At 40.9% G+C, this 138,546-nt stretch overlaps 9 protein-coding genes and 2 gene segments (V, D, J or C); 2 read left to right on the top strand and 9 right to left on the bottom strand.

Annotated features, from left to right (window-relative positions):
- Nucleotides 1–2,864: 2,864 nt before the first annotated feature.
- On the bottom strand, nt 2,865–4,463 carry LOC148342939 (enhancer of rudimentary homolog). Its single transcript, XM_088312848.1, has 4 exons — nt 4,356–4,463; nt 3,734–3,821; nt 3,490–3,610; nt 2,865–3,116 (listed from the first exon to the last, which is right to left on the bottom strand). The coding sequence occupies exons 1-4, from the start codon at nt 4,356–4,358 to the stop codon at nt 3,014–3,016; spliced, it is 315 nt and encodes a 104-aa protein (XP_088168974.1). The 5' UTR covers nt 4,359–4,463; the 3' UTR covers nt 2,865–3,013.
- An 837-nt stretch (nt 4,464–5,300) lies between these two features.
- psen1 (presenilin 1) lies at nt 5,301–15,824 on the top strand. The gene is made up of 11 exons (XM_088312833.1): nt 5,301–5,503; nt 6,871–6,968; nt 8,710–9,005; nt 9,994–10,135; nt 10,894–10,961; nt 11,042–11,262; nt 11,348–11,446; nt 12,810–12,884; nt 12,952–13,128; nt 13,838–13,956; nt 14,072–15,824. The coding sequence occupies exons 2-11, from the start codon at nt 6,933–6,935 to the stop codon at nt 14,225–14,227; spliced, it is 1,389 nt and encodes a 462-aa protein (XP_088168959.1). The 5' UTR covers nt 5,301–5,503; nt 6,871–6,932; the 3' UTR covers nt 14,228–15,824.
- Nucleotides 15,825–23,398: 7,574 nt separating this feature from the next.
- paplna (papilin a, proteoglycan-like sulfated glycoprotein) lies at nt 23,399–39,270 on the top strand. The gene is made up of 22 exons (XM_088314952.1): nt 23,399–23,541; nt 24,947–25,016; nt 25,098–25,201; nt 26,424–26,484; nt 26,586–26,688; nt 27,192–27,322; nt 27,404–27,527; nt 27,604–27,684; nt 28,133–28,305; nt 28,406–28,529; nt 28,620–28,746; nt 29,523–29,718; nt 31,125–31,251; nt 31,326–33,402; nt 34,255–34,437; nt 34,888–35,015; nt 35,086–35,140; nt 35,211–35,357; nt 36,090–36,217; nt 37,025–37,133; nt 38,174–38,349; nt 38,883–39,270. Exons 2-22 carry the CDS (start codon nt 24,966–24,968, stop codon nt 39,053–39,055), a joined length of 4,578 nt encoding a protein of 1,525 aa, XP_088171078.1. The 5' UTR covers nt 23,399–23,541; nt 24,947–24,965; the 3' UTR covers nt 39,056–39,270.
- Nucleotides 39,271–41,735: 2,465 nt separating this feature from the next.
- On the bottom strand, nt 41,736–52,123 carry LOC148342936 (uncharacterized). Its single transcript, XM_088307233.1, has 14 exons — nt 51,647–52,123; nt 50,516–50,806; nt 50,357–50,408; nt 49,765–49,847; nt 49,361–49,672; nt 48,973–49,042; nt 48,813–48,908; nt 47,742–47,900; nt 47,539–47,630; nt 47,027–47,194; nt 43,553–43,903; nt 42,667–42,693; nt 42,471–42,577; nt 41,736–41,835 (listed from the first exon to the last, which is right to left on the bottom strand). The coding sequence occupies exons 1-14, from the start codon at nt 51,693–51,695 to the stop codon at nt 41,812–41,814; spliced, it is 1,881 nt and encodes a 626-aa protein (XP_088163359.1). The 5' UTR covers nt 51,696–52,123; the 3' UTR covers nt 41,736–41,811.
- LOC148342935 (Ig kappa chain V region 4135-like) lies at nt 51,760–53,881 on the bottom strand. The segment is given in 3 exon segments: nt 51,760–51,878; nt 53,144–53,434; nt 53,802–53,881. Coding segments are annotated over 3 exon segments (462 nt in total).
- Nucleotides 53,882–57,722: 3,841 nt separating this feature from the next.
- Nucleotides 57,723–58,166, bottom strand: LOC148342934 (T cell receptor beta variable 18-like). The segment is given in 2 exon segments: nt 57,723–58,039; nt 58,115–58,166. Coding segments are annotated over 2 exon segments (369 nt in total).
- A 1,501-nt stretch (nt 58,167–59,667) lies between these two features.
- On the bottom strand, nt 59,668–69,256 carry LOC148342933 (uncharacterized). Of its 2 annotated transcripts, none has more exons than XM_088312736.1 (10): nt 67,035–69,256; nt 64,864–65,298; nt 63,763–63,824; nt 63,557–63,592; nt 62,601–62,675; nt 62,318–62,486; nt 62,132–62,239; nt 61,144–61,192; nt 60,865–61,051; nt 59,668–60,639 (listed from the first exon to the last, which is right to left on the bottom strand). In XM_088312736.1, exons 2-9 carry the CDS (start codon nt 65,260–65,262, stop codon nt 60,909–60,911), a joined length of 1,041 nt encoding a protein of 346 aa, XP_088168862.1. In that variant the 5' UTR covers nt 65,263–65,298; nt 67,035–69,256; the 3' UTR covers nt 59,668–60,639; nt 60,865–60,908. The 2 variants fall into 2 exon arrangements, with proteins under 2 accessions (XP_088168862.1, XP_088168854.1); XM_088312728.1 differs by having other exon boundaries at nt 62,318–62,489; nt 67,035–69,248.
- Nucleotides 69,257–79,656: 10,400 nt separating this feature from the next.
- On the bottom strand, nt 79,657–87,946 carry LOC148342932 (T-cell receptor beta-1 chain C region). Its single transcript, XM_088312750.1, has 6 exons — nt 87,436–87,946; nt 87,094–87,366; nt 82,460–82,810; nt 82,370–82,390; nt 81,362–81,468; nt 79,657–80,741 (listed from the first exon to the last, which is right to left on the bottom strand). The coding sequence occupies exons 1-6, from the start codon at nt 87,479–87,481 to the stop codon at nt 80,712–80,714; spliced, it is 828 nt and encodes a 275-aa protein (XP_088168876.1). The 5' UTR covers nt 87,482–87,946; the 3' UTR covers nt 79,657–80,711.
- A 434-nt stretch (nt 87,947–88,380) lies between these two features.
- On the bottom strand, nt 88,381–89,660 carry LOC148342931 (T cell receptor beta variable 3-1). The gene is made up of 2 exons (XM_088312764.1): nt 89,538–89,660; nt 88,381–89,462 (listed from the first exon to the last, which is right to left on the bottom strand). The coding sequence occupies exons 1-2, from the start codon at nt 89,578–89,580 to the stop codon at nt 89,032–89,034; spliced, it is 474 nt and encodes a 157-aa protein (XP_088168890.1). The 5' UTR covers nt 89,581–89,660; the 3' UTR covers nt 88,381–89,031.
- Nucleotides 89,661–90,431: 771 nt separating this feature from the next.
- slc2a1c (solute carrier family 2 member 1c) lies at nt 90,432–99,221 on the bottom strand. 7 transcript variants are annotated; one of them, XM_088312709.1, is made up of 13 exons: nt 99,074–99,192; nt 98,876–98,968; nt 97,483–97,630; nt 96,349–96,422; nt 95,317–95,415; nt 95,092–95,252; nt 93,899–94,139; nt 93,663–93,825; nt 92,640–92,824; nt 91,803–91,904; nt 91,620–91,721; nt 91,240–91,443; nt 90,432–91,162 (listed from the first exon to the last, which is right to left on the bottom strand). In XM_088312709.1, the coding sequence occupies exons 4-13, from the start codon at nt 96,361–96,363 to the stop codon at nt 90,983–90,985; spliced, it is 1,452 nt and encodes a 483-aa protein (XP_088168835.1). In that variant the 5' UTR covers nt 96,364–96,422; nt 97,483–97,630; nt 98,876–98,968; nt 99,074–99,192; the 3' UTR covers nt 90,432–90,982. The 7 variants fall into 7 exon arrangements, with proteins under 7 accessions (XP_088168835.1, XP_088168844.1, XP_088168790.1 ...); XM_088312718.1 differs by having other exon boundaries at nt 96,349–96,419; XM_088312664.1 differs by having other exon boundaries at nt 97,487–97,630.
- Nucleotides 99,222–101,881: 2,660 nt separating this feature from the next.
- On the bottom strand, nt 101,882–134,640 carry smoc1 (SPARC related modular calcium binding 1). 6 transcript variants are annotated; one of them, XM_088312585.1, is made up of 15 exons: nt 134,334–134,640; nt 126,601–126,766; nt 126,210–126,293; nt 124,675–124,787; nt 124,481–124,580; nt 122,352–122,402; nt 121,663–121,710; nt 120,379–120,468; nt 119,145–119,225; nt 115,081–115,273; nt 114,444–114,526; nt 112,897–113,002; nt 111,552–111,796; nt 110,665–110,718; nt 101,882–105,163 (listed from the first exon to the last, which is right to left on the bottom strand). In XM_088312585.1, exons 1-15 carry the CDS (start codon nt 134,457–134,459, stop codon nt 105,147–105,149), a joined length of 1,557 nt encoding a protein of 518 aa, XP_088168711.1. In that variant the 5' UTR covers nt 134,460–134,640; the 3' UTR covers nt 101,882–105,146. The 6 variants fall into 6 exon arrangements, with proteins under 6 accessions (XP_088168711.1, XP_088168685.1, XP_088168694.1 ...); XM_088312559.1 differs by having other exon boundaries at nt 110,685–110,718; XM_088312568.1 differs by having other exon boundaries at nt 110,685–110,718; nt 120,379–120,435.
- Between the last annotated feature and the right edge of the window lie 3,906 nt (nt 134,641–138,546).

The following is a 138,546-nucleotide window of genomic DNA, read 5'->3' as shown; positions in this document are numbered from 1 at the left end:
TTTTCTATTATTTTTTTTTCTAGTATTTTGCCAATGTACCCCACGGTTTTGCATAAACCATGTATGGAATGCTAATCAGCTTTTTTTTTTTTTAGATTTGTAGGGGTCTGCAAAAATCTTTTTTATTTATTTATTTTATTTTTTATTTATTTATTTATTTTTAAGAATTGACCATGAGACAACCCAGAGAGTGATTGCTGCACATTTTTTAATTGTAAAAACAACAACAAAAAAAAGATTAATTATTGTCTCTAATTTCAGATAAGAATGTCAACATCTGACATCATCACCTATTATGGTATCATAATCGTCATTAGTAGTATTAAAGTCACCGCCCCCGCCCCCCCCGCCCCCCCACCTCGTTCCAATGGTCCAGGATTTCCCTTGCATGATTGCACCTACTTCACTGGCGAGAGGCTCCATACAGAGCGGTCGGTGTGAGTGCTGGTGGCCGCCTCATGGGGAGTGTCGGCCGGGCTGGGTCGTCTGAAGGAGTCGGTGGCTGCTGGAGGAGGACGGGGAGAAGGAGGAGGGGCACTCCTGGCCGACGACGATGTGACGGCTGCGGGGAGACGGCGTCTGCTGGAGCATGGCTGCTGCGGAGGCTCTGGAAATAGGAAATAGTTCAGTGTACCCCCTCATTTAAAAAAAAAAATGGGGAGGGGGTTGTTTACTTCACCGACAACCGCATTAGGACATCACGCCCCCACCTTTCCAAACGACCCCTCATGTTGAGATAATAATGACGAGGATGATATCAGGATGAAATGTTATCAATTTATTTATTTTTCTCGGGGGAGGGGGGTGATGAGGATGTTGTGATGATGTGAGAGAAGGGAGTGATGCTGACAAAAGATGCGGCGCGTGGAAGCGTCGCGGCCCCCTCGGAAGCGGCGAGACGCGCGCGCACGCACGCTCGTCGTCTTCTGATGAAGAAGCGAGTGGAGATGGGGACGGAAGAAAAGGGCAAAAAGGAGAAGACTCACCCCTTCTTTGTGCTTTATTGTCCTGTCAAGCGGGCCTCTGCGCCATCGATTCTCACTCAGGGCTCCTTTCAGATGCTAAACGCAGGAGGAGGGGGACGTGGAGGGTGTGTGTGTGTGTGTGGGGTGGGTGTGAAAAACAGACGGCAGGAGTCGATCGCACGACACAAAAGGTATAGGGAGAGAGAAAGGAAGGAGGGGGGAAAAGAAAAGAGGACACGGATCCTCCGTGAGCATCAGCGGGTGGAGAGGCGAAGGGCGGCCGCCTCCTGAGCACTTTCAGTCGGAGGAGGCTGCTAGTGAGCCCCGCTCTTCGCTGCGGAGCTCCACTCCATAATTCCAAAGATTTTAAATAATGATGATAATAATAATCCTGGCAAACAATTGTCGTAAATGTCGAAACTTTGCTTGAAAAAGTCAAACTTTTGTTGACAACTTTTTCCACCGCTCAATAACACAAAAACGTTACAATTGCTCCTTTTATAATTTATGTTTCATGTAAATTTAATTCGTCTGAAATCTACATAATTCTCATAAATTACAATCTTTACGTCTGAAATGCATTTTTCTCATGCAAAATTTCAGTTTTATTCTGCCAATATTCTCAAATTGTTCTTGTAAAATTGCAACTTTAGTTTTTACTATATTACAACTTTTGCCCCGTAAATTGCAATTTAATTCGTCTAAAATAAAAATCTTTATTGTATAACTTAATTTGTATTATGGGGGTGTACCTATTCAAAACTGCTGGGTCAAAAGTAACCCAAAGGTGAAAAACTAACCCAGCGCTGGGTCCAAAAGGCACCGTGCCATTTCTGGGTTTTTATTGACCCAATTGCGTTTGAGACTTTGACCCAGCATACTGGGTTAGATTTTGATCCAACAAGGGGTATTAAAAACGACCCACACTGATTAACGCTACCAAGAAATGGGTTACGACGTTGTCAGTGTAGTTAAAGTTAAAAGAAATCTTCACCCCAATCTGATGGGTCCAAATAGCCCAACCTTGGGTAAAAAATATCCCAATCTGCTCAAAATCCAAAACTACCCAGGAAATGAGTTGGGAAAACAACCCAGGATTTTTTTCAGGTGTAAAAATGTTTTCATGTGAAATTTTTTCTCTCTTGTAAAATTAATTAATAGCGTGGTACACCCTGAACTGGTCACCAGCCAATTGCAAAACTTCAAAATTATTTTTCTTATGTGAAATTACTTATGGTTAATTATGTAATTACGCATATAAAATTATGCTTGGAGCCACATAAGATTCCCAAATATTTTTCTTAGTTATCAAAACGAAATTCCGTCTTTTTTCCGCATAAATATTAAGAATTTGTCATCACAAAGTTCCAGAAGGAAGAAATTGACGGGAAGAGACTTGTTTTTTTTCCCCACTAAAATTACTACTTTCTCACCTAATATTCCAATTTATTCCCCAAAAAATCCTAAATGTTTCGTGTACAACTTGTAAATAATTTGTTCTGTTTAAACTGCCACCACATTGTTATATATTTTTAATTGAACAATGCACGTTTTCCTCCGCCCAACAATTCACGCTTTTCTTACCCCAAATTTCTCAAAAATTCTTGTGAAATTTATTTTATTCACCCTACTTGATAGTCTAACAGTAACACTTCTCTCAAGTAGTATTAACACCCTTCCACTAAAATCTTCCAATTATTTAAAAATTTCTGCTCGTAAACAGCTTTAATCTCCTGAGACGCCAATCTCATAAATGACAATTGTTTTTTTTTCTTGTAAACCTGTATTAAAATCTGCAGACAATTCCCATTTCTTTCTTGTAATATTCTCTCATGGCAATTGGTAATGATTTATTTTTGCAAAATTTCTCAAACAAAACTAACCAAAGAGAATGTATGACCGTTTTTTTTTTTTTCTTAATGTAAATCTTTATTTGTAACGCAAACCTTAAAATACAAAATATGCCTTCCTTCAAATGGGAAACAAACAACAAAGGGGAAACGGCGCACGCTAGGCTGTAAGAAAAGAAGTGGAAGCCATGTCCCCCTTCAGTTGGCGGCCTGCTGGGCCTGACGGCGCAGTAGCACGTAGATCTTCTCCTTGATCCAGTCCTTGTTGTTGGGCTGGTATGTCTGCGTGTCGGCGCGGTACCTGGCCAACAGAGTTCGGTAAGATCTCAAGTTACATGGGAGTCAGTACAGTGCCTGTGAAGAGCCACCCGCGAAGCCTTAATTTCAAATGTTCGAGTAGGCTTGTCATGACATGTATTTTTGCTTTTGAGCAGAAGCTTGAAGGTTTTGCACTCAACATTGTCTGAGGCCACAGTTCCAGCTGAAAAGAAATAGCACTGAACTATGATGCTGCTTCACTGTAGGGATAGTGTTGGCTTTTGACGCCATCTTACAGCATTTCAAAAAGAGCACAACAACAGAAAGGTTTTCACAATTTCACACACACACACATGCGTTTAAAAAAACATGAGAAGGTGAATTGCGACCCTTGTGTGGGCGATTTCCATACTTACACCAGACAGCTGAGATCCGCCAGGTCGTCGATGAAGTCGAACAGCTGGCTGATGTCGTACGTGATTGACGGACTGTTGGGGTTCATCCTCTTAAGATGCTCCTCATACATCTTGCACACACCTTTTGTACAGAACAGACAGGTTTTACTTCAATTAAAAATCAAACAACAGAACCAAATTACAGCGGGAGCGCAAGAATACAATTGCAAAAACTTTCCACACAGTACAACAAGTACAACTTTACCTTCCATGCACTCGTTGACAGACTCATAGTCGGCGTATGTTCTTCCCTCTGGCCGCTTGGTAGGTTGCACCAGCAGGATGGTGTGAGACTGTGGGACAGGATTTAACCATATCTTTTATCAGCCAAATGCGGTCAAACACAGTCACACACTTTGTGATGCAACGCCGGAAGCACTACCATATCAAAGCCAAAAGGTAACGAGAGCTGCAGTAATAATTAATGTTCTCCTAAGCGTAACTCGGTGGCTTGGTGATGAATGCATCATTCAGCCATAGACGCGTGATGGTTATTATTTCCAGTGAGTGAATAGGACAAGTTGACAGCTACTCTTAAGTATAAAAAGGAAGAAATAGCGTCTCAACTTAAATTAAGTAATTTTATGATTTTGTATAATGAACATTGTTTATTTACTTATCTATCTTTCCAAAATAGGGCGTCGTTTGCTTTTAATCCATCGACAGCTCCGCTTCACTTTTGCGTGTTTATGCTAACTTTTAGCCGAGAGCTAGCAAGCGGTGCCGATTTTACCTATTTAAAATACGAAATTACAACAAAGCCCCGAATAACGCATCCTTGGCCAGTACTTGAAACAAAAGCTCTTTTTTGTGACCATCCTACCTACCATGCTTAAAATGTGATTTGGGTCGGTTTTGTCGATGCGTGTCGCGTTTCTGTCGCTGTTGCTTGGACGAGTCGAAGTGACCTCTGAGCCGGAAGTACAGGGGTTAAAAAAATAAAATAAAATAAGAGCCTCGGAAACGACTAGGTATCGTTGGGAAATGAGTTAGGAAATTAAATTCAGATTTTAATTTAACAATGTTATGACTAAATATTAAAATCCTAACTAAATATAAAAAAGATAAATAGTTTCTTACTTTTAATACTTTGCATCCATGTTTATTCTTAGACCAAGTAAATTCAGTTCAACATTTTTATGTTACTGTTACTTGGGGCGATTTTATTTTATTTATTTTGATTTTATTTTTTTTAAGAAACAACACAGGACATATTAGTACAATAGCCAGGGTCACAAATTCGCCCTTTTATGCTTTCACATTTGGGGATTGTCCGAAATTTAAATTTAATCTCTTGACTTCATTTTCAAATATGCTCCAAATAGGTTTTGTTAGCATTAGTGCATCAATATCTGTAAATATTTAGCCAATAAGACTGATCAAGTTTTGATTCATCTATATATATATTGTATTCATATAAAAATGTCGATGAAGCCAAACAATCTCTTTTTTTTTAAAGCAAATGGAAAGAGTAGGTCTGGCTGCCAGGATGGCCTAGTGGTCTAAGGCGCCGCGTTCAGGACCTAGTCTCCTCAGGAGGCCTGGGTTCGAATCTCGAATTTCCCCATTGTGGGACTAATAAAGGCAATATTATATTATATAAAAATGAAATGTGTCTTTCTTTTGGAGTAGTGTACGTCGTGGAAGTATTCACAACTGGCGAGTCGACCTCGGTGCTTTCAACGTTCGGATTATTACTCTGTTAATATTAAGTAAATGTGTAATAAAAAACGCCTTTGGTGGTCTGTAAAAACTGCGCGTTGGGCATTTTGGATAAAAAAAAAACAAGTCAGCCTGAAGGCGGACCCAAACCCGTCAGCCAAATTTCGAGGGAGGAAGATTTCGACAGCACGTTCCGGAAGTAGGTTGACAGAACAGGAAGAACAAAGAAGGGAAAGTACCCCGGTTCGGAGCCCACAATCCACCTTCTCAGTATACCCACAACACACAAATCGTTCTTCGCCGTTTGTTGGCGGTAAGTTGGAATTAATTAAAGCCCGCTATTGGAGAACGACATTGTCATCTAGACAATATTTGTATAAATGTTCGAGAGCGGCCGGAGCTTTTTGTTGTGCCGCTATGTCATTGTTGCTAACTAGCTACCTCGGCTAAATGATAACATAACAAAACAGATGCTTGCAGACGTCCAAACGTGTCCAACATTTCATCGTCATGGTGGTGTGTAGATCAGAAGTGAGAAAATACCAGTTTACTTTTACTGAACCTTTTGTATTTGGGCCGAACCGTTTAAACTACAATTAGGGCTGGATTGGTCTTAAATATGAAAATATCATATCATATATCATATCGAATATCATATATCATATCGAAAATCGAATTGTTTCCATTCGCTTCGAGGAAAAGCGATGGTCAATGTTTCAAATTAAATATAGCTTATTTTTTTTTGTTTGATAATTCCTGCTGGTTGTGACAAGCCAAAAGTCACAACAACAACAACTCTGGGCCACGTTTATGTTTTCTGGACTTTGACTTTTTGAATAGCGCTTCTCCAACTATTAAGGCCTACCACCGCCCGTTAGAACAATTGTTAGAACCATTTTTAATGTGCTCACAAGTGGTCCACTTTCAATTACACTGGTGAATGTATTTTTGACACTCATTTAAAAATACATCTTTCTATCACATATTTTTTTTCCATGTATTTTATTTATAGCTATGACGTTTCAGAAAAACATTCCACCTGTTACTGAACCAAGTCTTAATTCATAAATATTACTAAATAGATTATTATTACATATTTTTATTTTATTTACATATTATTATGAAAATACTATGTGCTAAAGAAAAGAAACTAGGGCAGATTCATAATCCGTACAAAAAAAATCAAAGAGAAAAGTTTACTTGCATCTGTGACGTAAAAAATGGTAGTGTTATTTACAAATTAGTAAATTATTGTGCAAACAGTAACAACGGTGCTTTATTACTGTAAAATTGTGATATTTCTCTGGTAAAACTGCAGCGATTTTGTCATTGTAAAATGTGTTCATTCTTGTACATTTGTCTGTTTTCACAATAAATTATAACATTCTTCCTATAAAATACTACATTTTCATGCTTTTATCATTCAACAATATGACATTAAAAAAAAAAGTTTTTTTTTTTTTACCTTTAAATATTGGACTCTTTTCTTTGAAAAAAAAATCTACTAAAATTGTGACTTTTTGAGGTAAAATTATGACTTTATTCTTATTCTACTAATACTTCCTCCTGTCACTTCCTCATTCCTGCCACCATTTAATGGCCATGTTCAGGGTTAGTGATCAGTCAGTGTCATCACTGGTCAATGTTGACACATTCTTGCGCCTTTTTGTCTCCCTTCAGGGCAACGACTTCTTCATCATTATTCGCTGCGCATGTAAGGACCAGTATCGGCACGTCACAACATGGCTAACGATACGCAAGATATGGAAAACAACGTGGTGAGTACCAAACAGATGAAAAATGATTGCCTCATACAAACGTGCAACATGTTTGCCTGCGTGTATGCCAGTGTACGTCACAGAGCGTGCACGTGTGTAGGTGTGTCTGCGTGGGTCATTATGCGTGTACGTCTTTGCGTCTCTGCATGCATGTGTCTCGTACATAAAGGTGCGGCCGTTCATGCGCAGCCAAAGTCCACGTTATAACCTCCATTCGAGAGTAATCTAATTTGCACTTCAGAACATCTCACTCACACTCACAAAAACTATTATACAGTAACGCTCGCTTCATGTGTTTATTTGTTGGCATTGTCAAGTTCGGACACGTCTGCCTTGTACTTTTGCAAATGTTATGTCACTTGTACCACTTGGCTCTCGGTTCACCACGTTTAATCATTTGTGAGAAATTGATTCTGAGTTGCTACATGTTCTTTGGCAAATGAAGTCTTTAAAAACGAACATAGGTGTCTTTTTAACACATTGAACCAGGGGCGGGCAGTTTTTATCTCATGAGCACATGAGAAACTGGAACGGTTAAATGTAAATGTCGCCATTGTGTGTGGCAGCAAACCGTATTTTCTTGTCTTGAAACTGAGTTAGTTGTTTGATCAATTAGGAAAGCTAAAAAAAATTTTAACGCAATTTTGATTCACATCTTAAAGTTAAAACTAAGCAGGACTGTATTGTGAAAACAACTAAATAACATGAATGGCATGATAAATATTAAATCTCTTATATTAATACATTTTTTAACTGTATCGACCACACACTCAATTTTACTTGAACGCTCTCAGCAGATCATTTTTTTCAACTGTGACTGTGTCAATACTAATAATTATCAATATTAATATTAGGGCCGTCAAAATTAAAAGCGTTAACTCAGGTGATTAATCCAAAATGTTTTAACTCAGTTAAATATTTTAACTCAATTAACTCAGCTTGATTTACTTAAAAAAATGTGCATACTTTGCAAATATTGCGCCATATTAGCATGTCTCACACCAAAACACTGTGTTTAAGTTCCCACTGGGCCTTGCATCGCCGCTGGTGTGAGGTGCTCATGGGCAGTTTTGAGAAATGTTTTGAAGAAAAATGCCTGTAAAGATGTCTCCATTTAGATCGTATTCAAGAATCCAAGAAAGCTATTAGAACAGTCTTTGAATTAAATATACTTCATATTTGGTGATTTTGCATGAATTACAAGATATTATTTAAGTAAATATCGGTTACAAGCTTAGCAAAAAATGGTAGTTGAAAAATGTGATTAATCACGATTAATCATGGAATTTTTTGTGATTAATTAGTTAAAAGAAATTAATCACTTGACAGCACTAATTAATATACATTTATGGCCTAAATCTAAAGTTAAATTGATGCTTTTTTTCTACATGATTTTGTGCTTGGAAATTCTTTTTTGTTGTAGAGTTAACCAAATACTAAAGAAGAAATTATTGTTAAACAATCAAATGTCATGCCTGTATGTTCTTATCTTCGTTGTAGGAGATGTTACAGGACCCAAAATGGTTTTTTTTGGTCATTAAGGTTTTTTCTTTTGTTTGTTTTTTAAATAATCGGCTGTCAGAGTTTTTTTTCTGCCAAATAAAACAAAAAAGTTGGTCAGGGCTTGCAATAAATGGTGTGTTCTACATTACACTAATTTCTTGCAATGTACCTGTATTATGAGAACATTTTCTTTGTTATGATCTGCTTTACATGGATTTATTGTATCTTGCGTTTTCAGGACCAACATGAGGCCAACGGTAGCACTGAACAGCACCAAGAAGGCGGGACCACCAGAGTTCGGTCCAGGGGGGGCTCGGGCGGAGGATCTGACGCTCCGGAGCAGAACGGCCTGCCCCCCTCCGCCAGGCCCCCCCGCGTGGCGGAGGCCGACGAGGAGGACGATGAGGAGTTGACGCTCAAGTATGGCGCCAAGCACGTCATCATGCTCTTCGTCCCCGTGACGCTGTGTATGGTGGTCGTCGTGGCGACCATCAAGTCGGTCAGCTTCTACACGCAGAATGACGGACAGAGGCTGTGAGTGGACAGAAAAATGGTGCGGCCACTGGGTGGCGCCATTGCAACATTTCATGGGTTGTCATACTTTTTGGTGCAGGGGATTTTTTTTATTTATATATAAGAGACCCCCCACCCTCCACATTCCTAATGCAAAGTAAACATTACTGCCATGTATACCTCTAAAAGCCACAGCATTTAAAAAGTTGCCCATTTAAAAAAAAAAAAGTAAAAATGTTACAGTAACAAATTCTTGTATTATTGTATTTTACGACTTCTTTTTGAAGATTTCACTTTAAGAGACTAAAGTCAGAATTTCCCAAGGTGAAGTTGAAATATGACAGTTGACTAAAGTCAGTAGAGAAAAAGTCAAATGAATTTCCAAAATGCAACTTTAATCTCGTTAGGCATTTTACTCTAGAAAACAATCTTTATTCTCTCCAAAAAAGGCGATATAAGAAAAATATGCCATTTGTTTTATTTCAGTATAAAAACTGCCTTAGTTCTTGAGAAAAAAAATATTACTGGAAAAATATGCCTCTAATAATATGCCCTTAGTTCTAGAAAAAAATGTCCTACTGTTACTGTATGAGGTGTTTAAAAAAATAATAGAGAAAAAGAAAATTATTTCTGTAAAATTTCAGTGAGATGTAGGGAAAAAAAGATTTTATTACTCCTGTAATTGTAGGACTTTTTTTAAGGGAGGGTTCCTACTGTAATAATACATATTTTGTTCAAAATTATATAGTATTTTACTGCTGTAATAATATGCTATTACTTCTAGAAAAAAATATTACTCACAGAAGACCTTTAAATTCACCCAAAGGTAAACTAGAAAAATAAATTGGTTAATTCTGTTTATCTTAATGGCAATTGCAACGTTTTTGTTTTGTTAAAACAATTCTATGTAATTTATTGCAATTTATTTTGCGGTGACAACTCGCAAATCTTCAACCCCTGTTGTCCTCTTCTCGTGGCTATCAAATTATCATTATTATATACTCGTCAGGATCTACACGCCGTTCCCAGAAGACACGGACACGGTGGGCCAGCGGGCGCTCAACTCCATCCTCAATGCCACCATCATGATCACGGTCATCATCGTCATGACACTGGTGCTGGTGCTGCTCTACAAGTACCGCTGCTACAGGGTGCGTTGTATTTTTTTATTTTTTTTACCCCAGCCCGCTTCGCTTGTTGGCCACTTTCACGCGCAGATGCTGCAAAATAGCAGCATGGTTTGCTTTAGCACAGAAGCCAGCGAAAGGCTGCACTCTCGCATAGCGATGTGGCAACCCGCTGAAATGTGGTTTTGATATAAAGGTAATGTCAATCAAAGATTCTTGTCAAATGAAAACTGTTTTGACAAAAATCGTGGATTTTTATGAATTTTTTTCTTCCATTATGTGGTTCTTTTTCATGCTTCATTTTGAAATTTTTTTCTCTCATAAAATTAAATGACAGAAATGATGACTATTTCTCTCTTGTAACAATAGTGATCTTAAACTTACTAAAGATGTGTTAGAAATGAACTTTTTGGGGGGGTGGAATTAGACATATTTGTATTCGTGGTACAATTACATTCTCAAATAATAAAATGGCTGCGCTCGACTGAAAAAATGTTCTCGCAAAACTTCAAATTTGGACTTTTTTGTTTACTAAACAAATACCTTTTTTAATCTCGTGAAATTCTAATTTGTTTTAATAATAATGATACAATTTTATTCCTCAAAAGTTAAATTTTTCCTCCCTCATGAGTTTTTTACGTACCTAAAATAATGTTTTTTTTTTTTGACAAGCAAGCAGTGTGGCAGGTCTTTTTAACTACAAAATTGCAGAAGCAGAAAATCATAAAACTGGCCAGTGAAAATGAACGTCGCATATTAAAAGTTGACTTATTTTTCCTCAGGTGATCCAAGGCTGGCTCTTCATCTCCTCCTTGCTCCTGCTCTTCTTCTTCTCCTACATCTACCTCAAGTAAGCCCCCCTCTCCCTCTCATTCCACCCCCACCCCTCTCCTAATTTATCTCACGCCGCGTGCCTTCGTGCGCCGCCAGGGAGGTGTTCAAGACTTACAACGTGGCTATGGACTACATGACGCTGGCGGTCATTGTGTGGAACTTCGGCGTGGTGGGCATGATGTGCATCCACTGGAAGGGGCCGCTGCGCCTCCAGCAGGCCTACCTCATCATGATCAGTGCCCTCATGGCGCTTGTCTTCATCAAGTACCTGCCCGAATGGACCGCCTGGCTCATCCTCGCCGTCATCTCCGTCTACGGTGAGTATAACCCGCCTGGCGCCAAGCCCACCCCCACCTGCTGTGACATTTTTGGCCCCCGTCTCATGTCCATGTCTGTGTTCAGATTTGTTGGCAGTGCTGTGTCCCAAAGGCCCTCTGCGGATCTTGGTGGAAACAGCCCAGGAGAGGAACGAGCCCATTTTTCCTGCCCTCATCTATTCATGTACGGCCTTTTCTGACTGCACAGGGCATGACACTAGAGATGGGTGATTATGGAAAAAAATATATAATCACAGTTATTTTTATTACTATTCAAACCACGATTCATAAACGCAATTATTCACTGGCGTCAAATCTTAGAGTGGTAAAAGAGATGAAATCTAAAGTTTGGGATGGAGCTCCCGCACACACAACTGGTTTACATGATACAACTTTACGTCTACAGTAACGTAAACATTATCCTGAGTGTTTTCAATTCAGTACCGTTAGTTAGAACGAATTATAATCCATAACAGGTGGTTCGGATAGAGGGAGGATGGAAAGCAGCCGCTGGTGCTCTTTCAGTGGCTCGAATGAGCGCAGGGTAACAAAATTCGTACAGTCGACGCAAGCATGTTCCTGCCAACCTGGCTCACGGCCTAAAATGACGCCGTCACCCTGCACGCACGATGACGAACGCCAGTAAACGGGCAACCATCAGAACGGCGTCAAATGCTCACTTTCACGTCGTTCAATTGGCGAGGTCCACTTTTTAACGGCGGGGACGTCTTTAGCGTCACGTGACCTTATTGCAGAATGTGAGGATGGTGACCCCCAAGTGCTATAAACCATTCACGACGGCAACAAAATCACAAGATGTATGACAAACATCTTAAATGGGGTTGAAATTGGTCCAAAAAGTGCAATGTGGATTAGATCTGACTTAAAAACATGCGGCGGCTGCAATTGGAAGGTTATTAGGATAATATTTTTAACGGAGCATAACGCAATTTGACGTCACATTGCAGCTTTTGTTGAAGACGTGCACTTTGAGTCCATGAGTTTGAAATCAAAACATCTGTAAAACATTTTTTTTTTTTAAAGCATCTTGATTTAAAATGAGTTTGGAATCATATCAAATTTTTGTTGCATGCATGCAGTTTTTGTAATAATGGTGGCGGTCAAAAGAAAATGCAGGCGTGTCAATTGTCAACTGAATCTTGTCTCTTGCGGTTCATTTGAAGTTTGATTTGTTTTTAGAACTGGGTGTGATGAGTCGCATCAAACGCTGTCGTTGGACCCGATGTGACCCACTCGCATGTTTGACACGCTTGACTTAGAGGCTTCCCATAACCCACAGGCGTGTTCTTGCAAACATGAACGATCATTTAGGGATCTTGATAACACACATGCGGACTTGGGTTTCAATTTAGCAACCTCGGGGCGCATATCATGCGTGTTTTTGGCATGTGGGAGGAAGCCACGTTAACACGGTTGGCCCAGATTAGAGGCATCAGTACATTCTTGCTGGCAGCCAGCATGGCTAACCACGCTAGCGTCTTATAGAAATAAACCAAGAAGAATGTGAACTTTTGCGCCTCTCGCAGCGACCATGGTGTGGCTCGTCAACATGGCCGACACGGACACGGGGCCCAAGAGGACCCCCTCTGAACCTCAAGAAGGTAAGCGATTGCACGCGTCAGCGTTTTAGCATTTTAGCCCGACGTGCTAAACAGCCGGCTTTCGCAGCGGTGGTGACCTTGCCCTCGCCGCCAAGTCCGTCGGGCGACAACGGAGGCTTCACACCGTCCTGGGTGAGCCAACAGGAGCACCAGCTAGGGCACATACAGTCCACCGAGGACACTCGGCGGGAGATCCAGCAGATGCCCTCGGACCGACCGCCCGTCGAGGATGACGACGAGGAGCGTGAGTGGAATTTTTTTTTCCTTTTATTAAAGCAAAAATATGAAGAAAGCATACGTGAGCTCAAAAATGACATCTCTGGAGGCGGTTGAGGGGTGGACAAGATGTCAAAACAAGAAGAGCAAGAGACTGGTGCGAATGGTGCGTTCACACCAGACGCGAATTGAACTCAAGTCAATGCAAACACGTGAATGATGCGTTCCAAGTGAAGCAAGTTGAAATTTTCCAATTCGAGCGACACATTTGTGTGGTCCTGCTTTGTGACAGCCTACTGACATTAGGAATATTTTGCGCCTCACGCAACATCCTGCATTTCTTGAGCAGAACAATGGAGGATAAAAAAATAATAATATTGCTGTTTGTGGGCACTGCTGCGACCAATATCGGGACCGTACGAAAAAAGAGCAGGCATGACAAAGATCACATATTTAAGTTTTAGGGTTTAACATAAATTGAATAAATTAAAAATTTGCATTCCACTATATTGCAGTGTTGATTAATTGTTGAGCCCTGCTCAGCGTGAGGCGCACGGTGCGCTCAGGACACGGGGCGCACTAGACAAGGGCCTTTCAGAATGAAGGGAAGTCATGACAGGAGCAGCTTAGGACACAGGGCACTAATGACACGGAGCAGTGACAACGAGGAGTTGTCGGGCCAATGTGGCAGCCAGGGAGCCACCCGCGTGGTCACGTGCGCCTCGCTGTATCCTCAGGGGGTGTAAAGCTGGGCCTGGGAGACTTCATCTTCTACAGCATGCTGGTGGGAAAAGCCTCGGCCGCCGCCAGCGGCGACTGGAACACCACGTTGGCCTGCTTCGTCGCCATCCTCATTGTGAGTCGCCGCAAAGCCGCGCTCCACCCCCGGCGGCGCCGTCGTAAATAAGCCGCTCACACGGCTGCCAGCTTGACGTAAACCTTGCGTGGCGTGTGGTTTGTCCCTCCCGCAGGGCTTGTGTCTGACTCTGCTGCTGCTGGCCATCTTCAAAAAGGCGCTGCCGGCGCTGCCCATCTCCATCTTCTTCGGCCTGGTCTTCTACTTCGCCACCGACAACCTGGTGCGCCCCTTCATGGACGAGCTGGCGCTGCACCAGTTCTACATTTAGCCGGAACACCTTCTTCCTGATGAAAAACTCCCCTGTGACAGGACGGGATGACTAGATTTTTCCAGCTCAGAGGAAGGGAGGATGTTCCTCGCTGCTTTTTTTTTTTTTTTTTTTTTTTAAACAGTCTTTGTTTTTTCAACTCCTGTCTCAGGCTCAGCAACACAAAACTCTGACTCCCAGCGAGAATGTTTTTCCACCTTTTTAATTTATGCCGAGACAGAGCCTTCCGGTTCTTTTACTACCAGGGCAGCAAGGTGCCTTGCTCAGGGACACCAGGAAGTCGGTTTCATCGCTGCGACTGCCAAGCTGTCCAACTCGCTCCCGCCCAACAACACCAGGATCTTCAAAAGAAGAGTCCAAATCCCACGGCCCCTTTCACACTGTCTGTAAAAGCTGGCATTTTCAACTTTGCCACTTAGTCCGCCTTGGCTGGGTTCTGTATGAAAGGCAAAGATCAGTACATTTTTGTGGGTTTGCCGTCGTGGTCGCAGCGGCGTGCAAGGTTGTTTTGCAATGCCCGGAAAGGGGTGTAAAGTTTCACACTTCCTGTAGAAGCCAGCATTTCTACACCTTCCCACATCTCACTGTTTAAAAAGAATAGGTGGGAAGAAATCGACCCAGCTTCAGAGGTAGTAAAAGAGCTGCGACTGCATGAAAGGGTATTCTGAAATGTCATAATTGGCTTGTGAAGTTTGTCGCTGTCCGACATGTGTTTTATATGCCAGTTCAGGTGAGAATATCCCAACTGAGAATATTCCAATTTGGTTGGTCGCACCGCAGCCGTAATTGCGTGTAAGTGTGTATCGCAAGGTCAGGAACAAGGGGTAAAGTTTCACACTGCCTATAAAAGCCGGCACCTTTTCGGCTATCTTGCTGTTCTGTGTAAAAAAAAAAAAAAAAAAAAAACACACAGAGGGGTCAGTGGGGGCAAAGTCAATCAAGGAATTTCTGCATGTAAGAGTATATAGTGGTGCAAAATTTGCCGCTGTTCAGACGAAATTCCCGCAGCTTTTCCGTGTTTGTCGGGACATGAAATTAAGGCTTGGGAGGTAAAAATGTGTTCGCCAAGTCAAAAAAAAATCAAAGACGAATAATTTCTGCAATTTCTCTCCGGGGTCCAATGCGGTAAATTTGCCGATTCTTGATGCAAAGAGCCTGACAGGTGGCTCCGACACGCCATTTTTTGCGGCGTATATCAGTGAATGCCGCAATGCTGGGACACTAGTGTGAAGTTCAATACTCGGTCCATATTTTCTGTTGCCGTATTTTCCCAGATCTCCGCGTGAAAGTTTGTCACAGCCACATGTTGCGTTGGCTTGCTCAGGATGTCCTTTCGCACTACATCTCCAATCTCGCTGTACACGAGTACAATGACAGTAAAGGGCATTCTGATTCTGATCACACATCCAGACCAAGAGACGTGAATATGAATAATAATAACGAGTGATGAGTACGACGACATTTCATTTCTTTTCTTCTCATACGCGTGTTTTTGTTTGTCAGACAGTTTGCTTTATTCTGTGTCCTTTAACATGCGTCTTTTTTTGCAAGTTCAAATGTGTTCATTTTTTTTTTTTTAAATAAACAATCAAAGGAATGGACGTAGTTCTTTGTTTCATCTTGCAGTCAGACTTCAAAATCCGTTTCTTTGAATGCCTCCATTTAAAATTTAAGGCGTTGTTTGTCTGAGACCTCGTTATGGATTTTATGTTAATAATGTAAAAGTAAATTTATTTTAAAAAAGTCAACACCCCCCTCCAAAAAAATGTTTACATTGTTTTATGTGCCTTCACTAGTCTAAACGTGGCATTCGGATTAATATTGCTTTTTTGGAATATGATTAAACAGCAAAATCTACCTGGTTTTAGTCATCTCGGGGGACGGCCATTTTGTCTCTTCTGTCGACTGAAAATGACATCACAGTTTCTCAAAACTCATATTACGGCACACCTGTTTTCAGAAGGTGAGCCGTGATTGGTTGCTATCCAAGCCCTGAGCAACTGTGATGTCATTTTCAGTGTACGAAACTGACAAAATGGCCGTCCCCTCTGATGTACAAAAATGGGTGGAGTTTACCGCTTAATGCAAATTCCGCAAACGCAATAATAAGTGGGGATGCATAGAACATATTCTCGTTAATATTTTTTAGAGAGGTTGACTTCACCTTTAAAAATTTTTTAAGGCATGCCCATTATGCCCATTTACCTTAAAGTCAACGTACACAGGCATTTTATGTAAAATGAATCCATTTTGGTGACTAAAGGCAGAATACGTCCCATTTCTTGAGGATTTGTGTCGGGGGGGATATTTCCAAGCTGCGTCTCCAGGTCTACGCATCACCCAGGATAGATCCACTAATGAGATTAGCGTGTCGGGAAAAACGAGGGGGATATTAGGTGAGAATAATCACCTGCGCAGAGAGCTGGCTCAAACCCGTAAGACTGGAAAAACCGAGCGGACGTAAAGAACGACAATGTCCCAGGAAAAACTCGAGAACCTGGTCCGCCGCATGGAGGAAACTCTGTCTGAGATGGAGCAACTGAAGGCTCACTGCGGACGGCAGAACGACGAGCTGAGCCAGCTGGTGGTGGAACTCCGGCGGGAGAACCAAGAGCTGGTGGAAAAGTACGGACAGCTGGCCGGAGACATGCGCGAAGCTCGAGAGCTCATTGAACAGCTCCAGGACACCAAATACGCTTTCAATGCCAAGGAGCGGCAGGCCCACAAGCTCAGTCGACAACTCTGAGCCCCACACTGAGCAGATTTAGGACGGGAAGAGAAGGTGCGGAAACCCGAGAGGACTCTTTCATTACAACGAGAATGGCTCAAGTTGTGCCAGGCCTTGTGAAAGGTTTTCGGCGAGGGAAGTCAAGTGGTTGCTGCTCTGCTATTTTGGGGGAACGGAGCTAAATATATACGACGTGATCCCGCACGGCCGTAGCAGCGGACACAAACTGAAGGAAATGTGAAGATTAGAATTCAAAACACAATAAACCTGGTCGGTTCCAAGCGTTTCTTCTTCTCTATGATATTTGAGCTACACCATGACTGACATTTAAAAAATGAGTGCAAAATTCATGTACTGCAACTAAACCTTAAAAACACATTTTTAAATGAGCATATATTGTGTTATTTAACACCAAAATATTAGTGTATTGTATGGAAGCTTATTACTGCCACACCAGGAAAAAAATAGTTAAGTATCATTCTAATACGAATACAGTGAACCCTCGCTACTTCGCGCTTCACCTTTCGCGGCTTCAGTGCTTCGCGGGTCGAAAAAATATTCGGGGGCATTGTAGTTTCGCCGAGCGGCACGAGGGGGCGCTGGAGCGGTTAGACGGCCGGCGTGCGCCGAAGAGGAGAGTGGACGAAGAAGAGCAAGTTCCCCCGAGCACGATTTGGGGCGACGTTTCGCGCGGTTCGGACCGTACCAGAGCTCCGGCCGGCGTGCGTGGCAGTTAAGCCGTAGAGGAACAACTTCCGCCCGGGCATGAGCGGAGCGCGAGGCTGTCAGTTATGAATGAATAAATAAATAAATGAAGAATGCCACCTTTCATTTCACAGGGCACACCGGACGGCGTACCAGCAGGTAAAAGTCGAAGTAATTAAATAAATACAAAAAGAAGTAATTGAATAAATACAAAAATAATGGCTGGGGAATAAAAAAATAAGTTTTAATAATAATTTGTTTTGTTTTTTTGTTATAACATGAATTTCACTCTCTCTCTCTCTCTACCCGAAAAAAAAAAAAAATAATATATATATATATATATAAAAAAAAAATATATATATATATATATATATATATATATTTTTTAAGCATTTTTGAAGGTGCGCCGCTACTTCGCACTTTTTTTTTTTAAGCATTTTTGAAGGTGCGCCGCTACTTCGCGGATTTTCAGTTTTCGCGGGTGGTCTCGGTCCCCATTAACCGCAATAACCGAGGGTTCACTGAATCATGTTGTAGCGTGAAAATGTTCACAAACGGCGTGGCCAAACTACGGCCCGGGGGCCACATGTGGCTCGTTAAACGTTTTAATCTGGCCCGCCGAACTTAAAAAAAAAAAAAAAAATGAATAAACCTTGCTAATGTTTTATGTTCTAAATACTGTGTTTTTAAAGACATACATATTGTTGGAATGCTTTTGTTCACTTTCATTTAAACTTGAATGTATTTATTTTCTCAGACGAAGTGTGGTTACCAAAACACTCCATCCATCTGCTCCTGGTCCGGCCCCTTTGTCAAATTTTAGAACCCATTGTGGCCCACCAATCAAAAAGTTTGCCCACTCCTGCATTAGAACGTGATCAATTTAACGCGATAAATTCCACACTAAAATGTGATAACTCTCAAAATGTGACATGTTAACATATCACAAATTCTGCGAAACAAAGCAAATCCTCCCACTTCAGGTCACTGGCGGAGCCCCATATGTTTTTTTTATTCTTAAATCTTTTTAAAGCACCTTTTACCTTATTATTTTAGAAGAGCATCGTAATTACTTTGCTAGTGACTTTGATTTATAAGCTGCAAAAAGAACCTGAACCATAACTAATTGCTTTATTTTTGTTTTGCCAAATACGGGAGCCAAACAGCCCATTTTGACATAACGACTAATCACAATTTTTAAATTGATAACTTCCAGTGAATATAATGTGAAACTTCTAACATCCTAGTGTGTCATCCTGTTTCAACATTATAATTGGATAATTTATAAGATTAATTTAATCACATCAAAATGTGAACTTGAATGTTTTGTTTTTTTCTGGTATGGCAGCCATACACTTCTGTCGTATCATGATACTTTACACTAAAATATCACTTTATGATTACATCCGCAATATGGCAGCCTTGTGATATATTGACATTTCGGTGCACTAATGTGATACTTTGGACCAAAATGCCACTTAATCTCAAGACTGCAAATTGAGGCTGCAATATCAAAATATGGCTGTATCGTGTGATACATTATACGCAAATACTTGACACTAAAAATGACAGCAAAATATGACTGTATCAAGATTTTTTTTTTTAAACCAAAATATCGCTCTCTGGTTGTATCGTGATACTTCACACGCAAAGTATCACACTGCGCCTGTCTCGTGTTTTGCATCTCGACTGTTAATGCACGGATGGAAATCTTTTTTCTTCCCCCCCCCCCCCCCCCCCCCCCCCCGCAGAGCTGTCGTCAACTCTTTCAACTCATTTCCACACGAATGCAACGTAACCAAATTCGCTGACGGGTAAAAATTGCGCTATACAATCAACGGGGGTATAAAAAGCCTGCTTGACATTGCGCGCTATAATCACGCGCCACCACTGGCTGCTGCGTGGGAGGCTTACAACTCGCAAACTTTGGCTCCAAGTCACCTCCTTAGAGAAGAAAAAAATAGTTTTTTGGGGCTGAGTGCGGTTTTCAACCATTCCGATGTGAAGTTGCGTGCACGCACACACGCACGCACACGCGCGGTTTGGTTGGACTGGTCACACTGGTAATGATTGTGTCAAGAGAGGTCTCATTCCTCCTTTCTGAACGCCATCCACGGCAAAATGTGACAATTAAGCTTTACAGCCAACGTTTATTTATACACAACAGCTCATTGCATCTCTTTTTCGGTTTGTTTTCCAAAGAGTAAACGGTGTACGCTTGCCATTTCCTCCTCCTGGAAAAAAATAAAAAAAATCCCAAATAATCCTGTTGAGCTGAAATTTCCTTCAACGTGCCATTGCTTTGGCCTTCCTTTGATTTTTATGGAAAAGCGCTAATTGAAGGCCTGATTTAAGGTTTAATGTTGCTTAATCATAAATGCGAAACCAAATTGTAACTTTTGGGAAGCCATTAAAAAGAAAACACCAACATCCCTCGTGAACTGCATTCAAATCTTTTCATCGGGACACGCTCAACACTTTGTCACAATTTGGGATGACCTCACCTAATTTATAACAAAAAAAAAAGTCCATTTATTTCAATAATTTATTTGTAAAAATTAAACAACTGTGTTGTATGACTTGACCACACACAAGGTGAAATATGTGTTTTTTTTTAGTTCATGGCAGAAAGACACGAAAAAAAAAAACTAAATCTAATATTTCACAAAGTTAGAATAGCCTGACAAAGTTCAACATGATAGGATTGGAAATCAAGATCCCAAAGTTTGAAAAAACACAAAAATCAAACTGCTTGAAGTCCGGTGTGAACTTTCCACAGTCAGTCATGGTTTGAGGAGTCATGTCATTTGCGAGTGCGAGTCCATTTGTCTTTTATCACGTCCGCAGCCAACGCAGCTGTCCACCAGGACATTTTAGAGCGCTTCATACTTCCCGTTGCCAGCTTGCTTAGCGGAGACCATGATTTTATTTTCCCGATTTGCCAACTCCCGCCTAAGCTAAAGTTTTTTTAATAGCCGTGGACGAACACAACTTGATTGGCCAGCGAATTCACCTGACTCAAACCCTATTGAAACCCGAAAATGCAGATAAGGCCAATATCAAAGAATCTTGGGCTCCAATAAGACATGAACTGCGCCAAAGGTCGATGACCTCTGTGCCACGGCGCCTTGATGCTGTCATGAATTGAAAAGGAGGCCCAACAACGTGCTGACGACGTTTTACTTGAAACACTTTTTCTGTGATTTTTTTTTTTTTTTTTGGTCCCAGGAAATATTGAAATTTTGTGAAATTGTGGATTTTTTATTTTTTTGTGGCTTTCTGCTCTCATCATGACCACTGAAACAAAGGCTTGGATCTTGTTTCACTTTTTGAAACAAATAATTGAAACAACCGGATTTTTTCGGTACTCACCTCTCGACTGCGTTTTGACATTTTTCAAAATTAGAAGCGACAAAAATTCAGTCAGTAAATGAAAAATGTATCCACACCAAAAAGGAACGGAAGCATTTTTTTTTTTTTTACTCCGAAATATGTTTTGGGTGAGACGCATTTTGGTGTCGTCGCACCACTCGCCTCTCGTCTTGCTAAATGAGCTCATCATTCTCAGTGGCGATGGCGTTATGAAATTCGCGTAGCTGAAAGTGAATATTCAGCATTTATTTATGAACTTGTTTTGTTTCATGTCATGAATTTACCGAGACATTTTGTGACTTTTTCTTCTTTTTTTTATGTAAGGAACATTTTCTCAGCATCATAAATCAATAAATCAACCAATCCCATAAACCACCACACGGCTTTCATTTACAGCAAACATGATGAATTTGGGATTTTAAATCAAACAGATGGATCAGCTCATTCATATGATGAAAATGTTAAAAAAAAAAAGAATAAAATCAACAAAACAATTCAAACGTAAATTGCAGAAATGGTTTCATATTTAAGGTAAAGGAATTATTTAAGGTGGTTAATAAATGTAATAAAAAAAATGATAGATTGAAACTTACCAATGTAAACGTTTTTTTTTTTTTTTTTTTTAAAAAAGGGCAAATAAATGCAGCAAATATTAGAAGAAATGCTCGGTGGGCAAGTTAGGATTTCAAAGTAGGGCTTCAAGCCTGGACTTGCGATTTCACAATAAGGTATTAAGTCTAGATGTGTTTCCTTAAATTTCGTAATTAAAGGATAATTTCCTTGTCTATTAATTAATCTCACAAGAAAATGCTTGATTAATCTGTTTAAATAATCAATCCATTCATAAAATGCTGGGGGGAATCACAAATACATGAGATTTGTTTTTTTTTTTAAATAACTGGATAATTCAGGTAAATTGATCATGAATAATAGTGTTTAAAACATTCAAAATTATTTTTTCCTTTTTCTCCCGCCGATCAGCCATTTTACATAACAGGTACTTCTGGAAACGGATGCATATCAATTCCCCAAATCTTTTGTCCGCCTCGCGTCTGAAAATAAATTCTCCCTGGGCCTTGAGAACCTCGACCCAATTAGTAGTTTGTGTTCCTTTTAAACATAAAGAGACGGCTATTTGAAATATAAAAAGCGAGGCGTTTAAATAGAAAGTGAGGCTTTTGGTCAACTTGTAATCAAATGACAACGTGGGCGTGAATAAATGATAGTACAGTACATGCAGTATGATGAAGATGTGCTCATCATCCTGGTGCAGTCCAAGTTGCCGTGGCGCTGGCGTGTCACCCTGCTATTACGTTAGCGCCATAATAAGCACCCAAAAGAAGTGCTGGCAAGTAACTAAGTACAAATACTTGAGTTGATTTTTCAGCCGGCTGCGCTTTACTTGAGTATGACCGCAATTTTGTGGATATAAAAAAAAAAAAAAGTGTACACACCCCGGGTAAATGTCAAGTTCTTGAGATGTTTAAAAAAAAACAAAAAAAAAAGATAAATCACTTCAAAACATTTTTTCACCATTTGTGTCCAGTATCAGTCAGTGTTATCACGAAACATTAAAGATGCTAGAAAGCAAAAAATAAATGAATAAAAATGGAAAAAAAAAATCCAGAAAAGTTAAGAAGTACTGAAATTTATTTAGTATTGGTCAGAGGTTACCCGTGTATTTATATATTTTTTTCATAAATAATGCACATATGGAAGATGTCAGCGTTGAGCAACTGGTGGCCCCCTGGCCAGAAGAAAACACATTGAGTGACACTTTAATTAAAAAAAAAAAAAAAACATTACTTTTATTTAGTTTTTTAACAAACCCAAAATATTTTTTAAAAAAAACGCTGATTGAGTTGAGTTTTTTGTTCAGCTTTTTTTATAGCGTCCTTGCATGGTAATTTATTTACAAGCCCTTTGCGCTTGAAAAAAAAATTCTCAGTATCTGTTGATTTTGTTTTTTGCCTCAAAACCTTTGGTGTTGGGTTTAAGACATTCTATACATACATTGAAAACTGTATTGTCGAAAAGAGCACATATTTTGCACATATGAATGTATTTTGTCCATATTTAAAATGGCATTTTTGTCACACGGATGGTTAGGACGTCTCCTATCACAGTACATCACAGTAACAAAGTATTTGTACTCATTTTCGTTTACTCCGCTGCTTTTATCCGATTTGTTAATTTTTTGGGAAAACAAATGCATTGCTGAATATTGCCACCACTGCCCAGAAAGTGGGAGGTAATTAAATATTTGGCCTCCTAATGCGCATGCGTAAAGCGCCCTGACCCCCCCCCCCCCCAACCCAATGACCCCCCCTCGTCCTCCCACCCGACCACCACCTCCCTCCCTTCCTTCCTTCCCCCTCATCACCTCTTCACCCGCCCGCCCCCCGCATATATGAGGGCACCGCGGCTCTTTTTGGACTCATCTGTCGGACTGAGTCCAGCTGCAAGGAACCTTCAGAACCACAGACCGTGTTCGACTGCCCCGAGCCCGGTGAGTACTGACCGAGTCTCCGCGTTTTTTGAGTGGAACGCTTCTCTCGCTCTTTTTTTTTCCTTAAAGAGTTCCAAAAAGCGAGGAAGAAGAGGAAACGGGCCGATTAACGACTCATTTAACGTCGTCAAGTCGACGTGACGAACATAAGCGGAAGTTAAATATGTCAATAATGTACAAAATAAAAGACAAAGCGGCCATCGTTAACCGGAAATGCGATTATGGACGTAAAATGTTCCACAATAAAACGTTTATTGTACACAAATGTTTGCGGACCTAAAAGACATTTACAACGTAATTTAAAGTTTAAAAAAGTAGGCAATGAAATAAATTAGAGCCTGAAAAAGGTGTCAGAAATTTAAGGTAAAAGAAATTGAGAAATTAAGGTTGAAAATGCAAATAAAATAAATGTAAGGTTAAATTCAAGGTTGAAAAATCTAACAATAATATAAATTAGTTAAAAAGACTTAAGTAAGAAAAACGTGAAAATAAAAGAACTTTAGAGGAGAATGAGGTTAAAATTAAAGTAAATGTAAGGTTAAACAATAAATTTGCTTTTTTATATTACAGTTAAAAGGGGCCACATAAAATAATTTTGAGGTTAAATTAAAGAAAACATTAAATAACGTTCATGGTAAAACAATGAAAATGCATGGACATAAAAGAAAAAAAATTAAAATAAATTTTAAAAAGTAAGAGGTTAAATGTAAGACATCTAAATTTAAAAACAAATAAATTCAAGGTTATAAAATTAAATAGAAATCCTAAATGTAAGCTCCAATACAAAATCAATGAAATCAAAGGTTTAAAGAACGAAATCTAACTTAAAAGTAAGGTAAAAATATTTAATGAACTAAAAGAAGTAAAAAAGAAAAGAAAGATAAATATCAGTATAGAAATAACAAATTAAGGGACAAAATAAGACTAAATGTAAGTTTGAAAAAAATCTAGACAGTTGAGGAAGTAAAAGACGTTTGAAATAAAAGATAAGTATGATGAAAAAATACATCGAAGTATGTATACATTCAAGATGTATATCACAATCATAGAGTAGAATCCCTGTTGAAATTACATCAATAAATAACTGTAGCTTAAAAAAACATATCTTTTAACCATATAAATACAAGTCGTCTATTTACTGTATTAAAATCACAAATATTTAAATTGAAATTGAGCAGGCTCCCTCGAGTAGCAAATGAAAGAATCCCTAAAGTCAGCCTAACGTTACAGTTGCTTGAACTTTATTTTTTTTATTCCAGAACAGTACAAAAGTTCAATTTTGAATTGTTAAGTGAACTGTTATTTTTGGAACAATCTTCAATTTTTCATAATTTAAATCACAGTCTTTCTTGTTCAAACTGTAGATATTGGTTTGACATTCGTACTTATTTTTGACCTCCTCCAGGGAACACAAATTTACGACGATGATGCTGCCTCTGTTACTCCTCCAGCTGGTCCTAACTCCTGCCCTTTTGGTAACACTTATACGATAGCTCACATATAAAGTGTGAGAATCGTCTCTTAAAAGTTTTATGTGTGCATGTTTGCGTGCGTAGGTGTCCGCTGAGGACTACTGGGAGGGGTGGGGCGCATACGGACCATGCAGTCGGACCTGCGGCGGTGGCGTGATGGTCAGAAGCAGACGCTGCATCACCCACAGGTATGAAAAGTCTGAGACTTTGCTTTGAGGTGGGCCGTTTGGGCTCTATAGCACAATCTGGATTTAGAAAAAAAAATATGTATATATATATATATGTATGAATAAATCAGCCCCCCCACAGTCAGTTTTACTTAGCAATGTGATTTTTGGCAAGGAAGCCCGCCACAAAGTCTTAAGAAGGTTTTGAAGCAGCTTTTTAGTTGGTCGAGTATACTTCATTTAAAAAAATAATCGAGTCAGTTTCACTTCGCAATGTGAATTTTGGTAGGTAGACACGCAAAAAAAAAAAAATGTCATCCATCCATCTATTCTCTGTACCGTTAAAATAAACTTATAAACTAAACTTAAAAACCGAGCCCCCAAAGTCAGTTTCATGACATTTAGTAGGCATGTCTATCATGAGTAGACCCACAAAAAAGTCTCAAGAAGTCATAGAGTTTTTTAAAAAAAAAAACAATTCAGCCCACAAAGTCACTTTGCATCATGAAATTTGGCAGATGTATCTATAATGACTAAACCTACAAAAAAAATAATCTCAAGAGCCCATTCACAAGTAGGCACAGAAGAATTTCTTCTTATTAATAGTTTGCTGTATCTACACACACACACACACACACACACACACTGTACATGTACAGTTGGCATGGTCGTCGCACAGTTGGCAGGAAAACTCTCCAAATCAAACAACAAGCGTCTTTTATGGGGCGGCGTCCCGGAGACGTTGAAATGTGTGCTTACATTTTATTTTGATCTCTTCAAATTTGGCCTAGATAAAAACCTCCGAGGGGGTATGTGGAAAAGTCACACATCATCATTTTGGTTTGTGCTCTTAAATGACCTTTATTTATGGGGCTGATGAACTCATTTGCCCCATAAAGCCAATAATATTTGTTTGTGAGTTCAATCCTCTGATTAGAAGAGACATTTCTTTTTCAAATCATTTTTTAAAATTGTTATTATTTTTTTGTATTTCTGTTAATAATATTTTTTTAAAATTCAATTTAAATAAAAAATATATATATATATATATATATATATATATATAGTTTTTTTTAAATTTTTGTATTTATTTTTTATTTATTTATTTTTTTTATTTTTTTAAATAAATAACTGTTTGGTAAGTAACCCTCAGTAATGTTTAAAGTGTGGCGCAGCAAGTAGCAGCTAGCGGGCTAATTGGCATGCAATTGCAATAATTGTCTTTTTCCCTCCCCCGAAACAGGAATGACGGAGGTCACAACTGTGTTGGACCTGACAATTCTTATCTGGCCTGTAACACCGAGGTAATCAAATGCATATTTAGACATGCAAGCATGACTCAATCATCAAATGATTGCGAGTGTAAATTTATCGCGATAAATAACGATTTCAACTCCACAATCAGGAGTGTCCCGCGGGAACCAAGGATTACCGCGAGGAGCAGTGCTCCCAGTTTGATGGGACTGACTTCAAGGGATCGCGCTATGAATGGGTGCCTTATTACGGAGGTAATTTTACACTCAATAATTTGTCATTAACAAAAAGAATATAAACTGCGGCATTTCTGTAGAATTAACGGGAATGCTGTGGAATGAAGTGAAATGTTTAAAAATGCTCACTTGCTGAGAATTGCAAAAAAAAAAAAAAAGCAGAATAATTGAGAAGGATTTGATTGCGCTAACGCTAAAATGCTAATAGTCGGTATTTTAACATGTAGGAAAATAGTCAAATGGAATGATTGGAATCAGAGGAGGAAATTATGTAGAAAATGTGCACCGATGTGTTCATTTTGGAATTCTGGAAAAAAACGTGGTAATTTCTTTAATAATTGTTCAGTCGGTTCTGATTTCAATTTCAAGCCTGAATTGTCAGAAGCAGTGAAGTGTGGAAGACTTCGGTCATGGAAAATGCAAAACGCTGAAATGTCTGGGAAGTTGGGTCATGTAAGACAACAAAGTGGTGCAATGCTAATAAAAAATGCAAATAAGTGATGATATTTGCTTTCCGGCAGCTGCCAACACCTGTGAGCTGAACTGCGTTCCCAAGGGAGGAAACCTCGTCTATCGCCACAGTGCCACGGTGAAGGACGGGACACCTTGCCACCCTGGACTCGCTGACATGTGTGTGCAGGGAGTCTGCATGGTAGGACGGCGACGCGCTCGTGGATGGAACAACCCATTTGTGATTTTTACACGCTCGAACGTTTGAACTCGTGTCTTCCAGCGCATGGGATGCGACAACAGGCTGGACTCCCATCTGCAGGAGGACCCCTGCCTGCAGTGCGGGGGGCACGGACAGTCGTGCTCGCTGGTCAAGAACAACTTCAACACGCGGCGTCTAGCCCACGGTACGGTACTCAGGACTTTTCTTTTTTAAGAATAATAACATCGAGCAATTCTGAACCCCGCTTTCCACATCTGCAGGTTACAACCAGATGTTCACCATCCCCGCTGGAGCAACCTCCATCATCATCAGAGAGACACACCCCACCCGCAATTACCTCGGTAAAACTCTAAATGTAGTCCTGGAAGCCTCTAATGTTTTTTTTATTTTTATTTTTTTTAATGGCCATGATAAATTATCACCAACTAATTTAATAGTGCAGTCCAAACAAACATAAAATGGCGCTCCATCGCATTGTTCCCTGTACATCTAAACCAGGCGTGGGCAAACTAGGGCCCGGGGGCCACATGCGGCCCCTTAAACGTTTTAATTCGGCCCGCCGAACTTGAAAAAAATTAAATGAATAAACCTTGTTTTATTTTCTAAATACTGTGATGTGTCAAAGACAGATGTTTTGTTGTAATGCTTTTGTTCATTATCATTTCAAATTAAATGCATTTTATTTTTCTCCGATAAGGTGAGGTTACCAAAACACTCCATCCATCTGCTCCTGGTCCGGCCCCCTCTGTCACCATCCTCATGCAAATTTGTGTGCGTGTGTGTAAATAGCTGTCAGGAACCTGCAAGGAGAGTACTACCTGAACGGCCACTGGTCCCTTGAGTTTGCCCGTGCCACCCACATTGCCGGCACCAAGCTGTACTACCAACGAGGTGTAGAAGGCGACAACATTTCCGAGTCCATCATTGGCCGCGGACCCACCACCGAGCCCCTCGTCGTGGAGGTGAGAATGCTCCTTTTCCGGAGTTTCGACCGTAGAACACGCCGTCCCGTGTCGGCAAACAGCCCAGAGAGTTAACTTCTTTAAAATGTGCTCATCTCAGCTGATCAGCCAGGAGCCCAATCAGGGTGTTGAGTACGAGTACTACCTTCCCGTGGGACACCCCAGAGAGGGATACTCTTGGAGCTTCGGATCTTGGTCCGCCTGCAGCAAAGAGTGCGAAACTGGTGAGAAATCCAGACTCGGGGAACGGACTTCTCCTCGGTGTTTGTTTCGATAGCATGTTTGAAAATGTTGGCGACTTTCACCGCCACCAGGCTACCAATCCAGAGCCGTCTACTGCTCCATCAACAACGAGGCCGTGCCCGACTACCTGTGCCACTACATCGCCCGGCCTGAGCACAACAGAACCTGCAACGTTCAGGCCTGCCCTGTCACCTACTCGTGAGTGAAATCCAAACAAAGTTGTGCCATTATGTTTTATTTTGAAATTCAGTCCTCGGAGACAGTTTGGCTTACCGACGTGAAGTTTGGTAGGCTTCTCTGACAAATAAAAAAAAAAAAAAGGCACAAGAAATCAGTCGTGTTGATTTGGCTTTTTAATAACCTCCTCAATTTTTGTCAAACATTCAGTATAATTCAACATGGAATTTGGTAGATTTCTCTTTCAGGACAAAAAAAGTCTCAAAAAACACGCAGGAAGTTTTTGGTTTGATGTGGCCATTTAGGCTGTTTTACCTCTCCAGAATGGGAAAAAAAAATCTTCCCGGAGCCTTTCAGCAATGTGAAATTTGGTAGAGGTGGTCTATTATGAGAAGCGCCGCAAAAAAGTCAAGACTCAAAAAAAATAAATAAATAAAAAATAATAATAAATAAAAAAGCTTTTGCTCTTCTGCTTTAATGTGGAACGTAAGTCCCCTCTAGAATTATTTTTGAAATGCAGACCCCAAAGCCATTTACACTTAAAAAAAAATGGTAGGCATTTCTATCACGAGTATCCCCACTGAAAAGTGTCAACAACCCATGTCCAAAATGCAGAGAAATCGGCCATTTTATTTATTTTTTTGCTCCATCATTTCTTGTCGATATTTTTGCAAAAATTCATCCACCAGCCCGGTTTAATTAACTCGGTAACATGCTCTGGAATTTTTTTTTATTCATAGAGAATTCTGATAGAATTTTGTTTTTCAACAAAATGACTGGTTGCCCTTGACCCTCAGCTGGAGAACCGGCGAGTGGAACGACTGCGACGCTCAATGCGGAGGCGGCTTCCAGTACCGCGGCGTGGACTGTCTGTACAAAGACGAGTCGGGACCCCGCGTGGTCGAGGACGCGTACTGCGCTCAGTACACTCAGGCACCCACTGACCAGCAGAAGTGCAACATGCAGCAGTGTACCGACTACCCCGGAAGAGCGGTGAGAGAATCAGAATCATTTTTGCAAACGTTTCTCCCACAGTCAATTGTTGCTAGGCAGAATTTACATTACTCTCGACACTTATTTCACTGTTTAATAGTATTTGTAGTGAACTTTCCTTTGTTCTTGATGCTTTTTCCTCATTTCAGTTGTCCACAAACTGAAATGAAAACAGCAGATGTGTTTATTATTATTATTTTTTTATAGCTTGTTGTATTTTATTATAAATTGTTTATTTACTTTGTTTATTTATGGATTGGTCTTGCTGCTATGAGGATTTTTTAAATTGTTTTTATTTTACATTTTTAAATTATTTACTTTTTTATTATTTGAAAATAATAGACAAATATGTTCCCAAAAATAAAAATACAATCATAAAACAATGAAAATGAGAAATTCAGTAATTAAAAAAAATATATATTTTTTTATTTTACATTTTAAAATTATTTACTTTTTTATTATTTGAAAATAATAGACAAACATGTTCCCAAAAATAAATATACAATCATAAAACAATGAAAATGAGAAATTCAGTAATTAAAAAAAATATATTTTTTTTTATTTTACATTTTTAAATTATTTACTTTTTTATTATTAGAAAATAATAGACAAACATGTTCCCAAAAATAAAAATACAATCATAAAACAATGAAAATGAGAAATTCAGTAATTTAAATAATTTAATAGTTTTCTTTTTTTATTAATAAAACAACAAAATCCCCTGAATTGAATATTGATACCGTGCTATATCACAGGCACCTCTACTGATACAACTGTATTGGCGATTAGAGATTGTAATTGTATGTCATAAGCTAGAGCAGTGTGTGCGCAAACTACGGCTCGGGGGCCACATGTGGTCTGTTAAACGTTTTAATCCGACCCGCCAAACTTGAAAAAAATTAAATGAATAAACCTTCTTAATGTTTTATTTTCTAAATACTGTGGTTTTTCAAAGACATATATATTGTTGGAATGCTTTTGTTCACATTCATTTAAAATTAAATGTATTTTTTCTCCAATGAGGTGCGGTTACCAAAACACTTCATCCATCTGCTCCTGGTCCGGCCCCTCCTTCAAATTTTAGAACCCATTGTGGCCCGCCAATCAAAAAGGTTGCCCACCCCTGAGCTAGAGTATTGAAAGAACTTGGTCAAAAATGTCTCTCATAATGTATCAAGGCTACAGTATTGATCAAACGTTCAGATACCTTCAGATGGCTACATTATTTATACAATATTGTTCAGCATCAATACAACTGGTTCAAATATTGATATCATAATGTACCTTAGCCTTCATTATCAATACAGCTAGATCAATTATCAATCATTATCATTGGCTGCAATATGGAAAGAACTGTAATAATTATTGATATTGATGACTGCTGTGGTACGTATGTGTGTGCTCAGCTCATTTCCTACATCCCCTCTGAGAATGCTGTCCAGTGCCGCACCACCACCTACGGGTGCTGCTACGATCGCACCACCCACGCAGACGGGCCCAATGGAGAGGGCTGCCGCGACCCACCCGCACCTTGTGAGTGTCAACAATGAAACCCCAACACATGCTGTGGTGATTTGTGGAAAAACTTATTTGTGTGTTTTCTCCAGACGAGCGCTCCATCTGCTCGCTGCCTAAGGCTGCCGGATCCTGCTCCAGCTGGAGGGCGCGCTACTTCTTCAATGTTCTAACCAGCAAGTGTACTCAGTTCTGGTACGGAGGCTGTCATGGCAACAGCAACAACTTCGCAACACAGGAGGAGTGCGACATGGTCTGCCACAAGGTCAATGGCAGAGAAAATGGAAATGGATACAACGGAAATGGAAACGGAAATGGAAACGGTAACGGCCGCTCCAATGGAAATGGAAACGGTAACGGCCGCACCAACGGAAACGGAAACGGTAACGGCCGCACCAACGGAAATGGTAACGGTAATGGTTATTCAAATGGAAACGGTAATGGCCGCACCAACGGAAATGGAAATGGTAACGGCCGCACGAACGGTAATGGAAACGGTAATGGCCGCACGAACGGTAACGGAAACGGTAATGGCAATGGCCGCACCAACGGAAACGGTAATGGTAATGGTCACACCAACGGTAACGGTTACTCAAACGGAAATGGAAACGGTAATGGACGCGACAATGGGAACGGAAATGGAAATGGTGAGCACTCCAACGGAAATGGACATGGTAACGGTAACGGTCGTTCCAACGGTAATGGAAACGGAAATGGAAATGGCGAGCACGACAATGAAAATGGATACGGTAACGGAAATGGTCGCTCAAATGGTAACGGAAACGGCCGCGCCAACGGAAATGGAAATGGTGAGCACGACGATGAAAATGGACACGGTAATGGAAATGGAAATGGTCGCTCAAATGGTAACGGAAACGGTCGCGCCAACGGAAATGGAAATGGTCGCTCAAACGGATATGCACAGCGGGCCAACGGAAACGGCAATGGCCACTCAAACGGTAACGGGAACGGCCATTCCAACGGAAATGGAAATGGTGAGCACGACGATGAAAATGGACACGGTAACGGAAACGGTCGCTCCAACGGTAACGTAAACGACCGCTCCAACGGAAACGCAAATGGCCGCTCCAACGGAAACGGAAATGGCCGCTCAAACGGTAACGGTAACGGCGGCTCCAACGGAAACGGAAATGGCAAGCATGAAAATGGAAATGGAAACGGTAACGGAAACGGTCGCTCCAACGGTAACGGAAATGGTTACTCGAACGGTAACGGAAACGGCCATTCCAACGGAAATGGAAATGGCGAGCACGACGATGAAAATGGACACGGTAACGGAAACGGTCGCTCCAACGGAAACGGAAATGGCCGCTCAAACGGTAACGGAAACGGTCGCTCCAACGGTAACGGAAATGGTTACTCAAATGGTAACGGGAACGGCCACTCCAACGGAACTGGAAATGGTGAGCACGACGATGAAAATGGACATGGAAACGGAAACGGTCGCTCCAACGGAAACGGAAATGGCGAGCATGAAAATGGAAATGGAAACGGTAACGGGAACGGTCGCTCCAACGGAAACGGAAATGGCGAGCATGAAAATGGAAATGGAAACGGTAACGGGAACGGTCGCTCCAACGGAAACGGAAATGGCGAGCATGAAAATGGAAATGGAAACGGTAACGGGAACGGCCACTCCAACGGAAATGGAAATGGTGAGCACGACGATGAAAATGGACATGGAAACGGAAATGGTCGCTCAAACGGTAACGGAAACGGTCGCTCGAACGGAAATGGAAATGGTCGCTCTAACGGATATGCACAGCGGGCCAACGGAAACGGCAATGGCAATGGCCGCTACACCGGAAACGGAAATGGTGAGGACCACAATGGACACGGAAACGGTGAGAACGGAAACGGAAATGGTCGCTCAAACGGCTATGCACAGCGCTCCAACGGAAACGGCAATGGCAACGGCCGCTACAACGGCAACGGAAATGGAAATGGTGAGGACCACAATGGAAATGGAAACGGTGAGAACGGAAACGGAAATGGCCGCTACAACGGAAATGGAAAAGGCCTCTACAAGGGCTACGGCTTCAAGGTAGCCTCCCGCGTGGCCCAAAACGCCCACAAGGCCCGGGTCTACATGAAGGCACGCAAGCCTTACTTTGTCACCGTGAAAAAGCACCTCATCCCCGCGGCCAGGTAAGAACCTTTTAGAGGGGGGGGTGAACCCACTAATTTGTTCACCCTGTAATGAACCCTTTCACACCCCCCTCAAATGGAAACCCGATTGAATAAATGTGTCGACACCACCTTGTCTTACCCCGCTTGTGTTCCCGAGATGAGCTCACCTGCGCCCACCCACTCTTGTTTGTGTTTGTGTGTCATCATCTCATTCTGTGTTGTCACCATCAAACTAATAAAAATGCGCTGTGATGCTCACCCGTCCTCGTCCGAGTGTGGTCACTAAAACCTCAAAGGAAACCGTACAGTGGTACCTTGACTTACGAAATTTAAGAGTCATTTGAGTTAAAAGCACACCATAGGTTGTATCAAGCTGTGAAACTAAATACAAAACAAAGACTTACACCAAAAACCACATACCTTTGCCTTACGAAACTCGGCTAGCTTAATGCTAACACACAATGTGTAATGGCAGCCGCATCAATAGCATGGCAGTTATAATTGGTGGAAAATCAAAATAAAAAGTTATCGACATACAGACCGGCATTTTAACAATACTTAGAGGAGTATATTCTATGAGATATTTTTGCTGTTTAGCTTCTGCTCTTTTAGCATACAATACGTTTTTTTGAGTGGCTGGAACCAATTAATGGCATTTCCATTCATTTCAATGGCAAAAGTTGACTTCACATACAAGCCTGTAGTCACTGAGCGAATCGAAATGATAAGTCAAGGTTGCACTGTATCTTTGTGTCTGTTGTTGTCTCGTGTCTGCATGCGTCTTCGTCACCTGCCCGTGTGGCACTCTTTAAGCCCACTTCGACCAGCGTCAAAGTGCAGCGTAAAGTCACTCTTCCCTGCTTGCTCCAGTTTGACTTTGCAAGCCCAGGTAAAGATCGACCAATCGGACCCGTCTGCCGTGGAAGCCCTGGTGGGCCAGACGGTGGTGCTGCCCTGCAGGGTTAGCCCGCCTCCATCGGCGCCATCGTGGTCATCCGGTGCAGCGGTGGAGGTCGAGTGGAGAAAGGATGGAGCTGCTCTGCCAACACGCAGGTCCGAATTCAAATCGCTAAATTCTAAAATCGCAATCACAAGTCCAGTACTCATGTCAATTTGACCTTGGGTTGATCAACCCCACAAATGTGTTCAAATTGACCCAGGTTGGTCTCTTTATGACCCAAATTGGGATATTTTTGACCCAACTGTTTTTACACCATACTTGCTGGGAATCTGAATTTTGAGCCGATTGGGTTATATTTACCCCATTTTGGGTTAATTAGTTTTGACCCCGAAAATTGGGTTAAAGATTGGATTTGGGTCATTTCCCTTACCCCATGGGCTGGGTATGACTAACCCAACGTTGGCTCTGTCCCTTCTGGACCCAGCGCTGGGTTCGATATTTTACCCGATTTGGGTTCCTTTTGACCCAGCAGTCTAAACATTTTCTTTGTTTACAATGACAAGTACTGTATGTATTCGGTTCTGCATGTGTCTTTACTTTAGACATCAGCAGCAGCCCAACGGTTCTTTGCTGCTCGGTCCCGTCACCAAATTGGACGCCGGTTGGTTCTTGTGTATGGCCACCAGGGAGCAGCAGCGAGACCACCGCTACGTTTACCTGACCGTCTCAGGTAAAGCCTTGGTAGAGGTCTTCGCCCTGCCATCCCTTGAATGCCTCCCTAATTTTATACCGACGTATAGAGGGCCCGTCTCAGCTGCAGCCCACCCCCCTGTCGACGGCCGAACTTTCACCAGGGTGAGAGCAAAATCCCCTCTTATGTTTTGGAGCTTTGGCCCAAGGACTTGTGTGTTGGACTTCCTGTCAGGTTCGAATTAGATCGCTCTGCCCCATCTTTTCTGGAAACACGGACGGGAGAAGCGGCACGACTGCCATGCACCGTCGTACCCGCAGCCGCCCTACGATACGTCAGCATACAGTGGACGCGGGACGGACGCACGCTCAGCGACTCCAGGTATGCCAACATTTATGATGATTGGATTTTGAAAATTTTTTTTGATTTTGATGCTTCTTGTCAATTTTCAAGACTTTTTTATGGAAGGTTATTTTGAACTGATCCGTTTAAAAGGTTTTCAAGACATTTAGTGTTGAATATGTGCATTTTCAAGACTTCTGGAAAGGTTTTTTTGAGAAATACACGCATTTTAAACCGGTTTAAGACATTTTATGTAATAACCTTTTAAAACACAGAAGAATTTTACATAGAAGACCAAAATTGTGAAGACTTGTTGAAGCGTTTTCATCCAGAATGTCTCAGTTTTCAAGACTTTTGGATGTTTTTTTTAATTATTATTTCTATGTAAAATGCCTCAATTTGCTATGATTATTTTGTAGAATAACTCAATATTTTATTTTTTTAAAGGCATTCCATGAAGACAAAGTCAGTTCTAAAGATCTTTGGAATGTATTTCGATAGAATGTCAAATTTTTTTTTAATCATTATTTCAGGTAGATTGTCGGTTTTCTAAACATGTGCTATGTTGCATATGTCAATTTTCAATTTTCCACAAAAAGCTTCTGAATGGACGTTTTCACCCTGAAACTGCTTCAGAAAATTGTAAAAATTGAGACGGTCTTTAACAAGTCTTCATATTGCCATATTTGAGATGAATTGCCTTAAAAAATGAGTAGTGCATGTTTATTGCATGTCAAATTCAAATCGCAAAATGAACCGTGTACCCCAAAGGTTTGTCCAGCAGTCAGATGGCACACTCCTCATCGAGTCGCTCCGGACTGAGGACGTCGGCGTGTACACTTGCTCCGCCTCCACTCAGCAGCAGCTGGAGCAGAGACGTGTACAGCTCAAAGTCCAAGGTGACCAAGTTATTCATCATATTTGCGATTATCGCACGTAAAAAAAAAACAAATCTTGAAATACTGACTGTAACTAACCATATTCATATTTTGTGGACAGCAGTGGTGATTTTGTTTATTGTATTTTATTTTCATTTGAAATTTGCATTGAAAGGTTCTACTTCCGGTTTAAGCTATGTGCTTTTATTTTGAATGCAAACTTCCTGTTTTGTACTGTTCACACTTAACGAAGAGTACGGCAAAAAGTTTCATATTAAGCCTCAGAAAACGGACGTTTATTTTTCTAGCACCCCCTCCGAAGAGGCAAAAGGTGTGTAAACGATGGATATAAGTATTTTGTGTTTGTAAATATTACGTGTTGAATGTGAAATATGTCAGCTAATTGTAAGCATATGTTTTGAACTGTGTTTCAGCTCTCACGGTGATTCGGTTTTAAGGTTACACGGTTATGGATACATCTTGCTCAAAAATAAACCACAAAATCATCAGTAAAGTCTCATCCTTGGTTCGGAGGGCATGCTACACTGACGATAAAAAGAAGAACGTTTTATGTCAAACTAAACATAAAAAAAAAAGATTATTGTTAAAACAGTCGCATAACTTTGCTTTAAAGACGTCATTACAGTGAAAGGAAATTGGAAACGCCGTAAACTGGCTAACAAATAGCATATATGTAGCCGTTTTATAATGATTTAAGAGACGCACATTTGAACACAAACATTGAATTTTGGGGTTGATTAATGGCGTTTCCTTTCATTTCACTGGGGAAAAAATATTTAATTTCTCCCCTAATGTCTCTGCCTTCAGCACCCCTGCGGATCACCAAAGCTCCCGTCAGTACCCAGGTCCCTGAAGGCACCACAGCCATGCTGTCATGCGTGGCGTCGGGTGACAACGTAAGCATCGGCTGGTCCAGGTACTCTGCACCCACTCTTTTATCTACAGCGGTACCTTGACTTATGAGGTTAATTTGTGCCGTGACCCTGCTTGCATCGCAAATGACAAAAAATATATTGCCAAAACAAAATTGCACGGTTCAGTGAAAACGTAGTAATATAGATTTGAAATAAATGTTTTTTTTTTGTAATTGTTAAAATATTTTTTCACTTCACTTTCACTAAATTTTCATGTTTTTTTTCTCGGGGCTTTAGCTTAGAAATGATTTGAACACTTGCTTCAGCAAGTGGAAGCAGTTGTCTTTTTTGTTTTTTTTTGTTTTTTAATGATAATGATTTTAATGATTTTAACCTTTACTTCAACGAACGTCATCATTTGTTCTCGTCACTTTCTTAAGCCCATGGTTAGATCAAAAATACATTTAGCAAAATTCTGAGACAAAAACACAAAACAAGGAATTCCTATTTGAAGGGGATAGTGAACGATCCTTTCCCTGAATAATGAAAAATAACTGAAGCCCCCACTAAAATGGGGTTTGTATTTGTAAAGATGCCACAAGGTGGCGACAAAGCAGAGAGCATCAAGATGTATACAATCATGAACTCATGCGACATAAATTACCGTATTCAGTGTTAAGCTCAAACCACATTTTTAAAAAAGTAATTTTTTTAAAGGGCAGTTCAAAAGAAATGTCTAATATTCATTGGTTCCGTTTCATCACATTTTAATACTTTCCTTTTCCTATAATTATCAGAGGATGACCAATAATTTTTATCTTGTCTGTAGATCTGACTGTCTTCTGCACATCAGTAAAAAGAAATATACCATCCTTAAGATGGAAACCAAAGGCATTAAATACAACAAAAACAGCAGGGGCCCTAAACTTGAACTCTGTGGAACACCACAAGACAGTAAGGCTCTGATAGTGGTCAAATGGTGTAAAGTTTAGTGACTGCCCATAAATTGAAAGAAAAATTTGGCAACTTGTAAGTCAAAGTACCGCTGTTTGCCATTCCATCATTATCAGCGTCATCATCATAATTTTTATTTCGATTCTAGGAACGGCGTTCCAGTGCGCCCAGATGGACGTAAGGTCTACGTGTCACCCGACGGGAGCCTGATCCTGAACAACGTGCAGGCAGCCGACGTGGGCACCTACACGTGCAACGCTTACGCTGGCGTCTACTCGGCCAGCGCCTCGGCCGATGTGCGCGTCGCCAAAGATGTGCATTCAGGTAGCTGAGCCGGATGCCAAAAAAACCTCCAAATTCAAATCTCCCGGCTTCTTGTGTGGTGTTTTCAATAGAATTCATCTAATCAGGTTGTGACTGATATAGGCCGATCCTGATTTTAGCCAGAATTATTATTAGTTTTTTTGTTTTTTTGCTCCCTTCAGACTAACAACAATTACAGATAGAAGAGTGGACAATTAGGAGAAAAATCAACAATATATATATTTTTTTCCTGATTCTTTTTTTGGGAGGGGCGGGGGCATTTGTTTGAATGTTTTTATATTCATAATATGTTGTAAAAGTTTACGTATATTTTTAAAAGTCTGCACATTTTTGCAAATGTTAAAAGCGTCCAAACTTACTCTCGACTAAATATATTTTTTGATTAATTATCTTACGATGGTGACATTCTGAAACATTTTAGGAACCACTAAGTGTTATGCAGTGCAGTCATACCTAATGTTGAATCAGTTACTAACTGCACATTTAAGTTGTTGTGACTCTTAGCATTTTGAAATGCTGGTTGTGCGTTTCAGGTGTGCCGGTGACGTCATCATCATCATCGTCATCATCGTGCTTGGACCAGCCCGAGCTGGCCAACTGTGAGCTGGTGGTCTACGCCCGTTTGTGCACCAACGCGTACTACGCTGCCTTCTGTTGCGCCAGCTGTGCCCGCCAAGCACAGAGCGATGGCAGGATTGCTCGGTGACATTGTTGGTGCTGCGCTCCGTTTTTGGGTGGGGTACCAAAAAAAAAAAAGAGTCGAGAGCTCTGGCCTGAATAATGCGTGCCACCCCCATAATCCAACGATGTCATCATGGAGAAGATGTTTTATTGTCATTTCATCATATTGTTTTATTTTTGTATGTTCACAATAAAAACAAAATGTTCACAATGATGTCACAGCGTGAGTGTGCAGCTTGCTGTGCTGACTTGCGCCACAAGGGGGCGACCGTGCAAGTTATTGGTGCGAATAACATGAGGCGACAATGAGAAAGGTCACTTTATTGTATAAGATGAATTCATTGTAATGATTAAAAAAAAATAATAATAAAATAAAAAAATAAGGATTTGTTCATTCAGTCATATCATTTACATTTTAATCAAATTAAAATAATATAAAATATTACATTTAATTTACCTTTTAATCAAATTAGAATAATATAAAATATTACATTTTATTTCAAAACTGGTGATTGACGCCGTGCATAAAATAAAACAAACTAAGTGTTTAAGTGTATCATGCATTAAAAAAAAAAATAGTCTGACAGGTGTTTTTAACGAATTTGGGTGTAGAATCCAAAACTGATCTCAGTTTTTCTCTACTAGGTCAAGTTTTGGAGCTATAGGAGCTCCGTTTTCTTTCTGTAGTATTAAATAAACATGTTTGCTTGCAAATAAAACACTAAGATTGAAAAGTTGGCTTTGGAAAAAAGAGATAAAAAAACAAAATAAAATATGCCAATGGCGGCACGATGGATGGATCATGGATGGACAGTATACCCGTGGTTAAAAGGTTCGGAGAAAAGCCAGCAAGGATTCTTTGAATTCCTACTCTGCTCGCTTTCAGATATTGTAGATATTGATCATACTGACCTATCGGGAGCCGCACACAACTCCCATTTTATTTGTGACTGCATAAACAAGTTGCCACGTAGCAGTAAATGAGGCCAATCGTAATGAGTTGGAAAGTCTTACTCGAGCGAATCGGTGGAATTTTGTTTATCTGGCAAGCTGTGGAGACAAAAATTGACATGCTACACAAAAACTGGCTACAATTTTGTAATCAGCATGGCAATATTAGTTTTAATCAGCATAAAAAAAATATTACTCAACAGGTTTTTTTTTTTAATGTTCCCAAGTGTTCGTCATCTGTTTAAGTCATGATGCTAGATTTTTTTGGGCGTGAATAAAATAAGCCCCAAATCCTCTAATAAAAGGCCAAGAACTGAGGAAAGATACTTAATGCTTTGGCTATAACGTTGCGGTCCTGGAAACAGATGTTGGCGTCCATAAACCATGTGACGTCGCTTAACTAATGACAGTGCTCTGCAGTCAGTTGAAAGACTTTCCTGATTTTCATTTTATACGACTTTGTTGGTTTCATGGGTGCGGCCATCTTGGAAACGGGAATTGAACGGTGGTTTCACTGCCCCCGTGTCTCACAATTGAAACTAAGCCCTGAATAAGAAAGACGTTCACTCGTCATTTCTGCGCTTCAATTAAAAATGAAATCTATTCAACGTTGTTTTGAACTTGCATGAAGCATGCAGAGTGTAAGCGTCGTTTGCTTCCCTTCCTGCCAACGCATGCAGCAAGTCTCCCATCCGCGTGTGCATATGCAAGCATGCAGCTGCAAGATGGAGGTTGCGCTCGAGTGGAAAGTTGTGTGCTCGTGCGTTTGGGTGGGTGAGCGCAGCGACCACATCCTCTCCCGTCGTGCGACCTCATTTGACTCAACAACAACACCTTCCACAATTCACTGCAGTCAGGCCAGCCGCTACTGTCATTTTGAATACTTTGCATCACGGTGAATTGAGATAGTAAGAGAAATTCATGTTGCTGTGCATTTATGACTGATATTACAATTGATTAAAAATAAAATCATTTTTCATTATCCTACTACCAGACCAGTGCCAGGGAATAATACTAGGACACGCTAGGTATCCCCAAAAAACTATTTTAAACAAAATCTGATGTGGCCAAAAAAAAGTGTCTTACTCTATATGGTCATTTCTTAAAATAAATAAATAAATAAATAAATAAAAGGACCTTACTATACACGATCATTTCTTTTAAAAAAATTACTAAAATAAAACACATTTTAAAAAGCGTCTTTGTATATATGGTCATTTCTTAAAAAAAAAAAAAAAAGAAAAAAGCGAATTACTATACATGGTCATTTCTTTAAAAAAATTAATTTAATTAATTTTTAAAAGCGCCTTAGTATATATGGTCATTTCTTTAAAAAGAAAAAAGCGCCTTTGTCATTTCTTAAAAAAAATAAAATACATTTTTAGAAAAGCGCCTTACTATACACGGTCATTTATTTAAAAAAAATAATAAAATAAAATACATTTTAAAAAGCGCCTTACTATACATGGTAATTTCTTTAAAAATAAATAAATGACTAAATAAATTGATTAATAAATAAATGAATAAAAAATAGGGGCCTTAGTATGCATGGTCATTTCTTTAAAAAAACAAACAAACAAACAAACAGCACCTTATCTCGCAACCAGACCAATGCTGAAACACGCTGGGCCACCCCAGTTATACAAACCAGAATAGTTTCATTAAAATCTGATGTGGTATCAATCAGTCAAATCAATATAAATCAATATAAATCAATCAGTTGACTTCAATTCAAAGGCAAGCACAGCACACTGTTGTTGCAGAATAATATTTTTATTGAACAAGTGAATTAAAAAAAAGAGAAAAATACAAGAAAAAGTCAATCCGCCTTTAGTGTTTTTTCCCAGATGACACCTGCAACCAACAATGAGAAAAATGAAGTCAATCTTGCTTACTGAATGAAAAACATTTTGTAAACATTGAAGATTGTCTCGAGTCAAGTCTAGTTAACCACGCATGGGGTTTTTTTTGTTGTAAATATCAAAGGCGGTTAGAGTCTTTAACTCATTCACTGCCATTGACGGCTAAAGACGTCCAAGATCCCCCCCTTTTTTTTTTTTAACTCGGCTGGTAGTGAATGAGTCAATGAACCTTTTGCATGTGTTTGTGCTCGCATCAAAATGATTGTCAAGTTTTGTAAATCTCCAACCTACGGTATGTTTTGGTAAACATCAAAGACGGTGTCGTCCAGTGACGATCTAGCCCTCAATTAGCTTAACATGTTTTTCTGAACATCAAAGACAATTTGGAGCTTTAGTGAACTTAACGTGTGTTTCTGAAAACGTCAAAGATGACCTAAATTTGGTTTTCCTCAACATCAAAAGTGATTTTTCTTTTCCATGGTTGAGTTTTGGTTTCATAAATATCAAAGACACGTTTTCCGGAAGGAAGCTGTACATGTTAAAACATATTAAAACATTTTAGTTTGCATTTAAGCTAACAAATGTGTCCCCTCCCCCCCCGAAAAGACATTCGTGCCCGCAACCAACCCTGAGCCGCCACAGCAGGAAGGCCACAAAGGCGGCGTAGATGCAGCTTTTGGCGATTAGGACGCCGTACGACAGCTTGGCACTCTGCGTCAACCTCAGGAAACTCTCTGGAGGACAAAAGACGGGACGGCGTTGAGCGACATCACCTTCTCAGGCGCTTTGACTAAACGTAAAAATTAAAAATAAAATCAATTACCTCGGCTGTGTTCCACTTCAGCAGAACCTAGAGAGAGGACCAGAAAGTCATTATCATCATCAAAGACAAAGGGTTGTCAATCAGCCGAACAGTTGTGATTTCGCATTTCAAAACATCAAAGACGTCGTAAGAAATTGTCTGAGAACTCAGCATACATGATTTTCTTAACATCTAAGATAATTTAAATGATTTCGGAACAGCATTTCACAACCATCAAAGATGATTTTTTTTCCCCCCCGACAAATTAGTATGATTTTGTCAACATCAAAGAATTTACAGATTGTAATTAACCAATTAAATTTTTGGTGAACGTCAAAGATGATTTATAGTCCTCACTTAACCTAATGTTGGTGTTTTGAAAACAACAAAATTGATATGCAGTCTTTGATGAAACTAATGTGCATTTGTATAAACGTATAAGACGTATAAGAAAAGGACCTTTACGTTGTGCGTCACCTGGATGTAAAATCTTTTTTAAACATTAAATCCAAATTTTGAAAACTAACATGCATTTTTTAGAAGCATCAAAGACAAATTACAGCCCTCAATTATCCTAATGTTCAGTAAAGATCAAAGGCAATTACATTTTTCTTCATAACAATGAGAAGGAGCGTTATCAATAAAGTTAGCGTCAAAGACGATGTCGTGTCTTTCAGTCCATTTTCAGTTTTTGTAAACATCAAAGATGATTTTGAGACTGATAAACCAAATGTAGTTTTTCGGAAACATCAAAGATGATTAACAGTCTTTGCCATTACAACTCAAAGGCGATTTAGGCATCCCAAAATCGAACATACGAGATTTTTGTGCACATCAACGACCATGTGGTCTTCAGTCATTGCACATGTTTTTGAAAATTTTTGAGTGGAAAAGAAGATGAAGTCACCATGGTTGCCGCTGATGGAATCGGAAACGTTGACATATTTCTGCCCATTGAAAAACGTCACGATGCAGTCGAATTTGCGGCTCCCGTGCGACCATTCGCGCGCCAGGACCCTGAGCCTGCTGGTGAGGATGTAGCTGGACCCTCGCCGCTGGGCCTCGGGGTCCGTAGCCACGCCCTTTTCCCTCTTCTGGCCGTCCACCATCCAGGTCACGCTGACGTGGTCGGGGTAGAAGTCGGTGGCGGCGCAGACCAGCGTCTTCTTCTGGGCATCATTGACATGCTCGTTGGTGCACTCGTGCTCCGAAGGCGGGAATAACGTCACCTTGGGCGCCGTGATTTTGGCGTTTGGTTCTGTGGGGAGTCAACACAAGTATCAACAATCATTTCATAAAAAAAGACAACGTCGCATTGCTTTTCATTTATACCAAAGATGGTTCAGTCTTTACGGAACTAGCGAACATGGTTTTTCAATTTTCAGCAGACCTAACGTAGGTGTTTTTGTGAACTTCAAATAGGATTTAGCCTTCAACAAAATCATGAACATGTTTTTGTTAATTTCAAGGATGAGTTACAGTCTTCAACAAATTCAGTGTTTTTGATAACATCAAAGACCACTAGTTTTAACTTAAAGTTTTTTCTCCTGAGGGCCGCATACAGAAAAATAGAAATATGCAAGGTCAGAAATAGCAATGAATCAATCAAGTTTCCGTACACCCTAATCACACCACTTTTTTTTTTTTTTCGATAACGTCATGTCAAAAGTTTCTGTTTAGCATATGCCGCGGGCCACAAAAAAATGGATGGTGGGTCGCAAATAGCCCTCAAGCCATACCTTGGACAACTTGAGTTAAATTAACAAATGTGTTTTGCTCACATCAAAGACCCTCAAAAGGCTTCAACAAACTAACGTACGTCATTTTGAGGTATATGAAAGACTATCGTCTTGAATTAACTAACGTCTTGATTTAAAGTCTCCAAATAACGTACGCGCTGTAAACAATAAGGCCATTTCACTTGTCTTTGTGATTTTAATAATGTCATAGTTTTCAGTGAATTGACAAGACTATTTGGTTTTCCTTGAACCGAAGTATGTCTTTACGAAAACATGAAAGATGATTTAGTCTTTAATTCGTCTTTGCTAACAAAAGACTCTTCACAAACATCAAAGACCCCTTGAGTTCTTCAATGAACTATTGTAGGTTTTGTTATCAATTATTAATATAGATTCGAGTCCTCGATTGTCACCTGAATTTTCTTGTAAACGTCAAAGGGGATTTCTAGCCAATATTTAACTTTTTTTCCCCGTCGTGTGCTAGAAATGAAGTTGAGTGCTGACCATGGTTTTGTTAGCATCAAAGACAATTAAAAGACTTCAATGAAGCTAGCGTATGTTAATTCATGAACATTGGAGATGATTTCAGTTTTCACCAAACCAAATAGAAGTTTTTAATAAGCATCAAAGACGATTTTCTGCCCTCAAAGTCATTAATTCTGACACGCCGAAGATATTTTTGTAAAATAATGTGGATAGAATAAAATACACAAACTTTTTTCCCCCAAAAACAGAAATAAACCATTTTCTGCTGATTTTTGAAAGTCAAGTACGAAGTAAAAGCGAATGACAAAATCTACGATCTACTTGAGATTACATCAAAAGGAAAATGATTTCATGAGCAAAAAAGGAAAAGAAAGGCGCAGAGCCAAAACTCTACAAGTTAAATCTTCACGTCAGACCCATTGAACCGACTTCAGAATTCACGTTACCCAAGTTAACGCTCCTCGATGGAAATGAAATCAACAATTCTCGCCATTTGGTCAAACAAAACCTTCGAAGTGATGCAACACATCCGTTTAGAGCCGTAAGTCTGCGTATTTCTTACCTAAAACAGTGAGTTTGGTTCCCGCACCGAAAAAAGCTCTGTCGTACGAGCACAGCGACGCCGAGCCACCACAGAAACCTCTCCACCTTCTCAGCTCTTATTTCTGACTAACGCAGGCCTTTAAAGCGACATTGTCCTTCCTGACGCTGACGCCCTTAAAATAATTTTTGAACTTTTGGATAAGACACGGCAATTTGCCTTCAATGAAGACTTCGCCTTAGCCTGTCCAAGATCTTCAGTAAATCAGAAGAGCAGCAGAAGAACAACAACCTAACATACAATTTTATAAAAAGTCACGCATCCGTTTTACCTCCGCTTTTCGTAAATTCCATATATGTATATATATATATATATATATATTATAATTATTTTTTTTTCCATTTCCATTACCTAACAAATTGATTAATCAAATGTGATTTAGTCTTTTGATGACCGAACCTAATTTTTAGGGCTGTCAAAATGAAAGCGTTAAATCAAGATTAAATTTTTTTTTTAAATTAACGCGATTAAATATTTTAACTCGGTTAACTCAGTTTTTTTTTTTTTTTAAACACGAATTTGCATAACTTTAAGCCAATTTCCAAATAAGCTGTACATCTTTAGCACATGATCTCAGAACAAAACTTGGCCTTGCAAAGCAACACTGCTGGAGTGCGGTGCTTACAACTAAATGGACTGTAGTTTTGAGAATTGTTTCTAAAAAAAAAAAAAAAAAAAAAAATCCTGTAAAGATGACTCAATTTAGATCGCATTGAAGGATCTCACACACTTCATATTTGGTGATTTGGCATTAATTACAATTATTCAAGAAAATACATGTTAAAAGTCTCACAAAAATAGTAGCAAAAAAGGTGATTAATCGCAATTAATTATGTATTTTTTTTTAGATGAATTAGTTAGAAAATGTCATCGCGTGTCAGCACTAATTTTTGGTAAAATATTTTAACCGAACGAGCACACATGTTTTTAAAACAACAAAATTGATTTGGAGTCTTCACCAAACCTTTTTCAGAACTTTTTCGGAACGTTTAGTCAACAAAGAACCAAAGATGTTTTTGTACAGGAATGACAATTTAGGATTTCGGATACACCTAACGTTCAATTTCTTACACATCAGACAATTTTGCGTGTTCCCAAAAACTTTTTCTTTAAGTTGTTGACAAGTTTGAATGCCACATCCATTTTGGTGTGTGTTTTCATAAACATCAAATGTGATTTTGTCTTCAATGAACTGACGTCAGTGCTTTTAGTAAGCGTTTTCCCAAAAATGCACAGAATGAGGATGATTTTCACTTACGGACATGTTAGAATTGACTTTTCTTTGAGTCAATTAAAATCATCTTTGCCAACAAAACTGCAGTTCAGTCAACATCACCCGAAGTAATCCAGCGATGTTCATATAAAGCTGTTTTTGTGACAAATTCCTGTCAATCTTGTTCCTGCACTATCGAAAACTTCATTCGCAGTGCAGCCGTCTACAGTAGTACGCAAAACAACCCACAACTGCTTATTTTCCACCACTTTAGTTTCAGAAAAAAATAAATGAAATAAAATACAAAAAAAAATTTTTTTCCTCAACTATATTGTTCCTTACCTTTACCAGTTAACCTTGTTCCTGCGCCAAAAAAAGCAGGAGAGGTGTCATAGTGTAGCGGTCTAGCACACAAAAAGCAACCTGCAACAAGACCACTCATTTTCACAATTTGGGATCTGTGTTTCCTTGGGAAGCCTGAACATATTTGACATTGACCTGTTCTTGCGACTTACCGAGAACAGTTAACCTTGTTCCGGCGCCAAAGAAAACGTTATCACCTCTGTCACAGTGCAGCGGTCCCAGAACTAAAACAACCCGCAATGACTTATTTCCCGACATTTGCGCTTCGTATGAAAATCGTTTTCCTGACATTGCTTTCGTCACATGACTTACCAAGAACCGTCAACCTTGTTCCTGCACCAAAATAAGGCACAAGTAGTATCACAATACATCTGGACGATACACAAAACCCCCGTAACAACTCATGCCACTTTAGTTTCATATAAAAACCTTTTTTTCGGGTGAATTCAGAAACCTATTAAATTCCTTTGCTCCTCCTCCCTGAGGCTTACCTAGAACCGTCAACCTTGTTCCTGCTCCAAAGAAAACTTCAGCCGCGTAACTGTCACACTGTAGCTGCCTGATACATGAAACCACTAATTTGCTACCGCATAAAGTTTCACATAAAAACTTTGTTTTTTCCGGGAAATTCAGAAAGGTTTGAATTTCCTGACATTGGCTTAATTGTTTCTGACTCTTACCTACAACTGTCAACCTTGTTCCTGTGCCAAAGAGAGGCTCAGTAGCAGATGCGCCAGTACAGTTGAACAGTGCAACAAACAACACTGTATTGTACTGAACTCTCCCCCCTCTTTTGGCGTCATATGCAAACAGTTTTCCCGTATTCCTGATACTGAACTGGAAAACGTTGTTCCTGTGTTAAAGTCACCAGAACCAGAATAATCACAGCGCAACTGTCATATGCTCCAAACAAAACCTGAACAACACGACTCATTAAGTTCCGTTTCAGAATAATTTTTGGGCCGCTTTTCATTCTTGCCAAGGACGCCATTGGCTTACTTAGAATGGTTAACTTTGTTCCTGCACCCAAGAAAGAATCAGAACCACACGAGTCCAAAGGTCCCTGAACAACGCTCTCCTTGTTCAAGTTCCATACAAATTTTTTTTCCCATAATGTATTTATTTCCTGACATGGACATTGTCACACATTTTCTTTGCATTATGTTCTTTGCACTCCCAAGAGTTGAAACACGGTATTCTGATTAATCGTGAGTCGTCCATCGTATCATGTCTGATGGCGATGATGTTTGCGATGGAGGTTTTTGTACGGCGCTTCTATGGGCTTGTATCACCGTGGCCCCCTGTATACACAGTGTGTACGCTTTGTGCAAAAACCTGTATGGTGCTTTTTCATGGTTTTCGCTAACCCTCTCCCCCTCGTCCCCCTCATCGCCCTCACCTGCCGATCATATCTCGCCATGCATCTCTCCAGGGTTGCCGCTGCTATTTGTGTGCAGCCAAGAAAAGAAGCTGAGCTGGGGTTGCACGCACTAACACATACTCAACCCCTTGCATCCAATCGAAACGATGATTCAATTATAGTCTCACATTTTTTTTATATTAAAACCGAAAGAATTAGCATTAAAAACACGCAATTGCAAAAGGAAAATGAAATAATTGGAGATGAATACAATTTGTAAAATAGCAATAATATTAAAAGCCTGATAATAAAATAACATTGGTTCGTTTAATCCGAAAAGCGATGCAAATTCGAAAAATATTTATTTCCAAATTTTGCGATGTTGAGTATCTGAAAAACAAAAACTTGTCATTATAAATGTCGTCGTCCGCATTTAAATCTCTGACTCCCCTTGCATCCCTCCCACTTTTGTCGTCACTCTTGTCAACATCGTCAACTTGTCTGCGGCAGCCAATCAACAGATTGCCAATCGTTATCTCCCGCAAAAGTGCTTTGCCAGTGTTACTCAGCAATTTTGGTGGCCTTCCCTTGTCTTATTGACAACGATATGGGCCCGAGGAAGGAGCCCTGAGGAACTGAAAGGCCACGTTGTCAATGAAACTACATTTTGCGCAGCATTTACTAAAAGTACAGTGAACACAAAATTAGGTGAGGTCTTGTCTCGGTGACTTCTGGTCTCGCTTTTATGAAACTTTGGAAGAGGGAATCTTATTCCATTAATAAATCACAATTTTGCTAGTCAAATCAGGAGTCCCTAACCCTTGCAAATAGCGAGGGGTTTTACTCTTGTGCACTTTTGAAGTGACATCCAAATGGAAGTGTGTCAAGTGGCTTCTGTCTTTTCGAGAAGGTTTTTGTGGGGCACCGTCGGGCCCCTTCGAGGCCGTGTGTACTGGCGATGGCGAAAAAATGGCCGCCGTCATCAATGGGCCTGTGCACCATGATGCGGAGGTGTGCCGCCATCCTGCCGTCGCCGCTCACATTAACACGAGCCCTGAAGGGCAGCTCTACCCAAGTCTTCTGGTAGTTGACCAGTGCCACCAGCTCCAAGGATCGGGTGTCGCCAGACACCCGCCTGTACCACTGGATGGTGTCGCAGTTGGTGAGCGTGTGCGTGAAGCTGAGCGTGACAAAGCCATCGTTTGCATTCCCGAAAACATCACGGGGGGTCTGGGAGACCCTCACGTCTTCACTCGACCGTACCCCTGAAAAGACACAAATGCGTCATGTCACCCGTTGCTTAAAAGCACAAAACATCCGTCAAATGGCGATGAGGGGGTGGGGAGGCGGAACGCACCCGTCATCCAGACCAGGTTGACCATGAAGATAATGAGCTGATGTTGTGGCTTCATACTCAAAATGTGGCCGAGTAGACGCTTTCTGTTGCAGGAAGTCAGACAGGAAGTGACACGGGCACAATCCAGGAAGTGCAAAAAAAGCTTTACACCAGCTGGAACAACTGCAGACTTTTTCAGGCGGTGCTTTCGTAAGCGTCGATGATGATTTTGTCATTAACACATAAGGCGCGGAAGACGAAGCACACTCAAGAGCAGGGGTGGGCAAACTTTTTGATTGCCGGGCCACAACGGGTTCTCAAATTTGACAGAGGGGCCGGACCAGGAGCAGATGGATGGAGTGTTTTGGTAACCTCACCTCATCGGAGAAAAAAAATACATTTTATTTTAAATGAAAGTGAACACTAGCATTACAACAATATATGTCTTTGAAAAAAATACACAGTATTTAGAAAAAAAAAACATTAACAAGTTTTATTAATTTTATTTTTTTTCAAGTTCGGCGGGCCGGATTAAAACGTTTGACGGGCCACATGTGGCCCCCGGGCCATAGTTTGCCCACGTCTGACTCAAGACGATTCAATGTTATCTTACATGTCTGGCGTCAGGTTAGCAACCGCTGGATGAATCTCTCGTTCTAATAGCGCTCGAAATGGTTGGATCCAGGTGCATGGTGATAAAACGGGTTCAGGAACATGATGAGAAATGTGTCTGATAAGGCTTTTGACTTGATCATTTAGCACAACACGGCACCGTGGGAACTAGCTGCACAATAATAAAGGGCGCTGCTGTTCGGGCGCAGGTCGGGGATGATCATCTTTCCCGATTCGCCAGTGTTTGCGTTGCCCTCCAACTTCACACCCTCCTCGCCATCCTCCAACAAGTGCGTTTTGGCGTACAGGGTCCCGATGAACTGCATGCCCACGCCGTGCTGCCGGTACCACAGCATGCGGTTGTAGCTCGGTATGTTGTGAGAACACTCAAGCGTGGCCGTCTGGCCCACTGCCTGGATGATGTTGGCGGGACTTTGTATGACATCCAGTCCTGAAAGAAAAAAATAAAAAAATAAATGATTTTGTGTTGTGAAACAAAGTCAACAGAACTAATAAATTTTTTTGTCCAGTCTGCACCAAATCTTATGCACGTTTTCGGAATCCTCAAATATAGTTTTTCAATAAAGAGGAAACATTTCCCTAAAATTTTGTAAACAGCGAAGATGAATTAGAGTGTCAGGTGAATTTGACACAATTTTATTTTGCCGTAAACATAGGAAACTATTTCGACTCTCTGAGAAATGTAAAATTAACATTTTGGTCAACTTTAAAGGCTATTTAGTGAGTTAGTTTATGATTTTTCTTCAAACCTTCAAATAATCCAGGGGTGGGCAAACTACGGCCTGGGGGCCACATGCGGCCCGTTAAACGCTTTAATCCGGCCCGCCGAACTTGAAAAAAATTAAATGAATAAACCTTGTTGATGTTTTATTCTCTAAATGCTGCGGTTTTCAAAGACAGATATATTGTTGTCATGCTTTTGTTCATTTTCATTTAAATTTAAATGTATTTTTTTTTCTCCGATGAGGTGAGGTGACCAAAACACTCCATCCGGCCCCTCGGACAAATTTTACAACCCATTGCGGCCCGCCAATCAAAACGTTTGCACACCCCAGAAATAACCTAACGTATCCGTCATAAACATCGGAGACCATTTGGACGTTGACGGACCTAACGTTTACATTTTCGTTAAAATAAAACAAAACAAACAAACCCCCCCCCCAAAAAAACATTCATAAGTGTTGGATTGATCAAACATAACACATTTCTAGTCCTGAAAGAGCGATTAAAAAATGAGTTTAGCATTGTATTGACGTGTTGACGTCGTTACCTGAGAGCAGAATAGCGCTGGCAGCAATGCTCAGCAACAAGAGGAACATCACGTCGTCTGCTTCGCTTGAGGTCGCTATGATCTCCACTCGCAACTTACCTGATAAAAGAGCATCAGCCCAAGCAAGCTGATTGGCTGCCACTCAGCGGCTCGTGACCTCCTTTAACCCCTTGCAAGGCCGGCGACTTTTGGGTTTCCTCGAACATCACATCCGTGTTCGCATATAGCTTTCCTGATCACGAGGAAACTTTGAACTTGTTCAAAATCTCCTTGCAAATCCATCGTTTGGCTAACGTTGCTAACGCCCTCGTTAGCTATCGTTTAGGCGTGTGGTCAACATTGTTTTACCTCGGGGTTTTGAGGATCTTGTGGACGTTTATGCCGAGGTCCCGACGTCCCGTCAGTTTCGCAAGATGTTGGTGAACTTGCAGATGCCGGTGTGGAAACGAAGAGGTCGAGCTATCCTTGGACGTAGGCTGTTTTTTTTTTTGTTTTTTTTTACGCTTTCGATTTCAACATCAGCTAACCTCGCGAGCCTTCGCCGCTCAATGAGAGGCGACCTATAAAAGGCACTCGTCGAAATTCTATTGAATATTTTTCCAGCTCATCCTCCTCTGAACGACTGCAAAATAGTTTTTTTTCAAGAATCGGAAACAATTAGATTGCAGATCCAATAAACAAAAACTGCTGGAACGTGACGTCAGCACTTTTCCGTCTTCTGATTGGTTCAAAGCAACTCAGTGAGATTCATGACACACACACACACATGCGTGCACGCCTGCACACACGGATACACACTAGACACAATTTTAAACACCGAGTTTGACGACTGTATTTATTAACATCAAAGACAATTCAGTCATCAACGAACGTAATGTCCGTGTTTTTCGTAAACATCGAACATTATTTCGTCTTCACCTAAACTATCGGATATGTTTCTGTCAACATTGAAAATGATTTTGATTCTTCGATGCACTTAAAGTGCTTACTTTAACACCAAAGACAATTGGTTGGACAATCTGGCAGGATCTAGCTGGCTAGGTATCGGGCATGAAAAGCTGTAGCGCTCACTAGCTAGTGAGAGCTTACGCAAAACTAAATCAGAAAAACTGACATGGTTAGCATAACGCTATATCTACGTAATCCTCAATCTCGACACATTTTCAGCAATTATCTTGAAATATGTGTTGTATTGAGAAATTATTCTGCGTTTTCACTTTGCAGCGACTTTGATGCTAACATAATCATGTACGTTAAGTTTGATAAAGTCAATTTAGTCCCAAATGAACCTAATGTAGTTTTTTTGTGATCTTTAACAAACTTATCTTGAACAAATTTATCGTACACGTCTGGTGGCAAGTTAGCAACCACCGGATGATCCTCCCACTCGAATAAGAGTGCTTGGAATGGTTTGATGCAGGTGCGTGGTGGATTTTTGTGGTTTTCATTGCGTGTGTGATAAAGTTTATGACTTAATCATTTAGCATGACACTGCACCGTGGTAGCTAGCCACACAATAATAAGTAGCGCTGCTGTTGGGGCGCAGCTCGAGGATGGTCATTTTGCACGTTTCGCCAGATTGGGCGTTGCCCTCCAGCTTCACGTTATCTTCGCCAGGCTCCATCGTGGCCGTTCGGTAGTACATATACCCGATGAGCTGCATGCCGACACCATTCTGTCGGTACCAGATCATCTGGTCATAGCTCGTCATTATGTGAAAACACGCAAGTGTGGCCGAGTGGCCCACTGTCGTGATGATGTCGGTGGGAGTCTGTGTGACACGTTGTCCTGAAAGGAGAAAACACAAAATTCATCAAATGGATGCTTTTTTTTTTTTTTTTTTAATTTTGAACTCAACAAAGCTAAAATTGTTTTCATTTTGTGTACAATTTTGTATTCCGCAAAGACCTTTGGGATTCTTCCGTGAACCTAACATGAACTCTGTTGGAAAAATACAATTTAATCTTTGTTGGACCTAATGTGTATATATATATATATATATATATATATATATATATATATATATATATATATATATATATATAAACATACACTCACACATATGCAGTTTCAGTCCTGAAGAAGAGATTTAAAAAAACAAACAAAAAACTAAAGCTTAGCATAATGCAACTGTGTCAATGATGGCGAATGTTACCTGACAGCAAAGTAACGCTGGCAGCGATGCTCAGCAACAAGAAGAACGTCATGTCTCCTGGCTCTCTATTGTCTCCTCTGACGAAGAGCGGCAGGCAACGTAAGATGATTGGCTAAGAACCCGGTGGCTCGCAGCTTCTTTTAACCCCTTAAAAGGCGATTCATTTTAATACAATTCTATTGTATTTCATTTCATTTTGTGCATATGCACACATACACATATTTATTTATTTATTTATATTAGGGCTGTCAAAATTAAAGCATTAACTCAGGTAATTAATCCAAAAAAAGTTAACTCAGTTAAGTATTTCAACTCAGTTAACTCAGTTTGATTTACTTAAAAGAATTATTTGCATACTTTGCAAATATTGTGCCATATTAGCTGTCTTTAGCACGTCTCAGAACAAAACACAGTGTTTAAATTACCACTGGGCCTTGCAAACCAACACTGCTGCAGTGTGTGTGGTGCTTGTGGGCAGTTTTGAAAATCAATGTCTGCAAAGATGTCTCCATTTAGATCGTATTCAAGAATCCAAGAAAGCTATTAGAACAGTCTTTGAATTAAATATACTTCATATTTGGTGATTTTGCATGAATTACAAGATATTATTCAAGTAAATATCTGTTATAAGCTTCACAAAAAATAGTAGTTGAAAAATGTGATTAATCACGGAATTTTTTTGTGATTAATTAGTTAAAAAAAAATTAATCACTTGACAGCACTAATATATATATATATATATATAAATTAATTTTCCTTAAGCAAATAACATGAGCATGAGCAACCAAATTTTCATGAGACTTGTATGGTCATAATTATAAAAAATAAAAATAAATTATATTTTTTATTTTGTGACTTTTTGTTGTTAATAAAGTGCATTAATAAAAATATTGTATTAATTAATAAACAATGTATTGAAATTTCCATCTGCACCTTTAAAAATTACACCAAAATATTTATCATCAGTATAGTTTTAGCGTCTTCGCATTGGGGTGAATCTTGTGCCTCTATTGCCTCCTAGTGAGCTTTGGCGGGAAAACTCTCTTTGACCTATCAGAAGGTTCTGACGTTCGTTCAATCAGTGACTTGTAAGAATAAGTTAACCACAGTAAAAAGCAATTGACAAGATATTTTGGAAGATATATTTATAGGGCAAATTATTTTAAGTGGCATAGTGTTTAGCAAGGCATTTTTAATGACATGGAAAAGGAAGATTTGTTTAAATGTCAGCCACTCCAATCATCTTGATTCCCTTTTAACGACATGATGAATTCTAAAAATAATAAGGAAAATATTTTTTGAAAATTTTCATCTTAAAAACCAATGTGATATAACGAGGGCACAAACAAAAAACAAAAACACCTGTGTACCAAAGCCAACGGATGCTGTTTTTGTGGCGGGGCCTTTGAGGTCGCACACTGCGGTGTGTGTCTGCGTGGCGGCGCAGAAGTACACCACCCTGTTCTGGGAAGGCCGCAGGCGGGTGACGCCAAGGGACGAGTGAGCGGCGCCGCCCGTCAGCCAGTACAAGTCGTCGTCCTCCACCACATTTTTCAGGCCCGTCCGGGCCACCTGGGTGAGGGCGGCGACCAGAGAGGTCTGCTTGTACCAGATCATGTGCAAACCCCGTCGGTTGGAATGGTTGCAGCTCATGGACAAGTCGTCGCCCACCGCCTTGATGGCGTCTGCGGGAATTTGGTCGATTCTACTGATGACGGCCTCAACGGGGACAGAAACAAGTACAAACAAGAACAACGATAAAGCATACATGGCCGACAAGTGTGAGCTGGGAAGACCAAAGACATTAAATGTTTTCCACACATCCACACACACGCTTCCTGTTCAGAGATAATCCTCAATGTCTGATTGGACATCAGACCAAGCCACTTTTTTGTCATTTTATTCATGATGAATAGCAAGACTGAATTATTTTTTTTTTAGTAATTGATGCTCAACATCTGACTGGCCGTAATATAAGAGATTAGAAAAAAATATTTTAGAGTTTTTAATTTATATATATATATATATATATAATAATTTTTATAATTTAATAGAGTTTTAGTTTTTAATAACATGGACTGTAAAACTTGTTTTTAATTGACGATGTATATATCGTGAGTATTTAAAATTGCATGATGTGTCATAAAAAACAATATACCGTAACTTAAAAGGTACTTGTAGAGGCTATTTTAGATTCCTTTAGTTTCTTCTTGTTTTCGTCGTTCAATCTCTTCAAAAACAACTTTTTACGCGTGAACAAACACGGATGGTCGAAGCACGGTAATATGACCGTGTTGCTCCTCCGCCATCGTCTTTATTTCTTTTTCAACCCAAAAAAGAAACCACTTTCAGTAAATAAAGAATTGCGCCCTCTACCGTTGACACATTTCAATAAAAAAAAATCAAAATAATTACAAAAGACAAGAAAAATAATAGTATAATTTCTTCTCACAAACATGAGAATTAAAAATAGAAACATTTGTGAAATGGCGCAAACAATACTTGTTTTTTTTAAACATTGAAGGGATAAGCAGTTACATACTAAAACTAAAAAGGATCAGGAAGAAAAACATGGAATCCCACCCATAGGCCACTGCCACCTTTCCCAACCCTTTTTTAAAAAATATAAATATTCCATCGTGAATAGTAATAGTGTGTTTAGAATGGTGATCATACAAAGGCTTGGAAGGGTTCAAGTTTAGGTTCCGGGCTGTGTCTATTAGATTGACATGACTTAAAGTTTGAGACAAGAAATGCGGCGCTCACCGGAAGACCCTCTGCAGGCTCGCTGGGGATCCCGTTCGGGGCTTTCGGGCGAGGCGGGGATGCTGGAGCGCTTTCTCACAGCATCACCAGCGTTGGAGAGCGACACCTGGGCCAGAAGAAGGCCCTCTCCGATGACGGGTCATGGCTGCCTATCAGTCAGTACGGTGAGAAAAACCAAACAGGGTTCCAGATAACATGTCGATTGTTCAAATTCTTGCATTGAGAACTGTCTGCGATGTTCATGTTCAAACTCCTGGTGGAATTTTAATGTCTTCACTGGACCCCGCCCCATCCCAATGTTGCTGATTAAACCTATACTCACTAATGGCCACATGCCCTGAACCTGGATTTAAATGCATTATTTACAACCGAATGTTAGCTAAGGCGGCTAAATTGGCAGCATGGCTTATCCCAGGCGTGGGCTATTTACGGCCAAGGGGCCACATGCGGCCCGTTAAAGATTTTAATCCGGCCCGCCGAACTTGAAAAAAATTAAATGAATAAACCTTGTTAATGTTTTGTTTTCAAAATATGTTTTTTAAAAGACATATATATTGTTGTAATGCTTTTGTTCACTTTCATTTAACTCATTCACTACCAGACGAATAAAAAAAAAAATTAAAAATATGGATCTTTGACGTGTTTAGCCGTCACTGGCAGTAAATGAGTTAAAATTAAACGGGTTTTTTTTCTCCCATGAGGTGAAGTTACCAAAACACTTCATGCATCTGCTCCTGGTCCGGCCCCTCTGTCAAATTTTAGAACCCATTGTCGCCTGCCAATTAAAATGTTTACCCACCCCTGACTTATCCAAGTTAGAAAGTTGCTAAACGAAATGTTACTGGTTTGTTATATTTGTAACATACAACTCCAAATTCTGCATTGTTGTATTTCTGTAAAATATAACCGATTAGAAATAGGTGGTTATTAACATTCCTGATGACCCAATGATAACTTTGGCCGTGGTTTTCCAGCATAGGAAATCACCATTTGTCATGCGGGCCGTCCAATTCCTCTAGCAGCTGTTTGACTTGTTACTAAACCAAGTCTGGTATTTTGAATCATTGAGGCAAGGTTGCCCTCAGGTTGTGGGTATGTTGGTGCGGTTGGCATCATGTAAAGTGTGTCACTCATTTTTGGCGTGCCCTCGTAAAGTCACACATCACTGTGAATCGTGCCGACGGCACACCAGTAGATTCCGGTGTCATTCCGTCGCACCTTCCTCACCGTCAACAACCCGCTCTCAGCCACCGACTGCTCGGCCCACAAGTGTTCCGAGCCGGAATCTCTGAATTCCGGTTGGCTCTTGAAGGGCGTGGTGCTGATAATGTGCTTCAAGCCCTCTCCCGGAGTCTTTCGGTACCAGAACAAGAGCAAGTAGGTGCCTCCCAGGTCGTGGCTGCAGTGCAGGCGGGCAGGATGGCCTAATTGGACCAGCAAATCCGTGACCTGGCGGACCCCATTGCCATCTCCTGGAAGGCAAGCCAGCAAATCAATGTGCGCTTATGTATTCACCATCGTCAAGTCAACAACATGCCGAGTCTCACCAGTAACGCCGCAGGACAGACAGACAACAAAGAGGCAGACGACGAGCGACATTATTGAGTGGGAGTCGAGTGTCAAGTGAGACGCCACATCCTGCAAGGTGGCATCTGAAAGGTTGATTTGTTAGTATTACACAACGATACAGCAAGATTCCTGATCAGTCAGCTCATCAAATTGTGGATTACAGATAATTGAAATAACATTATCTATAGGAAAAAATGACTTTCTAGAAATATGAATTTAAGAATAAAAAATTTACTTTGGTTTGTGAAGAAGCAAATTTGTATATATGCACCAAATAAAAAGCTGTATTTAAAAAAAGAAGTTACATGATTTTATAAGTTACACATTTTGGGGGGACAAATGCACATGTTGTTTTATACAAAGCTGACTGATTAAAGTTTTCAAAATGTTTTTAAAAATATTTCTGAGAAAGTTGCGTATTTAAGTTAAAAGATTGAATGTTTGATATTTCCGAGGAACCACTTGCCATTTCCGGAGAAAAAATTATTTAAATGTTTTCATATATTTTTGACTAAATGTTTTCAACATTGCTTTTTCCAAAAATCAAATTTGCGTATTTGCACACATTTTATATTTTCAAGAAAAGAATTCCCCAAAATGATTTTTTTTAAAAAACCTATTTCCATAAAAAGTTGCATATTGGAATTTATTTCGTGTAAATCTATTTCTGTATTCTTGAGACAAAACAAAATCCCTCAAAAATATCTGGCATTCAAAAGGTTGCGTATTCAAAACAATGGGGAACGACACTGCTACAAATAAAAATAAGTGTGCTCAAGTAAGTATTCAGTTTCTGTCCTCCACATTCACGTGATAATCATCAGGGAGGTCGGGCACTTTTCTGCATGAAAAATTTGCGCCATCAAGTGGACAAATGACCAAAATGCACTTGTTCGGGTAAATGTCATACGTCCGAAAAGACAAATCTTATACCAATCTTCAACCCAACCTGCTGGGGTTAAATAACATTTTAAAATGCTCAGCGAGTGAGTTGGTTTTTTTCTTCTGGTTTTTATCAGATAGTTTTTTTTATCATAAAAAGTAGATTTAGAAAGTCTACAAAAGTGTATTTTTAGGGAAAAAGGTTAGCATGAATTTTGGTTTTAGAATTTCCTTGTATACTATTAAAGGCGGGGTCGGGGAAACTTTAGAAAAATTGTTACAATTGAGATTTTAAACACACAAATAATTACTTAAAAATAGTTGCGCAGTACGTCTTGTCCAGCAAGGACAATCCGTGACCTCAAAGAACAAACACAAAGCATCATTACCATTCAATCATAAAATACAATCATGGTAGGGTACTTAGAGCACTTGAATTTAGTTAAAATTATTCGACACAAACCACCTTAACGTCACATCACGCTAGCATTAGCCTAAAGATGGCCTAGCACAGCATTAGCCCTGACATTCGTTATTAGCGATTCACATTCATGAGTCTATTTATCCTGCTCAAAACAATCCAACAAACACACACGCAGACAAAGCTCAAACCACCAAAGTTAAATAAATAAAACAACAAAATCGTCAGCAGTGTCAAATGTTTTTATAGCTGATGTACATTTCATGGGCTGTGACACAATTCAAGGATGCAACAATTAAATTGTATTTAAAAAAAAAAAAAAAGATTTTCTAATTCGTTTTTGTTACAACCCTAGTGACCTGGAATGTTTTCACAGCATAAACTGCACTTTGTTGTTTAACACATTTTTAAAATCATACATATTTTAAGACATCAAGAAAGCAAGAATATTGTACAAATTGTAGAAGTCTTCCGATCCGTTTATGTCATGATATACATCAATAACCATGCCCAAGGATGTACATTATAAGATAAACCTACAGCCGTCGTTTTGGAAAGTGTAAAAAGCAGGATTATAGCAGACGACATTCGATAATGATTAATAACTAAGCTTTACTGAAGTACTCCGTTTTGTTGTTCTTCTAATTTAGTCATAAACTGTGTCGCTATCTAGTGGCCAAAAGTGGAATTTCACCCAATATAACGGAGTTAAACCAAACAAGTGTTTTATGTCAAATTAGTGTTTTTCACAGTACCAAAAAGTCTACAAAATAGCGGGACCATGAATATGGAACCTGCGATTTACCGTAATGAAATTTTGCACTATTTTCTTCTACCATGAATATTTCTATTTTATGTCTTCAAGGAATGCAAATATAGTGACTTGCATGTGTGGTAGGTTGGCACTTTTGCACCATGAAAACTCGCAGGTTGGTGCACTCAAAAGTCAAAGTACAATTGAGTATTTTTTATTTCGATAAAAGGTCTATTCTTGAGGAAGAAAATTAAAAATTTAAATATTCATATTTTTCTTGATGAAAATAAATTCTCAACAAAATATGTTGACTGCGGCACGGTGGTCCACTGGTTTGCACATCCGCCTCACACAGCAGAGTTCGAATCCAGACTCCAGCCTTCCTGTGTGGAATTTGCATGTTCTCCCTCGAGCCAGCGTGGGTTTTCTTTGGGTACTCTGGTTTCCTCCCACATTCCAAACACATGCATGGTACGTTAATTGTGCACTAAAAATTGACCTAAGTGTGATTGTGAGTGTGAATGGATGGTTGTCTATGTGTGCCCTGTGATTGGCTGGCAGCCCATTCAGGGTGTACCCCCCGAAGACACCTGAAGATAAGCGGCTCAGATGTTGGATGACTGTTGAACAGTCTTTTCTCCAAAGCTAAGTTACTGTGTGTGCAGGGGTACCTAATGTTACGGCAGGGGAAGCGTGAACCCAATCCGTGGTGGCATCAGCAGTCACGCGTGTGGGCGTATGTGTGCGTCTCCCCAACGACGCTCTTGTGGTAGTGACGGCACAACGCGTCCTCGCCGGGGGCGTGGCCCATGCCGCCGCAGCAATGTTCCACTGCCGGGGCGACGTCCTCTAGGGACTCTTTGCATGCGAGGTGAGAAGAGGGAGGCGACAACACGCATTTGTGCAAGTGTACTAATGTTATGCCAGCAGGTGCTGGTCAAATGACTTACTTGGGGCACTGGTGCTATGCCTGCTGCGATCGCGCTTCCTCTTTTTGCCCTACCACACAAACAAAAATGCAATCAAACTGTTGTACATGACCGTATAACATTGGTCAACAGATATCATTTTCAACTTTTTTCCACAAAAAAAATTCAATGAGATGAGACGATGTGCTAAAGATGTACAGCTAATATGGTAATGTGTTTGAATTTGGCTTTGCAAGATATGTAAATAAAACTGAGTTAATTGAGTTTAAATATTTTTTTTTGTTGTATTTCTGTTATTTTTATTATTGTTAATTTTTTAAATAATTAATCTTGAGTTCACGGTTTAATTTAGACAGCTCCACACACACACACACACACACACCCACACACCCTCACACACGCACAGAAAAATAGTTGTGGAATTTTTATATTAAAATGAGAATTAATATTCATCTTAAATATTTTTCAAATAAAAAAAAAAAGTTTGTCTCAGAGAAATACATTTTGGTTTATTCGTTTGAAGAGAAACATTTTTTTTTATATTTTAAAGAATCAAGTTTTTGTTTGAAGAAAAAAAAAATACTTGTGGCCGAACTGAGAAAAATCACAAGACCTCGACTTCAGATTCAAATCAACATCCCCCATTAAGATAATTGGAAATCCAATCATTAGTTCAACAAAAAACAAAACAATTTAGCACGCTATACCGCAGGACTTTACCATACAGGATAAAAATGTAACAAAATTAGAACGTAAATATAATTAACCGTTTTTGAATTACGATTCCACGTTTAATTCAATGGATATTGTTCAGATCCATGTTGCACGCTATATTTTACGGGCTAATGACATGATAATTTGAAGTTGAAACCCAAATTTGCGCCAATATTCTTGATTGCAGGCATCTTTTGTCAAAAGTTAAATGCATCTACAGCATTTCTATATATGTCAACATTTAATATTTCTACGGGCACAATCTAAGAAATCCATGTATGGTGTTAGGTCTTACATAGTTTTCTGTGCAGGACCAGTCTGGATGCTGCAGGCTGTGGAGGATTTTGTGCTCTTCGGCTTGCTGGTAATACTTGGCTTGCAACTTTTTGGGCAACGACTTCCACTGTGGAATCCCACAACAGGTCATCAGTTTCCGTGGCGCAACACGAAAATGCCAAGACGGGTTGAAGCGGTACTTTACCATTCTTCCCAGGATTTTATTGACTGCGGCGGAGTTGGTGATGTTGAACTGGGCAACGACGCTGGGACTCTGCTCTTTGCGGAAGAGCATAAAGGCGTTTGGCGGCTTCTTGATGTATGGCCGATCCGCTTCCTGCTGGCTGTGGCTGTAACATTGGCTGCTGCTGCTGCTGCTGCGCACACACAAGCGCACGCGCGCACACACACACAACACACACACACACACATGATAAGAGTGCTGGCGACTGCTGGCGACGTTTATTTTGCTTTGTTTTTATACTTACATGGTCTGTGAGGCTTCTGTCGGAGGGTCAATGGAGTCAGATGACGAGGACGCCCCACACATCATCTCGCCATTACTACACGTGCGTACACACACACGCACACGCACACACAAATACACTTTCACTAAAGTCTTTAAATAGACTGTGTAAAAAAAATGGGGGGGGGGGGCATTAAGATTTAAAAAGCCTTTTGGAAACTTATAGAAGTGGAAAAAATAAAGGTGAACCACTCTCACCAATAGAGAAAAATAAGGTCAATTAACTCATTCACTACCAGCCAAGTTTAAAAAAAAAAAAAAAAAGGATCTTTGACGTCTTTAGCCGTCAATGGCAATGAATGAGTTAAAAAAAAAAAGTTTCACGGGAACCGAGCCATTGGCATTTACACTCGGAGTTATCTGCTCGCCACGTATTGTGCAGAGTGAGCTTTGTACGTGTTCGTACTCTTTTGCTAGCTTGTGGGTTTGACAATAGCGTGGTGTGTCTGAAACAGCGACAATTACGAAGTCCCATGGAATGGTCACGTTTTGAAATAAAATGTTTTTCAGTCTCGAATAACAAACTGGAAGTACTGCAAGTTTTTTTTCATTTTTTCATTCTGTGCTGCCCCATCCAAAGTGGTACCGGGCCGCGGCCTTTTGGTTGAGGACCACTGCCACTAGAACAAAGACCTAACGTTCAACTGTCCACTCTCCCAAAAATAAAAATTGTTAAAAAAATGTACAAATCTGATAGTTTCTCTCTGTTGCAAATTAAAATACTGAAGGACAAAGTATTATAGAACAGTCAAATGTTCTACAAGTCTTACGGAACCAGAAAAACAAGTTTTTTGATTAATTGTTATCATAATTTTATTCTGCCAAATACCGGAATCGGCATCAGGCTAAAAAAAAAAATACTTTGTTTGAGCCCTATATTAAAAACAGCAATGTGAACAAATTATGAGTTCCACATACATGTGCACCTCTTCCGAATGGAAATCAAACCCGCACCTGTTACATGAAAAAGAAAAAATGTTCATCACTAAACTTCTTGCGGCAGATACAAACAAGTCCTAACATCGCCGCCTATCGGAATCACAGGCAGCTATGTGAACCACTACAACAAACGTTTAACACGTCCACTTCAAATTTTTCTTATCACAAGTGAGTCTGTCACTTACAGCCTTCCAAGAAGAGGCGGGTTCACGCCTTCGTGCACCGGCATCACCGTGACGTCGTCATCCTGGGGAATAACGCACGCACGCACACACACAAACACGCGCGCATACACACACACACACACACACACACACAAACGCACAAGCACGAGCACGAGAATCTTTGCAAGAAAGCAGGCAGGTCGCGTGAATTACTGCCATTAGCCCCTTTCGCACTACATGAATCCCTCGCACCACTTTGTCTAATGTTCTGTAGAGCAGTAAAACACTAAAGTGTGTTTGAATATGTTCGCAATCTTCTTTTGAAAGTGTATATTCATTATCTGACGAGTTTTAATACATCATTTTTTTCACTATTACCAAAATAACCCAATTTGAGTCCAAAATTGAACCGGCCTGACTTGGATGAATGTGAGCCACATTTCTGGTTTGTTTGTTGGACACGACATGTTTTGCACAAAACAACCCAAAGTTGAGTCAAATTGACCCAAGTAGAGGATCAAGTCACGTTATTGACCCAATATTTATGCTTTTTTTTTTTTTTTGGACCCGGCAGTTTTAAGGGTGGACATGCTAAAATCAGTTGGGTCAAAGATAACACAAATTGGGTGAAGAGAACCCAAATGATGAACCAAAAAAATTCAGCTTTTTTTTTTTTTTGCTTAAGAAAAAAAATACTAAATTGGGTCAAGTCAATTTCTTGACCCAATGTTTATTTATTTATTTTGGCCCAGCAGCTTTAAGGGTGCATGTTCTAAAAGTCGTAGGATCAAAAATAACTCAAATGGGGTCATATTTGACCGACCAACGTTTTGGGTTATTTATTGAACCCAAAACATTGGGCAAATGAATCCCAACCACGAAACATCAGGTACCTTTGTACAAAACAAAAAAAAAAGTTTTTTGGTTGTCTTATGGGTTCTTTGGGGTGTAAATGAATAACTCCCAAAAAGTTAAGATTTGACCCAAATTTAAGTTGTTTTCAGTTCAATGTTTTCAGGGTGCCTGATTACTGTGGCATTTCTTTCCTCACTTTTTTGGGTGTGTGAGTAGCATTAGAGTCGTCATAACAAATGCAAGAGGGCGTGAAAGGGTTCTGGTTACCTGGTCTTGGATGTTGATGGGGCCCGCTTGGCCGCCCAGGTAGTCGGGCAACCAAAAGTCATCCAGGACATTGGAGAGTTCATCGTCTATATCCAGCGGTTGGCCCTCCATCAGCAGCTCCATGTGATCTCGATCGCTTGCCAGGGGCAGCAAATCTGTCGCCCCTCTGGGCTCGCTTGCCGCAGTTGTCGTGGGCACGGGCCGGGCATCTTCTTTAGGGGACGGCGGCGGCGGCGGTGGCGGTGGCGGTGGCAGTGGCGGTGGCGGTGGCGGCGGCGGTGGCAGTGGCAAGGCGGTGCTGGCGGATGTGGAGCCCCACAAGATGGCGTCGGCCGACTTCAGGATGTTGTCAAGGAGCTTGTCCCACTTGACGTCCTCATCGTTGGGCAGGTGCTCCATGCTGATCACTCCTGGCTGCCAGGCGCTTAAAATCTCCTGGAACAGCACCATTTTTTTTTTTTTTAAAAAGACACTACCTATGAAAGGAGTTTTTGCCTGTTTTATACTGGAACTGTACTGGACTCCCTCGTGCTGCTGGGGGACTTCAATGCTCACGTGGGTAACGACAGTGAGACCTGGAAGGGCGTGATTGGGAGGAATGGCCCCCCCCAATCTAAACCCGAGCGGTGTTCTGTTACTAAACTTCTGTGCTCGTCATGGATTGTCGATAACGAACACCATGTTCAAGCATAAGGGTGTCCATATGTGCACTTGGCACCAGGACACCCTAGGCCGCAGTTCGATGATCGACTTTGTAGTCGTGTCATCGGATTTGCGGCCGCATGTTTTGGACACTCGGGTGAAGAGAGGGGCGCGGAGCAGTCAACTGATCACCACCTGGTGGTGAGTTGGCTCCGATGGTGGGGGAAGATGCCGGTCCGACCCGGCAGTCCCAAACGTATTGTGAGGGTCTGCTGGGAACGCTTGGCAGAATCCCCTGTCAGAAAGAGTTTCAACTCCCTTGATACGGGCAGTTGGGTCCCTGTACCACCGATGTCAGAGTTTGGTCCGCATTGCTGGCAATAAATCGGATTCGTTTCCAGTGAGGGTTGGACTCCGCCAAGGCTGCCCTTTGTCGCCGATTCTGTTCATAACTTTTATGGACAGAATTTCTAGGCGCAGTCGAGGCGATGAGAGGATCCGGTTTGGTGACCTCAGTATTTCATCTCTGCTTTTCGCAGATGATGTGGTACTGTTGGCTTCCTCAGGCCGTGATCTTCAACTCTCACTGGAGCGGTTCGCAGCCGAGTGTGAAGCGGTTGGGATGAAGATCAGCACCTCTAAATCTGAGACCATGGTTCTCAGTCGGAAAAGGGTGGAGTGCCCTCTCCAGGTCGGGGAGGAGATCCTGCCCCAAGTGGAGGAGTTTAAGTATCTTGGGGTCTTGTTTAGGAGTGAGGGGAGGACGGAGCGAGAGATTGACAGGCGGATCGGTGCAGCCTCCGCTGTGATGCGGACGCTGTATCGGTCCGCTGTGATGCGGACGCTGTATCGGTCTGTCGTGGTGAAGAGGGAGCTGAGCCAAAAGGCGAAGCTCTCGATTTACCGGTCGATCTACGTTCCTACCCTCACCTATGGTCACGAGCTGTGGGTCGTGACCGAAAGAACAAGATCTCGGACACAAGCGGCCGAAATGAGTTTCCTCCGCAGGGTGTCTGGGCTCTCCCTTAGAGATAGGGTGAGAAGCTCGGCCATCCGTGAGGGACTCAGTGTCGAGCCGCTGCTCCTCCACGTAGAGAGGAGCCAGATGAGGTGGCTCGGGCATCTGTTTAGGATGCCTCCTGGACGCCTCCCAGGGGAGGTGTTCCGGGCATGTCCCACCGGCAGGAGGCCCAGGGGACGATCCAGGACACGCTGGCGAGACTACGTCTCCCAGCTGGCCTGGGAACGCCTCGGCATCCCTCCGGCAGAGCTGGAAGATGTGGCTCGGGAGCGGGAAGTCTGGACTTCCCTGCTGAAGCTGCTGCCTCCGCGACCCGACCCCGGATAAGCGGCGGACAATGGATGGATGGACAAATACATGGCTGAACGATATAGAAAAATCACAATTGGATTTTTTTTCACTCAATTTTTTTTCCAATGGTCCTCTTCCCATGTATTTTTTTAAACAAGCAATAAATATACATTAATGTTATGAACAACATTAAATCAAATAAGAGTTAATAACTCACATAACACTTTGACTTGCGGTCTTCTCTGCGTCCGCCTTGACAGCTTCAAATTCTGCCAACTAGTTGTGGCATGAACACAAATTAATAAATCATAACGCAGATAAAACAATGCTAACAAGAATTATCACTTTACTTTTCATGTTTCATGAAGCAAAATGTATACATATGGACTACATGTCTTAAATCCTGAACTAAGACACTAGGTAAAAATATATTAACAATATAATAAATTAAATTCTACTAATTAACTGAAATTAAGCATTTTTCCCCAAATTGCAGCCTTTGTGATTAAATCGCAATGTCAGTTGAAATAAAATTGTTCATCCCCTCAGACATTTCTACGTAATCATTACATCATAGTAGTAAGTGGTTTGTAACAAGCTTAAAACAGAAGCCACTCGCCAACTTTTTAAACAATGATATTGGCATAATTGAGGTGAATTTTATTACTTGTTGCAGGATGTTGCAGTCAAAATGTTTTTTAAATAAATCCAAACTTCAGTATTACGAGCTTTGGGAACTTACTTCACTATCCAAAACACCCAAAACCCACAAAACAATGCGCTTTACACTTACAATACATGAGCTGTATCCAAAGTAATGTAAATGGGAATTGAGCCCACATCAGTCGAGCTATGTGAACCACTACATTATCAAAAGTCCTTAACTAATCATGAATTCCAATACCAAATCTGGAACCGCTTCACTAGCAATGATTCACTTATGATTCAGAAGTGTATCCAAAATAATGTGAGCACGACTTGAACCCACACCAGTTAACACTAAAATCTGGAATCCAGACCACCACATAACAAGTCCCAATTACTTGTGAGTTCCAAAATAAGAGCTGTATGAAAAATATTTTATATGCATTATAAATTATTACTTGGAAGGATAAATCGTAGTATGTCAGCGTAGACAAGCGTGGACCTGCCGTTAAACTCACCAGCTGCGCTCTGCTGTGCTCTCCTCAAGGTTCCTCCCGAACCTGTGCAGTGCGTAGAACTCCTTCTGGACTCGCTGGGCGAGTTGCGTGGACGTCCGCCCACAGACGTGGTAGGACAAACTGAGCCCAAAAAGCTTCTTAAAAGTCATCAAAGCGCTTTGTTATGTCACCCAACCTTTAGGTTTAAAGATTCCCCATTTGAATTTTATCGTATTATAGCTCCTAACGGAATGCATAGCCGGTGCGCTATAACACGACATTCGCCTCCTAACGGCTTGCTTTGTCTTCATTACGTTCACGACAAAGTAAAGTTAAAAAAGGAATTGAAGAGGTTTGAGGTGACAGTTAGCTTGTGGCTAAGGTGCTAGCTGCTGGTGCGCCGTTCGCCCCCGCTGGCTTTTTTGGCTACTTGAGTGACATTGACGTTTACGTTCAACTTGACACGTTTGTGTCGTCAATCGCATGAGAAACATATGTCACATTATAACAATTATCACATTCGCCTCCATACTGATTAGGTCAAGCTCTTAGTTCACATGGAAAAAGGGGAAACGTTCATTATAACTAATATGTATAATAGCATAATGTATGCATTATGATATTATCATTATTATTATTATCATCATTATTATTATTCTAATTATAGATTTGGCAGCCATAGCTGCTGGTTAACCATGAGCCATAATGGCAGACACGTTGGTCCAGTTTCAATGCTGCCGCCACGGAGCCATGTTGGTCCATTTTCAACGCTGCACTCGGCGGCACTCGGGGCCATAATGGCGGACAAGGTGGTCCGGTTTCACCTGCTGCTGTTTACAATGAACCGTCACGGCGGCCATGTTGGTCCAGATTCAATGCTGCCCTCTGCTACTCTATGAGCCATATTGGCAGATACGTCGGTCCAGTGTGCGTAGAAAGGTGACGGACGATTACATTACTCGGTTAAAAATCACTTTTATACACTGTATTTATCGTATTTTCTTTTTAGATTATAGTATTGCAATTGCATCACGCTTGGTCAACTTGCACAAATGAAGGTAGGTTGCGGTGAATAACGTTGGTCTTTTATGACGTGTGCAAAACCAAGCGTAAAAAAGTTGTACGATTGTTGACGTCTCAGTATGAAAGGCTGACTCGGTATTGACGGCTAATGATGTCAGCACTACGGTGTTTTACTTTTTTTTTTCTTTTTCAAAGATTTTACTGAAATCTTATACAATATAAGATACAAAGTCAGTTATTCCAATGCGTTGAGACAATGAGCTATTAATTCAAAGGAGAAGAAAACTACTGAAAGTGGAAAAATGGGGGAAACATTTTATGAATTTTTGTGACATTGGTTAAAAAAAACAACTGAATAAATTATCCTTAAAGCTTCAGTTTTTTTATTTGTGCCAAATTTAAGGGGATAGTTTACCGAAATAGTAGGGCCCGTATTTTATTTATGTTTAATTTATTATCATGTTATTCATGTAATTACAAGTAGAATCACAAACATTAAGCGATAGAACTACAAATCTGTAAACAGTCATTTGTCAAGACTCTCCTTGAAACTGGTAAATCTCTTTGAAGCCATAGGTCCAAAATATTGTTTGATTTTTTGTTTGTTTGTTTTTTAACTAGGTGAAAAGTTAAATTGTTACTCTTTGACGTTCTTACGTTACATAAATGCTGAGATACCGAACTCCCTTTTTAATGGGAACAACATATATGGTTTTAACATTTGATTGAAAAATATAATTTTATATTTAGACTTAATTAGTTATAATCCAGAAACATCTGAGAATGCATTTTTCTGTCTATCTCTGGGATCTTGAGTAAATATTCAAATTCTTGTTGCAAAGGTTTTCCCAGGAGTTGAAATGAATCAATTAATTGACAACTAATCCATAATAAAATTATTTGACAACTATTTTAATAATCAAGTAATGCTTTAGCCTCTCAATAGTAATTCAGATTGTTGTAGACCTTCTTGAAAGTAGACAGATTATTTTTTGTGTTGAATCAAAACAAGATATTGGAAACATCTGCTTTTACTTTGGAAAACAATCACCCAACTAGTAACTGAATCAGTTTCAGGTCCACATTTCAGAACAAATTGTACTTTGATTCTTGCAAATGAAAAAAGAACGGTTGGTGACATTTGAGGTAAAGTCGCAACGACACCTCAAAAACTGAATTTTAAGACAGGAATTTTTGACTAAGCCAATTGTGTCATCAAGCCGGTAAATGTCTTCCAGTGACCAAATGGTTTGATTGGCTCATTAGATCACATGATCACAAAGCCACTGTCACAAGTATGACAGTGGCCTATGTAGAAAAAAAATGATGTGTGACAGCGCACATATTTCATCTTTATCTAACAGCAATTGACTGTGGGTCCAGATGAGACCGTGACTTGGTCTGCATCTGGCCTGCGGTCCACCATTTGAAGGCAGTCAGTCTTTTAAGAATAATGGCATATTGTCAACTAGTTTGATCAAATTGATTTTTTTGCCAAACGCAGGTAAACCTTTAATGACTCATTTATTGAAAACGTGATAAAAGTGAAAATGTGAAATTGGACATCCTTGACAAAGTGACCTCAGGACCAGAAATCACTTGGTAGGGATTTGCAAGCAGGTTAACACAACTTATTACCTTTATAAAACAGTTCGATAACATGGTTAACTTGACATAAAAAGAAACAGATCGACTGCATATGTATATATATATATGTATATATATATGTATATGTATATATATATGTATATATATATACACATATATATATATATATATATATATATATATATATATATATAAAACGGAGTAAAATATATACATTGTTAAATTATGGCGGAAGTGACGCAACGGCACACAGTGTGGCATCTGCATCCCGCTTGGCGTCAGTTAGAGCTACGAGGATTGCAGAGTGGTAAGTCGCATCTCGTTGCTCGTCCAACAAATGCACGTTATTATTATGATTTGGTTCGTTTCTGTTGCTGTGGTGCGCTCAAGTACTTCCGTTGATTGTCATGAGCCCACATCAATTCCTGTACTGTTATAAAAGTAATGTTTTGTCGACTTCTGTTAAATTGATTTGTAAACACTCGTGTGTTGTGCAGATTATCTCGAGCTGGTTGCGACTTCACTCTTGCTCTTGCCATATTGTGTTGCAGGTAATGTGATTCTCTTTTCTGTTTTATTGTATCTTGCTTTTAATGTCGTGTTTTTCATTTATTTGAATGTAGTTGCGCGAGCCTGCAGTTAAGCGCTGCCACCATTTGCGATGTGACGTAGTCACGTTCTGCTACGTGTGATACATTCAGGGTCACTCTGTAAATAAGAGTGAATATCTTCTTTTTCTTTTTCTTACTGTAAATAGTCATAGAATTGTATTCCCAGGAAGGTTGGTTGTAATTGTATTCTAGTTAAAACACTATACGATCACACTTGTAATAAGGACTTTATTTAATTTTATAGAGTCAGATTTAATTTGTTTATGTTATCAGTCAGTTAGAGCTACGAGGATTGCAGAGTGATTATCTCGAGCTGGTTGCGACTTCACTCTTGCTCTTGCCACATTGTGTTGCAGAATTAAATTAAAGAAACTATTCTAAAATCCACCTGAGTGTCCGTGGTGTGTCGGAGCGACAGCGACGTGGTGCTGCGTATCGCCACAAAAGGAGTGGCCCGTCACATTGGTGCCGTGACCCGTCGATCCCAAATTGATTCTTCACGTCGGACCGGGACCCAGACGCTGTATGGATTCACCACCGCATCACTAGGTGGACAGTGTATCAGCTCATATACTGCAGTTTGTTAGTTTTTCCTCATCGGAACTGGTCGATATACATTTCTGCTGTGATTTTTTTTTTCTTTCTCTGTTATTTGTTTTGTGAGATCTCCAGATGAGCTCTCTCCGAGGAACGTTCAGTACGCCTTTCAATAAGTGTATTGGTAGAGGTAGAGGGATCCCGACAGTGTTACAGTTTAGCAGTCCCGTTCAGAGTGATGTAGTTCATGCAGTGGGGGATGTACAGGATCTAGCTGAGGCCACTTTAGTTAGTGGGGACAGAGTTCCTTCCCAGAACTACTGCAGTGTACCCACAATGAGCACGCAGGCTACTATGACACCCACATCAGATCCCATTCCACAGTCACCTGATGTAGTTGGTCAGATGAGTGACATTATAAAGCATGTGGGCCAGCAGCTATTATGGCACGTCTAAGTCCAGCACAGAATGTTTCTACACCTACGGCCTCATTTGCACATGACATGCCCATTGACACATCCACACAGAGACTAGATTCATCACAAGTTTTGCTAGTGCCACACAGGAAGGTGAGGGAACCTCCAACCTTCAAGGGGGATGACACAGACACAGTGAATGTGCATGAGTGGGAAGACCTAATGAGGACATACATAAGGAGAGCAAATGTCGCTGCAGAACGTCAGGCAGAGGAAATACTCATTCATCTCAGGGGTAGAGCGAGGGATGTTGTAAAAGTTAGCCCGAGAAACAGTGCAGTTGATGTGACTCAGGACCCAGATGCCATCTATGGCGTTCTTCGTAAACATTTTCCGACTGTCCCTTGTTCACCGCTTCCCCTAGCAGACTTTTACACTACGCTGCCAAAGAGTGATGAGGATGCATACAACTATTGGTTGCGGCTCAATCATGCAGCTGACATTGCCACTAACCGCCTCAGAGAACAGGGCAAAGACTTGGACTGCTCTTCACTTGAAGTAACACAAATGTTTATCAAGAATTGCCCTTCTAAAGAACTTTCCATGACATTTAGATGATCGAAAACAATCGACAAGTGGTCAGCAGTTGAAGTCCAGGCTATACTGGATGAGTACCAAACGGAGATGAGTTCAACAGCTGCTCCTCCTCCTACGGTGTTGAGGAACCCCACTGAACATGTTTATGTAAACAAAATGGAGTTGCTTCCAGCTGCCACAAGCCATACTGACAGTCAGGTAACTCACTCAGGCAGGACGACAGACTTGACTGCCCTCGAGCGTGTCATTTTCATGTTGGAGAAGATTTTGCTGGAGAGAGCTGCTCCATCAACTTCTGCCGCCGGTCAGCGCAAGTCAAGGCTCCCGAGGATTGAAAGTCTGAACAATCTCCCATGCGCTGTCTGTGCCAGTCCTGAACACTCTGCGCTCGTTCACTGCCGTGAAAACAGGCTCTGCTTTTTGTGCTACTCACCCGATCACTCCAGACGCAACAGCCCCACACAGGCATAGTCCGCACAATCACCGCAGTCGGGAAACTAATGGGTCTGCATCCAAGGGAGTACGATGTGGATCAAGTTGGCGACCCTCCCAGTAGCGCTACAGATTTTGAATCAGTGTTGGAGTCGCTCGCTTCCAGTGTCTCCTCAGGCAAAACTATCATCTTTCAAGGCACACACAAGGTCCAGAGGTCAGACAGTTTGTTCTATACCACTGCCATGGTAGCAGGTGTTTCCCTGACGGCAATGATTGACAGCGGCTCGACTGGATGCTCAATAAGTGAGTCTGCTGTGGCACGGTTGTTGGAGTTCCGCCCGGAGCTGAAACGTTACTCTGCAGACGATGTTGTCATTATTGGATGTGGAGGTCATCAGGTAAGACCTTCGGCAGTATATGATGTGGAAATGGAAGTGTATGATTGCAAGTTGGCTGTTCCTATGTTTGTGGTGCCTGGACAAACGGATGACATAATTCTGGGTAGTAATGCCATCAAGAAGATTCTTCAGCTGATGAGGAGGACTGACAGCTACTGGCGACTCATATCGGAGCCCAGTAGTGCCATTGATGAGGACTCCCACCACTTCTTCTCACTCCTTTCCAACACAGAGAAATGGAGAGGTATGAATGTGCCTGACAAAGTTGGCACTCTGAAGTTACGTCAATGTGTGATGTTGCAACCGAATAGTGAACACCTTGTTTGGGCTAAGCTTCCTGCCTCCGCACCGATGTCGATCGGCAGCACAGTCATGATTGGACCAACTCAATCAAGGTGCAGATCAAGGAAGATTTTGGTTGGCAGAGTTATTGCTTCATTGTGGGGTGATCGATGGCTTCCAGTGAAAGTCATCAACCCCTCCAGTGAACAAGTGATGCTGAAGAGGAACTCAAAACTGGCAGATGTGTTTCCTTGCATCACTGTTGAAGATCTGTCTCAGCCTCATAACATCCAAGTTCTCTCTCAGTCTGTCACTAATGCTGCAAAGACAAAGTCCAAGGAACAAATTAGGCTAGCATTGGACAAGCTCGGACTGCACGATCTGGATCTGGATGCGTGTGCTGTGTCTGACATGTGGAGGGACCGACTTTTCCAAATCATTGAAAGACATGAGTCTATCTTTTCACGAAACAGGATGGACTGTGGGGAGGCATCTGACTTTGTGCACAAAATACATGGATGAGAGACCATTCCGCCTACCTTATCGGAGAGTGCCGCCGAATCAGTACGAGAAGCTGAGGATCGCTCTCAATGAGATGGAAGAGAAGGGAATAATTCGAAAGTCTACCAGTGAGTATGCATCTCCCTTGGTTGTTGTGTGGAAGAAGAATGGAGATTTGCGCATTTGCACAGATTTCAGGTGGCTCAATGCGAGGACACTGCGTGATGCACACCCGCTGCCTCATCAAGCTGATGCCCTTGCTGCACTGGGGGGGAATGTCTTCTTCTCCACCATGGACCTCACATCAGGGTTCTACAACGTGTCCCTGTTTGAGGATCATAAGAAGTACAATGCTTTTTCGTCTCCCTTTGGCCTGCATGAATACAACCGGATGCCGCAAGGTCTATCAAACAGTCCGGCCACATTCATGCGGATGATGCTTCCCATCTTCGGGGACGAGAATTTCACTAGCCTCTTGTGCTATCTTGACGACCTGATGGTCTTTGGTCCGACAGAACAGATAGCGCTTGAGCGGTTGGAGTTGGTTTTCTCCCGCTTGAAGAACCATAATCTTAGACTCGCGCCAAAGAAGTGCCACTTTCTTTGGAGATCAGTGAAGTTTCTCGGCCATGTCATCTCCGAGTCGGGTGTGCAGACAGACCCCGGGAAAGTCGAGGCAATAAACCAAGTGCAGGTGTCCGACTTGATGGACAGTGATGGCGTCACTCCCTCACAGAAGAAGATCCGATCTTTTTTGGGGATGGTGTTGTATTATCAACATTTTATTGAAGATTGTTCCATAAAGGCCAGACCCCTTTTCAAGCTTCTTTCGGGCCAAAGAACTGGTCGTAAAGCCAAACGAGGGGTGAGATCGGCATTGAACGCTTCGAGTCATGTGAAGTTAACAGCACAAGACTGGACCGCTAAGTGTCTGAAAGCCTTTGAGACCTTGAAGCACGATTTGTCACACAGTGTGACATTGGCCCACCCTGACTTTGGGAAGCCTTTCATCCTTGCAGTCGATGCTTCATTCGATGGCATTGGAGCCGTTCTTTCCCAGCTCCAACCTGATGAGAAGGTTGCAAGACCGGTGGCTTTTGCTAGCAAGACACTATCACGAGCCCAGTTGAACTATCCAGCTCACAGGCTTGAATTTCTTGCTTTGAAGTGGGCCATATGTGACAAGTTCCCCCACTGGCTTAAACGTAGACACTTCACTGCGTGGTCTGACAACAACCCCTTGACCTATATTCTGACGGAGCCCAGGCTGGATGCCTGCGAACAGAGATGGGTGTCAAAGCTGGCAGCATATGACTTTGACTTGAAGTACGTTCCAGGACCCAAGAACACTGTGGCTGACGCCCTGAGCCGTGAACCCTTTGTCCAGTCTTGCGTGAGTCATCGTCTGGTGAAAGAACCCTATCTGTCCTTGCTCGAAGAAGTCAAAGGAGTTGTTAATGACACTGTACAGGATGCCTTCCGTTTGACCACCAACTGCCAGGTTGTTCACACTGCTGGGGGTGATGCAGATGAAGAAGCTCCCCAAGGGCAAGTTCCCTATCAGTCACCCGGCTGTGCTATTGGTGCTGAGGAGGTGTCTGCCGTTTTGGATGCCCAGCAAATTGGCGGTGTCTCCTGGCTACCTGGCGCAACCCCGTCGTCGTTACAGTTGCCAGAAGAGGATCCCTCTGTTGCCATCCCCTACAGCCAGTTACGCAATCTGCAGCAGCAAGATGCTATGTTGAGCAGAGTGCTCTTTTATGTTCAGCGGCATAAGAGACCCAATGCATGCGAAAGAGCTGACGAGTCTCGCTGTGTGCTTGTGTTGTTGAGGCACTGGAAGAAGTTGAAGGTTCGTGATGGGACTCTTTACAGAGTGAGGAGGGACCGCCACATGAACCGAAAAGTATTTCAGTTCGTCACCCCTGAATCTCTGAAACTTCAAGTCTTGCATGGTGTTCATGACGCGGCTGGTCATCAGGGCTGTTCGAGAACACTCTCTCTGGCTAGTGAACGGTTCTTCTGGACTGGGATGGAGAAGGACATTGTGAGACACATAAAGCAGTGCCAGAGATGCATCCTGGGTAAGACCCCTGAACCAAACGCCCGAGCACCACTTGAGAACATCCGTACTTCTTTCCCAATGGAGCTGGTGTGCATTGATTTCTGGACAGCGGAGTCTGGTGACAAGAAGACCACTGATGTCCTTTTTGTGACAGACCATTTCTCAAAGTTGGCTCTCGCCTTCCCCTGCAGGAACCAGTCAGCAAAGCAAGTTGCCCGCTGCTTGTAGGACAAATTTTTCTGTGTCTATGGGTTCCCTACAAGGATCCATTCGGATCAGGGGGCTAACTTTGAGAGTAGGCTCATCAAGGATCTTCTTGAGATGGCAGGCGTGCACAAGTCCCACACGACGCCGTATCATCCAATGGGCAACGGTATTGCCGAAAGATTCAACAGAACCCTTGGAGGCATGATCAGGACGCTTCCCCCAAACTCGAAGTCCAGATGGCCTCAGATGCTGAACATGTTGACATTCTGCTATAACTACACAGTGCACGAGACCTCAGGCTTTGCACCGTTCTACTTGATGTTTGGACGAGTCCCTCGTTTGCCTGTTGACATTATGTTCCATCATGTTTTGGAGAATACCAACGTTGTCAGTCACAATGAATTTGTGAACTGCTTGAGGAGAGACCTCAATGAGGCCGCAAAGATTGCTCAACAACATGCAGTCAAAGAACAGACCCGCTACGCCCAGATTTACAACCGCAGAGTTAAAGGGCTACCTTTGGCTGTGGGTGACAGGGTGCTGCTGGCCAGCCGAGGTGAGAAGGGCAAGAAGAAAGTTGCGGATCGTTGGGATTCAACCCCTTATGATGTGGTGTCTGTGAAGCCATCGATCAATGTGTACAGGATCCGTGATGGAGACACTGGTCGGGAGAAAGTTGTACACAGGAACTTACTACTCCCAGTTGACTTCCTAACGTTCCCGGGACGGATGGAGCAACAATTGTCTTCAGAAGAGTCGCAGGTGGATGCACATTATGGGAGTGCCAGGAGTTACAATCTTGATGAGCAGGAGGATGCTCAGGTGCGCACTGAGAACTGGCTCATGCAGTCACCAGTTCAAGCAGTGGCGGAACGTGTGTGCTTCTCAGTGGAAGAGGACTCTGATGATCCCTGTCAGGAGGATGTCACTGAGGGACATCAGTCAGCAGGACTGCCTCACAAATTCCGTACTGAATCTGAATTCAGCCATGACACTCATGCACATATGACTTTAGACTCACCCGTTGCCTTGAATGACCCAGCCCCAGTTGAAATTGAGCTAGAGGAAGTAGTTTGCACACAACCACATGACATGCAGGGCTCTGTGACTTTCACAAGGTGTGGTAGGACAGTTAAGCCCCCGATAGGCTTATATGTGAGATGTCATGCCAGAGAGTCGGGATGCCAGCCTTAGTATGGGTTTAGTGTGACCATTGGATGGTTGTATGAATGTTTTAATTTTTCTTGATTGCCACTGCTATTTATTTTAGAAACTGGTTTGATATTGTTTATGACTAGGAACGTCGGTCTCTATTAACGGGTGTGAATATGTGCAGTTATGTGAAATGTAAATGGCATTTCTAATTGTGATGGGAATGGGGTTTAGAACCACCCTGTTCTTCCGCACTTCTTAAGGAAGGATTTCTGATATTGACACTTTTGTGCATTGTTGCCCGGCAACCACTGTCTTTTATGTATTTTGCCTCACTTCTGCATAATTTAAGGGGGGTGTATGTAACGGAGTAAAATATATATACATTGTTAAATTATGGCGGAAGTGACGCAACGGCACACAGTGTGGCATCTGCATCCCGCTAGGCGTCAGTTAGAGCTACGAGGATTGCAGAGTGGTAAGTCGCATCTCGTTGCTCGTCCAACAAATGCACGTTATTATTATGATTTGGTTCGTTTCTGTTGCTGTGGTGCGCTCAAGTAGTTCCGTTGATTGTCATGAGCCCACATCGATTCCTGTACTGTTATAAAAGTAATGTTTTGTCGACTTCTGTTAAATTGATTTGTAAACACTCGTGTGTTGTGCAGATTATCTCGAGCTGGTTGCGACTTCACTCTTGCTCTTGCCACATTGTGTTGCAGGTAATGTGATTCTCTTTTCTGTTTTATTGTATCTTGCTTTTAATGTCGTGTTTTTCATTTATTTGAATGTAGTTGCGCGAGCCTGCAGTTAAGCGCTGCCACCATTTGCGATGTGACGTAGTCACGTTCTGCTACGTGTGATGCATTCAGGGTCACTCTGTAAATGAGAGTGAATATCTTCTTTTTCTTTTTCTTACTGTAAATAGTCATAGAATTGTATTCCCAGGAAGGTTGGTTGTAATTGTATTCTAGTTAAAACACTATACGATCACACTTGTAATAAGGACTTTATTTAATTTTATAGAGTCAGATTTAATTTGTTTATGTTATCAGTCAGTTAGAGCTACGAGGATTGCAGAGTGATTATCTCGAGCTGGTTGCGACTTCACTCTTGCTCCTGCCACATTGTGTTGCAGAATTAAATTAAAGAAACTATTCTAAAATCCACCTGAGTGTCCGTGGTGTGTCGGAGCGACAGCGACGTGGTGCTGCGTATCGCCACAAAAGGAGTGGCCCATCACATACATTATGTATATATATATATATATATATATATATACATATATATATATATATATACATATACATATATATATATATATATATATACATATATATATATATATATACATATATATACACATATATATATATATACACATATATATATATATATATATATATATACACATATATATATATATATATATACACATATATATATATATATATACAGGATGGCCGAGTGGTCTAAGGCGCCGCGTTCAGGACCCAGTCTCCCCAGGAGGCCTGGGTTTGAATCTCGAATTTCCCCATTGTGGGACTAATAAAGGGAATATTATTATTATTATTATGTATATATATATATATACACATATATATATATACACATATATATATATATACACATATATATACATATATATATACATATATATATATATACACATATATATACATATATATATATACATATATATATATATATACACATATATATATATATATACATATATATATATATACACATATATATACATATATATATATATACATATACACATATATATATATATGTATATAACAAAATAAAAACTCTAAAAGGGAATTTAGAACTAAGGTAGTTATGTGTAATCGATCAAATCGTAGTAATAGGTCTGCAATTTTCTATCACTGCTGTGTCATGAACGAGTGAGTCCAGGGGCAGGGGGTTGGTGCATTTCCTCTATTGGCCGCTAGGTGGCCGCAAAAAACAATGCGGAAATACCGTCATGGAATGTCCCTTTGCACAAATCTAATGGATGGGGGCGTTAATTCAAATCAGACATTTTTGCTATACAGATTGTTTGAAAAACAGTCATTCTATGTACTGTAAAACTTTAGATTGAAAAACAAAAATACAAATGTGCAAAAGAGAAACATTTTATTACATAGAGCACTTTGTTCCAGAGGCAGTTGTTAATAAAGTGCTTTAGAAATAAAGCTGATAAGAGTTTTAGGGTTTTTTTTTTGTCAAAACTAAATAATTTTAAACTGATAAAAGCAATAAACTGAACAAAAAACAAATACAATACAACATTTTGAGGATCTATATCTTTGCTGCTGTAACACTTCAAATTTCCCCATTGTGGGACTAATAAAGGACATCTTTATCTTTATCTTTAACTGCACAGTAATTCCATTCTTATATTATTTATATGTTTATGGGTTTATTTTCATTTGTGATAATTTTCATTTTGTCACAATGAGAATTAAACTAATAATAAAATACAAGTAAAAATCAACGTCAAACATTTGGATTCATTACTGCATATTGTATTTTTGTGTTTTTAAATAGAGCTTTAACTCATTACTTATGGCAATGCATTGAATAATTATCAATTATTTACAAGCTTAAGCGTAAATTGAGGGCAATGGCGATATTACACTTTACTGAGAGGTATGTGCAGGTGCAGCGTGCAAAGCCGGCGGTTGTGGTGAAGTGGAAAGTTTATGCTTTGTCGTTTCACAGCGCTATGAGAGACCGTGACCACATCCTCTCTATCTGTGCAACCTTATTTGACGCAAGAACAATAACACTTTACCTTTAAAGAATAACAGCGTCTAGACCTGGAGCGGACACGTAGATATTTTGCACATGCAACAGCCACAATTATTATTATTATTTATTTTTTTTAACTTTATTCGCGCCAAGCCAACTATGAGGGGCTCAGCTTTGCGGACCGACCCTGAAACAAAAAAGAAGAAAGGCAAACGCAGTTTAATTGACTTTGCTGCCATTCTCTGCACATGCAATGTTGAAGACAAAACATGTTCATCATTTTGTTTGTCATCTTGTCTCGTGTGTAGGCTTCACATTTGGCAATTTAGCAAATTCTATACCAGTAATTTGTTGTTAACATTGAAACGACCATAAACAACTAAACCAAAATTGTAGACTTCCCGTATTCCTTTTTGAGCTTTTTTTTGTGGGAGTACTCCGACGTGTATACATAATTTCATGTTGCAATGTAAAACTAGCTTCGGGGGCTGAATTTGTAAAAACATTTATTGAGGGTGCTATTGAGGCAAAAGCAAGATGGCAGACCTGTTTTTTTTAAGCACAGGTTCTTTAGAACTTTTTGTGGGTATACTCATGACATGCCTACCAAATTTTATGATGCAAAGCAGAACTGGCTTTGGAGGCTGAATTTTTTTTTAATTGAAGCTAGTGCTACCTAACCAAAATGGCAACATCAAACCAAAAAGGCAGACTTCTTGTTTCTTATATTCTAGAGACCGTGTAGCTTAAATGGTCACGTCAAACCAAAATTGCAGACCTATGTATTGACGGTTATAAAGTACCAACCTGACGTTTCCATAGCAACAAGCCAACAAAAGCTGCGTAGATGCCGCTCTTGACTAGGAGGACAGCGTACGACAGCTTGGCACTCTGCGCCACCCTCAGATAAGCCACTGCACACAAACAGCAATGCGCTTTAGTCATGTAGACCAGTTCTTAAAATTTGGAAACAATAGCTAAGACGACAGGATTCTTCTAGGTGGCAAAAAAGCGATTGGTTACAGATGATCTGAACGGAAATTATGTCTTCTGGCCATCAGCAACTTCGGGGAAATGTTGCCATCCGGGCAGAGCAGATCTCTGTAGATGGCGTTGTTGCTTCGCTTTGGATTTGAGATGAGCACAGTTTTTGAGTTGAGGATAAAGATTCGGGGATTAATCTGTGCTTGTCACATTGATTATGAGGGGGAGAATGATGAACAAGTTGAGTTGACATCACACTCCAAGAAGATGTAATGTTACGTATCTTATGTAACTGGTGGTTTTGGTAAAACCAGCAAGTGATGAAAAAATGACGCTTCAAGATTCTTCATGAAGCAATTGCTGTTTATTTAGCCCTCTAGCTGGCATTATCTGTACAACATAGAGCTAGAAGCACACTGACTTGCCTTTCCTTAAACCCCTTTCTTTAAACCAACAGCGCCATCTAGTGAGGTTAAAAGATAAAACAACTGGTTCATGAAGCATCTTGAAGCTTCATTTTCCCATCACTAAAACCAGCCATGTTCTATTGCTGATTACTAAAAGACAGATCAAACTACAAACAAATAAGAGAGTCTACACTTTCTTTTGGCCGGTTTGGCATTTCCATTGTTCCAGAACACATTATCCACTGGGTCTTGAAATATCAGTCAAAATTCCCTTAATTAAAAGGGATGGTAATATGGGAAAGTGCTTTGGCGGCGAATGCGTTAATATTGGAATGAAATGATTTGTTAACTTCAATGGCGATTGCTTGGCTTTTTGCCACCTGACAGTATACGTGACGTCATGCCCACAGGAGTGTATAGTTACCTCTTGTCCCTTGTTCACCTGCTGCAAGACAAAGTTGAAATAGTAAATTATCAGCGACCTTGGGAGCCGGTGCTCTTCTTACCCTCTTACCTTCAATGCCAAACACCGTTTTCGAATGCCGGGTGATGTGTTTGCCGTCAAAGAAGCTGACCGTGCAGGTGAAGGCTCGACCGGCCGTGAACCACACATCTGCCGCCACCTGCAGCCGACTGCTCATTTTATAGCCGTTTCCGTCCGGCAGGGCGTCGGGGTCCGTGGCAACGCCCGTGGTGACATTTTGCCCGTCAACCTGCCAGGACATAACCACGTGGTCCGGGAAGAAGGCCGTGGCGGCGCACACTAGTGTCCTCTTAAGTCTGTGCTTGTCTTTCTGGTCGCGACACTCCTTCGGCGAAGGCGCGAGCAAGGTGACTGTGGGCAGCTTGGGGTTGCGATCTGGTTCTGTAAGACCCAAAAGAAGCCTGGTTTGGTTCACGAGCTAGTAGCTAATAGAATTGTCACGATGGTATGTTAAAAAAAAACAAAAAAAACGATTGGAATATGCGAAATGTAATCAGTGTATTCATTTTTTTTTATAGCATTTACTTCCTGGAAGTGTTGACCAGCAAGTCAAACATTGACAATTTCTTGAACAATCATCAACAAACGTTAGGAATATAATGAACAAAATATGCAATTTATTTTTTTTGCCAGTAGTATTACTAAACATGGGCTTTAAAATATAATGCGCTAACTTTGAATGAACTTAAAAGTATTTTTTGAAGCTGCCGTGTTCGTTTGTCACTGACAAAACAAGGAACATGCTTCATAATCGTGAGAAACACTCAACACAAAACCAGATTTACACAGCTTTAAAACAAAATTGATTGATCATATTGCAATGTTTCTCTAACATTCCTAACGGTGACACGATGAATGTCAATTTTACTCTAAGCTCGTCGCTTATTATTTTACGCTAGTTTCGCAAAATCGTAAATTAACATGTAGGACCAGCGCCGCAGTCATAATTGACGTTGACGTTTTTAATTGTGACGTTTTCTTCTTACCTAAGACGGTCAGTTTAGTTCCTTGTCCAAAGTAAGCAACGCTGTATAGCACGTTGACATAACCCTGCGACTAAAACTCTTCCCAGTGCTAGATGAAGACTTAAGATGCCATATTAAAAAAAAAAAACGCAGATCTAGCTCCTGAACGCAGCCAATCACAATAATTGTAGGTCATTAATAATAATTACAAAAAAAAGAAGCATTTCTTACCCAGCACGCTAAGCATTGCTCCACTGTCAAAGCAAACCTCCGAAGCTTTGGTGGCACAGTGCATGTGTGCATTGCGGCAAACCTTACAGGATGGAAGCCAGTAAATGACGTTGCTGTGCTGCATTTTTACACGCAAATTTTGCTGCACTGCACTTTAACAACTGGAATAATGTTTGTTCTGCCAAAAATGTTAACGTTTTGCACCCTGTTCAGAGAAGCCTTCAAAACTGACTTTTGGACACTTGAGCCCGACACTGAAAGCTTTACACGTTCAACTTTCGACGCTATTACCGTTAAACGCAGACGGATTTACCTGAAGCTGTAAGTCCGGTCACTGCTGGTCCAAAGTAAGGAGACTGCGGTGCTCCTGCTTGAGGATGAACGGTTCCTTCGCTTTTCCCACTGAGACTTTTAAGTTAAGTCCCGCGGCAGCCAAATGTGTCCTCTCAAAACTATCCAGCGGATGACGAGGCTTTAAAAGGGCACAAAAGAAGCATTAAAAGGTCCATGTTTTGTTCCGCCGCAAGAGTAAACCAAATGTGGAGGTTTTTGTACGGCCCCTGTATGGGCTCGTACCACCGTGATACCGTGTTCCCACAGTGTTAGGGCTTTGCTCAAAAATGCAGCGTGTGTCTGCAGCCACAAAGTAGATAGTATCTCAGGGCCTCATCTGGAGACGCGTGAGAGCGATGAGTTGGGTGATGCCACCTGTGTAGGAGATAAGGACTTAACATTTATTCCCTCAGAAATAATTACTTCATCTGTTATTGTAAATATCAATGCTCAGTCAGCATTTAGTAAATGGACACCAAAAAAAAAAAAAAAAGCTCTTGAACTTGAAAAAAAGTTGGTCCAACTTTCCACATAGCTTATATTCCGGACTATAAGCCGCTACTTTTTTCCTCGATTTTGAACCATGCTGTTGAAACAAAAAAAATAAAAAAAAGCTCTTGGTCCAACTTTCCACATAGCTTATATTCCGGACTATAAGCCGCTACTTTTTTCCTCGATTTTGAACCATGCTGTTGAAACAACGGTGCCGCTTTTCTGTGGATTTTTCTTTCACCGGCAGGGGCGCTCTATATCTATTAAAAATGTATAGCTAAATTAATCTTGATTTAAATTTTTTCTCTTGGGTCCGTTCTGTTTTAATTAGCAAAGTGGTTGCCGTGTTAAAAGGCACTGGTTTAACAATCTGTTTATGTACCTTTATGTGCATTCACAGTACAAAATCGTTCTGTACATGCAGTAAACAATTAATTTTTTTTCAACGTAGAAAACTGCGACTTGTAGCCTTTTGCGGCTTGTATATCTTTTTTTTTTTTTTTTAAAAAAGGCTTGTACCTTACAATCCGCAAATTACGGTAATTAGTTTTCTCCACGCATCAAGCAATTCTATTGCTGTCGATTGATTCAATGTCTTTTTGGTCTATGAAAGTAAATTACAAACGATTGGGTTCAACTTTATTTACTTGGGTTGAATAAATTGAATTTCTTCCAGGTTGTACAATGCATTTAAATAAGTTTGTTCTATTAAAACTTTAAACGTGAAGTCGACCAGATTTTATGGAAATTGATTTAATCACGCTCAGCCTACAAACATAACGTTATTGATCGCTAATTAGATCGTAGATTTAAGTAAATTAAGACAGCAGACAATTTCCTTTTTTCTGTGCAAGTTGTCGTATACCACAAAGGCAATTTAGAGTCTTCAAAATACCATGATTACGTGTTTTATTTTTATTAATCTTTGTTTATATTGAAAGCAATGAACAGTGCTACAATTTTGAGTTCAATGTTCCATGACCTTGATTTTGTAAACGTGAAAGACAGTTTTGAATATTGGTAGCACATCAGAAACAATTCTTTAATGAAGCTAGCTTAAGAACATTTATGAGCAATGCACAATTTTGAGACCCCAGCATACTTTCTATAGGGCACAGACGGAATTACCAATTCAGGGATTTTATTTAAGTATACGGAACTGTATTTATTTATTTATTCAAAATTGCTTAAGTGAAAAAGTTCTGAGGGAGCATTTGCGCGGTCATTTTATCCTTAATGCTCGCTATGCTAATGCTAACTACCACAAGACTGCATATTCTCCGTTGATCTACTTAATGCAGGCGTGGGCAAACTTTTTGATTGCGGTGCCACAATGGGTTCTAAAATTTGACAGAGGGGCCGGACCATGAGCAGATGAATGGAGTGTTTTGGTAAATACATTCATTTTAAATGAAAGTGAACAAAAGCATTACATCAATATGTATGTCTTTGAAAAACCACAGCATTTAGAAAATAAAACATTAACAAGGTTTATTCATTTAATTATTTTCAAGATCGGCGGGCCGGATTAAAACGTTTAACGTGCCACTTGTGGCCCCCGGGCCGTAGTTTTCCCACGTCTGACTTAATGGATGCCAAAAAAATCCAGACACGGTTGCGAGGCCTTTTTCTGCTAGCTTGCGGAAGAAGATCTAATCTGTCCAAAATGGTTCCTTTTCTTTATACATTTTCAGCCATTATTTACATCATTTTAAGTCTCTTCAATTTAGTGTAGATTTCACAAACATTTGTGAAAGTAATCTAGAATCAAAGTGGCACCTGCGTGAACATACTCCCGAACAGACAGTCTGACAACATTTCGACCTTGAAGGACGATTGCGCTCTGTGGTGGGCGGTCAAGGCCTTCTCTGCTGGCCGAACATAATCAAGAAGTCATGATCATATTCTTCACATTAATATATTATATCCTAGTGTTGAATTTTTACGTGACAGTTTTTATCCAATCAGAATTCAGCTAGCTCGTGTTGCTAGGCAGATTTCATAATACCAGTATTTGACCCAACTATTTGTCTGAGGCCTTCAGATTCAACCCTGCGGCCATCTGTTCTGTGTCTCAAGGGGGCTTTTACAGTTGATAGACAGTTGCAATAGCCAATCAGATCACGAGTTGATGACAGTCAGGCCTTCTCGCTGGCCTTATGTTGAAGGTGATGAACGTGACTTGTGATTAGATACTCACTCGTGAAGGGGCGGCCCTATGCGGAGTCAACACACCAGAAAGTCGTAACTGGCGACCGTTCGAAAATCTAAAATATATTCATACTTTTTTTAAACCAAAATGGCCGAAGGAGGGAAAAGTGTGGATTTAATTGCAGATACACTTGCGAGGCCATTTTCAAGATGGACCTTTCAGGAGAAGCTAGGTCGTCCAACACTCACTAAGTACTGCCTAAGTGTCTTTCTGTAGATTATTTCTCCAACCATGTTGTCATAAATGATTGGAAATATGAGGGGGATTTATTTAAATCGGACCAAGTCGGACTTCACCGAAGGCCTACGTGTGAAATGCACGCCCTGTCACTCTCCTCGCTGCATTTGGGACGCCTGTTGGTTGGCAAGGCTTTTTAGAGCACCTCGCCGTCTTTGCGTGTCACTGTGTGCTGGTTGCGCAGAAGTACACACCTGTGTCTGACACTCTGACTGAGCGAATGCTGAGCGAGCCTCTCTGCGTGTCTGCACGGCTTATTTCTAGGCGAGTGTCGTCTTGCTTGTAGACAGGCTCGTTGCCCACGTGGCTGAACCCGACTAGCTCGATGGGTCGGCGACCTTTGCGCTGATGGTACCACATCATGATATCCTGCCTGACGTCGTCATGGCTGCACTTGAAGTCCACCCGGGATGCCACATGGACTATTTTGGGTCCAGGCGGATGAAAGCGCACGAGCGTGAATTGACCTGTGAGCCAAAGAGTGTGTCAGTAAATATTGCTGTTGACAAATCAGCCGTCTTTGAGATATGGATTACTTGGAAGTGATACAAGAAGAAGTCCAATCAGGGCGGTAGACATCATTGTTGTGCTGATTGCAGAAATATGTTCGAGAAACCATCAAGGATTCATTTGAGACACGGTCTGAAACCATCTTATTTGAACACTGACTTTGAGAAGTAATTTGGGGGAAATCCATCGCTACCGGGTGCTTTGCCACCCCCTGTTGGTGAAGTCCAATCAAGACCGTTTTTTGTAGCGCAGTGGAACGTTTATATTTGTTGTGGTTAGGAACCAATACCTCTTGCGAAGAGCAGAAGTTTCACAAAGGAAATTTGCGAGTACAGTCCCGCTATGAGATACGAGTTTAATTCTTTTCATGATAAAGGCCGTAATTTGTATCTCAAATGATCTTTTCCCGCTGAAATGAAGGGAAATTGCATCATTTGTTCCAACTACAGGTCCAACAATTAATCAATAATTATTTTTTGATAATCAATTGCTTGTTACGCATGGCCTAAAGCAGTATTTGAAGTATTTTGTTTTGTGCACTGGCAATTAAAAATACGGTCCAGGTTTGGAAATAGTCCAGGTTTGGAAATATTTTTTTTTTTTCTGCAATTCATCGATTAATCACCAAAACAATTGACAGATTAATCAATTCTGAAAATAATAATTAATTGCAGCCCTCGCCCCCAATTATTTATTTATTTTTTTAAATAATGAAACCGAATTATGTCACACGTTCTCATTCAATTCAATGCACATTGTGACCACTTGGGAAAAGCATTAAGGCCAATTCTTACCGCTACACTTACCTGGACGCAGCAACAGTCTTAAAGCAGCGGGGCGTGTCCTGCCTAGAAGTCTTGTCTTGGCAGAGAATAAAGAATATAGTAGAGTGCCGTTGTATTTCAGTCTACACGTGTTGCTGCACCGTTTGTTCTCAAATGTCCTTTTGTTTCATTGTTGCTTGTTGAGCAATACTTGAGTGGCTCATACAACCGGAGACAAATGTGATTCTGTTTCTGATCAACTATCACTTTGATTGCATTTACTTGGTTGTGTTATCGTGTTGACGTTTGGATGTCATTGGCGGTGCGGTGCGTTCCTCTGGTTTCTTTATGAGGAACAGCGGTGTTTGGTGCACCATTACGCTGCTGCTGTGGGAAAAAATAAATGGGGTGTTAAGCAGTGTCATGTTTTTTTTCTTTCTTGGATGTTCCTGGTTCCTCAGCTTTGGTCTCATTTTGCTAGCTTGTGTGTTTGATATTGGCGGAATGCGAACGAGACAATTAGCATGTTAGCATGTGTCAACTGCAATTTATTTATTTTTTTTGTATCTTTGCAGTCAGGTACTGTTCCGCGGCCCGGTGTTTGGGGACCACCGAATTAGAGGACACACCTTTAATCAAATTATTTCAATTGAAATGTCATTTTTAGGGGTTCAGGCCTGTTTCATCAGTTTTTTTTTTTAAATGATTGTATGAAAGCACGATTCAAAAGCAATGTCTGATTTTCACTGGTCAATTCTCAATCAACTACGATACAAGATTAATGAACAAGCAATTTGATTCTCCGGACTTGGTTGTGCTGTCGTTTCCGCCGTTTGGATGCCCTTTTGCCTTGTGAAGCTATTTTGAGAATTCACACTGCCTAGCGATGGAGCCGGATGCCGCAGGTGTTGGTTTTGATATTAAACCCAGATAAGCGATGGTTGCCTGTTTTGTGACGAGTGAAGGTACAATATGCTGCACCGTGCTAGCTGCACAGAAATACATCGCACTGTCGTTTAAATTCAAGTTGGCGATTATCAGGTTGGACCTTTGGCGGCCGTCTCCGCTAATTTTGATCTTCCCTTTCACGTGGTTCTCAGGCACAGGGTATCTCTGATTGAGATAGCCCAAAAACTCCATAGTGACACCTCGATCTTGTTTGTACCAGAGGATGACATCGTAATCCGTGATGCTGTGCGAGCAGCTAATTTCATTGTCAGTGCGATCCCCGATTCTCTTTATGAGGAATGACGGTGTTTGGTGCACCATCACGCCGTCTGATGCTGCTGCTGTAGGAAAGAAGAACACACGGGGTGTTAAGCAGTGCCCTGTGGTTTTTCTCTTGGATGTTCCTGGTTCCTTACCTTTGGTCTGCAGCAGGATGAGGATGAGCACAGTCAGGATCATGTTAGCTGAAATGTGAGAGCTCCACGTTGCTAGTTCAGTCCTTTCAGATGTAGTTGGATTTCCGGAAAAGGTGTGACAGATTTCCATTTATCAAAAGGAACAGTACCCAGAATGCTCATTGACTGATGTTTGCTCCTCCCCGCCGTAATTCTCAAAATGTGGGATTTGGCTCCCTCTAGTGGTACGTATTGATCTTTGGTCTTTCACTTGTATAAGCGTTTACTACTATAGAATCACCAAGTCACTTTCTGGCTTAAAGAAATGGTGAAAAAAATAATAAATCAAGAAAAATTAAATGTGTTAGTAGCAATTACTTTTTTAGATCAAGCAGAGGACACGCATGAATCATGGCTCCGACACGAGTTGGCATTAGCAAACTTCTTGAAGATGGTAAATCATCACGCAATGTTGTGTGATTGGTCATCACTTCAGAAAGAAGTAACTGTGATGTCATTTTCAGTCAACAGTTAGTTGGAAAAATGAGCGCTTCGTAAAATTAATAAGAATAGGCTGATTTTGCGACTTAATTCAGAACACAACATTAATCCAAGTGCCGTGTTTAGGCTTGGAGGGCTGCGTAGAACAAATTAATTAATTAATTATACTATTCGTTTTTAAAAAAATATTTAGATTAAATATTTGCGAAACTTTTATGTGCAATGCATTATAATTAAGTCGCTTTATTTTCATTTTCTTATATTTTGTGTTAACGTATATTGTTAATGTTGTGAGAATCGATATCGGCTTTTTTCTTTTAGGCCCCAATATCAACACAGGCTCCAAAAATTCCACTCAGGCTGTACTTGTGACGCTTCAGCGTGTCTCTTTATTTGATTCCGTCTCTTCTTTGTCACATTGTTGTATCACTTCTTTGCATTCCTCATTTCAGTGTCTCTTTCTCACGCTTTGTCATCCAGTCATCATCAACCGGTTGAAACACTCCAAAATGTTTTCAGCCGCCATGCCGCTTTTGTCTTTTAAATATTCAAAAGATAAACATTTCATCACTTCTTCTCATCACCTCACTTTTTCAAGTCACTTTGCAGTTACTCTGCAATTTTCATTTTATCAATGCTTTGCGCTTAATAATTAATTGAGTTTGGGACAAAACAAGCTCTTGTCTGCTCCAAAACAATTTCAAAACTACCAAATGAATCTTGCATGGTGCTCATACTTCCAACCACTAGGTGGCAATGTGTCCAAGCTATTGAGATAATGGGGCCTGAAAGTTCCAGTTAACAGTTTTTGAGTCTTTAATGAGTTCCTCTGTTCACCTCCCGGCTTCGAGTACGTCCAGGGGAGTGAGAGGACATTTTTGGACGGTTGGCAAAAACAAATGGCGCCACCTTGTGGTGAGCCGCCAACTTTTTAAACCATACGGAGACATACACCAAAGGTTCACTTAGGTGAAGGTGTTGAATCCGTTCTTATTGTGCAAAGGGAGGTTTTCCGCCCCCCGGAACTCCTCTGCGATTTCGTCAAACGTGCGACCCTTGGTCTCGGGAACTCGAAACCAGGTAAAGACGAAGCCCATCACAGCCATGACCATGAAGAGGAGGTAAGAGTAGCCGCCGATGGCATTCTGCGTGCCAGAGACAGACGTTATTGTGGTAAAAAGGAGAAGAACTCCGCCCCAGACGATGTGGACTAGACACTCACCAGTAAGGGAGGAAAAAGCAGCGCCAGGAGGAACTTCCCTCCCCAGTTGAGCATGCTGGCGAAGGCCATGGCGATGGACCTGCTGGGCTGGTCGAACAACTCGCCGGCAATGAACCAGGAGATGGGGCCTGGCCCGAGCTCGTACGCCGAGATCAGGCAGAACACCAGCAGGACTTGAATGCTCCTCAGTTGGGGCACCATTTGCTGTTGCACGGAGGACACGGATGAAAACTTTTTGGTGGTTCCTATGACTTCCTTTTTCACTTGAGTTATGAATCGCTCTAATGAAAGATGATTCGATACGCCATCTCAATACGTGGGCTGAGATATGATTCACGGACGGTTCATTTAAAAGTGGAACGATTGGGTTGGATTCTTACCACCACACACTCGACGACCGTCATCAGGAGGTTGCACACGGCGATGATGATGAAGCCGATCAGGAGCAGTCGCCTTCTTCCGGCCTTTTCCATCAGGAAGAACTGAAGAAGGAAAATGAAGAATGTAGAAAAGTGACGGAAGGACTTGATGTGATGGTGGCAACTTTGGCGACGTGGACTCACGGCCACCAAAGTGAAGATCACGTTGACGGCACCAACGCCCAAAGTCAGGTACTTGGCCTCCTCGAAATTAGCCTGGAACATTCTGGTGGAATAGTTGATGATCTGCAAGACAAAAGTTCAAGTTAGGCCTTCAAAACAGGATTAAGGTTTCAAATAAAAGCATGGGTTTCAGATGAACGTTTCAAGAGAGGTTAAGGTTTTAAAAAAATAAACTGTACAGGGTTTGAAATTGGACTCTCAAGCTCAAGGTAGGGTTTAAACCAAAAGTTAGGGTTTCAATTGAGGCTTTCGAGCCTGATTTAAGGTTTCAAAGAAAGGTTGAGGTTTCAAGATAGGGTTGGGGTTTCAAACAAAGGTAAGGTTTTTAATTAGGCTTTCAAGATCAGGTTTGGGTTCCAAAGTAGTCTTTCAAACCAGGGTTAGGGTTTCAAATTTTGGCTTCAAGCCTGGGTTAGGGTTTCAAATTCAATTCAAACTTTATATTTCAAACGAGTGTTTGGGTTCAAACAAAAGTGAGGTTTTCAAATTGTGGTTCCAAGCCAGGTTTGGGTTTTTAACCAAAGTTGGACTGGCAAATTATTTGCTTTCCAGCTTGGGGTAGGATTCCAAGTGAGGGTGTTCAGGGCTGGGTTAGGGTATCAAATTACGGTTTCAAGCCAGGGGTTGTTGAGTCAGGAGTTCAGTTTGCGCTTTCCAAGTTAGAGTTTTAAACAAAAATTTAGGTTTCAAACCAATATTTTAAACTCCAAATCGGCTTTTAAATGAAGTTTTCAAACCAAGGTTACGCTGTTAAATATGTGTCAAGTTGGAGTGTTGTGCCACATTTTGAGGGGTTACCGCGTTGAATCCTGACAGCTGGCTGGCCAGGTTGACACAGAGGACGATGACGATTGGCTGCCTGTAGCTTCGCTTGCAGAAAAAATCCAAGACGCCGACGGACGCTTGAGTGTGCGCGGCCTCACCTTTCATCTCCTCCAGCTCGGCCAGCACCGGCTCGGGAGATCCTCGCAGTCTGAGCAGGGCTGCGGGAAGGTCACATTGGAATTAGATACACTGTCAGAACAAAAGGCTACTGTCGTGGTCCAGTTTTGTTTACCCAGGTACCACTTTTTGTGGTGCACCCTACTGAGTTCACAACTGAACCTTACTTATTGACCACTTTTCATTTCTGAGGTTGCATTGCGGTAGGCAATGCAAACTGGTTTCAAACAAAGCCTGGGCTTTAAAACAAGGGTTATGGTTTCAAGTTAGGGTTTCAAGACTGGGTTAGGGTGTCAAATTGGGGACATGGTTTCAAATTATGGTTTCAAACCAGGGTTAGGGTTTAAATGTATTGATTCGAGATTCGCGAAGGATTTCAAGTTTTAGGTTCCAAAACTGGGTTGAGGTTTCAAGCAAAAGTTAGGGATAGGGTTTTAAATTAGGGTAGTTTAAATTGTGGGTTTCAAGATAATGTGAGTTGTTTTTGTTTTGTTTGTTTTAAACTAGGTTATTGGTTCATGTCTGCCTGCATTAAGGTTTCAAACTCGCGGTATAGTTTTAAATGACGGTTCCAAGACACGGTGCGGATTTCAATTTTTTTTTTTTCAAACCCGGCTTTAGGTTTTAAATTAGGTTTGAAGTTTATAACCCCTTTCAAACAGGTTAAACTGAAGCTGTGGTTTCAAATGAAGGTTTCAAATCTCTGTTAAGGTTCCCAAACAAGGAATAGGCTTTCAATTTACAGTTTCAAGCCTCCAAATTTTATGGTTTTGAATTCAGTTACGGTTTGAAGCTTGGTTAAGGTTTTGAACTAGGGTTTTCTAAGCAAGGGTTGGGCTTTCAAGTTAGGAATAGGGCTGTAAATTAGGGTTGTCGCACCAGCGTTGGCCTTGCTCTCCTGCCCCTTGTTTATGAGCAGGTATCGAGGGCTCTCTGGGCAAAAAGGTAGAATGAGGTACTGCAACAGCGCCGGTATCAGGGACAAGGACATCATCATGGTCCAAAGTTCCTTGGTGCCCAGCATGGTCTCCAATCCCGACACCTGGAACCAACCCAGTAAACCTTTACGCCCCCATCTAGTCTCTCCAACATCCGTACATCTGCGTCTACCTCACCATGCCCAGCAGGATTCCTGAGGCGAAGGCCACCTGGTTGAGGGTTGCGAAGGCGCCCCTCAATAGAGTGGGGGACACCTCCTGGATGTAGAGCGGATTGAGGCTCATCACCAGGCCACAGAAGAGCCCGAAAAGCAGCCTGCCCAGGATCAGCGCCTCAAATGATTCACTGACTTTGGACACCACCATCAGAGATGCCCCCGCCACCGATAGGCAGTTGACGATCAGGATGGAGTTGCGCCTGGAGGGGGCAAGATGAGGATTCCATTTAGGTACATCAGAGTCAGCATTTAATTGCCCGGAGAAGTGAGTACTTTGGACTTTTACGCTGGTCCTATACAAACACCTCTGAGACAGAGATTTAAAAAATTCAGCCCCCAAAGCCACTTTCACTTAGTAGCATGAAATTTGGTAGACATGTCTATAATGAGTAGACCCACAAAATAGGCCTAAGTAGCCTTTCCCAAAAAGAATACACAAGGTCTGCCATTTTGGCTCAAAGTGGCCATTTCAAGAGGTCCTACGACAAGAGGTTTTCAATATTCGCCCCCCTGAAGGCAGATACCTTTTACCAAATGAAAATTGGTAGACATGAGTAGTCCCACTAAACAAGTCTAAGGAGGCCATGCATAAAAGCCATTTTTATTTTAAGTGTCCATTTATAGGTCATACCCCGCCTACAGCCTGAAGACAGCTGGGATAGGCTCCAGCACCCCCGTGACCCTAGTGAGGACAAGCGGTTCAGATAATGGATGGGTGGATTTATAGGTCATTGACCATTTCCAGGGGTCCTTCTAAAACTATTCCAATAGATTTATCCATTATCTGTTCCGCTTTTCCTCACAAGGGTCAAAGGGGCGATGGAGCCTATCCCAGCTGTCTTTGGGCAGCAGGCAGGGTACACCCTTAACTGGTTGCCAGCCAATTGCAGGGCACTCAAAGACGAACAACCATCCACGCTCACACTCATACCAAGAGACAATTTAGAGCAGGGGTCTTTAACCGGAGTACCAGGAGAAAACCCATGCATGCACGGGAAGAATATTCCAATGGAGTTTTTGAAAATTAAACTTCACAACTCAAGTCCCGGATTTCCACTATGCTCCAGATACTCTCTTGGGAAATTGGGCCTCCCTCCCATCCGTACCTTCCACATAGGCCTGTGACACGGGACCTTGGCATTTCATTCTCACCGTCCAAAACAGTCTGCCAGGCATTTGACACCCAGGCAGCCCAGTAGGGCTCCAAAGTCCTTAATGCTGACCGAGAGAGACCACAGCAGGATGAGGCTGTGGTCTGACATGGTTTCGTTATATCGATCCCTCCAGGTCTGGTTGAAGAACTCCTCGATGATCTAAAATCAGACATGATGTCATTTGTTTGTAAAAGCCTCCCTCCAATCGGTGGGTCTGTCTTACCTTGGCAGGAGCGTTGACGTTCCCCGTATGGTAGCCCACCTGCAACGAGCCTAGAATGGCTGCCACCACCGAGATCAAGAGTGAGGCCGTCAGATGGCACTGGAAAACACGGAGAAAGCATGACGGGCAACTGTTGGTCAATGAATGGTTGTCAGTGTAGGTGTTGTCAAGCAACGGTAACAGTTTTCAAAAGAGGGTTAGAAGACTTTATGATCTAGCTTGGGACTTGTTTAGTTTCACATTAGAGTGTCAAATCGGACTAAGGTTTCCAGACAGGGTTATGGTTTCAAATGAGACGTTGAAGGCTTGGTTAGTTTCAAGTTAGAGAAATATGATGACATCCACCACACACGTCCACGGAGCTAAGAATCCATCTGACTGCGCGTTTAAATCCGCAAAAAAACGTGTTACACCACCTGCGCCACACCTTAGACCTGCTGTTAGGTAGTCCAAAATACAGTCTACTCTCTTTTCACCAAATTATCAGGTGTGCCCTCACTGTAGTCCTCCATCCGCCAGAATGCCCAGCGATGGAACGTGGACCGAAACACTGTAATGTAGACTTGTCCCCAGGACAAAACTGAAGATGCGCCCCTTTTTGGGTTTCAAGCCCATGTTCAGACTTCAAACAATGTCTGGGGTCTACAAATATGGTTTGAAGCAAGGGTTAATGTTTCAATTAAAGGTTAGATTTTACAATTAGGGTTTAAAGCCCTGGTTAAGATTTTTATTAATGTTTCAGGGTTGAGTTTGGGTTTCAAACTTGGATTAATGATTAAAATGAAGTTCAGTGTTTCAAATACAGGCAGAAGGCAATCTTGGGGTTTCAAATCGGAGTTAGGATTTAAAACCGTGGCCGCTGCTATGCACATAGTCGTGGAGGACACGACAGTATGGACGGTCTTGGGGGTTAAAGGTGCAGTCAAGTATTTTCACACACCGCTAACATGTTGACTCCTATTTACATCAAGCAAGTGTTAGTGTTCTGCTCTCACGTGTTTGGCGGGTGAAAAAGAAGAAGACGACACAAACCTCCTGAAAGGCCATTTGGCAGCTTCAGATGAGGTTCGTCTCCCGCCTGATGATCACAATGCATTTATTGACTGCTGGGGAAACAAAAAAGTACAAGATCACCCATTGCAATTCAAAGACCTCCGCGAGGGAACAATGATCTTGAAACACCAAGCTAATCTTGAAATCCACACTCGGGCCACAATCCTGACTTGAAACATAATTTTGAAATACTCTAAAAATACTGTAAAACTATAAAACTTACCTCAGCAAAAATAACTACACAAATTGTGTGTTTGAATACAAAATGTGCTTCGGTTGTAAAACGTTGCTTATGCTAATGTTAATGTAGAATCCCACTCAGATGCCCACAGAAAATTAGCATCGACTTTGGGAGTGATAGTTCTTCAAATAATGAATATTCACACACAAATGTTGCGCAAACACACTTAGGTAAGAGAATGTTGCTCAAAGGCATCAATTCTTCTGCATCTGTGAAAAACGGAGTTCAATCGCAACTTGTTCTGTTTTCATTTTCCATGCATGCACAGCACCACACTGCCCCCTAGAGGCCAAAACCAACTGATACAGCCGCCATTTGTTTTTGTTTTCAATTGCTGTCATTTTAAAATATCTTATTTTACCCAAGTTCTTACTAACTTACTTACCCGTTATCCTCTCAAGATTTAATTTTCAAAGGATACAAAGATTTATTTAGTTTTTCTTATGTCCTACGAATACACTTCCACGACATGGCATGAAATACAATCCCCGGAATCCCGGGTTTGCCCAGCAAGTCCCAAGAATTGTAATAATAAGTCAAAGTTGTAGACTGAAAATTTAATAGGCCGGAATTTCCCGATATTTACGAGTTCATTTTGTACTTGACAAAAAGAATCGTGATCAAGTATGAAGTGTTAAGTGTGCAGGGATGAATGGGCGAGAGGCTATGATGATAGTTTAGATTATTTGTGTTTTAGTCGCAGACTAAATACAAAGTATTGAAATCAATGAATAATCATTTTAATAATCGCGATTTCAATCGCAATCAAAATCGTGAGTATTGTTTCCCATCATCTTCCCACGCTACGGGAAACCTAACCCAGGGAAAAATGACTCAAATCACTCAACCAGATGAATAATGTGGATACTCACTCACCGGCGCTGCCGAGTAAAGCTCGTCCGAGGTAATCACAATGGAAAATCACTTTTGTATACACTATCATTTACTCTCTCCGACCCGATGCCATCCTCGTTTCATCCGATTCAAGTGCAAGTGTGTTCTTGGCTCAGCACTCCACCCCTGAAACACACAAACACACACCTACCGGACCAGTTTGTCTACTGATGAAGTCGCACACAGTCGCTGAATTTATGGCCGACCTGATAAAATAACCGCCGAGGGCCTCCTGCGAAGCTTCCCATGTTACAGCTGATCCGAAACCTGTTTTAGGGCCTGACCCGGGATCAGTTTGCTTGTCCCGCCGCAACTTTGGCGGAGCGTTCGCAACTGATCCCCAAGGCCCTTTTTAACCATAAGACACGACACGCGCGAGGTTGTTTGGTTTTGCTGCGTAGATGCGACCATGTCGACTGCATGGAGATTATTTAGGACTTGCGTCTTTCTAGGAAATGAAAACGCTGACATTCGAATGAGTGCGGTTGACACATGAGAGGCTAATGCTAATTAGCGAACGCTTGCTGACACGTTGGCGCTCTGCTAGGTGCAGAGAATGCTGTGGAATCAAAGGGCAAGCACGCAGGACATAAACTGGGACGTACAAACGGAAAATACCGAAGAAATAAGAAAGGAAGCACAGACGACATCAAAAGAAGCGCTAATACTCGATCACGTCGGCCATTCATGTCGTCGTCCGCATTTCAAAGTGGAAAGAACGGCGCAACCACCCGCAAGCTGTTAGCGCAGTTTATGCATGTCTGGAACATGACCTTTGACCTCCCCCAGGCCACGGCAACGGCTTGACCCCTCGGCAGGTTGTAACCGACCCTGACCCCCAACCGGCGCTAATGGCCCTTTCCAATTACTTCTTAAGGCGTGTCATGTGATTTTTAAGTGTTTCAATGCACACATGCGCCACTCCCAGCTGGCGACAGGAGAAAAAAATGTTTTTAAAAAATGGAAAAATTAAATGTTAAATTATTAGCTGAAAATCAGAACTCATTGTTTTATTTATTGCATCACGTGTGGCTCGTAGACCGTTGAAAAAAATTTTAGGAAGAAGACTGAACCGAAAATGGGTCACTTTTGGGTTAGGGTTAGTCTGGTCGCGAGGTTGACGTGACCGGACTCTGACATGAACGACTTTGGAAATAGCAAATTTTTAGCACGATAAATTAGCGATTGAACATGATTTTGCGTTTGTGTTGATGTGCAATTGTATAAAATAGAAATATAAGGTACCAACTTAAAGAACACTAACGCAATATGGTGGTTTTTGTTTATATCCTACAAAGTGATCATTTCTTTAGACGCGGGGATTCCTCCGAACTGCGACGATATAAGGAGTGCGTTTCTTGACCTGCTCACCGTGTAAAGTGCCTGGGACTTGTGTTGTGAATTGGCGCTAGATAAATAAAATTGACTTGACATCAGGTCACGAGCCCCAATTCCAGTCGGCACCTGTGAAATCCACACGGCGTGTGCATGTGTCATTACCAAAACTCTTTTGAACTTCACACCGCGAGTCAAATGTGCCACATGTGTCCGTGGATGCGCCAGATGTACCGCAGCTGCCTCGTGGCTCCAATTTCATCAGCGAAGCCAGCTCAACCCCCCCAAACCACGCCACTACGCGCCGACAACATCCGCGGCTTCGAAGTCTCACCTGAACATCACATCGAAAACTGAGAGTGTCTTTGTCGTTACTTTTTTTTTTTTTCCCGCCGCACATGGAAGTTATTAGCATTGATTGTGAAGTGCACCTTTTAATTGCATGTCAGCTTCAAACAATAACGCCACCTGGCGCCGCAGCATTCATGCACTCAGGCCGACCTCAAGAAAGATACGGGCGGTGAGTCAAGACGCAAGTCTTGCGTGGTCACTGTTGTAAAATAAAAAAATAAAAATGGGTCAAAATTAGACAAAACCCTCTCCGAGAAGTTTCTGTTCGGAGGATTAGAAATTCAACGATTAATGCACAATTAATCGATTATCACAATCAATAATTTGACAGCTGTCCAGTTTTTGAAAAAAGGGGTAGAAAACTAAAAAAAAAAAAATTTAATTAATTGATTAATCAACAAAATAATCCACAGATTAATCCATTAAAATATTATGCCGATTCTGACATTTGGCAGAAAAAAAAAATGGCCGATTACTTTTAAAAATAAACATTTATAAAAACTTTTTTTTCTTACAACAACAAACATTAATTACACGTCCAAATAAGCATGAACTGATTAATTTAGCTTTAGTTTTCGGCCATAAATGTATGCGGTATATAAACAATTTAATAAAATGCGATTTATGCATGACAGCGTTTGACATTAATTCACACGATATCAAAATATATATATTTTTTTTTACATGTAAAAAACATGCATTCTCACATGAGTGAAACATTTTGTCCGAAAAATCTTGCCATCATTTAACAGGCCAATCATTTTGGGAAATCTTTTGAAATAATCTAAAAAATAAAATTACAGATTGCACAGAAACAGATGAAGATTTTATAATCAATGTTTCATTTTTGTTTTCTTTTCGGGTTGTGCCATGTTAATCACTCCCTAAAGAGAAGTCATTTTGCATCTTGGAATTGCTTGCACACAGTCACCCAAGACTGTGCCGCGCATGTCACTGCCGGTTGAAATCAGTCCCAGAATAAACTTATTATGTTGCGTTATATGTATATGGTATATATCGGTGCAACTCGTGAACCGGTAACAGGCCACGAACCAGTGATTGGGCACCACCACTGGTCTAAAGATGCCAAGAGGGTCTTGACCATTTAGGAGTTTTTCGAGGAAAAGTGGGACTCTACCGAGCAGTCTTGCCTTCAGCCGGACTGTCGTCTTTTAGGCCTGCTTTTTTTGCGGCTCAGCCATCACCATTAGAAGTGATTGCTTTCGTCTTTAGATTACTTTAAGATGTCGGAAAGCATTTGAGCACACACACACACAGGTTCAATGTTCAAACCCAGGACAGACAGATTCGCAATCTGTCCTGTTCAAATTAGGCTTCAATAATTTTTGAAAAACATTCTGCATTCTTAACATTTCGTGACGCTTTTTGAACTGAATTGTGGAATGTCGTGCAATGGTTAAGGGCTGAAAGAGTAGTTCCCAGGTGGCAGTTTGTTCACCCAACACAGATGTGAAGCAGTTGTCAGAATATACAGTGGTTCAACAAGTAAACATTACTTACATCTATGTTTCGTACCATCCATTCGTTGACTCTGTTTTTCAAATTTGGTAGAGATTGGGCAAAATGTCTCACGAATTTGTCTTGAAAGGGCCACTGAAAATCTCCAAAATGACCCCAAGTTGGTTTATTGAAACCTTTTGGTGGGTCCACTCATCACAGACATGCCTGCCAAATTTCTGGTTGCTAAAGTAAACGGCTTAGCTAGCATTGATGAATGTCAAAATGTTGGCTTCAAAATAGTGATCGACCGATTATCGGCCGGCCCGATTATCGGGGCTAATAACTTTCAAGGCCGATATATTAAAAGCTAGCGTATTTTGCAGCACACTTTTCTTTCTCTCTGCTGTGCTCGTGGCCCTGCCTGCAGAAGCCAATTGGCCCGCCCACAGCACCATCTGATTGGTTCCTTGTTCAATGGGTAGCAGCCAATCAGCAGTTAGCTGCCTGTTTGCTTTTTCACCTCGAGCCACACGCGCTACAACAGACTTTGCCAAAATTTGAATTAATGTCAATCTACCACAACTCACAACTAATAGAAAACTATTTGCCACCGTAAACGTAAAAGAGATGTTTGTTTTCATTAACTACAAGGCAAGCAGCCTGGGAGCTCCGTGCACTTTTTGTTCGACTTTTAAAACTATTTCTTGAGACGTTGTTGTGTGCCTCGTCATGATAGACAAGACTATCGAATTCCACCTTCAGACGCTTTTAAAAATTCCATTGAGGCACTTGAGTAAATTTTCTGTAAAAACATCCAAAATTGTGTTTTTTTTGTGGGTAGTTTGAGAATAACAACCAATTTAAAGAGTGCTGTGCTTGGGTCTTAATACAACTATATCATGGCTTGTCTAACTGTTCAACGCAATGTATTACAAAGAAACAACAATCAGCATGTTGACTTTTGATATTCCTCAAGTGACTCAAATATTTATTTTATGGGTTGCGATTTGTATAACGTCACACGTTGTGTACAAAAAGCAGGATTAACCAGAGTAGGGCTGCTAATACTAATGGACTGAGGCATGCAAACTGCAAATTCCATTTACTGCTCATGTTTAGTTTTTTTCTTGGTGTTGCTAAATCTTTGACAGATGAGTGCATCGGAGGGGGTGTCAAGCTACAGTTGAAACATTTGTGTCTGTTTGAAATCAAACACTCAGAGAACGTTGCTTATTTTTCATTGTTTTTATTATTATTACCTTTAGGTAGGCACGGACTTGAATTTACAACAAAAGTTAGCAAAAAAAAAAAAAAAAAAATTGATCTTCAAGCATCGTGTGCAGACAAAATGCTCGCAAAAGTTGGGTTGCACTTTAGGGCCGAGTAGCACAGACTAAAATTCAGCTGACAATAGCGTGTGCTCGACGTTAGCGACAAAATGTAGCCAGTCACCTTTAGGTTTCATCCAAAGCTAAATTGGGCACAAACTGGGGAAATTAATTGAATTTTGCCTCATATTTTTGTTTTGTTTTCTGTACATATCAGATCACGTAAGGATGTTTGATGCTTTATAATACGTGATAAAACTTGTTTTCTTTGAGCCTTTAAACAACACACTGAAAGGTAAACGGCTAAACACGTCAATGGTAGCGAAATTTTGAACACTTATTAGTTCAGATTCAAAGACAATTAAGCGTAAATATTTGTTCCCACTTCAATCGTTGGGTTCGACTTTTCACTGTAAGCGACTCGTATTAATTTGAAAAATGTCATTGCATTTGTGTTTTGTATAAGCGAAAAGGGGGGTGATTAAAATAAATCAATAAATCTGATTTTTTTTTTTTGTGGAAAGAAAATTTGTCCTTTATCGTCAAGCCATATTGAAAATAGTTCTAATTTTTGTCCTGATAATTAACTTTATTACGTCAGTCAGGTATGAAGTAACCCAGCGTATGCCCATTTCTAGCTCTGAAAATGACCCACGGGAAAGTGAAGTGAATTCTTACTCCGTGCAAACTGCGCCCCGTCACAATACAAGTCAGATAACACACTGCCAAAAAAACACTAATGTCTTGAGAAAGGTTGCTTACAGGGTTGAAAAATTCCAGGAATTTTCAAGGTTGGAAACTTTCCGTGGGAATTAACGGGAATCGACAGGAATGAACCAGTAGTTTACAGAATTGAAGGTTAAACGAAAATAAACCTATTTGGAGAAAACGAATTTGAGCGTAATCCAAAAAACTGATTGAGTATCACAATCGACAATTTAGATAATCGAGTTAACGTTTTGAGATGTTGTTTAACTTAATATACGAGTTAAATTGGAATGTCAGTCTCTCAACTGAAAATATTCTCCGATTTCTGTTGTTCTCCATCAAAGCAGAACGATTATCTTTGTGTCGCATCAAAAAAAGGCGCTGTTCGAATGAAGCAGTTTTTTGTTTTTTTTTAAGTAACAGTAGTGTTTTGAGATGAGTTTAATTTTGTTCCAAGGTCATGCTCGAAACACTTGCATCTCAAATCCTTTTTGCCCATTGAAATGAATGGAAATGCCATAAATCCGTTCCAGCCTCCTCAACAAAAAACTAAATTTAAAAAATTGTGATCGTGTTTATATAACAAAAACATAAAAAACAAAAAAATAGGGTCGTGAGGAGAGAGTGAGGTGAGGAAAAAAAACTGTTGCTGAACCCTTAATACATAAATATTACATATATTATTGTGATAAGTACTCTAAAAACTTGATGTGCTAGAGGGGAAAAATAGGGCGGGTTTGAAATCAGGGCAAAAAAAAAAAAAAAATCGAGAAAAGTCTACTTGCATCTGAATAAAAACTGTCAAAGAAATTGTTTGACAAGTCCTATTTATTTTCAAAGAAAATAGACATTTCTCGAAAGAGCGAAACAGTTTGCGCATCATGATTCAACGCTCCAATCCGATTCATTGTGCTGCTCCTTCTTGCGTGCCCGTCTTGGCCACCGGGAGGCAGTGTAATACTTGAGTTATGCAGTTATGCAGACAAAGAATCGACTTCTTCCACTACTACGGGAAACTATTCAAAAATATGCTTCGAAAACGGACTCGCCATGCTAGCCGTTAGCATGTTAGCTTGTATGTTGAAAAACTTGTAAGTTGGGTCACTCGTTTCTCAAGGCACCACCTGTCGATTCATGCCGTTTAGTTTTCATGGATGTCTGACAAAAAAAATAATGAAAAAGAATTTACGTTTGATTATGATATCTTTCCAGTTACTTCCCATCAATTCCCACGTGAAAGTGTTGGACTTGGAATATTTCCCAAATTCCCCATGGAAATCTTTGGGACATTTTCTAGAATTGTTCCTCCCCTTTGCAACCCTTTTTACAGTGCAAGAGGATCCATCCAGCTAAAAATCCGTGCCGATGAATTCAACTTCCGGCAGTCACAGTTTAATTCTAATTCCTTGCGCACGTTCATATGTACAACAAACATTCCTTCGCCGCCGCTAGTCGGGGGATGGGCAATCCACGGCGTTTCTATGAACATGAGAAAATTAAGAGTCGGAATGTTCTGAACTCCTAAACAATCAATGTAGCTATTTTATTTTATTTTTTTGAACAGGATGGAAGAAATCTCTCTGAATGTTCTGAACTGCAAGCTCAAAGCTGATATTTTTGCTTCTTTATGCAGCAAAGCGGAAGTGCGCTAGATTCAGACTCACAGATTCCGCATAATAGATGGAATTCTATCATTATTAAAGATATATATTTTTTTTTATGAATACGGTAAAATTCTGTGAATAATACGCACCCGCCCATCATGTTGTCCTTCAAAGAGCAACATCAGAGTGTACGCCATTTTGTTTCAGTCGCTATGAGATTATGTTGGCCTTTCTTATAAAAAAAAAAACCCGTTTGTGAAACCTCCATTTCTTCCAGACGCGATTTCCGACTGAGTTTTTCCGATCAATTTATTCTCAGCTGATATTTTAACGGAACGTTAGAATAAGTCAATGTTCTGAACTTCTGTTGTTATGACGTTGGTCTTCTTGAGACCACAAATTTGTACCTGCGTCACTCCAAGACCCGATTCCACACAGTCCACGGAATTTCATAATCAATTCATCGATGTATTGTGCCCATCCCTAGTTGAGAGCAACGTGCACATTAGCATGCTAACCGCTAACTTGGTGCACATACTCCACTTGTCGTGTCAAAGTTCTCACATAAGTGTAAATATATTCTCACTCTTACAGAAACACCTTTTCATTCACTTAAAAACCACAAACGATCCAAAATGCAAACATAACATGTCAAACACGGGGAGGAGAAAGTGCAAATATTTTGGCGCTGCGTCGTTTTCTTCTGTTTTGCGTGTGCGTGTGTGTCTGTATGAAACAAGTCAGGAAGTTATTTTCTCTCCGATCAGTCTTTCTTTTTTTCACCGTCAAGCGAGCGTGTTGATGCCTTCCCTCTGTGCCCTCTGCTCTCGTCTCGGCTCCTGGATCGTTCTCCCCTCACACCAGACGACCTACTGCAATCACAGCATGGAAAGAAACAGTTGAGCATGACAGGCGCTGATTCCATCGTATAGGTCAGGGGTGGGCAAACTTTTGGATTGGCGGGCCACAATGGGTTCTAAAATTTGCCAGGAGCAGATGGATGGAGGGTTTTGGTAACCTCACCTCATCTGAGAAAAAAAAAAAAAACATTTAATTTTAAATGAAAGCATTAAAACAATATATATATATCTTTGAAAAACCACAGTATTTAGAAAAAAAAGCTTAAGTTTTATTCATTTAATTTTTTTCAAGATTGGCAGTCCAGATTGAAACCTTTAACGGGCCGCATGTGGCCCCCGGGCCGAAGTTTGCCCACACCTGGTGAAGGTCCTATATTATAGGACATGCAATTTAGTCGCTAGTGTGTGTATCCTGTTCAAAATAATACAAAAAAAAAAAAAAAAACTTGAAAAGAAACGTTTTTTGAAAAAATAAAAAAACTAACCTGCTCTACAAACAAACTGAATTTAAAACCAAAAGTCAAAATGAAATAAAAACTAACTATGATGAAAAATCCCAAACTATTAAAAAGTTGGAAGCTACACTGCAATGCTTTTTTTTTTTTAAATTTTCCCTTGCCAACTAATTGTGGGCGGAGCTTGATGTCAATATATTTCGGATCATTTCAATGATTCACCCTCGTCAAACTCCACCTCCGAGTTCCACCCGCACATACAATGACAAAAATATTGATCAATTTAGCGTCACTCACTTTTTAGTAGACGAGGTTTTAATTTGGTTGCCATCGTACAAAATCCGGAGGGCAAGTCAATATTTAATGGAAACTGCCAAAATTATGCTAAAAACGCTGCTTCAGCAAAACAAAATAGTTGATGTGCATTTTTAGCCATGGCCTCCTGAAAGGTTTTTATGGATCTACATCTACAAAGATTTTCAGTAATGGGAAGAAAAAAAAATTAAGAAAGAAATACGCCACACATGCGACCCTAAAATGGCTATTTTTTTCCCAATCACATGCGCATAAAATTTTAGGTGTATGAGGGATACGGGTCTTTTTGGTTTCTTTTTTGATAAGACATGGATTTTTTTTTTGTGGGTCTCCTCCTGACAGACTTACTGAATTTTCAAAAGTGTTCAAGTTTAATGATGAGTCAGAGCCTAAAGTGTTGCTTCACCACCTCATGCGTCTTTTTAGAAATGCGTTATTGAGACTTTTTTGTGGGTCTGTTCATTACAAACATGCCAACCAAATTTCGGCGGGTTGGTCTTTTTGGTGTGAGTGTTGTCTTTTTTAAAATCACCTTTTATGGTGGCCAGATCGTAAAATTTCTTTCAGAAATGGCTTTTTGAGACTTTTTTTTGTGGGACTCCGACCAAAAGCATATTTTCAACACACTTGCCACATTTTATGAGTTTTTGATTTTGTGCATTTAGTTGGCTTACTAACTAGAAAACAATTCAAGCGGGCCTACACAATGCCTTCCCTCATTACAGACGGATTGGAAGTAGGCCTTTTTTTTTTTTTCCTCCCCCCTCAATAACGGACATACGGAGGCCTGGGAGAAAAAGAGATGAGCTTTGATTGCGAACAGATGGCCACATTATAGTTTGTGTGTGTGTGTGTGTGTGTGGCGTTACATGTCACGGAACATAGTGTGCACGTCAGTCTGTGTTTGTAGGCGCACTTTGCAACATTTTTAACGCAGGTGCTCTCTTGGTAACTCCTGGATTTTGCGTTCAACGTCTCTCGGCGGGGCCACAAATCTCATGCGTGCGGCACATCGTCGTGCACTTTCACACACATGGAAATCAAATATTACGGCCAACTATTTGCAACGACTGCTCGTTTTAGACATTCAATATGTTACGTATGGTTTTGTTGGCCAAAAAGCACAACAGGCGACTTGACTCACATGAATAGCATTTCAGAACTTTTGGCTTGGTTCGACATACGCTGCAGGTTAAGTACCCAATTCCCCATTTAGTGCCGATATACAGTTTTTACGTGACTATTGACTATAAATAATAGTTATTTGACGATAAAAAAGAATTACATGTGTTTTCAAGTGAGCCTCTTTTTTTTTTTTTTTTGGTCCAACCAAATTTAAGCCTTTTGTGTGTCCGGTTCAGAATCTGTAGGACTTTCTGATTTAATTTCACAGATATTAGCAACGGGACGGCTTCGTTAACCAAGCCGGCCCACAAAACGGTCAGCATTTTCCCATCCTCAGAGCAAAAGCCGATTTTGAGTTTTAAACCACGTCTTTAAAAACATACATTTCATAATCAGCATCATCCGCCGATACAATAATGCATTTTTGCAACAGTATTGATGATTAATAGAATTGCGATGTAACGATGATCTCGGCACCTGCATCACAAAGCTGATGAATATTTTCAAGATGATTTTTAAAAATGTTTTTTGCATGATAGTTCAAAGTATGACGTGTACGGCTGGCTATTTATTTATTTTTTAAAGCGACAAATACAGAAATTTTTCAAATGTTAAAATACGATGCATCTGTAACAGAGCCCAAATATAAAAGAAAATCAGACATTTGAGAGTTTTTCGTCATTTTGTGGCTGTTCTGCTCCCTCAACACAAAGCTTCACACAGATTAAGAGTTTGTCGCCACCGTTGAATAATTGAAGTATCTGATGCAAGTTCATGTTATGAAAAAAAGCTGTTTGAAATTAGACCCTTTCTTGTTTCGTGTAAGTAGAAAAAAAAAAAAAAAATGAATGAAAAAACTAAATTTGCTTCAAATAACGTCATTGTCATTTGATTTTTCGAAATGCAAAGTGGGGAAAAAAAATAATCACCCCTGCTCCAAAAAAAAAAAAATTAGATTTTACATTTAAGTCATATCGCCAAGATTCATGGAAGAAATTATTTCTTGTGCCATTAATTTCGAACAGACCAAAATTCTTTTCCAAACTGTGCCTTCACGGATGGTGTCAAAGATGATTTCACATCAACATTATTTTAGTTTTCCGTCCTTATCTGGGATGCTCCGAAAGTAAAAAACACACTTAAGTCACGAGAGGCTAATTAGAATCCGCTTGCACTCGGAGGCAACAAACCTCCACAGAAACAGGTTTGTGTTTAGTTTCGTTTTTCAGACGGCTGCTTGACTGGCGCGTAAATAATAATGAGAAGTTGCGTCTCAACAGTTAACTTTTGACAAATTCTCCAAAAACAAAAATGCCTCGGCCTTGCCTTCACAGCGCAGCGTTAGCATTTCCAGCTAACAACGTTATCGAAAGCCGTGGCGCTCAACTGTGGTCACTGGCGTTTTGCTATTGTCGCAAACCACTTTTAGAATATAAACAAAAACAATAATATATAACACATTAAGTATTCTCTAGTACACAATCATATCAACAGAATTTCCTTATGTGGGAAACGACTACGGCACATGTCCCGTATGAACGTGCAAGTATGTTTTTTTTTTAGCTTTTTCTTCCACTCACTCCCTCTCTAACTTTGCCTCCCCTTCCTCACCACACGAGACGGCATTGCTCAGCCGACGTCGTGCAACTTTTGAAGCCAGCCGCAGGACGCTTTGAAGTCCTCTATGCCCATAGATGGCGCTATTGAGCTAGCCTTCTCGCTAATTAGCGGTCCGGTTAGCACGACGACAATTAAAGCATTCCAGGATACGTTCATTTACGCCGCTGTACTTTGTCCGTCAAGCCGCAAGCAATTTCCTCTGAGCAGGTAAACTGAGCCACAATTGATTCCTTGTTATTTTTTAATATGCATTTCACTCTCTCGTCCTCGGTCATTAGCGTTCTTCTTCGTTTGGATGCCATGATCTAAATGGAAATGGGTGAATTTGGAATCTTTCGCAGTTTCAGTAAAACTCATGCCAAAGAAGTCATTTACATGTCGCCGTTTTGGATCCAATCATGGCGGAGAGGTCAAAGTTTTTCCGTTGTATGGAGCGGGAACGGCTTGAGTTTGAGCTACTGCGATCTTCGCTATGGCTTCCGGGTTCCAGATATCAGAATATCCATTGTGAGGATCCTTAATGTAATATATGTAAAGTAATATTTTGGGGATTTTCGCGATTGTCACTATCACCAATGAATAGCAGAGGTTCGCCTTATAGTTTTAAGTTGTAATATCACCATTCACCAATAGATGGCAGACGTCACTAAGTTGTACTATCACCCGATTTCATTCCTGCATTACAAGAAGAATAGGCCGAATCATTTACTTAATGTTAGTTTAATTTTAATGCATACGTTTTTTTTCCGGGTGAGGACATTTCTGTTTGACTGCTTGAGGTCTGTAGGTGGGAATACTTACTGTAATAAAAAAAAAATGTACAGTTCAAAATGAGCTCGTGAAAATATACTGCACTGTGTTGTTTGCATACTTCATGTAGCGTTCACATCCGAGTTTGTTCAATGTCACGAATGTTTGCCAACTGTTTTGATTTTTTTTTTTTGTAATAATGATCATCTTGTGTGAATGGCAACCACTCGACTACGAGTTATCTTCAACTGAACTTCCTGACATCTAGTGGAAGAGTTTAAAGTGACATTTCCTGTCCCACACATGAAGTATGTTGACCAATTATTATTCTTATTTTTAATAGCCCTTTAAATTGATTGTTCTTGTTTCTTCGTAATTACCAGCATGGACTTTCGCGAATCAAGAAACTTCACGTACGAGCGAGTCATTTTATTTTACCGCATTCTAACAGCACAAGATTGGGAATCGTGGGCCGAGCCAACATCCTGTTGCGAAAGCATCCTCTGAAGCCAAATCTCCCGACTAAATAAAATGTGGTCATGTTCATCGAGGGGCCGAGGGAACCATATTCACAGCATGCCTGCTGACTTGGCAGAAGGCTATTTGGAGAAAATGGCCACCCTGGGACCACTCATCAAAATAGAAAAAAAAAAAAAAAAAGCTCTTTCCATGACTCGGAGATGTAGTGTTTGGCCACCACATGCTCTTAATAAGCCCGCTGAAATAAAACAGCGAGCCACCATTGCGACACCGAGTGCAAAGTCACGGTGACTTCAAAAGATGTGGGCCGTTTAGAATTATTTCGCCATGTCTCGACACAATGGGCTTCGCACGACACACAGCAACACGCGGTGTGTGCCATTGTGAAAACATTTGACGACAGAAGGCGCATACGTTGAAACGGAGGCCGGCGGAGTGATTTCAGAGTGCTAATAGCGATAGATCAACTCGCGGAGGTTTGAAGTTGCAAGAGTTGATTCTGGATTAACTTGCGATATAGACAAGCTGAGGAAATTGTCCATTTCCAAAGCAAAATGGCGTGAAGGCTGAATTTTTTTTTTAAAAGCTTGCAAGAGGTGCTACGCGGGTTAATTTTTGGGAGGCAAAAACGACGGCCATAATGAAGAATACGCTTGGTGTTTAAATTTCACCAAATGGCGTTTGGGATTAATGTGCGTATTAAATCGGGTTAAAACAAACTAGAAGCAGAGACACATTAGTAAAAGTAGTCGTATTAGTGGCTCTTACTGAACACATTTGTCCCTTGCCTTGTCCCGTAGCTGCTGCTTGCCGTTGAACCGCCTGCAAAATGAATGCGTGAACATTAGCATAATTGTTTTAGGGTAAACAAAGAATCACAATTTCACATTTTATCTGGCAACAAGCAAATTACTTTACATTCCTCTTTTTTTCCTTTGAGTGCCAAATCCTCGTCCAAGGTGGATGTTTACGCGACCAAACCATTTTTTTTCTGCCTATCCGTCTTTAAAACATTTCTCACAAAGCGCCGCAATGACAAACCTATTAAAAACTTTATGAGATGGTGAGCAGCTTGAGGAAGTTCGTAGTGAAACCTCTCAAGTCCAATATTAAAAATACTCAGTGGAAGGTAGGGCTGGGCAAGCATTTTTTTTTTTTCCACGGATAATGTGAAAATAAGTGCTTCCCATAAAAAAAAAAAATAATAATAATAATTTTTTTTTTTTAAATCCATTTTTTAAAAACACGAAGGAAAACATGAGAGTTTATAAATTCCAATTTTAAAAAACTTAACAATTTAACATCATGAAATGAGGCCGTCAACCTGCGTGGATCGAGGACTAACGAGACAAAACCACTGACGTTGCACTTAGCTGAAAAGAAAACCTCACGCTTTAATTTGGTTTATTTACTAAAAAGAAAAGACTATATTGATGCAGCACTTTTGTTCAAACAAACCCAAAAAAAAAAAATCTAAGAGTACTGTTGCACTTCATCCGTTTCCTTTAAAAAAAAAAAAAAAAAAAGAGAGAGAGAGAGAGAAACAAACTAATGATCATGTAAAAAAAAAAAAAAATAATAACAAATAAGACATGTCACTCAGTTCCTGAAAGGAAACAATCTACTGTTCTAGATTACGCCAACTCTTTTCTTACCGTCCATGCCGACTCCGAGGCAGCCCTTGAGCTCGTGCAGCGAGATGGCCTTGTCCTTGTTCAGGTCGCAGTAGTCGCTAAACTTGCGGCCGCACTTCTTGGGCTTCGCCTTCTTCTTCAGGTACCTCTTGAAGGGCTTCAGCTCCTTCTTGCCGACGTCCTGGCTGCCGTTGGCATCCAGCTGGGCGAAATACCAGTGCACCACCCGCTCCTCCAACGTGTGGCTGGGGTCCGGCTCCACCAACCTGCCGGCGGTCGGTGTGAAATGAATCGCAGAAATAAACTTTGCTGTCGTGATCTCCTTGGATACGGTTCTGATCATATGTGTGAAGGTGTGAAATGAGAACCAGGAGCGCGCTTCCTCGAAGTTCTTGTTTTTCAAGGGGAAAAAAAGCAAGATGACAGATCAGAAGAATGGGATTGCGTTCCTGGGGGACATTAGCCATGAAATATGCACGGTGCTCATAATAAATCAGACACAGTCAGGGGTACAAATACATTTTTTTTTTTTGTCGTGGTCCTCACAGGAGCAACGGCGATTGTTGTTTGGTGCTCATTTTTTTTTTTTCCTCGACTGACCCACCTCATGGTTGAACTTTAAGACTTGCGGCACATCTGCGCAAGGTTTAGCATTAATAAGTGTGCAAGTCGTTTTAATATAAGTGAATAATCTTTTTTTTTTTATCAGTTTTCACTTTTTAGTTCACAATTACGGCAACATAATGGCAGCTTATTAAAACAATACAATTGTTTAAAAAAAAAAGAAGAAAAAAACAATACAAAAAAATACATTAAATTCATAGTTATCACAATTGAGTGGCATGGCCTATTTGAAAAATTGTCTATACCTTTGATTTGCATTACGAGACCCTGTGATCAGCAAGCGAGTTTAGCACACTTCTCTAGGGCAGAGGTCCAGTGCCTAATTTTTTATTTATTTTTCTAAACCACGGGACATATTTTGACTGACCGCAGTAGAGAACAGAGATTTCTCCTGCTGCGTATTCGGCCACCGTGTATTCAACAAATGTAGTTTTTAGCGCCGGGGCCAAATTAGGACTCTATATTGACAGAAATACCTCACTTATCTTATTATTATATTTTATATTTTGTATGCACTTCAACCGTATTATATTTACAGCATAGACGATGAGCCGAACGCAACTAATCGACCGTATAATAAACTAAAAATGTGTTTCTGTATTTTATATACCTATGATTATTGTCTAACTCCTGTGAAGCACTTCAAGTGCTCTCCGTGAAAAGTGTTACTGTAAAAAACATGACTTGCAGTACTTATTGATGGAGCATGAAGTGTTTAGCGTTTGAGATTGTCGTTACCTACCTCCCGCCACCAGAGGGGGCTGGTGAGTTTATCGCTTGGACCATGTCTGTGGTCAGGGCGTCTAACAGGCTTGTTATGAATTCCACTTTTTTTCCCTCGGGGCAACCTGGAAACAAAACAGAGATTACTAATATTATCCTCCACGTCCAATTTGTTTCGTTATCCTGAGGTGAAGGCGACAGATCAGCTAGCGTGACAAAGAATGAAGACGTTGCGCAAAACTTCACACAGACAAATGGGGAAATTGGCATTATTTTTAATTGAGGAAAATGGACGCAAGTCACATGTGGAGGCGGCACAGACCCGTAAAACGATTTACGACGCGATTCACCATGATCATGTCCCATTCTTGTTGGAACACAAATTGGTCAATAGAAAATTTGATTCGATAAAATCACTCACTCGTCGCCAGCAGCACCGCAACACTGACGGCGGCTATCAAAAACAAGCCACATAAGGCACAGAACATATTTTACAATAGGAAAAACAAAAACAAGCAAAAAAAAAGAAACGGGTTACTTATCCCCTTTTTCTGTCATGTCACTAAACATGGCTGGCATGGGCAGATACTGTAAAGAAATATGCATTCATGGTAGTAAATGAATCATTTTCAGCTCGTGCTGGGTAATATATAACGCTACAGACAAGTGGTTAATATCAATCGAAATTGCAGTCAATATAATGGTGACCTCGCTATTCTATTCTGCGCGCTGTAGGCAGACGGCCAATTAGATTTGTGCCACAATGACAAGCAAGAAAGAGGAAATTTGGAGCACAATGCACATGATTTACTACGTTATTTTGAAAGGTATTTTACTACTCTTCGTAGTTGTTTTATTTAATGTTTATCATTATTCAAGTTGTTCATCGTATCTTGAATACGTAAATGAAAATCAATAATTACCGATTGACATCAAATACGAAATTTGTGATCTGACCAGCACTACAAAGCACAAATTAAAAAGATAATTATTTAATATTTAAATCTCTTTTTCATAGTTGTTTTAACCTCTTATTTAAGGTTACATTTATTTAAAAAAAAAAATAATAATAATAAATTCAGCTTTTTTTCCTCCTTGTCCTTATTTGGAAGAGTAAAAAATATTTCTCGATATCGACTGATATGAAATATAGTACTTATATCGTGATACACTACAAAAACATGGCACAGAATTATTTTCAGCCCAATTATGTGAAATTCCCGCCGCACACCCGGTGATCTCTCGCGGCAATTTTTATGAATAAGGTCGGAGGGTTGAGGCCGGAAGGCTACCCAGATGCGACCGGAGGGTGGAGGGGACTGACTGGCAAAAAAAGGGTCAAGTGCCCAGCTCTGGCCTGATGTTCCATTGCTACATGTTAGTTAGCCGTACTAACGAAATTTGGTTTTCTGCGCAAGGAATCTCTGCATAGGAGAGGAAAAAAGCATATTGTTGACAACGCAATGACATTCTCACTGTGAACGTGGCTCATTGGAACATCATCCAGAGGTTAACTTTGACTGCGGTAGGGAAAAGAAAAAAAAAAAAAAAAAGCAAAGGAAAAACCTGTCAGGTCTCGGCCCTGGAACAGATCTTCGGCGTCGGCGCTGCGAGAACGTGCGGCGCTGTCACATTCCGGCGTCTGGTACCTATTGAGACGAGATACACAAGACAGTAACAAAGCGGGAGCCGGATGAAAACGGAAGACGATGAAAAACCTGCCGCGCTTAAATCAATAACCTGGCTTCAGATACCGGGAGTCTGCTGGGCTCCCAACTTTTTATAGGCTCCCCAAAAATGTATGTAGCATGTGCAAACTTAACAAAAAAAAAAAAACTGTATGTGGTGGGAAGGAACAAAGGTATCAGAATTTAAAAAATGAAATGGAGCCCTTTCGAGTTCATGTATCCATATTTTATTGGAGTAAACATCGCAATTTCACCGATTTGAAGATTTTTTTTTTTTTTTTTTTTAGGAATCTATTTGCTGTTATGGGATCGAAAACTCACTTTTTAAAGTCTTACTTTGGCGCCACCTTGTGGCATCTTGGGCCCAAGGAACCATTTTGAAGTGAATTGAGCAGCTTCATTTTGACAAAAGTGGTACGCCATCTTGTGTCAACGTGGGCCAGGGAACTATGTTGTCTATTAAATCCATTGTTAAAAAAAAAAAAAAAAAAAAAAAAAAAGCGACGTTGACATACCTGGTGGAGGTTCCCGGAATGGGTCGTCCAGTGTCAACCAGCACGCACCAGCAGTAGCCGGTGGACTGGTGGCACTGGACGGCCTTGTACAGGCCGCCGGGCCCGCAGTCGGGGATGAAGACGGCCTCGCGGGGGTTCTGCCGGGCCTCGTCCAGGGCGCTCTGCCGCTCCTGGTCGCAAGAGGGAACTTTCTCTAGAAGCATGACGAACAAACTCAGTGCAAGCTCACAAAGTTTTCTGGAAATAGTAAATGAGTCATAGGGGGAACGTTGTCCCTGAAGCGTGTAAAGCTTGGCAAAATGATTCAACATCCAGTCAAGGGTGGCGCACGCCCTCCCCCAAAAAAAATAAATCAATAAAATAAAAATAAAAAATAGAGATGGAGTACTCCCTTTGCCTTTACACACACAACAATTAGTACCAAAAGAGACATTTTGTTGTGTACATAATTCAACAAAATAATCCGCCAGGTAAAAAAGCAAAACAAAACTATTTAAGACATTATTTTCACTCAACTAAATATGATCAAAACACGTACGGCTTGTTTGTTGGTTTATGTTCATAGAAACAGCGTTTGGCAAACAAAGCAAAGCAAATATATTCTCAAAAAAGACGTTGTGTTTAATCAGCCGAGCATGACATAATTATAAGAAAAGGATTTTACGGTACATGCCCGCATAGCTCGATTTGATCTCACAGAATAATTTCCCCAAACTTTGTAAGCCACGCCCCCTCTTTAAAGTCCCAACAGAGAACAAAATGAAAAAAAATCCATCCTGTGCTGTTTGCTGACATGACGTCGTACCACACCAAAAATGGGCCCGACGAGCTGAAGCCTGTCACGGTTTACGGAACACGACAGGACGAGGGACACCCAGGACTGGTCGCCAGCCATTTGCTGGGAACATATAAGACAAAATCATCACACTTTTCGTCAAACTATGAACAAAATCTTCCATTGACCTAACGTGCATATTTTGGAGGGAAGAATCCTGCGCTGGTGTTTTTTTCCCCCCAGACTGAATTTTGTCATGGTGAATGACACTATGCCAAACACGCTTCTAAAATACGATCATATTAGTGAGTTGGCCGCAGCGACATCTCGTCCCTGTCACGCTGTATTTACACTCGCATCCATTTGGGCCATTCCTCACTCTGAAGACGAGCATAACAACGTGCCGTGGCTCCTGGACCATTTCGGCCTGCGCAAACGCAAGCCGTGAGTCCCGAAGCTGCAACTGTTTAGTGCCTTTCCATTTCAAGATGGTGGCAATGTGGTGCTCGTGAGAAAATATGGAGCTGATTATTCTCACTGCGGCGCCGGTGGTCTCGGCACGCAATTAAAGGAGAATTAGGACAAACTTTTCTGCTTCGTTTCTTTGAAGACGTCATAATAGCGAGGTAGCTTCATGTTTTTTTTCTTCACCTTTTTCTTTTTTTTCCCCCCATCTGAGTCAGACGTCGGACCTTCAAAGCTTCATGTTTTTGGCATTGCGATGAAACCTTGTGTTCTTCATCAGAGCGCCTTTCCAGTCACGTCCAAAAGGTTGAAACAAACAAGAATGTGTTTTCGCCAAGGTTGAAAATAAAAGTGGCGTCAAAAATTTGTCTCGTGCCAAGTGAGACGGAGAAAAGGCAATCCAAAGTTCTTGAGAATCTTTAAGTGATGAGCTGCGATTACAAATAAAAAGTCCTGAAACGGAGACAGAACACCAAGACATCTTTATGATCATTCAGAATCATTTCCCGCTTTCCTTCCACTTTGATAATTGCCTCACAAAGTGTATGAAATCATACAAGTTTTATTCACAAACGATGCTGAAAGGGGCGCGTGTGAATTTTTTTCCCACTGTACTACAATAAAGTGTAATTGCACATCCACTCCACGAGGTGGCAGTGGCGCTCTACTTGCCCATTATGCGCAGCGAGTATTAACGCTACGGTGTAGGTTTATTTTGCAAAGAAAATGCTATTATTTATAGTCGTGGTGGGGGGGGGGGGGCGTAACAGAAAATAATTGAGAAGCACTGCCATACAACAACAAGTTTCAGTTTGACAGTCGCTAACTGTTCCATCGCTCGTTAGCGACAACCTGAAGGTAGCGTGAGCTTTGCGCTCATGCGTCTTCAAGTGTGCAAAGTGCTCAACGGTTACTTTGGACTTCCTATGAGTGTGGAGAGAACGGTATTTGCAGCTTATAACGTAGGCGGAGATGCGTTCAAAGTGCTGGTCCTGGCTGAAGTTTTTGTGTTTAATATGGTGACATTAGACTGGCGCCAAGAAAAAGGATTCCCTCAAGAAAATTGCTTTCACGCGTGTGAAAAAGGAAAAAGACGGAGCGTAATTCAATCTAGCGTTAGAATGATTTCTTTTCCTTATTTAATTTTTTTTTAATTGCATTACTTGTGTTTCTTCTCTTCCCTCGACATGAATAGAACAAGCCGACACCTGAAACCCACATAGTCACTTTAAGCGTGGAACAATTTTGCCGCTTCTTGATAAAGTAGACAAAAGATGACGTGCTGAGAACAGACCGGCTCCATTTTATGCATTTCACTCTTCCAGGCGCTGAGCCAAGTGAATTTTTAAACCCTGGTCCGTATCCTCATTCAGTCCTAACCTTTCCTCCTCCTCCGTCGTCTGATTCTCTTCATCCTCAAAGCTTCCTTGCCGGAGTTAACCCCCACCCAGCCCTCTCCTGTCCGCCCGCCTCGCCAATGGCTTTCAGCTGTGCCATAATCGCAATTAGAAATTCTCTCCAGTTGAATTAAAGGCAATGTCGCATGCTGGCCTAGATGCGCATTTATGTGATACAAACAAAATGGTTTGCTCGTAAAATGAAACCGTGTCTTGTTGCTTTTCGAGGGGCACCCTATTCACAACATTGTGGAACAAACACATGTCAGAGTATACTGGAATATAAACATGGATGCACGCGACGTTGTGGCGTGGCCACATGTCAGAATCTACACGAAAGTAAACATGGACTCCCACTATGTTGTAAAAGGACCAAGTCAGAATTGCCAAGAAAATAATCATGGCTTTGCACAACATTGTGGAGTGTTCACATCTACTAAAAACAAACATGGATGTTTGCAACTTTGTGGAGAGTCCACTGTCAGAGTCTACTGGAAAATCAACATAGATGTGCACAACATTGTGGAGCAGCTACATGTCAGAATCACCTGCAAAATACACATGGATGCACACAATATTGTGGAACGCTCACGCGAGTCTACTGGAACTAATAGCGATGTGTCCAAAACTGTGTACGCGTCACAGTCGACTGGAACATAAACATGGACGTGCGCGACATCGTGGAGCGACCACAAACGAGGCACACAACATTGTGGAGCGACCACAAACGAGGCACACAACATCGTGGAGCGACCACAAACGAGGCACACAACATTGTGGAGCGAACACAAACGAGGCACACAACATTGCGGAGCGACCACAAACGAGGCACACAACATCGTGGAGCGACCACAAACGAGGCACACAACATCGTGGAGCGACCACAAACGAGGCACACAACATCGTGGAGCGACCACAAACGAGGCACACAACATCGTGGAGCGACCACAAACGAGGCACACAACATCGTGGAGCGACCACAAACGAGGCACACAACATCGTGGAGCGACCACAAACGAGGCACACAACATCGTGGAGCGACCACAAACGAGGCACACAACATCGTGCAGCGACCACAAACGAGGCACACAACATCGTGGAGCGACCACAAACGAGGCACACAACATCGTGGAGCGACCACAAACGAGGCACACAACATCGTGGAGCGACCACAAACGAGGCACACAACATCGCGGAGCGACCACAAACGAGGCACACAACATCGTGGAGCGACCACAAACGAGGCACACAACATCGCGGAGCGACCACAAACGAGGCACACAACATCGTGGAGCGACCACAAACATTTACTAGAACATAAACATGGATGCGAACAATCAGAATCAACTGGAAAATACACATAGACGCTCACAACATTGTGGAGCGCCAACATCTACTAGAAATGATTTGCGTTTTCTCAGAATCACCTTGCTTCCGGGATGTGGAGCTGTTCTGTTTGTTCTCCTTGTAAACCAATTGCTTGATCCACAGCGTGGGGGCGGTTATCTCTGCAACGACAGACAGATGGATGTCACGTCAGCAACTTCACTCACGACGCACGCTAGCGACCATGTCAGTTTTATTATTACTATTATTCATGACAACTCCTCACGACTTTTACGGTGCATTCGGAAAGTATTCAGGGGGCTTGTTCAGTTACAGCAGGGGTGGGCAAACTTTTTGATTGGTGGGCCACAATGGGTTCTAAAATTTGACAGAAGGGGCCGGAGCAGGAGCAGATGGATGGAGAGTTTTGGTAACCTCACCTCATCGGAGAAAAAAAAATACATTTAATGAAAGCGAACAAAAGCATTACAACAATTTATATTTCTTTGAAAAACCACAGTATTTAGAAAATAAAACATTAACAGGGTTTATTCATTTAATTATTTTCAAGTTCGGCGGCCTGGATTAAAACGTTTAACGGGCCGCATGTGGCCCCCGGGCCGTAGTTTGCCCACGCCTGAGTTACAGCCTTGTTCCTTGTTCTTGTTTTTTTTTTTTTTTTTTTTTGGGTGGGGGAGTGTAAAGCTTCAAAATTGTACGCACAACACCATATAATAAAAAATGCACTGTACTACAATAAAAAAAAACAACATTTGGCTACAACAATGTTTTGCAACCAACGACGGCACATGTGGCTTCATCGTTCTTTTGTGGCGCTCTGACTACAAAATAAATAAGGAGTTTCTGATTTCAATTAGAATTTCTCACAGAAGACAACTTACAATCGTGTGTGGGAAATAAAAGTGACGCTCTGCTGCCCTAATCTGCTTGACCCTGTATGCTGAGGTTCGAGTGAAAGCCTGCTCAATTATGTATATTAATTGGCAATTATTGTTTTGCAAATAAATAGTTTACATTATTGTTTATTTTTTTTTTTTACAGAATTTGTGGATAATTTAAAGTTTGTTCTTAATTTCACGAATATGAGGAGGACTCAAATAGTTATAGATTATTTTATTTAAAAGAAACACTTTTTATTGTTCATTAATGCAACACTATTTTTTTACACATAAAGGGATTTTTTTTTTTTTTTTTTAAATAATATATCCAGTGTTCTCCGTGAAACGTCCGTAACACTTGCCTCAAATATTCCTTTCAAACGCGAGACCCCTGAGACAAGTGTTTGTGGAAATTGCGAAACCTGAGGCCCCTTACCATCGCCTTCAGCGGGGACGAGGGTCTCTATGGTGGGCGTCGGCTTGGAGCCGTCGTCTGGATTGAGGGTGAGAAAGAAACGGAAAGAGACTACCATTATTGAGGTTAATACAATCTACTCTCCACAAGTGTTGAATGGTTGGGATTTGCACATGGCCCGGCCAACGTGGACACAAAAACTTACACACAATCACCCACACTCAGAACAAAGCATGACCACCCACATGTTGTACAGGTCCCTCACACTCACACACGTAATTAAAACAGCTCTCACACCAACATCAAACAGCCTCACGTTAACACAATCCCTTTTTTTTTTTTTTTTTGATAAGACCAAGCACACACGCACACGCACACACTTAAATCAGACAACCCCCACATCCCCCATCAAGGGGCAGAACATGTCAGTAAAGACCACCCACTCTAAATAGAAGTGTGCGATATCTAAAGTGTGATGGTTGAAAAATTATGAAATTGTGTTTTGTTTTTTTGTTTTTTCTTATACGTGACTTTTTGTCCCTTAGAAAATACGAATACCCCCCCCCTCCTAAAAAAAAAAAATGCTTTAACCAAACAAAATATTTATGTGGGTCAGGGAAAAAGAGGCGCAAAATCATGAAAGGTGTGAGGATAAAGGAAGAGGGTGCACATCAAAATGAAATGCGTTACTTCAGGACTGTCGTTTGTCCAAAATGAATTCCAATAAATTGTAGATAGTGCTATGTCAAATTCGCAAAATTAAGGATCCCGCATGGAGTGTGCGCTTAAAAAAAATAAATAAATAATAATAATAATTTGTTTTGACTTTTTCTTTTGATGAGGTGCGCAAGAATAAAGGTATCATTAACAATAAATTGAACGTATCTTTATTTGTGGCAACGATATCTTTTTTGGGAGGCTCAACAGATTAAATCTGAAATATGAGCTAAAAAAAAAAAAAAAAAAAAAAAATCAAGGTCGTGAAATGAATGTGACTGGGTGCGTCTTACGTAACGTTGAACGCCCCCCCCCCGGAAAATACTCACCCACGTGCAGCTTTGGAGCATCTGGAACATTCCTTTAGGAAGCAATTCAGTCAAAAGCAAAGCACAGACAACCTGCATCGGCTTTAGTTAAAAAAATCCAATTTTTTTTTTTTTTTTAAGAAAAATGTATCAACACACTGACACGCTGCTTACGGCGCTTATCTCAGAGCAGTGGACTGACGCTGACTGATCACTTTCTTTTGGTGGTTTGACTACACCTGAAGATAACGAAAGGCAACATTTCCCGAGCTCAACTCACCTTTTCGACCGGAGTTTGCCGGCCCGGGCGGTCTGTCGGTCACGGACCCTGCGGAGCGAAAACACAAACGTGGACAAAGTAGAAAACGGCAGCAACAACCAGCACGTTCCGGCAAATAATCCCGACTATTTGGAGCCCTTTCGGGGTCATGATGGGTTGATCCGAGCTCAAACGGGCAAACGAAACAACCTGAATGGTTGCAAGAATATTCTGCGACAACTGTGCAATAAAGTTTTAGGATGGGAATATAACGCAGATTTTTCGGCACGGTACATACAGTGGAGCCCTCGATTTAAAAGGCTAATTGGAGAAAACGGCAACACACCACTGTAAAAATTTGAGTTTTCGTTAAAAGTCAATGGAAAGAACACCAGTGAAGCTCATTACATCATTAAATATCTATTTACCGTTTTATTTGATCGTACATCTGGAACGTCATAAACCGAGGGCCCTTCTGTATGTATCAAAGTGTGATCTTTAGCTTTTTCCAAACTTTGTAGTTTTGTCCGATTGCCAGGAAAACCCAAAATTGCGATGCATTGAAAATCAAATCCAGATTTAGTGGTCCTCGTCATGCAGGTGGCGACATGCTTCGTGGATGCAAAGAGCAGGATAAAAAGAAGAAAAAAGGGCAAAAAAAAAAACGACAAACGAGGGGCAGTCGCAATTTGGATCGGAAGATGTACTACCTGTCAATGCGCTCGTCCCGGCGTGAGTTCCCAAAAACTCATGGAAGTTTCCTGCAAATGTATACGGCACATGATTGATGCCTGTCACAAGACGTGCATGTCGGTGAGTGTCTTTCGCTGGCTGGAGCAAAATACGAAGAAGAACGGTCGCCGCTAAAGTCTCGTCTCCACAGTACCAGATTTCCCTATATGGGACAACAATCTGCCATATTCTTCAAGAAACATGCAGAAGACACTCCCCCCGAAATGGATGAAAAGACAAGAAGACAACCATTCAACAGAGCCGTTACCCATTTTATGTCAACTACTGGGTTTGTCCTACATGGGACAACAATCTCCGGTATTCTTCTTGGAACACGGTGAAGACAGTATTTTGGATGAAAGCTGCTCAGAGAAGCTATTAATTGATGCAGACAGCAGCATTAAAGAAGTATTGTTAAGAAGATTTCTGGTACTGGCTGGGTCCTGCATGAGACAACAATCTCCCATATTCTTCAAAGAACACAGTGAAGACAGTCCCTTCTAAAACTGGGAAGAAAGCTGATCTTGACCCCGCTTAAAGAGGCATTGGGTGACATTAAAGGAACTGCGCTAGTTTCTGGCAAGTACCAGCTGTTTTCTACTGTGGACAACAATCGCCCATATTCTTAATTAAAAAAAATGTTTATAAAAAGGCAGCGACATTGATGAAGCTGCGGTAATTTCGGCCAAGCACTTGGCTTTATCCTACATGTGACAACAATCTCCAATATTCTTAATGGAACACCATGAAAACAGAGTCTGTAAATGAATGGAAAAGTGGGTTCAGTAGGGTTCGAAAAAAGGCAGAATTAAAGACGCTTTAAAAATTTCTGATTTGTGTCCTACATGCGACAACAATCTCCAGGACTCTTCATACAACACAAGAGAAAGAGTCTCTCAAAAATTCAAGAAGAGTGGTCAAAGTGGCTGGATAAAAGACCCACAATGACATTAATGGTGCTGTGGAAATTTCTGGCAAGTCCTGGATGTGTCCTACATGTGACAACAATCTCCAGTGTTGTTCATGGAACACCATGAAGGCAGTCCCTCTCGAATAGATGAAAAGATGAGACCAAGGAGACTGATAAAGAAGGTGACAGTGACATTAAATGCTTTTTCTGAACTTTGGGCAAGTCCTGGCTATGTCCTAAATATGACAACAATTACCCCTTTCTTTGCATGGAACACGGTGCTCTTGTTCTTCCAAAATAAATGCAACGATTAGAGGAACAACAGACAAGAAGGCTGCAAAAAAAGCTGAACGCAAAATTGAAAGGGGAAGTTGGAATTTCTGGTAAGTACTGGCTGTGCCCTACATGTGCCAACAATCTCCCATATTCTTTCCATGTCAGGACAATGGTAAAGGAAAGCCTTTTTCTCATGAAAAAGAAATCTTAAATCTGTGTACGTTTGCGCGCAAAATACGAACATGCGTAGTGACTTTGCAGCCAGCCAAAAGCAGATTGCGCACAAAAAGACATTCTGTAACAACAGTTTGCAAGAATGCAAAGTCTTCAGACAGATTGGCGATGACAACTGGCGAAGAATTAGTTTCTGTCGTTGAGTGTGGGCAGAGCATGGCAGCCAAGTTAGTGATTTGGGGTTGCGCAACCTTGGATTTGGAGGAGAATTCAAATTCAGTAATGCTGTACCGATCATTAGGTGTGCCGCAGGGAATTTTCCAATTTTTAATTGGTCTGAAAAAGATTATTTTTACTAAAATGGGGTTGCAAAATTCTGGGAATGATCAAATCTGTAAACGTTACATGAGAATTTACATTAGGAAATTTAGGATTATTATTTAATGCTACCATCCAATTCATGGTGCTGCTCCTTCTGGTGTGCCCATCTCTGCCACTAGGAGGCAGTAAAATATGGTGCATTCATGCAGACACAAATGAAGAAGAACAGAGCGTCGTCTTCGACGGGGCTATATTACTACTCGAAGTGACTCAGCAAGATGGTGTATCTTAGAGATTTATTTCCAGGATAAAGAATATATGCCTGTGAGTATTGTTATATTTTCTGGCTTCATGTGTTCTTCCCCTGTAGGAGATTTGACCAACCATAAAACACAAACGAGTACACCGCTAAATTGTCGGCAGTACCTGAACACACCGGAGTCCTGTTGTGCACAGAGGAACCGCTCACCGGCTTTCCGTCGGTAGTGACGCACCAGCAGTAGCCTGTCAGAGTGTGACACTGCACCTGTGTAACCACACAAAGCCACCGTCACAATACGTACAAATAAATGATCATGAAATGATCCATTCATTTACACATCGTCGTCGTCATCGCAGACCTGCGCAAACGAGCCATCCTCGTTGCATTCTGGAACAAACGTGGACTCTTGGGGCCTCCGGGCTTGCTTCAATGCTTGGCTCCTCTCCACGCGACACTTGGACTGACCCTCATCTGGAACCAAACACGATCTTAAGTGATCGGTGGTCTTGCTAGAATATACTTAGAACAATGCCGGCAATTAACTTTTTCTTTCTCCTTTTCGGCAAGCACAGAGGGGAGGGGTGAGCAGTTACACGCGGAGATGTGAAAGCATGGATGCCTTTTAGCTCCGTTGACCTTTATTTATTTATTTATTTATTTTTTTAAACAGTGTCAGCGGGTACTAGTTAGCCTCAAGGTCCAGCAAGGACCATGAGCTGCCGACTCCAATCGAAGCTGCAACTAAGCAGAGCCGTGGCATCGGCGAGAACGTGTGATCTTTGCCCAGCGTTCCTTCACGAAAGCATGATTTTATGGAACAAAACTGCCTATTAACGTCAGGAAAGACGACACCGCTTTACCAAAAATGGATCTGGTGCGAGGTGCTGTTTGGCTAAAGGTCACGGTGGGGGTGTGGGGAAGCGAGAGAGGCGGGTAAGCAGATGCCAAGATCCGACCTTTTTACTCCACACCGATCAATCTGTGCTGCTGAGCGAGTGAATGATGGCGGTCTGTGAAAAATTACACGCCAGGCAAGAGGCGGAAAATGAAAGACATCTCCTATTTTACTTCCTTTTCTTTTCTTTTTGCCTAAGCTAACGCGATCGTAAAAGGTTCATTTGAATTTGAACGTCTGCCGCTTGGATCTCTAAGGGAGAACTTCATTTTTTTTTTTTTCAATCAAGGGTTTTTGTTTTGCAATTTTTTGTAAGGAATAAATGAAATAAAACAAATGTGTATATTGTTCAAGGCTTTTATTTTTTTTTTTTTTAATTGTTTTCGTTTGTCACTTTTTAAAATGTTTATATTTTATATTTATTCACAATTTTTTCACCCCAAGATGTTTTAAACTGTATTAACAATGTTTAAAAAATATTTTCAAAAGGTGTTTTGCTCAGATTATCAGATCAAAATATTTTTTCCACTTTTTTGGCTCATTTGATATTGTTAAAATTTGCTTAAGAAAACTAAATAGGTATTTCATGGTATTTTAGTATTTATTATTTTTGTATTAAAAATTTTTCCTTACTTTATTAAAGCAAAAAGGTCATTATAATTTTCAAGGAATTGTTTCCTTTTGTTTTTAATCATTTCATTTTTATTTTAAATAAACAGTATATTTTTCATTGATTTTTGGTCCGTTTGCAATTCTCGTATATTCAAATTTGATTTTCACATCCAAAATACATTCCAAATAATAATAATAATTTCCCTAAGGATTTTTTAGAGCTTTTTTTTCTAACTTTAAGTATATTTACTTGTTTTATTATTGTATTTTTTAAATGTGTATCGAAGGTATTAGCTAGATTTTATCAAATGAATCTTTTTTGCCTTCTCCAGAAATTACCATTGATTTGTGATTGGTTAAAATATCTTTATGGGCACAGTGCCTACCTGTTTGCACAGCGTCTCTGCTCACAGATGGCGGCGTAGGTGCGAGCGCCACTGCTGACTGCTCCACTTTTGTCCAGTTTCTTCCTGAAAGCCAAAACGTAGCATTTAGCACAAGACTGCCCCCGGTGGCCAGGAGGCCTTTAACTGGCTCCTTTGAGTGGACGCATTTCCCATGCGGCATTGTGTTAATGCTTCCCAAAGTTTTGAATCAAATTTTCCTTTGTAAAAATCACCCAGCATGCCGCCAAAGTAAAAAAAAAAAAATGTCCAAAAAATTGCAGTGTGCGGACTGAGCCTTATTGTACTAGAAAATCCACTTACAATTGACATCCACGATAATTCAAAATAATTCAGGAATTACTAGCGTAATTGCCTTGTGGTGCGCGCTCACCTCGACAGCGGCCGCGGTGCGCCAACGTAAGCGTCTTGTCTTTGCAGCGCGCCCTCTGCAGCTCGCATCCGTTTTCGTAGCTGCGTCCATCCGAGCCGCACACCGGCTTGGCCTGCGGTCGTGTGCAGGCACCGCCGCAGTGGTTGTCTCTGTCTCCAATCAGCCACTGAAACCACACAAATTCAAAAGAAGACAGGTTGGGTTTTTTTTCTTCCTCTGCATTTATCAGTATTGATAAAATCATTTTATGTTCTTGTTTTTTTGGGTGTATGTACACCTTCTCTGTCTCCTCTGACACAAACCACAACTCTGGCAACGTCTAAGCTTTTAAGACCACAAGTAAGGTTTTGGACCGAAAGGCTGAAAAACCACAAACCAAAGCAGAAACAACTCCAGGGAAAGACGTTGAGCGAAGATGTCAGTGGACAGACGTTAAAGAGTGCCTGGCAATGCAATCAAGACGGGAGTCGTTCGTCTCCTGCCACAGCAGCGTTTGTATAAATTAGCCAGTGTGTCACGAGTGCACAAATGAATGCCAGGATGTGACGAATATTTGGAGCACAGGTGGTGCGTGACAGAAAATTGTACGTCGGTTGTCCCAATGTGGCTGAATGCGGCGTTTGTTCAAATTGGGAAACGATGAGGAAAGACGCGACAGAAGCCAGAAATCAAACCAGAATAGCGCTCCCGACTGTGCAGTACTGACGAACAAAATTCTGATAACCGATTAATAGCTTGATTATTTTTCAAATATTTGATATAGTAAATTAAGTAACTTTTTGTAGACCCTTAAAGGATTTCAACAATTACAGAACTATTAGTGTTTTTTAACTTTAAAACAGAGAGGACTTTACAGAAATTAACTGATGGATTTAGCTTTAGCGTTCGGCCATAAAAGTATGCGATAAATAAGTATTTACTGAAACGGAGAAGGATAAATTCATACTGAAAAATATTATATAGGCAAAATTCCAGCTGATTATATTAATTTGAAAAGGCCTAATATCTGTCGATATAATCAAGGAAAAAAAAATAAAGAAAAAAAAATAAATAAATAAATCGCTACGCAAGTGAAAGAGCATTCACTGTTGACTTACGAGCCACTAAATCTGCCCCCCCCCACACCGCCAGACCTGACTCAGCGCCTTAATGGACGCAGCCCTTCTTCTACCTACGCAGGGATTAAAAAAACATTTAATCTCACATGAAATTTTTGAGACGCCATTAAGTGGACATAAACTCAAAGTCTCCCACATAAGCATTGCAGCTTAGTCATACCGTCCCGCCACCCACAGACGTGTACTGAATCTTGTGAGGATTCAAAAAAAAAAAGAAAAAGAAAGCAGACTGTCTGGCAGATGCTGGCAGGTTTTGGTTGAATATTTTAAGAAAGGTTTCAAGGTTGGTGTTAGTCAGCGAAATACATGTGACTTTTCCCACAGAGTGAATAAAGAGACGTGAGTCATTCAGGTTCCACATAGAATGTTCCAAAAGCCATGCATCTTTCAAGGACAAAAAAAAAAAAAAAAAAACTCTACATTTGGTAGGGAGGGCGGGCATCAGCCCCTAAAAATGGAGACGGTGACACCCCCCAGAATTAAAAAGAAAAATAAATAAAAGCCACTATAGTTCTGAGCAAAATAAAATTTGTTTCGCATTTCTAATGTCTGTTTAACACGATGGCCTCATAGTGCAGAGGTCGTGGGATCAATTCGGGGTCCGGCCTTCCTGTGTGGAGTTTGCATGTTCTCCCCGTGCCTGCGTGGGTTTTCTCCGGGTACTCCGGTTTCCTCCCACATTACAAAAAAAACATGCATGTCAGGTTGATTGAACACTCTAAATTGTATAAAATAGTATAAATAGTAGACCCACTGAAGAAGTACCAAGAAACCAAGCCTGGATTGACGCAAGAACGCCATTTTACTTAAAAGCCGACATTTGAGGTTATTTTTTTTTTTCCAGATGTCACTGCTACGACCTAAAAAAAATGGATGTGACTGTCTAGCATCTTTCTCCCTTCACAACCCTACACGAAAATAATGCGATTGTCGCTAGGCTTTCCACGCTAGATGTGCTAGCCACCAGCTAGCTTGAAAGCTAATAAGCTTGGGCCTAGAATATAGTAAGTCGCAGTTGCGCCGGATAACCACTGATAAGAATGAAGGTTCAGAAAGTTCTTGAATTAATGGGAGAGGGGCGACTCATGCCACATTTCGAAGCGCATCACCAGGCACCATTTTAGTCACACCACCAAAAAATGATGAGAAACAGTTCTCAGTCGTAGCATGTTTTCAGAAACTGTCTAACGCGTATTATTTAGAAACAAATCTCTGAATTCACTTTAAAGGGTCTTCAATCATTTCACGTTAGATGGGATATAAAATTAAGATTTTTTTTTTGTGTGTATTTTTTTAGCAGTTAAAGCTACAAAAGCAAAGTTGGCTTCTTAGTGAAATGGTTTTGCGGTCTACTGAAAAACCATTGGTGCGTTCAAGTGCAATCAGAAAGTATAGACAGCACTTCACTGTTTGCAGAGTTTGTTATTTTAGGGACTTCTTTCAAAATTAAGTGATTTGTTTTTTTCCCTCAATAGCAGGGGTGGGCAAACTATTTGATTGGCGGGCCACAATGGGTTCTAAAATTTGACAGAGGGGCCGGACCAGGAGCAGATGGATGGAGTGTTTCGGTCTCCTCACCTCATCGGAGGAAAAAAAATACATTTTAAATGAAAGTGAACAAAAGCATAACGACAATATATATGTCCTTGAAAAACCTCAGTATTTAGAAAATAAAACATTAACGATGTTTATTCATTTAATTTTTATCAAGTTCGGCGGGCCGGATTAAAACGTTTAACGGGGCCGCACGTGGCCCCCGGGCCGTAGTTTGCCCACGCCTGCCCTATAGTGTACATAAATCTAATAATATCCCATATAATGCTGATGCTTAAGAGGCGCTGCAAAATAAATTGAGTGAAACATTCAAAAAGACTTGAATGGCTGCAAGCACATGCTGCGAATACTCAAAATATGTCATTACTCGTCTATTTTAAACACATTTGCAAAAATCTTATTTGGTCATTCTTGTGTGTCGATTTCTGGAGGGGGGAAAAAGTGAAGAGCCGTCAATACTTTATAGATACGTCGTAAATGTCATCGTGTTATGGTAACATAAAAGTGACAAGACAAATTAATTTGCAAAGACAGCAACAAGCATGAAGTCATTTCATTAGAAAAAAAAAACATCACACACGTATTAGTCGCACTCTGATGAATTGAGCAGAGCCCCGAGAAGCTTCCAGCATCAGGAGAGGCAAATGTCAGATCTGGCTTTCATTATCCTGATTGGAACGGCAGACAATTGAGCATGAAAAGGCATTTTCCGAGGGTGAACTCATGTGTGATTGGTCACTGATGGAGTCGACGTCCAGAACATCTGTCAATGGCCCGTAAAAGACCTAAAAAAGTGGAGCCCCGGCATTCCTAATGAGAGGTTTTGGCTCGTAAAAACAAAAAAAAAAACGTGTGTGTGTGTGTGTGTGTGTGTGCGCTTTGGAGCACGCGCCTCCACCAGGATAAAATGATCCGCTGGCATTTCGCGGAATTTAGACGTGATGATTTCTACGTCTTTGAGTATTTCGGCCTTGACGCCGTTCTTCCCCTGAAATGTCTTTTCTAGACGTCGATTAGCATCGATGTGTGGGCGAAAAAAAAATAATTTAGAAAAAAGCTGGTCCGAAGTCGTTTGACTGATTTACTTACGCAAAGGTGCCGATGATGATTCACTACTTAAAGCGGTACTTCATCACATTATGATAAATAGGATGGATTATTTGTCGGCATTCCTGCTGGCATTCGATTGAAAGACGATTTATTTTTGAAGTGGAACGATTTGGTTCTATTCGATTCAGTGAGATTATGAGTCGATATATGACGCAATTCAACTCATACAATGAGTTTATCGTTGTCATTATTCAATACCATTTAAATTTTAATTGTTCCATTCATACATTATGGTGCCAATTTTTTATTTTTTTTTAAATATGCAACCCCAAAAAAACTTGCCAGTGATGCTTGAGCGGATGCAATTCAATTCAAGCGACTGCAATTGATATACGATTAAACTGAGTTACGAGCTTGGTCACGTAACAAACCGAACTCGCAAGCCATGATACTTTATTTAGAAATTTAATTGCAATCGGCCAATCATTTCTCATTTTATTGGTATTAAAAACTAGTCACATCTGTTCGAATTAGTGCTGATGTTTTTACAATAAGCAGCTGTTGACTAATTTTCACACTTGTCTTTAGAGTTAATATTCAAATTTGACCCTGGGACAGCTCATTTGTGTTGATTCATCATTTCCTATGGGGAAAAAAAAACAGTGTTCTCATCCTTAATCTCAAAATGCACGAACATCCCGAATAACCACATTTTCCCTCAAGGCGCACCTGCACCCACACACCTGATGGCATTTACCTCATGCCTATAAAACTTTTTTTCCCCGAAAAACGGGAATATGCGCTCATGATGGGTACGCCGCCAGGACCCCCCCTGCCTTGTTTACTTGTTTGCAATTTGCTTTTGTCACTTTCCAGCAGCGCCTTATAAGCCAGTCTCTCACAAGCCTTTCTTAAACTTCCCGTTATCCCGCTTCAGCGGGAAATTCCGGGCACCGATTGCATCACAGGAGAGGATCGTTGCCTTTCACTTTTATTTGGGAATCATCCAAGAGACAAATGTTGCATTCAAATGCCTCGAGTGCCCTTAAAAAGCTTTTCTTCACATTCTACAAACTCGCCAGCGACCGCAAGATCGTCCGCCAACATGTACTATTACTTTCATATTGTCATTCTTATTATTATGTTTGGAGGCCTGCGGAGAGAGAGGATGTTACACAAGCGCTACGTGCACCCCAAGCAGTCCATTTTTTTTTTTTAACATGTGTTGTGAAATTGCTCCAGTGTGTGACAAAGTATGACAGTTGACCACAACTATTACATTTGACGATTCAACGCAATAAGCACTCCTGATTGTTCAGCAAAATGATTCAGCGTTCATACAGAAGAAAAGAGGAGGATACGGTAAGCCGGATGAAAATTTAATTAAAACAATATCTAAAGCATTAATATGCAAATAGTTAAGACTGAATATTTTTTTGCAGTACAGAAATACCGTGTTTTTATAATCATTGCGCACCACTGATATCAAGTGTTGTCAACTCAATTTGTTTGAATGGAAATTGGCAGAGGAAAGATTTTTGGCCAACTCGGGTTTGATCCTAAAAATTTTTTATTCAATTTAAAAAAAAAAAAATTATAAAAAAACCAACTCTGGCCAGCAGATCTGGAAATTTGACAGTTACTAGCAGATTGTGATTAACCAAATTGTTTGCAATATTAAATCTACGACGATTGCCACAAAAGAGAGAAAAGATGAAAGGGATTATCTAAATTTACAAGTAAGAAGCGATGACATAATGTACATATGTACATACACGCGCGTGGCACGATGCAAACACACACACACACACACACACACACACAACTAAATACTACTACTACTAAATAGCGTAGTTTAGTAGTAGCTTGAAAGTCTGTCAAATGTAAAATCGTTACACGGGTTAATATTTGTCAAAACATTATTTTGCCATCAAAGAGGACATTTTCATTGCTGTTGGTACTTTATAAAATTATGCGCATATAGGTCGCTGATGTGCATAAAATGTCTTTTCTGCTTTTTTTTGGTCCAAAATATGTGACTTGGGTGTAATCAACCCGCGTTTTACAGCTGATTACTAAAACAAAAAAAGTTTCTGTGGATATGTAGTCAGAAAATGCAATATTCTGTGAGGCTTAAATGATCAGTCAATGCTCTAAATGGGCTGGCACTCAATTGTTGTTTTTTTTAAGATGGTCTCTTGTTATGGAGCATAAGCGTGTCGATGGATATCGCAGCCAAGCTTCACAAAAAAAAATGTGCATTTCTCCATTACACCGTTTCTATTTCACTCATGCTTTTATTGTAGTTGAGGAAAGCTTGCGCCGCATGTTTCTTGCATATCGTCTGCAATACTGTCACCAGTCATGTGCAGAACTGCAATAAGTGTTACAACTCACAAAATGTAAACGAAGCATGCACATTTTTCATCTGACTTGAAGAACGGTTCACTATTTGTCAAACTGCACACAGCGCATTCAAGGAGGTCACCCTTAAAAATACCGAGACGGAAAAGCTATGGTATAGTTTTTTTTGTTGTTTTTTTTTTTAGGTGAAGTATCGGAGTACTTTTGGAGTACCAATACTCCCTAAAACCCTACACGAGACTGATCCACCCCCTGAAATTAGCACATTTCCTCATTGCAAGAAATACGCTGTAAAATATATCTAAAATTCTTGACCGTTTGGGGTATTTTGGCGAAATCATGACATAGACATGTGAACACGTATGTTGAGTCAAAAATATCCTCATAATTATTTGTGCGACCTCAGAAAGGTGATTTATCAATAGATTAGTTACTGGCTCATCCAAATTTCGGTGGGAACCTGCGAAAAGTGTGACGACTCACTGAGAGTTCTCAGGATTGTTTCAAACTACCCCAGCAATACGGTTCCCACTGTCCCATAAAAATACATGTGCAATGGTGCCTTGAGATACAAGTACCTTGACTTCCAAGCTTTTGGAGGTATGAGCCATGGCCATTTATCAACATCAATTAGTTGTTAATTTAGTAAACACTGTAACTTGCAATTTTTTTAAGCGTTCGGTATGACGTCACAATATTTTACCAAACAAGTGTGGCATAAGCACAAATCAGTAAATCATAACAGATGAAAAAAAAAATATTTTGGTGTTCGGGGGGGGTACGGGGGGGGGGGGTGCTGAAATAGATTAAATTCATTTCGATTCATGAGTGTTTCTATACACAAGCTTTGTCATGGAACAAATTACATAACTTGGACTCTTTTACAGTAGCAGAGTAACCTATGCTAATGTGGTGGGAACACAGACAGTTCTCTGGACTGTTTCAAGTTCCCTCTTAGATACTGTTCCCACTGTCGCGACATAAAGTCACTCGTTTCTCGAATGTACAGGGTCAAGAGTGTCGCCTTTGTCGACGGTTACTTTGATTTTCAACATATACGATGGACTACCAGCTATTTGCGAAGTTTGGGGATCGGGCCTGCCCGAAAATAAGAAGTCTGCATGTAATTCACGGCGATTGACTGAATGATTGAAATGCATCCATCAAGCTTCCAGGTTCGCAGTCGAGGAATTTTGCGTTTTTTTTTTTTTTTTTCATTGATTCAGTTTCTTTGGCGTTTGCTGCCATTTTGCGATGCAGTTTTGAGATCGAATTCCATTCACCACAATAAAATAACTGAGTACTGATTGAGCCAATCACATCGTCGCTGTAGTTTGGCCAGCAGCTGATTGGCAGTTATGTTCTTGTCTCGTATTTTTTTTTAACCCCAATAGAAATGATGTTATTGACTATTCGGTTGGAAAAACATTTTTTTTACTACTGTGGGATCCACGAAGACGTAAATCCGCGGCAGGCGAAACGCGAGCAGGTGGGGGTCGACTGTCCTGATAAAATCTCAAATCCATTTCAGTAGACGCAGCTTCCGCGGGTGCAAACGTTTTTTTCTTTGATGTATTTTAGGTCACTTTAGTTAAAGTAATCAAAATGTCATTTAGAATTTTGTTAATTTGGCCTGGTCCGACTCACCCTGTTGGCCGGCTTGCTGTGGCCGGCGTGGACGTGGGGCAGGTAGCACAGAAGCAGCAGAGGCACCATGAGGTGACAACAGCACGACGCCGCGACAAAAACAACAACAATACGCGAAGACAACATGGCAGCAGATATGTTCTTCTTCTTCTACTTCTTCTTCTTTGCGTCAGCAGTCACATAATAGTGGCACGCGCGGGACGACCGTGGCCGCCACAGCTCTAGAGTGTGTCGAGTGCTTGCTTGTATCCACAGGTTGACTTTCTCTCCTCGCAGCAGTTTTCATTGCCTACTTTAGTCGGCGGGGGAAAAGGAGCTCGGACAGTGATTGACGTTCCCGTTCGACCAATGGGCGGCAGCTGGTTTGACTCCAAGCCACGCCCACACGTCTAACCACAGGTTGGTGAAAATCAAGAACTGCTCAACATTTCAGATGCGTGTGATTTCGTTGACGAACGACCATTTGTAGTAATGTTAACATTCTGGTAGTGTAACATTTAGCCAGTACCTTAAAATAATTTGTATCATATAATATTTTAATATCAATATTAGCATTCGGGAATGTCACACTGCTAATTAAAAAGGGTGTCAAAATTAATTTAGTTTTGATTCAAATGATTCAAAGTGCTATAGTGCTATATATATATATATATATATATATATATATATTTACATGGGAGGGGTCAATTGAAATCGGAAATCTGATTTTTTTTTTTATAAAAATATAAATTAAAAAGTAAAGATGAACTGCCCAGCATGTTAAAGTGTTGCTTTGCACAACTGCAAACAATAAAGTTTTTTAATTTAGTACTGATCCGGCAAGTCAGGCCTTGGCGGAGGTCCACTCTGAGTGTCTCTGTTGCGGTTTAAGCGCAAGCACGTCAGCGTCGGCCATCAAGGACATTTTTAACTGATTGTTGTTTAAACATCGGCTATCGTGTGACATAAACACAGAGAAGCTCCACGCAGGAAACTCTGCAGTGTGGTGCCGGGGATTTTTTTTAATACATATAAATAAATAAAAGAGACATTAAAATGGCTTTGTTTATTTGGCTCGAAAGCTTAAAAAGCATTTTGGATCGCACGCAGGTACTTTTTTTTTTTGTGGGGATGGGTTGGGGGGCGGTGCTTAATGCACCGGAGAGCCAATGAAGTGTCACACATGTATGCTGGATTTATTTTCTGTGTTTTTTTAACATTGCTGCTCAAATTGACCGGCTTTGAAATTTAAATGAAACATACCATGGAATATTTTTAATTTAATTTTTAATTTTTAATTTTTTTACTTTTAATAGTCTCCGGAATGCCTGCTCGAGTAAATCTTTGGTGAACTGCCTATTTCCCAGAATGTATCTGTGACATCACAACATGGCTCATTTGCATAATACCGCCCCCAGACCAAGTTTCTCAGCCTATGATTTGGTAGCTAGGCTGGGGGGGAAGATCCACTATAGTTAAGCATAACCTGGATAAGTGTCACATACTTGAATGCGCAGCAAAGCTGTTAGGGGTAAATGTTTTTGTCTGCTGCATGCGCCTCATACACAGATCCGAACCACGAGAATGACCAATATTGAAGTACAGGAGCACAGTTGGCCTAAGTGTCCATCAAAAAAGAGGCAGATGTTTTATTCCTAAATTACTTTATATATTGTGGTAAACCACTGTAACATTAGCACTGTGCGTAAATATAGAAAGTTAAAATAAAAGTACTTAAATAAGGATTCAATTAAAAAATGAAAAAAAGTTCAATGAAAATTGTTCAGAAGAAAACAGTAAATGCAAATGTACAGGACTGGATTATAATAAAAAAAGGAAACTGCTGAAACATTAGGCCCAGTTTGAACATTCAATATAGTGCTTCTTTCACCTACCACTAGAGGGAGCCGAAGGTACAACAGAGTTATTACGCAACACAAAGAAATGCTTTAACAAACGTGTACAGTATTTTTCACACCATTTTGATTATGATGCATTGTGTACGGCAGCAAGGAGGCCCTCGAAAGATATCCTTTAAAGCCAAAAACAAAAATGTACAGTTATATTGAAATAAATGTGAAATGAGGTGAATTCAATTTCAAATGAATAATTCCAGTTAAAAAATGTAATACGTCAAACGCTCATACATGTGTGAAGTGCTGTATGTTCTAAAAATTGGTCCGAATTATTAATTAATCATGAACGATCTATCTATACCAGCAACGTTTGTCGACAGGCAGAACAACTAAATTCTCTTCCCCAAGATGGGAAAATGTACAAAATAAAGTATGCCGTGATATTGTTCTCATGTAAAATACAGTATTTGCCGTAGCTCAATAAAGGTTGGGAAACACTAAAGTTCTAAAGGCGGCATCCAGCGTTGTCTGTGGACCTGGCTGGTCCTGTGAAGAGTGAGACCTCTGCTTGCCCCCAGTTCACATTTCCAGCTTTGCTTTGCCAACAGAAAGCTTTGCTGGACACTTTCAACAAATCCCCCCTTTTGACCCTTTCTCCAAACACCAACAATCCCCCCCCCCCCCCCCTTCGCCCACCGCCCTCCTTTTACCCACCCTGGCGGTCCCATGCCGAGACGGAGCTATTAATTCAATCAGCCAAGCACTACGCTCAATTGGGCATCCATAAGGGCCCGGTATGGGCGCAGGGGGCCCTGCGGAGGGTCGGGCACCCTCATCCACCCCGCGGGGGCTTTTAATTGCTGATGACAGTGTGTAAACATGGCGGTGAATAGCGCGGCGCAGGTGCAGGCCCGTCTGCTGACGCTGGCTGGTGCAATAGTTCACACCCGCGCCTCCCACTGCCCCCCCCGCGCCGCACTTTGTTTTTGGCCGCGAGTGTTGCTTTGTCTACAACAGCTTTACACCCGACAAACTTCGATCTCTGTGGGGGGCCGGGCGGCGGGTAGTGGGGGGGGATCACTTAAGGTGATCTCGTTAACATTCCTTCAGACACACACTCATCGTCACATCCCAGAACATCTCGGTACTGCAGCAAAATAATTTGGCCCTGGGCTGGTACCAGGTAGAGACTTGGGGGCAAAGTGGAGATTCGGTCTGAGGAAGGGGAGCATCCCTCAACTAAGGATTCTTGTCTTTCTGGTAGACCCCTGGATTCTGGTGAAGTGGGTGGTTCCAGTTGGGAAATGGGAGCATTGTCTTTGCCAACCGACAACCAAGAATACAAATGCTTTTTTGTTTCCACTTTATTATAGAGTGGGCAAACTACGGCCCGGGGGCCACAAGCGGCCCGTTAAACGTTTTAATCCGGCCCGACGAAATTGAAAAAAATTAAATGAATAAATCTTGTTAATGTTTTATTTTCTAAATACTGTAGAGTGTCAACGACAGATATTTTGTTGAATGCTTTTGTTCATTTTCATTTCAAATTAAATGTATTTTTTTTCTCCGATCAGGTGAGGTTACCAAAACACTCCATCCATCTGCTCCTGGTCCGGCCCCTTCTGTCAAATTTTAGAACCCATTGTGGCCCGCCAATCAAAAAGTTCGCCCACCCCTGCAACTGTCTTGCCCACTTCTCTTGTTTTCCTTCTAGATCCAACAAGCAAATCGTGGGGACTCCTTGACATGGTTTGGTTTGGAACTTGACTAAGGATTCTAATCTTTACGGTCAGATAACCAAAAATCGAGATGATTTTCTATCTTGAGTGAATGAAAAATACTCCAGTCTGTCAGATTCTTGCCGTTAGCACATCCAGCTAATTTTCTGTTTTCATTTCACTCAAGGATCTCCAAACTGTCTCGTCCCCCTTTCTTGCTACCCTCCCTGGATCCTGCTGGCATTGAGTGAAGATTGGGTGGCATGGTGGTGATTCGGATTGAGGAAGGGGAGCATTCCTTGATTAAAGATTCTTGTCTTTACTGTCCAACATCCAAACATTTCGAAGATTTTCCGTCTTGAGCTCATCAATAAAACTCCAAGCTGACCTGGATCCCCTTTCAAGGTCTCTCCCTAGATACCCTTCTGGAACCAGATGGGGACTGGGTAGCATGGGGTGGTTCAAACTGAGGAGGGGGAACATCCCAAGACCAAATGTTAACCCTAAACATCCTCCAACCAAAAGTATTGTTTGTGCTTTGCCTTCTTCAGTTCATCAAAACTTCTTCTCCTGGACCCTGCAACCCGGTGGAATGGATCGTTCCAACTGAGGAAAGGGCGCATCCCTAGATTTAGCATTCTTGTCTTAACCATCTTACAA

The sequence above is a fragment of the Idiotropiscis lumnitzeri genome, chromosome 1 (genome assembly GCF_059441095.1).
Source record: "Idiotropiscis lumnitzeri isolate Australia: NSW breed Sydney's pygmy pipehorse chromosome 1, RoL_Ilum_1.0, whole genome shotgun sequence".
In the NCBI taxonomy this organism is placed as follows: domain Eukaryota; kingdom Metazoa; phylum Chordata; class Actinopteri; order Syngnathiformes; family Syngnathidae; genus Idiotropiscis; species Idiotropiscis lumnitzeri.
This window is presented reverse-complemented; position numbering and strand designations above follow the sequence as displayed.

Coding starts and splice junctions, on each gene's coding strand:
- LOC148342939 (XM_088312848.1), bottom strand. Junction 3,611..3,733: donor TGTCAACGAGTGCATGGAAG/GTAAAGTTGTAC, acceptor TCTGTACAAAAG/GTGTGTGCAAGATGTATGAG. Junction 3,117..3,489: donor GCGGATCTCAGCTGTCTGGT/GTAAGTATGGAA, acceptor TCTGTTGGCCAG/GTACCGCGCCGACACGCAGA.
- psen1 (XM_088312833.1), top strand. CDS start 6,933: ATGGCTAACGATACGCAAGATATGGAAAACAACGTG. Junction 10,962..11,041: donor TTCTCCTACATCTACCTCAA/GTAAGCCCCCCT, acceptor GTGCGCCGCCAG/GGAGGTGTTCAAGACTTACA. Junction 11,447..12,809: donor TCCTGCCCTCATCTATTCAT/GTACGGCCTTTT, acceptor CGCCTCTCGCAG/CGACCATGGTGTGGCTCGTC.
- paplna (XM_088314952.1), top strand. CDS start 24,966: ATGATGCTGCCTCTGTTACTCCTCCAGCTGGTCCTAACTCCTGCCCTT. Junction 31,252..31,325: donor CCGCGACCCACCCGCACCTT/GTGAGTGTCAAC, acceptor TGTTTTCTCCAG/ACGAGCGCTCCATCTGCTCG. Junction 35,016..35,085: donor CGTTTACCTGACCGTCTCAG/GTAAAGCCTTGG, acceptor ACCGACGTATAG/AGGGCCCGTCTCAGCTGCAG.
- LOC148342936 (XM_088307233.1), bottom strand. CDS start 51,695: ATGTTCCTCTTGTTGCTGAGCATTGCTGCCAGCGCTATTCTGCTCTCA. Junction 50,807..51,646: donor CAGCGCTATTCTGCTCTCAG/GTAACGACGTCA, acceptor TTTTTCTTTCAG/GACTGGATGTCATACAAAGT. Junction 47,901..48,812: donor GACGACATTTATAATGACAA/GTTTTTGTTTTT, acceptor ACTTTAACACAG/GAACAACGTTTTCCAGTTCA.
- LOC148342933 (XM_088312728.1), bottom strand. CDS start 65,262: ATGGAGCACCTGCCCAACGATGAGGACGTCAAGTGGGACAAGCTCCTT. Junction 62,676..63,556: donor CATTCGGAAGAGGTGCACAT/GTATGTGGAACT, acceptor ACGCACGTGTAG/TAATGGCGAGATGATGTGTG. Junction 61,193..62,131: donor GGTCCTGCACAGAAAACTAT/GTAAGACCTAAC, acceptor TTTGTGTGGTAG/GGCAAAAAGAGGAAGCGCGA.
- LOC148342932 (XM_088312750.1), bottom strand. CDS start 87,481: ATGATGTCTACCGCCCTGATTGGACTTCTTCTTGTATCACTTCCAA. Junction 82,811..87,093: donor AGTCAGAGTGTCAGACACAG/GTGTGTACTTCT, acceptor TGGGTCTTACAG/AACCAGATCGCAACCCCAAG. Junction 82,391..82,459: donor AACGGTGTTTGGCATTGAAG/GTAAGAGGGTAA, acceptor TTTGTCTTGCAG/CAGGTGAACAAGGGACAAGA.
- LOC148342931 (XM_088312764.1), bottom strand. CDS start 89,580: ATGATCCTGACTGTGCTCATCCTCATCCTGCTGCAGACCAAAG. Junction 89,463..89,537: donor CATCCTGCTGCAGACCAAAG/GTAAGGAACCAG, acceptor TCTTTCCTACAG/CAGCAGCATCAGACGGCGTG.
- slc2a1c (XM_088312673.1), bottom strand. Junction 95,253..95,316: donor ACGTCAACGCTCCTGCCAAG/GTAAGACAGACC, acceptor GTCTGATTTTAG/ATCATCGAGGAGTTCTTCAA. Junction 91,722..91,802: donor TGATCTTCACTTTGGTGGCC/GTGAGTCCACGT, acceptor TTCCTTCTTCAG/TTCTTCCTGATGGAAAAGGC.
- smoc1 (XM_088312559.1), bottom strand. CDS start 134,459: ATGTTGTCTTCGCGTATTGTTGTTGTTTTTGTCGCGGCGTCGTGCTGT. Junction 126,294..126,600: donor GCACCGCGGCCGCTGTCGAG/GTGAGCGCGCAC, acceptor TTTGGCTTTCAG/GAAGAAACTGGACAAAAGTG. Junction 115,274..119,144: donor CTCCACATCCCGGAAGCAAG/GTGATTCTGAGA, acceptor TCATGCTTCTAG/AGAAAGTTCCCTCTTGCGAC.